At 44.8% G+C, this 142,251-nt stretch overlaps 3 protein-coding genes and 2 non-coding genes across 14 annotated transcripts; all 5 read left to right on the forward strand.

Moving 5' to 3' along the window:
• The first annotated feature begins 27,590 nt into the window (after positions 1 to 27,590).
• Positions 27,591 to 50,569, forward strand: CPA2 (carboxypeptidase A2). The gene is made up of 11 exons (XM_024249849.2): positions 27,591 to 27,965; positions 29,992 to 30,073; positions 30,732 to 30,866; positions 31,754 to 31,849; positions 34,141 to 34,242; positions 36,243 to 36,341; positions 37,724 to 37,834; positions 38,922 to 39,012; positions 40,563 to 40,762; positions 43,188 to 43,272; positions 50,331 to 50,569. The coding sequence occupies exons 1-11, from the start codon at positions 27,895 to 27,897 to the stop codon at positions 50,516 to 50,518; spliced, it is 1,260 nt and encodes a 419-aa protein (XP_024105617.2). The 5' UTR covers positions 27,591 to 27,894; the 3' UTR covers positions 50,519 to 50,569.
• A 3,309-nt stretch (positions 50,570 to 53,878) lies between these two features.
• CPA4 (carboxypeptidase A4) lies at positions 53,879 to 91,262 on the forward strand. Its single transcript, XM_024250340.3, has 11 exons — positions 53,879 to 54,043; positions 59,552 to 59,633; positions 60,076 to 60,210; positions 61,630 to 61,728; positions 71,388 to 71,489; positions 72,725 to 72,829; positions 73,825 to 73,935; positions 75,340 to 75,430; positions 77,844 to 78,043; positions 79,097 to 79,181; positions 89,574 to 91,262. The coding sequence occupies exons 1-11, from the start codon at positions 53,976 to 53,978 to the stop codon at positions 89,759 to 89,761; spliced, it is 1,266 nt and encodes a 421-aa protein (XP_024106108.1). The 5' UTR covers positions 53,879 to 53,975; the 3' UTR covers positions 89,762 to 91,262.
• LOC112134521 (small nucleolar RNA U13) lies at positions 86,376 to 86,479 on the forward strand. The gene has a single exon (XR_002915936.1). It is a non-coding gene; the product is annotated as a small nucleolar RNA U13 (small nucleolar RNA).
• Positions 91,263 to 112,983: 21,721 nt separating the features above from the next.
• On the forward strand, positions 112,984 to 113,087 carry LOC112134519 (small nucleolar RNA U13). The gene has a single exon (XR_002915934.1). It is a non-coding gene; the product is annotated as a small nucleolar RNA U13 (small nucleolar RNA).
• Positions 113,088 to 113,386: 299 nt separating this feature from the next.
• Positions 113,387 to 137,312, forward strand: CPA5 (carboxypeptidase A5). 10 transcript variants are annotated; one of them, XM_054560636.1, is made up of 13 exons: positions 113,396 to 113,769; positions 114,403 to 114,460; positions 114,974 to 115,168; positions 116,333 to 116,414; positions 118,594 to 118,728; positions 128,160 to 128,258; positions 129,715 to 129,816; positions 131,010 to 131,111; positions 131,456 to 131,566; positions 131,991 to 132,081; positions 135,955 to 136,154; positions 136,489 to 136,573; positions 136,992 to 137,307. In XM_054560636.1, the coding sequence occupies exons 3-13, from the start codon at positions 115,053 to 115,055 to the stop codon at positions 137,177 to 137,179; spliced, it is 1,311 nt and encodes a 436-aa protein (XP_054416611.1). In that variant the 5' UTR covers positions 113,396 to 113,769; positions 114,403 to 114,460; positions 114,974 to 115,052; the 3' UTR covers positions 137,180 to 137,307. The 10 variants fall into 10 exon arrangements, 9 of the variants coding, with proteins under 9 accessions (XP_054416615.1, XP_054416614.1, XP_054416617.1 ...); XM_054560640.1 differs by lacking the exon at positions 114,403 to 114,460 and having other exon boundaries at positions 113,387 to 113,769; positions 114,981 to 115,168; XM_054560639.1 differs by lacking the exon at positions 114,403 to 114,460 and having other exon boundaries at positions 113,389 to 114,363; positions 114,981 to 115,168.
• The last annotated feature ends 4,939 nt before the right edge of the window (positions 137,313 to 142,251 follow it).

Below are 142,251 nucleotides of genomic sequence, written 5' to 3' on the forward strand. Positions count from 1 at the left end.
TTATTTCCAGACCATTTTTGTACATAAATACATGCAGTAATCTGAATTTAAGCTTTCCAAATCTTATAACCAGATTCAGATAAATATTTTGAGATACAATTTATCCTCATCCAAATGCTCGCTATGTGCTATTTAAAACGTATAAGCTGAATACATTGCAAAAACTAATATCCTTCACTATCTGAATTCACTTCTCAAACTTTATCTCTTGGTGTCTCAATTTAGAAATAGATTTGAGATCCAAGGATAACTGGATAAATATTTTTTCTTCTACAAAAGTTAAACTGTAACATACACTATTCAACAGCTTGCCTTTTTTTCCTTACAAATATATTTTATACATCATTCAATGTTGGTTCATAAAGATCTATCTCAGCTGGGCATGGTGGTTGATGCCTGTAATTCCAGCACTTTTTTGGGAGGCCAAGGCAGGAGGATTGGTTGAGTCCAGGAGTTTGAGACTAGCCTGGGTAACATGGCAATACCCCATCTCTACAAAAAATACAAAAATTAGCTGGGTGTGATGATGCACACCTGTAGTCCCAGGTATTTGGGAGGCTGAGGCAGGAGGATCACTTGAGCCCAGGAGTTGGAGGCTGCAGTGAGTTATGATCAACATCACTGCATTCCAGCCCGGATAACAGAGTGAAGCCCTGTCTCTAAAAACAAATAAAAGTAAAAAAGATGTATCACATTTCTTTTTAATGGCTGCATAGTACCATTGTACAGCTATAACATGATTTAACTGGTTTCTTATCGATGAGAATTTATTGGTATCCTAAGTATATGTATTGATGTGGAAAGATGTCCAAATATTTTTAAGTTAAAAAATAAATTGGACCGTATGTATAGTCTATTTTAAAAGGATAAGCTGGTTAATATATACACAGAAAAAAAATTCTGGTGAAATATACTTCTATCTGCTATCTATCTATTTATTTATTTATTTAGAGATGAAGTCTCACTCTGTTGCCCAGGCTGGAGTGCAGTGGCACGATCTGGGCTCACTGCAACCTCCACCTCCTGTGTTCAAGGAATTCTGTCTCAGTCTCTTGAGTAGCTGGGACTACAGGCACACGCCACCATGCCAGGCTAATTTTTGTATTTTTAGTAGAGACAGGGTTTCACCGTATTGGTTAGGCTGGTCTCGAACTCCTGACCTCAGGTGATCCACTCACCTAGGCCTCCCAAAGTGCTGGGATTACAGGTGTGAGCCACCGTGCCCAGCCCCAACTGCTAACTATCATCAGAGGTACAGATTGAGACAGGAGAGGTGGACAATAATTATTTTTTGGGGGGTTATAAGTTTCAGTGATGTTTGAATGGTTTTACTATGAAAATATTATTTTAGAAGCAGAAAAAAATAAAAGCACACAAAGGTATTGTCAAGGAGCAATATTTCACCAAATAGAGTTTTAAAAATCTGATCGGCTTTTATTAGTGATTTATGAATTGGGCAGCATCTCATCTATGAAACAGAAAGGTGTTTTGGTGAGCCAAGCAGAGAGGGTTGATTATATAGGCAGAAAAAGGCTGAAAAGAGCAAAAACAAGGAGGAAAAAGTGCATTGATCATTTCAAAGTTACTTTCCTTATAGGGTTAAAGCAGAGGGGATTTTCATATCATGCCAACTCAGGCTGACTGGCCCCTTTGGATTAAATGCTGTGAATCTCTTGTTCTTTGGAAAACCAGCTGGTTTCTAAATTTAGTTTGATTATGTGGCACCTAGCATGAGTGACTCCATTGTGGTTTGGTCTGGTCTGTTGGGGCCTAGAACAGGAGCTCAGTCCAAAACAAGGACCTCCCACAAATTTTATTTAACAGCATATACATGAATATTCTTTGTAAGATACTTTGAAATAGTGAAAAATTGAGTGCAATAAATAAGGGATTGGTTAAATACAGTATATTCACATAGTGGAATACAATTGAGCTCTCCCCAAAATACAGTGTAATCCCACACAGAGAAAAATAACCAACATGGTAAAACCCCATCTTTACTAAAAATACAAAAATTAACTGGGCGTGATGGTGGGCACCTGTAATCCCAGCTACTCAGGAGGCTGAGTCAGGAGAATCACTTGAACCAGGGAGGCAGAGGTTGCAGTGAGCTGAGATCGTGCCACTGCCCTCCAGCCTGGCGACAGAACAAGACTCTGTCTCAAAAAAAAAAGAAAAAAAAAAAAGAAAAGTAACCAATAACAACAATATGCCTTTATATAGATCAAACTGTTAATTATCTCTAGGAATATTTTAACTTTCTTAGTAACGTCTATAATATTTTAATTGTTAATATGCTGCATGAATTACTTTTACAGTTGAGATAAGAGGTTATTATTTAATGCTGGCTGAAATGGGGAATTTTATGATTTTTTGTCTAGCTCTTGAGAAGCAACTACCTCACCCTGTTATATCAGGTAAGTCTATTGTTTATTTTTATTTATTTATTTATTTTTTTGAGATGGAGTCTCGCTCCGTAGCCCAGGCTGGAGTGTGGTTGCTTGATCTTGGCTCACTGCAACCTCCGCCTTCTGGGTTCAAGTGATTCTCTTGCCTCAGCCTCCCAAGTAGCTGGGATTACAGGCATGCTCCGCCGCACCCGGCTAATTTTTGTATTTTTAGTAGGGATGGGGTTTCACCATGTTGGCCATGCTGGTCTTGAACTCCTGACCTAAGGTGATCCACTGGCCTCGGCCTCCCAAAGTGCTGGGATTACAGGTGTGAGCCACCGTGCCCCGCCCTATTGTTTACTTTTTATGCATTAGGCTTTCCTATGCATTTCCAGGAACCTATTATGATACAAGTAGACTGTTCAGATATAATTTTTTCCCCTCTAGACCAATGCTATCCAATAGAAATTTATTGCAAGCTACATATGTAACTTTAAATTTTCTAGTAACTACATTTTAAAAAAAGCAGGTGCAATTTATTTTAATACTATATTTTATTAACCCAATATATCCAAAATATTATCATGTGAACACGTAATGGATATAAAAATTACTGATGAGATATTTTACATTCTGATTTCCACACTAAGTCTTTTAAATCTGGTGTGTATTCTACTTACAGCATATTTCAATTTGGGTGCTAAATTTTCAACAGTTAAAATGTTGTCCTACCAAAACAATAAGGTATGTATGTATTTAAAGGAAAAATATTTCACTCTGCTTCAGTTTTTAAATGTAAGTTAAAATTAATTTAAAACGTCATTAGTGTGACCAGTCACATTTGCACATTTCAGGTGCTCCATAGCCACAAGTGGCTGGTGGCTGCAGCATTGGGCAGTGTAGATATAGAACATTCCATTGGACAGCTGTGGTCTAGACATTGAGTTCCAGGCAGATACAATCTGTTACTCATCTTCAGAGCTCTATGACTTAACAATGCCTCTCACACAGTAGGAACTCCATAAATGAAGAACCCATTCATAGATCCCAGACTGAGATCATCATGAGCAGCACACTGATGAAGGGTGAAAAGACACACCTTCACAACATGGCCACGGATGGCCCTGTTTACCTCCTCCTGAGCAGGACAAATAGTTAATATATGTGGAGGGATTTTGGTGTTGCAGACAGCAAATTATTTGTGGAATCTATTTGTTCTTCCCAACTGACTTAATGTAAGAAATAATTTGTATGATGGAATTTTAGACTCAAGATTGTCTTTGGTACAAGGCCGGGAACCCAGTGTACTTTGGGACCAGGGGACTGACACAGTGGTTGTCTGCTGGGGGCAGGAGGGGGCAGCAGAGAGCCACCAGGGTGGTTGGCTCCGGGAAACCCAAAAGATGATGGATGAGTGGGAAAATGGAGTGTTAGGGTGAACCCAAATCACTAACTCATTGATCAAAAGGAAAGCCAGGCTAGAAAGCCAGGCCAGGATGGAATCAACGTATAAGAAAATATGCTGGGAATCCGTGGTTTCCCTTCTCACTTCAGTAGGAGGTTTGACTTTTACTTTCTTTCTACTTAAATTATAAACAAAATGAAGAAAATTGGCCAAGTGTGGTGGCTCATGCCTGTAATCCCAACACTTTGGGAGGCTAAGGCAGAAGAATCATTTGAGGCCAGGAGTTTGAAACCAGCCTGAGCAACATAGTGAGACCCCATCTCTATTCTTTTTAATGATAAAAAAAGAAAATTAAAATTGCTGTTCACCACACAGAATTTTTAGCAATTTGTATAGCCAAATCCCTGAGTTAACTTTTTGGTGTATTTCCTTCCAAAATAATAATCATTTTGAATGCATGTTTTGTTTTATAAGCTCCTTAAAATTTTTTTTGTCTAATTCTGGGTTTCAAGGGGAATGCTTCTAGCTTTTGCCCATTCAGTATATAATGTTGGCTGTAGGTTTATCATAGATGACTCTTATTATTTGAGATATGTGCCTTCAATACCTAGCTTATTGAGAGTTTTTAATATGAAGGGGTGCTGAATTTTATCAAAAGCCTTTTCTGCATCTATTGAGATGACCATATAATTTTTGTCTTTAAGTTCTGTTTATGTAATGAATCACATTTTCTGATTTGCATATGTTAAACTAACCTTGCATCCCAGGGATAAAGCCTGCTTGATCGTAGTGGATAAGCTTTTTGGTGTGTTGCTGGATTTGGTTTGCAAGTATTTTGTTGAGGATTATTGCATTGATGTTCATCTGGCCTGAAGTTTTCTTTTTTGTTGTTTCTCTGCCAAGTTTTGGTTTCAGTATGATGCTGGCCTCATAGAATGAATTAGGGAGGAGTCCCTCCTCCTCAATTTTTTGGAATAATTTCAGTAGGAATGGACCAGCTCTTCTTTGTACATCTGGTAGAATCTGGCTGTGAATCCATCTGGTCCTGGGCTTTTTTTGGTTGGTAGTCTATTTATCACTGATTCAATTTCAGAGCTAGTTATTGGTCTGTTCAGGGATCCAATTTCTTCCTGGTTCAGTCTTGGGAGGGTGTATGTGTCCAGGAATTTATCTATTTCTCCTAGATTTTCTAGTTTGTGTACACAGAGGTGTTCATAATATTCTCTGATTGTTGTTTGTGTTTCTGTAGCATCAGTGGTAATATCCCCTTTGTCTTTTCTAATTTCTTTTATTTGGATCTTTTTTGGTTTTTCAAGTCTCATTATTCTTCAGCTTAGCTTTGATTTTGGTTATTTGTTGTCTTCTGCTAGCTTTGGGGTTGATTTACTCTTGGTTCTCTAGTTCTTTTAGTTGTGATGTTAGGTTGTTAAATTGAGATATTTGTAACTTTTTGATGTGGGCATTTGTGCTATAAATTTTCCTCTTAACATTGCCTTAGCTGTGTCCCAGAAATTCTGGTGTGTTGTATCTTTGGCCTCATTAGTTTCAAAGAACTTCTTGATTTCTGCTTAATTTCATTATTTACCCAAAAGTCATTCAGGAGCAGGTTATTCAATTTCCATGCAATTATATAATTTTAAGCTATTTTCTTAGTCTTGAATTCTATTTTAATTGCACTGTGGTCTGGGAGAGTGGTTGTTATGATTTCAGTTCCTTTGCATTTGCTGAGGAGCATTTTACATCTGATTATGTGATTGAATTTAGAGTATGTGCCATGTGGCGATGAGACGAATGTATATTCTGTTATTTTTGGGGTAGAGAGTTCCATAGATGTCTATCAGATCTATTTGAACCTGTGCTGAGTTTAAGTCCTGAATATCTCTGTTAATTTTTTGCCTGGGTGATCTAATACTGTCAGTGGAGTGTTAAAGTCTCCCGCTATTATTGTGTGGGAGTCTAAGTCTCTTTGAAGGTCTCTAAGAACTTACTTTATGAATCTGGGTGCTCCTATGTTGGGCACATATATATTCAAGAGAGTTAGGTCTTCTTGTTGAATTTAACCCTTTACCAATATGTAATGCCCATCTTTGTCTTTTTGATCTTTGCTGGTTTAAAGTCTGTTTTGTCTGAAGTTAGGATTGCAACCTCTGCTTTTTTCTGTTTTCTGTTTGCTTGGTAGATTTTTCTCTATGACCTCTCTCATCACTCCTATTCAATATAGTATTGGAAGTCCTGGCCAGAGCAATCAGGCAAGAGAAAGAAATAATGGGCATCCACATAGAAAGAGAGGAAGTCAAAATATCCCTGTTTGCAGATGACATGATCCTATATCTAGAAAACCCCATGGCCTCAGCTCAAAAGCTCCTTAAGCTGATAAACAACTTCAGCAAAGTCTCGGGATACAAAATCAATGTATAAAAAAATCAGTAGCATTCCTATACACCAACAACAGTCAAGCTGAGAGCCAATCAGGAATGCAATCCCATTCACAATTGCCACAGAAAGAATAAAATACCTAGAGATACACCTAACCAGGAGGTGAAAGATCTCTACAATGGGAACTACAAAATACAGCTCAAAGAAATCAGAGATGACACAAACAAATGGAAAAACATTCCAAGTTCATGGATAGCAAGAATTAACATTGTTAATATGGCCATACTGCCCAAAGCAATTTATAGATTTAATGCTATTCCTATCAAACTACTGATGACATTCTTCACAGAATTAGCAAAAAACTGTTTTAAAATTCATATTGAACCAAAAAAGAGCCTGAATAGCTAAGGCAACCCTAAGCAAAGAGAACAAAGCTGGAGGCATCATGCTACCTGACTTTATACTGCAGGTCTACAGTAACCAAAACAGCATGGTACTTACAAAGACAGATACATAGACCCATGCAACAGAATAGAGAGCCCAGAAATAAGGCCACACACCTACAGCCATCTAATCTTCGACAAAGCTGACAAAAACAAGCAATGCGGAATGGACTCTCTATTTAATAAATGGTGCTGGGAGAACTGACTAATGATATGCAGAAGATTGAAACTGGACCCTTTCCTTACACCATATACAAAAATCAACTCAAGATGGGTTAAAGACTTAAGTGTAAAATCCAAGACTGTAAGAACTCTGGAAGACAACCTAGTCAATACCATTCTGGATGTTGAAATGGGCAAAGGTTTCGTAATGAAGATGCCAAAAGCAATTGCAACAAAAACAAAAAATGACATTGACTGGAAGCCTTATTGATTAACAAAAAAAAGGAAGAAATTGACAATGGAATCTAATTAAACTAAAGAGCTCCTGCACAGCAAAAGAAACTACCAATAAACAGACAACCTACAGAATAGGAGAAAAATTTTGCAAATTATGCATCTGACAAAGGTCTAATATCCAGCATCTATAAAGAATTTATACAAATTTACAAGAAAAAAAAAACCATTAAAAAGTGCGCAAAGGACATGAACAGACACTTCTCAAAAGAGGACCTACATGTAGGCAACAAGCATATGAAAAAAAGCTCAACATCACTGACCATTAGCGAAATGCAAATCAAAGCTACAATGAGATACCATCTCACACCAGTCAGAATGGCTATTACTAAAAAGTCAAAAAATAACAGATGCTGGCAAAGTTGTGGAGAAAAAGGAACACTTATACATTGTTGAGGGGAGTGTAAATTAGTTCGACCATTGTAGAAAGCAGTGTGGCGATTCTTCAAAGAGCTAAAAACAGAACTGCCATTCAACCCAGCAATCCCATTACTGGGTATATACCCAAAGGAATAGAAATCATTTATAATAAAGACACGCATTTGCATGTTAATTGCAGCACTATTCACAATAGCAAAGACACAAAATCAACCTAAATGCCCATCAATGGCAGACTGGATAAAGAAAATGTGGTGCATATACACCATGGAATACTATGCAGCCAAAAAAAAAGAATGAGATCATGTCCTTTGCAGGAACTTGGATTGAGCTAGAGGCCATAATCCTTAGCAAACTGCTGCAGGAACAGAAAACCAAATACCTCATGTTCTCACTTATATTTAATAAGTGGAAACTAAATGATGAGAACATATGGCACATAGAAGAGAACACTGGGGCCTATCGGAGGTTGGAGGGTGGGAAGAGGGAGAGGATCAGGAAAAATAACTAGTGAGTACTAGGCTTAATATCTTGGTGACAAAATAATCTGTACAACAAACCCCCATGACAGGAGTCTACCTATTTAACAAACCTGCACATCAACCCCTGAACTTAAAAGTTAAAAACAACAACAAAACCCCAAACAATTTAATATTCTGTGAATATCTTTTCACATCTTTGAATTTCTTAGTATCCTTCCTTCCTTCCTCCCTCCCTCCCTCCCTCCCTTCCTTCTTTCCCTTTCCTTTCCTTTCCTTTCCTTTCCTTTCCTTTCCTTTCCTTCCTTTCTTTTTTTTTTTTGAGACAATGTCTCTCTCTGCCACCCAGGCTGGAGTGCAGTGGTATGCCCATGGCTCACTGGAGCCTCGACCTCCTAGACTCAAGGGATCCTCTTACCTCAGCCTCCCAAGTAGCTGGGACCACAGGTGCTTGCCACCACGCCTGGCTAATTTTTGTAATTTTTGTAGAGTAAGGGTCTTGCTATGTTGCCAGGGCTGGTCTCAAGCTCCTGGGCTCACATGACCCTCCTGCCTTGGCCTCCCAAAATGCTGAGATTACAGGTGTGAGCCACCCTGCCTGGCCAGATTTCTTAGCATTCTTATATACCTTTTTTTTTTTTTTTTTTTCCTAAAGAGGTAGGATCTTGTTGCTATGTTGCCCAGGAGGGACTTGAATTCCTGGGCTTAAGGGATGGGACCCTTCCATCTCAGCTTTCCCAGTAGCTGGGACTACAGGAGTGTGTCACCATGCCTGGCTGGCTCTTATATGTATCATTTCTAATGGTAGCCTTATGTCTGGTGTGAATTTGCTCTGCTTGATTTAACCAACTGGCAATTAGAAGACACTAGGATTTTTCTAATTTTTCATCATTTTAAACAGCATAAATCCTAGGTACATCTTTTTGTGTATCCGTGGTGATTTTCCTTAGAATAAATTCCTGAAAGTAGAATAGTAGGCACATATCTGTAAGTTTTTGCCTTGGAATTGCCAAATCCCACTCTTGGAACAGCTGTAACAGTGTACACACTTCCTGTACTGCTCATTTCCTCAAACCTTCACCAACTCTGGGTAGTATTAAAAACAAACAAACAAAAAACAGCCTACCACATTGGCTGGGTATGGTGGCTCACTCCTGTAATCCCAGCACTTTAGGAGGCCAAGGAGGGCAGATCTCTTGAGATCAGGTGTTTGAGACCAGCCTGACCAACACAGTGAAACCCTGTCTCTACTAAAAATGCAAAAATTAGCCAGGTGTGGTGACATGTGCCTGTAATCCCAGCTACTCGGGAGGCCGAGGCAGGAGAATTGCTTGAACCTGGGAGGCAGAGGTGCAGTGAGCTGAAATCGTGCCACTGCACTCCAGCCTCGGTGACAGAGCGAGACTCTGTCTCAAAAGAAACAAACAAACACAAACAAACAAACAAACAAACAAACAGAACCCCCCCCCAAAAACAACCTACCACAGCAAAAAAACAAAGCAAAACAAAAAACAAAAAACCTAACAACTTTACTAACCTGATTGGTGAAAAAAAATGGCATCTTATTTTTTAAAATATCATTTCTGTGATTACTGCAGGTATTGAACTTAAAAAAGAGTTTGGTCATCTCTCTCTCTCTGTCTCTCTCTCTCTCTCTCTCTCTCTCTCTGTGTGTGAGAGAGAGCTGCTTATTTTTGTCATTATTCATTTTTTTTTTAGGGTTGGTCAAATGAAACAAGCAATTTTTAATGAATGAAGTTTTATAGAAATAATTTCAATCCAAAAGAATTATTATTTTTCTTTTTTTATAGGTTATCTATTTATTTTTATACTTTAAGTTCTAGGGTACATGTGCACAATGTGCGGGTTTGTTACATACATATGCATGTGCCATGTTGGTGTGCTGCACCCATTAACTCGTCATTTACATTAGGTATTTCTCCTAATGCTATCCCTCCCCCAGCCCCCCACCCCCTGACAGGCCCCAGTGTGTGATGTTCCCCACCCTGTGTCCAAGTGTTCTCATGGTTCAATTCCCACCTATGAGTGAGAACATGTGGTGTTTGGTTTTCTGTCCTTGTGATAGTTTGCTGTGAATGATGATTTCCAGCTTCATCCATGACCCTGCAAAGGACATGAACTCATCCTTTTTTATGGCTGCATAGTATTCCATGGTGTATATGTGCCACGTTTTCTTTTCTTTTTTTTTTTTTAGACCGAGTTTCGCTCTTGTTGCCTAGGCTGGAGTGCAGTGGCAAGATCTCGACTCACCGCAACCTCTGCCTCCTGGGTTCAAGCGATTCTCCTGCCTCAGCCTTCTTGAGTAGCTGGGGGTTACAGGCATGTGCCACCATACCCGGCTAATTTTGTATTTTTAGTAGAGATGGGGTTTTTCCATGTCGGTCAGGCTGGTCTCGAACTTCTGACCTCAGATTATCTGCCTGATTCAGCCTCCCAAAGTGCTGGGATTACAGGCATGAAACACCATGCCTGGCCTGTGCCACATTTTCTTAATCTAGTTTGTCATTGATGGACATTTGGGTTGGTTCCAAGTCTTTGCTATTGTGAATAGTGCCGCAATAAATATACATGTGCGTGTATCTTTATAGGAGCATGATTTATAATCCTTTGGGTATATACCCATTAATGGGATAGCTGGATCAAATGGTATTTCTAGTTCTAGATCCTTGAGGAATCGCCACACTGTCTTCCACAATGGTTGAACTAATTTACACTCCCACCAACAGTGTAAAAGCATTCCTATTTCTCCACATCCTCTCCAGCCTCTGTTGTTTCTTGACTTTTTAATGATCGCCATTTTAACTGGCATGAGATGGTATCTCATTGTGGTTTTTATTTGCATTTCTCTGACGACCAGTGATGATGAGCATTTTTTCATGTGTCTGTTGGCTGCATAAATGTCTTCTTTTGAGAAATGTCTGTTCATATCCTTTGCCCACTTTTCGATGGGTTGTTTGTTTTTTTCTTCTAAATTTGTTTAAGTTCTTTGTAGATTCTGGATATTAGCCCTTTGTCAGATGGGTAGATTGCAAACATTTTCTCCCATTCTGTAGGTTGCCTATTCACTCTGATGGTAGTTTCTTTTGCTGTGAAGAAGCTCTTTAGTTTAACTAGATCCCATTTGTCTATTTTGGTTTTTGTTGCTATTGCTTTTGGTGTTTTAGTCATGAAGTCCTTGCCCAGGCCAATGTCCTAAATGGTATTGCCTAGGTTTTCTTCTAGGGTTTTTATGGTTTTAGGTCTAACATTTAAGTCTTTAATCCATCTTGAATTAATTTTTGCATAAGGTGTAAAGAAGGGATCCAGTTTCAGCTTTCCACATATGGCTAGCCAGTTTTCCCAGCACCATTTATTAAATAGGGAATCCTTTCCCCATTTCTTGTTTTTGTCAGACTTGTCAAAGATCAGATGGTTGTAGATGTGTGGTGTTATTTCTGAGACCTCTGTTCTGTTCCATTGGTCTATATATCTGTTTCGGTAGCAGTACCATGATGTTTTGGTTACTGTAGCCTTGTAGTAGAGTTTGAAGTCAGGTAGCGTGATGCCTCCAGCTTTGTTCTTTTTGCTTAGGATTGTCTTGGCCATGCGGGCTCTTTTTTGGTTCCATATGAACTTTAAAGTAATTTTTTCCAATTCTGTGAAAAAAGTCATTTGTAACTTGATGGGGATGGCATTGCATCTATAAATTACCTTGGGCAGTATGGCCGTTTTCACGATATTGATTCTTCCTATCCATGAGCATGGAATGTTCTTCCATTAGTTTGTGTCTTCTTTTATTTCGTTGAGCAGTAGTTTGTAGTTCTCCTTGAAGCGGTCTTTAACATCCCTTGTAAGTTGGATTCCTAGGTATTTTATTCTCTTTGTAGTAATTGTGAATGGGAGTTCACTCATGATTTGGCTCTCTGTTTGTCTGTTATTGGTGTCTAGGAATGCTTGTAATTTTTGCACATTGATTTTGTATCCTGAGACTTTGCTGAAGTTGCTTATCAGCTTAAGGAGATTTTGGGATGAGATGATGGGGTTTTCTAGATATACAATCATGTCATCTGCAAACAGGGACAATTTGACTTCCTCTTTTCCTAACTGAATACCCTTTATTTCTTTGTCTTGCCTGATTGCCCTGGCCAGAACTTCCAACACTATGTTGAATAGGAGTGGTGAGAGAGGGCATCCTTGTCTTATGCCAGTTTTCAAAGGGAATGCTTCCAGTTTTTGCCCATTCAGTATGATATTGGCTGTGGGTTTGTCATAAATAGCTCTTATTGTTTTGAGATATGTTCTATCAATACCTAGTTTATTGAGCATTTTTAGCATGAAGGGTGTTGAATTTTGTTGAAGGCCTTTTCTGCCTCTATTGAGATAATCATGTAGTTTTTGTCGCTGGTTCTGTTTATGTCATGGATTACGTTTATTGATTTGCATATGTTGAACCAGCCTTGCATCCCAGGGATGAAGCCGACTTGATCATGGTGGATAAGCTTTTTGATGTGCTGCTGGATTAGGTTTGCCAGTATTTTATTGAGGATTTTCGCATTGATGTTCATCAGGGATGTTGGTCTAAAATTCTCTTTTTTTTGTTGTGTCTCTGCCAGGCTTTGGTATCAGGATGATGCTGGCCTTATAAAATGAGTTAGGGAGGATTCCCTCTTTTTCTACGGATTGGAATAGTTTCAGAAAGAACGGTACCAGCTCCTCTTGTACTTCTGGTAGAATTCGGCTGTGAATCTTTCTGGTCCTGGACTTTTTTTGGTTGGTAGGCTATTGATTATTGCCTCAATTTCAGAGCCTGTTATTGGTCTATTCAGAGATTCAATTTCATCCTGGTTTAGTCTTGGGAGGGTGTATGTGTCCAGGAATTTATCCATTTCTTCTAGATTTTCTAGTTTATTTGCGTAGAGGTCTTCATAGTATTCTCTGATGGTAGTTTGTATTTCTGTGGGATTGGTGGTATCCCCTTTATCATTTTTTATTGTGTCTATTTGATTCTTTTCTTTTCTTCTTTATTAGTCTGTCTAGGGGTCTATCAATTTTGTTGATATTTTCAAAAAACCAGCTCCTGGATTCATTGATTTTTTGAAGGTTTTTTGTGTCTCTATTGCCTTCCGTTCCACTCTGATCTTAGTTATTTCATGCCTTCTGCTAGCTTTTGAATTTGTTTGCTCTAGCTTCTCTAGTTCTTTTAATTGTAGTGTTAGGGTGTTAATTTTAGATCTTTCCTGCTTTCTCTTGTGGGAATTTAGTGCTATAAATTTCCCTCTACAAACTGCTTTAAATGTGTCCCAGAGATTCTGGTATGTTGTGTCTTTGTTGTCATTGGTTTCAAAGAATATCTTTATTTCTGTCTTCATTTTTTTATTTACTCAGTAGTCATTCAGGAGCAGGTTGTTCAGTTTCCATGTAGTTGTGCAGTTTTGAATGAGTTTCTTAATCCTGAGTTCTAATTTGCTTGCACTGTGGTCTGAGAGACAATTTGTTGTGATTTCTGTTCTTTTACATTTGCTGAAGAGTGCTTTACTCCCAATTACGTGGTGAATTTTGGAATAAGTGAGATGTGGTGCTGAGAAGAATGTATATTCTGTTGATTTGGGGTGGAGAGTTCTGTAGGTGTCTGTTAGGTCCACCTGGTGCAGAGCTGAGTTCAAGTCCTGTATATCCTCGTTAACCTTCTGTCTCATTGATCTGTCTAATATTGACAGTGGGGTGTTAAAGTCTCCCATTACTATTGTGTGGGAGTCTAAGTCTCTTTGTAGATCTCTAAGGACTTGCTTTATGAATCTGGGTGCTCCTGTATTAGGTGCATATATATTTAGGATAGTTAGCTCTTCTTGTTGAATTGATTTCTTTGCCATTATGTAATGGCCTTCTTTGTGTCTTTTGATCTTTGTTGATTTAAAGTCTGTTTTATCAGAGACTAGGTTTGCAACTCCTGCTTTTTTTGCTTTCCATTTGCTTGGTAGATCTTCCTTCATCCCTTTATTTTGAGCCTATGTGTGTCTCTGCATGTGAGATGGGTCTCCTGAATATAGCACACTGATGGGTCTTGACTCTTTATCCAATTTGCCAGTCTGTGTCTTTTAATTAGTGCATTTAGCCCATTTACATTTAAGGTTAATATTGCTATGTGTGAATTTGATCCTGTCATTATGATGTTAGCTGTTTATTTTGCCCATTAATTGATGCAGTTTCTTCATAGCATCGATGGTCTTTACAGTTTGGCATGTTTTTGTAGTGGCTGGTACCAGTTGTTCCTTTCCATGTTTAGTCCTTCCTTCAGGAGCTCTTGTAGGCAGGCCTGGTGGTGACAAAATCTCTCAACATTTGCTTGTCTGTAAATGATTTTATTTCTCCTTCACTTATGAAGGTTAGTTTGGCTGGATATGAAATTCTGGGTTGAAAATTCTTTTTTTTAAGAATGTTGAATATTGGCCCCCACTCTCTTCTGGCTTGTAGGGTTTCTGCTGAGAGATCCACTGTTAGTCTGATGGGTTTCCCTTTGTGGGTAACCCGACCTTTCTCTCTGGCTGCCCTTAACTTTTTTTCCTTCATTTCAATCTTGGTGAATCTGATGACTATGTATCTTGGGGTTGCTTTCCTTGAGGAGTATCTTTGTGATGTTCTCTGTATTTCCTGAATTTGAATGTTGGCCTGCCTTGGCTGGGTTGGGGAAGTTCTCCTGGATAATATCCTGAAGAGTGTTTTCCAACTTGGTTCCATTCTCCCCATCACTTTCAGGTACACCAATCAAATGTAGATTTGTTCTTTCCACATAGTCCCATATTTCTTGGAGGCTTTGTTCATTTCTTTTTACTCTTTTTTCTCTAAATGTGTCTTCTCACTTTATTTCATTAATTTGACCTTCAATCACTGATACCCTTTCTTCCACTTGATCGAATTGGCTATTGAAGCTTGTGCATGTGTCACGAAGTTCTCGTGCCATGGTTTTCAGCTCCATCAGATCATTTAAGGTCTTCTTTACACTGTTTATTCAGTTAGCCACTCATCTAACCTTTATTCAAGGTTTTTAGCTTCCTTGCGATGGGTTAGAACATGCTCTTTTAGTTCGGAGAAGTTTGTTATTACCGACCTTCTGAAGCCTATTTCTGTCAACTTGTCAAAATCGTTCTCCGTCCAGCTTTGTTCCATTGCTGGTGAGGAGCTGTGATCCTTTGGAAGAGAAGAGGTGCTCTGGTTTTTAGAATTTTCAGCTTTACTGCTCTGGTTTCTCCCCATCTTTGTGGTTTTATCTACCTTTGGTTGTTTATGTTGGTGACCTACAGATGGGGTTTTGGTGTGGATGTCCTCTTTGATGATGTTGATGCTATTCTTTTCCGTTTGTTAGTTTTCCTTCTAACAGTCAGGTCCCTCAGCTGCAGATCTGTTGGAGTTAGCTGGAGGTCTGCTTCAGACCCTGTTTGCCTGGGTATCACCAGTGGAGGCTGCAGAATTGCAAATATGGCAGAATAGCAAATATTGCTGCCTGATCCTTCCTCTGGAAGCTTTGTCCCAGAGAGGCTCCCGCCTGTATGAGGTGTCTGTCAGCCCCTATTGGGAGGTGTCTCCTAGTTAGGCTACACAGAGGTCAGGGACCCACTTGAGGAGGCAGTCTGACCATTCTCAGAGCTCAAACACCGTGCTGGGAGAACCACTGCTCTCTTCAGAGCTGTCAGACAGGGACTTTTAAGTCTGCAGAAGTTGTCTGCTATCTTTTGTTCAGCTATGCCATGCCCACAGAGATCAAGTCTATAGAGGCAGTAGCCCTTGCTGAGCTGTGTTGGGCTCTGCCTAGTTCCAGCTTCCTGGCTGCTTTGTTTACCTACTCAAGCCTCAGCAGTGGTGGACGCCCCTCCCCCAGCCTGGCTGCAGCCTTGTAGGTCGATCTCAGACTTCTGCGCTAGCAGTGAGCAAGGCTCCATGGGCACAGGACCCACTGAGCCAGGCACGGGAGAGAATCTCCTTGTCTGCCAGTTGCTAAGACCATGGGGAAAGCACAGCATTTGGGCAGAAGTGTCCTGTTTTTCCAGGTACAGTGTGTCACGGCTTCCCTTGGCTAGGAAAGGGAAATCCCCCGATCCCTTGCACTTCCCGAGTGAGGCAATGCCCCGCCCTGCTTTGGCTTGCCCTCCGTGGGCCGCACCCACTGTCCAACCAGTCCAATGAGATGAACCAGATACCGCAGTTGGAAATGCAGAAATCACCCATCTTCTGTGTTGATCACGGTGGGAGCTGCAGACCAGAGCTGTTCCTGTTCGGCCATCTTGGAACAGAGACTGATTATTTATTTTTTACAAGATATTTCTTATAGAGTTTTGTAGGTGGTTTCTACATAGTAAGGATATTAACCCTTTATTATACATGCTGTAAATATTTCCCCTTGTACATTATTTGCCTTTTCATTGTTTTTGGTATGTGGTTTTTCAGAAAGTTTTATAAAATAAACTTTCTATTTTGAAATAATCTTTGGAATAATTTTAGATTTTCAGAAAAGTTGCCAACATAATACAGAGAGTTCCTGTATACCTTCACCCAGCTACCAGTAATTTTTTTTTTTCCCAGCCACTAGATCACCAAGGATCCCCTAATGTTAACATCTTACATGGCCATGGTACATTTGTCAAAACAAAAAAAATCCCATAAGGTTTTAAATATTCATGGTTCCAGAGAATCGAGCCTTGTTCATGGTTCCAGAGAATCAAGAAACTGATACAACCTTCATCTTCCTGGGATGAAAAATTTTGTTTAAAATTTGGTTGATTAAACTTTGATCTTGGCTCACTGCATCTCTGCCTCCTAGGTTCATCCTACTTCCACCAACCATGAGTTTATGTATTTCCCTGTGAGAGTACCAAAGTCTATTTAATTCATAATCTTTTGAAACATATCATTAATAGTTTATTAATAGTGCTGTAGAACTCATTTTACTACAAGTAGCTTTTCTCCTCCAGTGCCAATCACTTCGGGAGCCACAGGTTATGGTGCAGACATGGCCAAGTCCAACAACCATACCACACACAACCAGTCCTGAAAATGGCACAGAAATGGTATCAGGAAACCCTCATCACAAACATATGCATCTTTTAAGGGGGTGGACCCCATGTTCCTGAGGAACATGTGCTTTTCCAAGAAGCACAAGAAGGTCCTAAAGAAGATGTGTGTGCCAAGGCTATCAAGGCCCTTGTAAAGCCCAAGGAGGTTAAGCCTAAGATCCCAAAGGGCATCAGCTGCGAGCTCAATCGACTTGCCTACATTACCCACCCCAAGTGATAGATGCAGGAGGCAGGTAAGGAGGTCCCTAGAGAACCTCTGACCCACCCCACAAATGTTTACATCAGATGCTTTTGTGCAGATGAGGGAACCTGCCCAGGGTCTTGTCTGTGTATGCCTGCAATGGACTGGGGACCCACCTGTGCACTGGGAGAATGGGGTAGAGCCATGGGAATTTTGAGCCTTGTGCAGCGGGGAGGAACCTGGCCTCTTCAGCTCATGTGGTGGCATGGAATCAATTTGTGACGTGGGGGCCTGTTAGCAGGACCCCTCTTGCTTTGCTGAAAGTTTTTTTTTCTTTTAGCTCAATACATTCCACTTTACTCACCATTCAATGTGCCTGCATGCCTAATCTTTCCCAGTCTTGTGACAAGAACCTGGTTTTAGCTGAACTAAGGAGCAAAAATTCTGCAAAATTTTGGCACCTGAACAGCGACTTGAGGAAGGGTAAGATGTGAACCAAAAAATCTTTTTCCCTTTTGCTTCTAAGCCTTTTTGTCCTCAGACTTCTTCTGAGGGTAGAGGCAACTGTGCACCACCTGACCCCAGTGGCTGCAGGCTCGTGCAGGATGGATGGGCGAATAGCAGCTCCCTGCTCCCTTCCTGGCTGCGGCTGGGGCTCCCAAGGGTGCTGCATGGCAGGCTGGCCAGCCTTCCCTGCTATGCATCCATGGAGTCTTCCTCTTCCGTGGCCAAGGGGTCCAGCTCCATCAGACAGCAATTAAGTTTCTCTCCCTGTTGCAGGAATCTATTTGCATAAGAATAAAATGTTCCTCCCAAGGCATCTTTTTCTTTTCTCCACCCTGTCAGCAGTTAACACAGCCCTGCATTTAAGCTTTTTGTTTTGTTTTGTTTTGTTTTCTTTTTCTCCAGCAGGTCAGGAGTTAACTTTTAAGTGAGGCTTTTTTATTCTTTTTAGAGGACATTTTACTAGGCCAGGACCCCAACTAACACAGCTAATATTCTCTGTAAAGTTTTAATTATGAAAAAGGATTTGTGAGGTTTGTCTTAAGCTGTAGCCAATCTGGTGTGCTTTGCATATCCTTCTGTATGGTCACTAGCAAACTTTGCTGCAGGTCTCCATCTTGTTTTACATCCTTGGAAGTGTGACCTGTAACCACAAGGCAATGCTTTATTTTAGCATCTGCCATTTTACAATGACAGCCTAGGTTCAGTCCTGGCTTAGGGAATGAGTTCTTTCTGGTTTGACATCTGCATTACTTTTTTGCCGTTTGTTGATTCTCTTCCCCTCCATGAACGCCTTGGATTTTCCTTTCTCTGAGCTTTTAATAAAGTTTGAAAGCCAGAAATATTGGCTGCTTGGCATGGCTAAAGTTGGATAACAATGGATTTAAAAGGACTTTCTTAAAGAATGCTCATCTTAATTAAAAGTGGATATCCAAGTTATGAGTATGTTTAAAATGCCTTTATGTTTTTCTCTTCTTTTTTTTTTTTTAGATGGAGTTTCACTCTTGTTGCCCAGGCTGGAGTGCAATGGCGTGATCTCAGCTCACCACAACCTCCACCTCCTGGGTTCAAGCGATTTTCCTGCCTCAGCCTCCTGAGTAGCTGGGATTACAGGTATGTGCCACCACACCCAGCTAATTTTGTATTTTTAATAGAGATGAGGTTTCTCCATGTTGGTCAGGCTGGTCTCAAACTCCTGACCTCAGGTGATCCACCCTCCTTGGCCTCCCAAAGTGCTGGGATTACAGGTGTGAACCACCATGCCCAGCTGTGTTTTTCTCTACTTGAATCTTGTTTTGCTGGAAAAGGGTTTTTTCTTATTAACTGAAATATTTTTCTCCATTTGCCTTGCCACTCTTAATGCATGCATGAGAGGGGAGAGGCTTCTGTTTTCCTTATGGATCCCCAGGAATTAAAGGTGGATGGATCCCTTTCAAAATCTGTTTTTGCTTTCCAGCTGTATTTGTTTATTAGGCCCTAAAAATGGCATATTTTCCTAGCCTTGTTCTTAAAGGGCTCCACCCAGAGGCCAATAATCCATTTAGGAGATTGGCAAATGAAAAATCTTATGGCTACTGGATTTTCTTTTACCTCTCTGTTTAGTAATACAGGTATTGTGTATGTGATGTCTACAAAAAGAACTCTAATTTATTGACTTAAAGAAGGATAAAGACTTGGATCAAATAGTTTTTAAAGGGAAGATAAAAGCTGTAGTACCTTTTAGTTTATGTGACTTTAATCTTTGATAAATAAAAACAGCCTTAAAGATTATTGGTAAAATGCAGATGTTGTCAAAATGTAAATTTTTGCCTGGGGTTATAGGATTGTTTTGAATTAGGTAAGATAAAGCTAAAAGTTTAAACAAGTTATGGAAGATTTCTAAAAAATTAATCTTGCAAAATGAATTCTGTGTGTGAACATTGACTACATTCAAAAGGGTTATAAAAGGTTTTTGATTTTTTAAAAATTTTTGAGTCACCATTTTGGCAAAATAAATAACTTATGGTAATCTGGAATTCTGTTTTATAACATCAAGTGTTTTAAACCTCTAACATATTTAACAGGCTTCCCAAAATCAAACTTCAGTTTCAAAATTGTCTTTCCTGATACCTAGCTTTTGGATGCTACAGAGGGCCCCTGGAGCATTCAGAAGAGAGGTAAACAGGATTAGTTGACATGTTTAGGTACATGGGATTCCCAAATTGATGTTTAATCTTCTTCAAGTTATATTTTAGGACATAATATTAATACATGTTCCAAAATTATATGGGATTTTAAAAATTCGAATGTCTGAGTATATGCTATCAATCACAATTAAGGTTGTTATGTATTGTAAATCACGGGGATAACCAAATTTCTTTGTCATTCATCTTTCTGACTGTAACTACCCTGGACATTTTGTTATTCACAGACGATTTTGTCTTGTTTTGATCCTCTTCAAAAGATGATTATAATCAGCTATAGAATTTTGACAGGTGCTGTCAAATGGAGGTTTCTGATAACTTTGGAGATTATGACATTGAAATAAAGGAAAAACATACAGGACTCATGAAGAGCTGAAATGTTCACGAATATCAAGCAAAAAAAGAATTAACCAAATTGACTAAACTAATAGAGAATTAAAAGAATCTTTTTGACTTTTGCTTGGAAAATTGCTGATCCGTGTTTTCTCAGAGTCAAGGAAACTTATTTTGAGCTGCTTATGGCCTTTAATAATTGAGTAAGCTATCCTCCTGTGAACAAAATTTGGAGCATGTTTGTCTCCCTTTCTCTGCCTGGCTTCTCTGGAGTTTGGTTTTGTTTTTTTCTTTTGGAGATGGAGTTTTGCTGTTGTTGCCCAGGCTGGAGTGCAATGGCATGATCTTGGCTCACTGCAACCTCCACCTCCTGGGTTCAAGCGATTCTCTTGACTCAGCCTCCCAAGTAGCTGGGATTACAGGCACCTGCCACCATGCCCAGCTAATTTTTGTATTTTTAGTAGAGATGGGATTTCACCATGTTGGCTAGGCTGGTCTCGAACTCCTGACCTTAGGTGATTCACCCACCTTGGCCTCCCAAAATGCTGGGATTACAGGCGTGAGCCACTGTGCCAGGCCTAGGATTTGGAAACTAGTTGTGAGTATTTTTAACTTATGGCAATATAGTTGTTTGCCTCAGTGCAAAAGGAATCCATTTTCTTTTGCAACAGGATGTGATTGGAGAAACTGGTTGTTTTACCAAAGCTTTGATTGGATGAGTATGCTTCCCTTTAAGGAGTCACGCTCAACTTGCAGAGCTGATAAAAGCCTCTTGGGAAAACTGGCCTCATACCTTGTCTACACATTCCCTGTACAGGGTTCCTAACCTGTGGTGAGTAAAGAATGTCACATTCCAACAGGCCCAGGAACCACATGTTCTTGGGACCTCAAGAAGGGAGGAGTTTGCCCAACTCACAGGTATTTGAAGGTACAAACCCATGGCTGGGCTCAGCTTTAGAAAGTCCTTTCTGAGATTCCTTGTGGAACAGAATTCCATCAAAGCCAGTCTAAAAGGGTTATACAAAAATAATTATTCTTGCTGCATTTTATGCAAATAATCAGGCCAAGTATCAGACTAAAGTCTATTTTGCAAACAACTCAGTCCTATCTTGATATGTTTTTAACAAAATGAGGACTGAAGAGAGAGAAATTATGTTTTAAAATTTATCATATATTTGTCATTAAATTCTAGACTCATTAGTTGTTTTTAAATTCTTGCCTACATTTTATACTAACCTTGCTTTTTCTTGTGAACTAACCAGCAATCCCTGGCTGCAGCTCAGAAAGAACAAAAGGGATGGATGATGTAAAAATCTGGATCAATACTCTAGTTCTGAGCAATTATCCTGTGAATCCTGCCAGGTGATGGGAATAAATAGAATGCCCATCAACCGGAGGTTTCCTTTTTGGGAAAGTAAGACCAAGGGAGTTAACTAAAGCCAAGCCCCACATACCTAAATCTCAGCAAGCGTAACTATAGCCACCAATTATCTGGGCATGTCACAGGACATCCTTTTCTCTCCCTTGTTCGAGGAGGGCTTGATTCCATAGTTTCACCTTAGCATTCAACTTATGATAAGGAATCCATACAACACTGCCTCCCCCTTCCAGAGACACATTTTTGTCCCAAACTCAACTCCAAGCTTTGGATTGAAGCCCTAGGAAATAAAACCAGGTCTGAGGGATCCAGAGGCAGATGATAATGGAAGTTAAAAGGCACAGCAGAGTGTGACTGATTCCTGCTGATGAAGCCAAGCTTCCTGTTTCATGGATAAAGGTTATGTTAGTATCCATGGCATAAATGAGGTCTAGAAAACTTGAAGGCTACTGACAGCAGATGAGATAGGGCATATGTTGGTAAAAGCGGATATTCCCACCCCCTAGGCCCCCCTGTTAACATGGGTGAAAGCCACTTTGATACCCATGGGTGGCACCCTGTCACAGTTGCCAGGAGGAACACCTCACTTTCTCTCCCTCATGTACCCTGGATATTTTCTAGGAAGAGAAGGGAACCTGGGATGCCTCACTCCCCTCTTTCTAGATGAGTAGCCATTCATCTTCAGTCTGTACCCCTTTCAAATGCATCCTGAACCCCTGGGGCTCCTTTGAAAAAAAAAGAAAGCCTTCTTTTTTCCTTTTTCCTCCTCTGTGCTCTCTTCACTGATAGGTAATCGTGTCTCTGTACTACAATATACTCTCCTTGGATACATCTTCCAAACTGGAAAAAGTTATTTTCCAAACCTTCAACTCATTGGCTTAGGATTGGGCTTGGGGGAAGAGAACCCAGAAGCCTGACATGCTGGCAAAAGGGTAAAAGCTTTTTATTATCAGTCTGGCTTTTGGCCTGCCTCTCCTTGTGCAAACTGGTAAAAGGCCTTGTGGTTTTTGCACTGTTCTTACCCTCCTTTATTTCATTTTGATACATGTTTTCTAATAACCCAGGTTGTCTCTTCTCACCTTCAGGCCCTCAAGCTCCAAAGGATCATGCAACTTGGGACTTGGACGATGGCCCCTTTTCCTGGGGACTCTTAGATAGGCCTCTGAGGGAGAGCTGACTGCCGTTTTCCCAAAACAGTGCCCCCTGTCAGCATGAAGCAGTTAAGATTGGTCTTCATCCTTACCCTCATCTTTTTTTGTTTGTTTGTTTTGTTTCGTTTTGTTTTTTTGAGATGGAGTCTCGCTCTGCCGCCCAGGCTGGAATGCAGTGGTATGATCTTGGCTCACTGCAAGCTCCGCTTCCCGGGTACACGCCATTCTCTTGCCTCAGGCTCCCAAGTAGCTGGGACTACAGGCACCCACCACCACGCAGGGCTAATTTTTTGTATTTTTAGTAGAGACGGGGTTTCACTGTGTTAGCCAAGATGGTCTTGATCTCCTGACCTCGTGATCCACCCGCCTTGGCCTCTCAAAGTGCTGGGATTACAGGCGTGAGCCACCGCACCTGGCCCCTTATCCTTATCTTTATCCTTATTCTAAAGGCAGATAGATGGACTTCTTTAGAGGGGGAAATAATAGATGCAGGAGGCAGATATGGGGAGGGGTCCCTGGAGAATCTCCGACCTGCCCTACAAGTGTTTACATCAGATGCTTTTGTGCAGATGAGGGAACCTGCCCAGGGTCTTGTCTGCACCTGCCCGCAACAGACTGGGGACCTGCCTGTGCACTGGGAAGATGGGGTGGTGCCATGGGAAGTTCACACCTTGTGTGGGGGGAAGAACCTGGCCTCTTCAGCTCCTGTGTGGTGGCCTGAAATCAATCTGTGAGGTGGGGGCCTGTTAGCAGGATCCCCTCTCACTTTGCTGAGAGTTTTTTTCTTTTATGCCTAGTAAACTCCACTCTACTCACCCTTCAATGTGTCTGTGTGCCTAATCTTTCCTGGTTGTGTGACAAGAAGCCAGTTTTAGCTGAACTGAGGAGCAAAAATTCTGCAACACAAGCTTGGGAATTGTGCTTGTGCCTGCATTGCCAAGGGTCTCAGACTCTGCCAGCCAAAGGGCAAAGCCAAGTATCGAAGCAAGGCTCAGGCTGCAGCTCCAGCTTCAGTTCCAGCTTAGGCTCCAAAAGGTGCCCAGGCTCTCACAAAGGCTCCAGAGTAGAGACCTCTGTCTGCCAATGTGAGAACAGAAGGACTAGTGTGACCCCTGGGCTGCCATCTGCATGGGGCTGATGTCCTCCAGTGCTATTTGTACAAATAAACCCAAGGCAGGGGGACAAAAAGCACTACAAATAACCATGTTTCTATAGGCAAAGGCATTCAGAGTTTTGAGTTTGAAGTGCTTTAGAGTCTGGTAACTCTACTGAAGGCTTCAATCTGTGGTTCTTTCTCCTATGGCCCCATATAGTGGCCTACTCACCCTACCGTTAGGCTATCTCACCTTCTGGGGTTAAACAGCGAGAAAGTTGAAGTGTGCCTAACATCATCTTCATAGAGAGTAATATGCTATTAAGGCACTTTTCTAAAGAGAGCTATCATCTTTCTCTTTCTGAATTACAGCTTCCTGGGGGATAGGATGATGAAGAAGCATTTGGTCTAAAATGGTCTTTTCCTAGAGCCGAGTAGAATTACCTTGGTTAATTGGATGAAGCAGTGAACCAGGGTCTGAGGCTGGAGCTCCTGGTGCCTGCTCTAGCCCAGATCAGCCCTGGGGCTTTGTGTAAGTCGCTTCCCCTCTGGGGGCCTCATTTCCTCCTCTGCAAAGCAAGGAGGCTGCAATGATCTCTTTCCAGCTGGAGATTTTCTTAGTGATTCTCAAAAACAGATTTTACTGGGGATGATAGATCTGTGATATGTGATATTGATTGTGGTGATGATTTCATCATGTATGTATACCTATGTCAAAACATATCAAATTGCATGTCTTAAATATATGTAGTTTATAGACTGAGTTTCTTAAGAGAATGATAAAAATTTAGAAATAAATATATGCAGTTTATTATATGTCATGTATACCTCAATATGACTGTTTAAAAACATAGATTTCACCCTGCTTGTATAGTGGTGAGGAGGTAGAAATGATGATGCCCTATTCTGATATGTATCAGTTTATATTGTCAGAAACAGAAAACAGAGCTTTCTTAAGTTTTTCCTACAACCTCCTTCGAAGGCTTGTGCTTTCTCCTTCTCTAACTTCCTCTATTTATTTTATAAAATTACAATTTTCACCTTTCAAAAGACAAAATTACATCAAATTCAGTTTAAAGATCTCAATTGGCTTTATTTGAGATTCTAGAATAGGGTAACACTTCATCCCATAAAACACAGTGAGTGTTCTCATGAGCTAAGCAGAAGGGCTTGGCCTTACAGACAAAGACGGGCTGGATAACGCAGAAGCAAAAAATAAAGACTGTTGGTCTTTCCAAAGCTACTTTTCTTTTAAGGTGGGGACAGTGAGACACCACAATAGAAAAATAACTGGTTGGTTAACATCAGGTGACTTCAGGCCACATTTTTTGTGTAAGGACTAAAGCAAAGGAACTTCATTATCATGCCCATTGAAGATTTAAACTGGCCTGTTTGGGAAATTGCCTGTTATCTCTTTCTCCTGATTTCTCAGGTCAGTTAACAACCTATCTTGGGTCCTTAGCATGGGTGGCTCTGCTTTGATTTTTAGTCTGGTCTGCTGGGGTCTGGTATGGAAGCTTAGTCCAAAACAATGGCCTTCTATAATTTTTATTTGACACACCCATCCAGGGAATGTTTATTTTTCTCACTCAGGCATCATCTTTGAGTCCTTTGGACTCAGGAGTGAGGTGGGGGCAAGGCATCTTTTGGACCCCCATTGTAGCTCTAAGCTCAACACCCCCTCCATTGTTCTTCCCAGCAAGGAAAGAGAGCTATCATGTTCCTAGCACTGAGAGTGGATTCAATCATTGAGTAGCACTTCCCAGCAGAAATTCCTTTTTGAAAGCTTAACAGTAGGGGAGATAATCAAAACAAATTCTTACTGTGGAACTTCACACAGTGTCACAATGGATGGGGAGATGTTGTGGGGGCAGCCGTGGAGGTGGCTACCTGTCCCTCCTTTAACACGGGCTGGAACTTCCTTTCCCCACCTTCTCCTTCTATATCCAGTCATGCACCAATTACTCACCACAGGCTCGTGTTTCTTCCACTGAAATCTCTCTTCAAGCCCATCTCAGACATTTCCTCTGCCATCCACAAGTCCAGATGTATCATCCTAAATCTGGGTTTCCCCAAGAGGCTCATATTTGGCTCCCTGCTTAGAGGATCTCTGCCAGGCACCATCCTGCAAGGTTCACCATTTTCAGCATTGCCCTCATCAGTTACCTGCTTAGAAACCTTCCAAGTCTCTCCATTTCATCTGGTGTGAACTCCTCTGTTTGGATTGTGAGATCCTTTGCCCTCTAGCCCACCTTCTGGTATTTTACCTTCCCCACCACTCCCAGGGTCAAGTCTCTGCTCTGCTGGGCTAAGTTTCCTCCTTAACCCAGCTGTGTATCATGTGCTCTCCCCTGGTTCCCTGTCTAGCTTATATTTTCTTACCACCAGAAATCCAGGCTCTTTTCACATTTGCCTTGGCACAAAGGCTCAGCTCAAACTCCATTTTTTTTTTTTTTTTGAGACGGAGTCTCACTCTGTTGCCCAGGCTGGAGCACAGTGGTGTGATCTGGGCTCACTGCAAGCTCTGCCTCCCAGGTTCACACCATTCTCCTGCCTCAGCCTCCTGAGTAGCTGGTACTACAGGCTTCCGCCACCACACCCGGCTAATTTTTTGTATTTTTAGTAGAGACGGGGTTTCACCATGTTAGCCAGGATGGTCTTGATCTCCTGACCTCGTGATCCACCTGCCTTGGCCTCCCGAAGTGCTGGGATTACAGGCGTGAGCCACTGCACCCAGCCTGAAACTTGATTTTTTCCAGGAAGCTTTTATTGATTCTCCAAGTAAATACTTCCAATTTATTGAACTACTGTTTATTTGATAGGTGCTGGAGACATGAGGATGAATTATGGCCTCTGCCTTTTGGTTTCTGTCTTCTCTCTGACTCCTAAGAGAATGAAAAACCAAGTTAATCCATTCATTCTTAAAATCAGAAACACTGTGTATATACCTTTCCCCTTAAAGCAGATATTTGAGAATGTGAACCCAGAGATTTAAAGTGTGTGCTGATAAATTTGACATACAAAGGACAGACGAAAATTTCCCTGCTGCTTGTTGTGGTTGAGGCTTTCTAGGCTTAATATAATGTGTATGAACAACTAAAATTAAATAAACTATGGTTTCTAAAATTAAGCAGTTATATTTTCTTCTTAAGCAATGTAGAACAAAGTCAGATTAATGTAGATCTATGTTTATGAACAAGAGAAGATCACCTTTGTTTAAAGAACAGTATACGCGATATCGTCTAATCTTTGTTTAAGAAAAAAACTTGAAAGCAGAGAAAGAAATTTGGAAAGATATATGCCAATGGTTTTCTTTGGATGGAAGAATTATTGATGATTAAAGAAAACACTTTCTTTTAATTCATACTTTTTATAAAAAGCAACTTCATTGTTGCTTGTTATAGGAAATGTCATCAGAAAGACATTTTCATTTTGGGAAAAAGCACAGAAAGAGGGATATCAATTTGGTGTAAATGCAAATGGATCACTTTCGAGACAGTGCAAAATTGAATATTAAAAGGCCTTCTGTTTTGTTTTAATATAGAGTGAGGTTTGGAATGGGTCACATCTACAGGGACACTCAGTAGATGTGGACTGAGTGATTGCAGTGTTTCAAGGTAAACATTATAAAAATAAACAAATGAGCAAACTAATGGAATGTGATAGACAGGATGCCTGAGTAATTACTATAAATGCTCTGGCCTTTTTTTTTTTTTTTTTTTTTTTTGTCAGAGATCCAGAAAAGACTTTAACCTCTAGGTCTATTAATCTGGCTTCTATCACAGGGTAGCTAGTGGCATTTTATGTTCTCAATCATAACTATATTGCCCTTGGTATGCTCTAGCAATTTTGTTCTCTTTCCATCAAAGTTTGTTATCTTATCCTGGGAATGGAACATGTACAGATTGGTGATATCACACAGGTGGATGTCTACAACCTTGAGAATTTCACATGCAGGTGGGAATTTTCCCATGTGGGAATTCACATGAGTTCTCAGAGGGCCAGCAGTTCACCCTCAGCTGCCATCCCTATAAATAAAGTTCGGGAAGGACTCTGAATTCTGGACTCCAGGAAAACCCATGGCCATGAGGTTGGTCCTGTTTTTTGGTGCCCTTTTTGGGCATATCTACTGTCTAGAAACATTTGTGGGGTAAGTTATGCTTTCTGGTGCTTCTTTGAATTTTACTTACCTGATTGATGGAGGCTTTGATTGTTACAGAGTAAATGGGTGTAAGTGTTCAGTGTTTTCAGAAAAGTTCTCTTAGATTTGGGGATAAGTCAATAGTGGGAAAAATAGGAGTGGATGATCATAAAGGGGGTGAATGACATTTAAAGGAAAAGACAAAAGTGAAAACTGAACACACATAACCCTATTTCTCTCTGTCCTCACTCATTTTTCCCTCCAGTGATCAGACTGTAGGGATGATAGACATCAGGGAAAATACAGCTGTGTGGCCATTTGTTTCAGGCAACTCAGCGGGTGTCAACGCTACTCTCCCACCTCCTCCTGCTCTTCTGGGCTTTACCATCCACATTAGCCCTTGTGCCCTAACCCCCGATCTTTAGATTCAGCATCTAGGTGGTGGAACCTCATGAAATAGAAAGGCCAGGGCTATAGATTTCAGCTCAACTCCTCTTCTCCTGGCTTTGGAGGACTCATCTTTGCTCCAAAGTACTTTGCTTCATGATTCTATGAAGGGTTTTAGGCAGCATTTTTTGAAGAGTGGTCCAGGGAACTAAGAAAGCAGTCAAATAAATTTGGTCCCAAAAAGCCACTGGTCAAATAAATGTGGGAATCAGAGGATTAAACAAACTATAGGATTTCTAGGAGCCTTGGCTAAATCAATGTGCATTATAAATCTATAAGAGGGGATCTAGGTTGCATCATAAACTACCCACTGCTCCCAGCTTGCCCTTTCTTTCCTTCTCTTTCTCTTTCTCTCTTTCCTTCTTTCTTTCTCTTTCTTTCTCCTTCCTTCCTTCCTTCCTTCCTTCCTTCTTTCTTTCTTTTTCTTTCTTTCTTTCTTTCTTTCTTTCTTTCTTTCTTTCTTTCTTTCTTTCTTTCTTTCTTTCTTTCTTTCTTTTTCTTTCTTTCACTGAGTAACTCAAAGAACTACTATTCTTTAGAACACACACCAGGAAATATGACCCTATTGTATTACTTTTCTCAGTGCCTTCCCATTTTAAAGGAGGACTCCTGGGAGTCCATGCATTAACCAAAAATAGAGACTTACATGGAAGAATTTTCAGACCATTTGTGGCAGGTGAGCCTCGAACAGCTCACATTCCATCACTTCTGTATTCCACTGGAGTTCGTAGGAAATTGCATGGGGCTTGGTTTCAGAAGACCCATATTCTGGTCCCTGTACATGGCTCATTGTATTGATTCCTTCCCCACTGCACAAACAGTTGGGGCAGTGACTTAGAAAGTCTGCCTACTTGGAGAAAGGCTAGAAGGGGAAGCTCTGTCACCAAGGGAACTCTTCCTAAAGAGATGTGCTTGATTGTTTTGAGATTTCTCTTTCCTGTTCATCCTTTATTCCCTATTAAGGGTGTGTGTGTGTGTGTGTGTGTGTGTGGGTGTTTGTAAAGAAAGGCACGGCACATAATTTGTTAGGGTCCCAACTATCTCTGGCCACGCCCCATGTTTGGGCCACATGAATGGGGTCTGGGGATAAAACCTTGATACATTTTCAGTTGACAAAAACAAAGAACAAACAAAACCCCCAAAACCATTAAAAACAAAATCTTAGGTCTACCCACATATGAATTGTTTCCTCTTACAAGCACCAAATTATTCCACTTTTTAAAAACTTACTTCTGAACAACAGGAACAGGCAAGTATTAAAAGCTATAACACTTCATGAGCAGCAGGTGTTATTTGACTTATTAGCTAAGGGAAAGGTAACTTTAATGGCAGGCTTCCTGCTAGGAGCAGGTACACCTATTCATTATTATTTAGGTAACATTTCCTGGGAGGAAATAACACCATTCTATCACCTTCTCATTCTGGCGATGTGGGTTTAGTATACTATTTATTAGTTTCTGGATTGTCACAGAGATTATTGACTGTTGCGTTAGTCTGTTATACACAGAGACTAACAGGTGCAGAAAGCAACAGGAAACAGTATCCAGGTTTTGCTTTTAAGGTCATATTTGTGGTTAATTTTCTTTAGAGACCAAGTTCTTGAGATTGTACCAAGCAATGAGGAACAAATTAAAAATCTGCTACAATTGGAGGCTCAAGAACATCTCCAGGTATTTGATCTAGTGGGAGTTGCTGTTCCCAGAATGAATACAGTTAAACATGATTGAGATCTATTTTCGACTGTATTCTGACTCCCATGACATAGCGTGAAATGCTAACTTATGCAGCTGGGTTTCTGAAAACCTGGGCTCTAGTCCCAACTACAGGACATTGGGCAAGTCACCTACCTTCCCTGCATCTCATTTTCTCACTCAGAGTAATGGCGATAAATATGCTGTTCTTCTATCTCTCAGGTTTATTGTAAGAACGAAAAGAGATATCAAATGTGAAAGTTACTTTCAAAAATTAAACACCTTTAGTGCATATTTCCCTTATAAAATAATTTATAGCATTTATATCCCATTATTAAATGAATTGGATAGCTAGAATCCCAGCTTTAAAAAACTGCCATCATTTTAATAATCTTTTCCTTCTGCCAGTTTTAATATCTAGCCATAGGAGCAGGGGAAACAATATAATGGATTTGCTGACACGTGGATATTTAAAAGCCCTTGTTGCAATATCATAGTGATTCCACAATGATTCCAAAACTTGTGGGCTCAAGATAAAATGGATGCAAATTGATTTCTAGAAATCTGTCAGTGCTGAACTGTCCATTCCCCAGAACAGCCCATTCATTTCCTTGGCTTGGACTTCTAACCCTTTCAGCTTGATTTTTGGAAATCACCCACCACCCCAGGTGAGACAGCCCACGTCCGAGTTCCCTTCGTCAACGTCCAGGCAGTCAAAGCGTTCTTGGAGTCCCAGGGAATTGCCTATTCCATCATGATTGAAGACGTGCAGGTAATTATGCCATGGACTCACCTGCCTGCAGCTTGCTGGGCCACATGAACATCAGTTCAGTTCCATCTTCTTTTATGCTTGAGTACTCTCCGCAGGGAAGGGACCTGTGGGTGCCACTAGGACCTTCCGGCAGTCTGGGCTCCCCTTGCAAGGTGGGTAGGAGGGCACTGTCTCTCTCTCTTTTCATTTGGCACATGCAGAATATGGTAACAAAGAATTTAAGGGAAAGGGCAAAAGACAGGCTACAGCATGAAATATAAAGTACAAACCAAAGGGTGTTAGGCAGAAGAAGGAGGAGAAGGAGTCTCACTCTGTTGCCCATGCTGGAGTGCAGTGGCACGATCTCGGCTCACTGCAACCTCTGTCTCCCAGGCTCAAGCGATTCTCCAGCCTCAGCCTCTCCAGTACTGGGACTACAGGCATGCACCATCACGCCCAGCTAATTTTTGTATTTTTAGTAGAGGCGGGGTTTCACCAAGTTGCCCAGGCTGATCTCAAACTCCTGGCCTCAAGTGATCTGCCCGCCTCGGCCTCCCAAAGTGCTGAGATTACAGGCATGAGCCACCGAGTCTGGCCTGATTTAGTTTTTGTTTAGAGGTTAACTCTTAACTCAGGCCCTGAGCTCCCAGAAAGGTAGGATGAGCCATAAGACTGTGCCTGCAAACCTACCCTGGCACACCTGCAGCATCTGGCTGGTAGGAAATCCCATGAATGCTCCATCCCCTTTCACAGTGGGGCCAGAATAAGGGAAAGTCATGACCTCAAAGCCTACAGGACAAGAAGAGGAAAGCTTGGTACTGGGGACCCGAGTGTTACCCTTTCCTTCACAATTACAGACTGAAATGCATTGCTATAAACCAATCATAGATAGAATTGTTTTATCTTAGGTCCTGTTGGACAAAGAGAATGAAGAAATGCTTTTTAATAGGAGAAGAGAACGGAGTGGTAACTTCAATTTTGGGGCCTACCATGCCCTGGAAGAGGTAGGTGTTTCAAAATGAACATCACAGAGACAAGCCATTCTCTCCTCTAAGGACAAAGCTCATACTTCCACGTGGTGATTTAATGGCCTAGAAATTATTCTATTATTTTCTAACTTCTCCAAGTTTCCTTAGGATTTCACAGCCAGTACCAGTGTCACTGGCTTCACACCTACTCCTGCTTCATGTAGGACCTGAAGTCCACTTGCCCATCTCAACAGCCACCCACTGTGGAGTGTCTAAAGGGTACCCACAAGCAGCCCCCTCAGGCTGGGGCTCTTGCCCTAAGCCGCCTTGCTGACTTCTGACCTGTACTGCCCACAAAGCCAGGGAAGCCATCATGGCTGCCACTAACGATGCAATCGGGGCACAGAGCCAGGTGAGAGGTGTGCTTCTGGGCTGCCACTGATGATGGAATCAGGGACCACCTTGACGCCTCTGACTTCCATGCAAGTGTTACTGGTGGAGGGTGTCCAGGTTCTTGGCATCTTGAACAAATAATTGGACAAAACGCACAAACAAAACAAGGAAGGAATGAAGCAACAAAAGCATATATTTATTGAAAACAAAAGTACACTCCACAGGTTGGGAGCAGCCTGAGCATAGGGGCCCGAGAGCCCATTACAGAATTTTCTGGGATTTAAATACCCTTTAGAGGTTTCCCATTGGTTACTTGGTGTACACCCTATGTAAATGAAGTAGTAGCCTGCGATCAGTCTGATTGGTTGCAGAAAATGGCCAGTCAGAGGCTGAAGTGAAGTTACAAAGTTATACTCCTATGCAAATGAAGACTTGGCTTGCAACCAATCTGATTGATTGCGGGAAGGTACCAATCAGAGGTACTTTCAATTTTCCATCTGCCATGCCAAAAAGCAGGGATTGGTGCAAAGGGAGTAGCCCCTGGTCCTTTTGTTACCTGGGCATGAAAAGTTGGGGTTTTCTTTTTGATTTAGTTCTAGGGAGTCAGCCTGAATTGGCCTTAGGTTCCCTGCCTCCAGACCCTATTCTTCTGCCTCACAGGGATGTGCTCTTTAAGACCTCATGGCAGCAAAGCCTCATGAAGTCTCTGCTGTCTTTCCTGGGCTTTGTTGTTTCTGTGGAGACTATCCCTTTCCTGCATCTGCTACTCCATGCTGCTGTGGGGATCCTGGGCAGTACTGCATTTACTTCTGTGGCACAGAGCTCTTCTCCAGGCCCACGGGAATCTATCTGCACTGACTTAAGAGTCGAGGGATGGAAAGAGGCCGGAGAGGATGGTGGTTGTAGGGCTAAGGGGTGGCATGGGGAGTAGGAAAGAGCCAGAGAAGAGGTATCTGGTAGGCACCAAGTCTCCAAGTTGGCAGTTTTTAAGTGCAAAAAGCTTTAAACATTTTTTTCTCCTAATTTATTTGATAGGAAAACCTGATTTGACCTAAACTCATTTGGGAGCAAAATCTGACCTGAACTGCCTCACTGCTCATTTGTTTCACTGCCAGAAATAATATTAATGTGCTTGAATACGGAGCAATGTCCCGTGTGTAATACATAATATATACTTCCTATTACCTTTCTAAAATTCTCCCCTGAAACAAACATCTTGTTTGAAATATATATGGCCTCAAGGGTTTCAGATAGGGGACTGTGGACCAGCACAGAGAATAAGAAAGAAAAGGAAGTGAAGCAAACAAGACGCCCTCCCTCTCTCCCAGACAAACTGATGTCTGTCTCCTACAGAGTGCAAATACTGGCAACAGCTGGAGGGACTGACTTCCTCCCGCTAGCTCTCCAAACGCGCCCGGACACGTCTCAATCCCAGCAATGGACACAGCTTGGGCTCTCCAGATGCACAAAATTTCAATCGCCTTGAAAATAGGAGCTGGAGTAGCCGGTGGCCTTAGTGCGTCTGCAGCAGAAACCCCATTGTCCCTGGGCCTGATTTAGCCGGGAGACATTTTGTAGCGATCGCCTCTACATACATTTTGGGGTTGAGGGGGCACTACCGTTTGTGTTCCTCTGCTAGCAAGGGCGAGAAACCCCACCTCAGGGCTGGGGTCGCCAAAAGCCACAATTACCTCAGGCAAGTGTGCCATTTTGCTTTACACAAAACTGCAAAGAGCCGGTTGGGCTGCAGCCCCTGCAGACGCCGATGGACTCAGCAGCACTCAGCTGGATCCAAACCTTCCGACCCTACAGCTCGGGCCGCGCTGCCCCCTCCGCTGTGTCCCAAGGGAACGGGGAAAATCACCAGGGGATCAGATCTCATGCAACAGACGGTTCACTCGCAAATGTCTATTTATTCACTTGAAACATTTCAGATTTCCCAAGAAATGGATAACCTCGTGGCTGAGCACCCTGGTCTAGTGAGCAAAGTGAATATTGGCTCTTCTTTTGAGAATCGGCCTATGAACGTGCTCAAGGTACACGGTGCAGGGACGGTTCTTCCTCTCGATGTTTCTAGAATCTCCCTCCTCCCAGGCTAGCCGGCAGTCCCAGCTTGTGCTACAGAGCGGCTCCTTTTTATTACTTTTTTTCTTTTCCTCCTAACCGGTCCTTGCTGGTTTTGAGTATCCACTCCCCCACTCCCGCCCCCTTCTTTTTCTTTCTCTCTGTTCTGAGCAAGCTGACGCGGGTCTGCAGGAGTGAATTAATGCTCGCGTCCTGAGCGATGAGCTCCCGGGGAACCCGGGCAAATGCGCCAATAGGAGCCGAGGAAGGGGGAGGTGCGGGCCGGGGGAGGTTGGGGGCTGGGGGCTGTAATTCATCAAGCTGGGAGTTCTCTGCCTCCCCTCCCCTTCTCTTTTTTTCTTTCCTCTTTAAATACACACACACACACACACACACACACACACACACACACACACGCGCGCGGGCGCGCGCACACACACACACACACGGACACCAGTTAAAAAAGAAAAAGCACTAATTGCCTAAGCTGCATTTTTTTCTTTTTCTTTTTTCTTTTTTGTTTTTTAAAGAAGAGTTCTGGTCGTATGCAGAAGAATGATGGAAAACTAAACCCTAAACCGCAAAGACAAATGCCCTGAACGAAGATCTTTTGAAAAAGGATATAGATGAAAAAAGGTTAGGGTTTTACGCCGTCTCGTAACCTCTGACAGTCTTTGTGCACATAATTTCAAGCTTTGCACTTTGTCCTCAAAAACAGTGAAAATTATTTCCCCAGATTTCCTAGAAAGAGTTAGTTAAGAGAAAAAAAAAATCAAAAAGAGGTAATGTCACAACTCCTCGCTAAATTTGGAAACGTTATGGCTGGGAACCAACTGACTAACTGGGACAGATGGATTTCTCCAGAGCGTTTTTCCCAAAGCAGGCCTGAGAGGAGTGATTTGCCTACTTTATACCACTAGGATACATTTGCTAATGTTTTCCTCCCTTCTTTCTCTTTATTTCCTCTACCCGCACCCCCTCTCCCCGCGCCGAGTTGGATCAGAAAACCCCAGATTCTCTTCCACCTTGGGCTTCCTGGCCTTCCCTTTTCCGGGGTGGTTGGGCGGTGGAGGATGTTGTGTTTTTCAAAGTTCCCTGCTTTTTACATTTGAGCTCTTTAGAGGAAAAGGCACAAAGCACTTTTAACTAAAACTCGTAGAACCCACGAACTGTAATTTTTAGCAAGGATTTGCATTTCTCATTTACCTTATCTGCTGTGTTTGGAATGGTGCACAGAGATAGAAGTTGATGGTGCAAAAATAATCTTTTCCTCTCCATTTACTGATCCAATTGGCAAAGCCACTGTTTCAAATAAAACTAAGTCACTTAGATCATAAAATTTAAACTCTGGAAAGTACCTCCAGAGGTTTGCTATCCTGTCTTTATGAAGGTCTCAAAAGGTTATCACAAGCATTTTTATAACAAAACACCATTATTGCATACATTTGGAAAATAGAGAAAAGAAAAAAGAAAAACAATCCTCATAATTCTAATTCCACAACTATGGGATAATAGCTATTAACAATCTGTTGTATATTTTTCTACTTTTTTCTCTCTTTTCTTTTTCCTTTTGTCTCTTCCTCCTTCTCCTTTTCCTTTTTTCTCATATGTATGTGTGTGTATTAATGAACTAGTTTCTTTAAAAATAAAAATGAAATCCTGTAATCCATTTTTTCCAATTTTCAGCATATGAAGATATTTTCATGTCATCATCTACAACGATTTTTTACAAACATTGGAGGAGAATTGTCTATGCCCCTCAGTCTGTATTTACACTTGCATTCGAAAAAGGGGACAAAAGAAAATTCTCCTTAAATGCGAGTTAGTCGACAGCATCCCTGTCTGTATTTCCTTCTCTGTCAATCACATCAAGAACAGAGAGAGGGACAGAGAAGGATGGTCTAGGGTAGAAAGGAGGCAACCAGGTGCCATGGCGGTGGAGCCGTTCACATTGCCACACTTGCTTTTGCAGTTCAGCACCGGAGGAGACAAGCCAGCTATCTGGCTGGATGCTGGGATCCATGCTCGAGAGTGGGTTACACAAGCTACGGCACTTTGGACAGCAAATAAGGTCATTTTGCCTAACATTCCTTGCTTATTTTGCCTTTCTGGGGTCAGGCCCACCAAAATCCATGATGGTCCCAGTGGTCCTGATGGCTGGCACTCTCAGCCAAAACCCTTCTTTTGTCACACGGGCTGGCAGTCAACCCATCCAGACTTTTTTGATATTGCCCCATCCAGCACCCCAGGCTCCTCCCCTTGGGCAGGCCACTGTGCACTGTGTTAAAAGACACCACGATGTGATGATTGCTGTTGAGTGAGAGATAGGGAAAAAAAAAAGACTCAGTAAGCTAAAGAGATTGAACGGGTGGCCAGGGAGGACCCTTGGGAGCCAGATTTCAGCATAAGAACCAACTAGAGAAAAATCACTTTGCTGCCTGGAACCCTGAGGGCTGAGGTGTGATATGCTAGAAATTTATAAAATCATGAAAGGGGGTCACCTGGAAAATACAAACAGGTGCAAGAAGAGTTAACCCACAGATCCAAAGTGGAGTTGGCTAAGGGTGTTTGGGTTGTTCTGAAAATTTCCCAAATTTGATTTTGAAGGTAGGGTGTAGTAAGATCTCTCTTCCACAAGTTTGTTGGCATTAGAGTCAGGACATGGGGCTGGGTATGACCTAGTCTGGTATTTCTTAAGTAATTCAAAAATGACATGCTATAAATCAGAATGTTAATTCACGAGCAGAGGAAATCAATCCACATCAGATCATTCAAGCATGTGCAACCACGTGCATACCGACTGATACATTTTTCCCTTCAATTAAAATGCGGTTACCTTTAGGGTATTATGAAATGGATATTTAACAGTTGAATAATAATGCCTTAGGATGGCTGAGCACAGGAAATGAATAAATTTTAATCCAGCAGAAACTTCAACTCAACTGCAGTTAATGGCAAGTAAAAATGTAATTCCCCAAATGGAATTTAACTGGTTCTCTGTGTCTTTAGCAATGTCTCTGCATATTTAAGTAATCTGATGTTGGTTGTGAGTTCTTTTGGAAAGTTATCTCATGTAGGGATTAAGGAATACCAAACAAAATTTCTTTGGTGCATAGGTCCACATAAGTCACATATATCACTGCTCACTATTGCAAAATGTCTCACTGGGATGAATAGGAAGAATGTTACTGCTTTTGAAAGAGAGTAGATACATGATATCTGATTTTTACTCAATAGAAGTAAATTATTCTGATTAGAAATAAAAGTACAGACGCTAGCATATTCAACACATTAACATTGCAGGAGACTGGACTGCTGGATGCCTAGAAGACTTTCCTTGATCAATAGTGATCCCTGGTTCACATCTGGAAAAAACACATTACCTTACTATTCTGTCCTGTGTTCCCGACAGAAGCGGTGTGTGAGGTTGACATGTATCTTGTCTTTGCTCAGATTGCTTCTGATTATGGAAAGGACCCATCCATCACTTCCATTCTGGACACCCTGGATATCTTCCTCCTGCCAGTCACAAACCCTGATGGATACGTGTTCTCTCAAACCAAAGTAAGCCTGGATTTTGTTCCCTTCTTCAACAAGGACCTAAGGAGATGTGTAGGAACTTCAAAAGCAAAATAAAAGTACTCATTCTTTTCTTGATTTACTCTAAATGGAATGTCTAATTTCTCAGTAGTCACCCGGAAATGAGGGATAGAGAAGTGGTTATAATCACTTCTTATTCCAACACATGATGTCTTTACATGTTGCCTCAGCCAGAGCCCATTTCAGCTGTTAGGCTGGGCTATTAGAGCTCAGTGTTCACCGTGAGTCATCTAGGAGATTTGTTCCAATTATCTCGCATTTTTTTGTGGTAAGATTGATAGAAAAGAGGAGGCGGATGTTACCTGCTGACAATTAGATTGCAGTAGGATTTAGGTGGGCAGTACAGTGCATCTAGCATTTTACTTACAATCTGTGGGCGAAACCCTCCGTAATATCACTAAAAAGAGTTACGTAGTTTTTTTTTTCCCTTAAAATCTCATTACAATACACTATTGTAGCAACCGTGACCCCACATATATTCAAAATGAATGACAGCTTCAAGTTTATTTTTAGAGAGAGCTAACTACGGTAGCATTTTCAAAGACATTTTCAAAGAAACTGATACTAATACTAGTACTCATCCCATGAGATACCATATGAATCAAGGGTTCCATTGTCAAGACCAGGAAACACCGCCCACCATATCCGTTTCTTAGAGGTTTATAAAAAACAAGGCATTAACAATCCTTAGGAGTTCTGAAGTAAGTTTACCAAGTTAGCTCCATATTTTCCCCAAATAGTCTCATTGCAGAACCCTCTCTTCTGCTTTTGGTTCTTGCTGTTGGCCTTGGACAGAACTAGGGTTCCATGGCACGTGTTTGGCAGGCGTTCATTTGAGGAGATGGGGGCGTATTCATGTCTCACTTTGGTGAGATGGCAGAGAAACTCCTAGCAGAACCCCTATGAGGACTGTCCAACACCTCCCCAAGCCAAGGGACAGAAGTGTCCCAGAGAACTGGGGAAATTGACAGAATTCTAAAGGAACCTTCTGATCAGGCTGAATGACCCTCTTTCTTTTTTTTCCATGCGCTTTTTGGGTGGGATCTGAAAGAATCGTATGTGGCGGAAGACCCGGTCCAAGGTATCTGGAAGCCTCTGTGTTGGTGTGGATCCTAACCGGAACTGGGATGCAGGTTTTGGAGGTGAGCACAGGGACTTGCCCCCAGGGATGGTCAGCCCGTGGTCTGGCCCACAAGCTGGTTCAAATGGCCCTGCAGTGCATCAGCTGGCTAAGCCCATCCAGGATTTAAGCCATTTAAAAACCTCTTTGAAAAACACTTAACTAAATTCCCTTCACAGGAGCACAGTGCTGTCACAGAGCTCTGAGCAGCATTTAATATATTTTGTCTCACATCTTGGTTTTCCCACAAGCTGTCGCCCGGTTAGCCTTCTGTGCAGCGGGAGCAAGACTTTGCGCAGTAGCGGGAGGACTCGGGAAGCCCTGAGCCAGCCACTAGAGGGAGATAGGATCTATTCCAAGGAGAAGCATTACATCATCTATGGATGCTTCGAGAAAGAAAACCAAAAAGAAGTACATACACACAGGATGGAGAAACTGACTTTCAAAACAGATTCAAATATAAAATGTGAGCTTGCTGCCCTGGCTTTGTGACAGCTCTTATGTTTTGGAGTTCCGTGTCAGGCTAGTTAGGGGGCTCCTTTATGCCCTCAGCCACTGGTGAAAACCCCTTATGTTTCAGTAACCATAGAATTAAATTTTTTCCCCCTCACTAGGCTATGATAAGATTGAGGTCAGGAGCTGTGTCTTTTTCACTGTAGTATTCCTAACACCTAGCACAGTGTCTGCAACGCAGAAGGCAATCACTATGTATTTGTAAGACAAACTAATTAATTAGAGTTATGGAACTAAGACAGGACATACTAGAGAACTGCTACAGGATATGGATGAGTGGCAACTTCATTCATTGCTTTTACAATTCTTCTTCTTTTTTTTTGGAGTGTAGGGGAAAAATAATTAAAGCACAATACTGAGCAATGGCCCACAGTTCAATGTCAATCCCCGCAATATTATTTTCATTAAATAATTTTAAAATAAGGTGACATTTTGTCTGTATCACATGGGGAGCCTAGGGAATCCTAACCCCTACTCATCCCCTGGAAGTTTCTCTAGCAGTGAGAGCCCTGGCCAGGCCTACAATGGACCCATTTCAGTGGTCTTGAGCCACTCTAGTTGCTGAGAAAATCAAGGCCAAAGGTGGCCTTGTTGTCAAATGTAGTCATGACTTCCTCACTGCAGAAAGGGTGTCAGAGGTTCCTTGCATTTGTGGCTTTGTGCCTTGGAATTACAGATGCATAGAATCTTCTACTCTTGGACTCTAAGAATTGGATGAGATCCCAGAAAATGAACTTGCTAAACTCCCACCCAATGCAGGAATTCCATCCATAATATTAAATCTAGCTTTTCTTCCAATAACTCCTACAGAGAGGAGATGATCTAATTAGATGGCTCTTTATACTGTATAGAGGAACCATATTTTTTGAAGAAGAGATGTGTCCAGAATCACTTCAGTTAGGCTTTCTGACTATAACCTTTGGAAGAGACTTGATCTAACACAATGACAATCTTGCCCCGACTTCCAGAGGAGAAAATTAGTGATGCATGGTGACCTCCTCCCTACAGTGTCTTCTTAGAGCTCACTGTCCTCACTGGGCTACTTCTGCATCTCCCCAGGACCTGGAGCCAGCAGCAACCCTTGCTCTGATTCATACCACGGACCCAGTGCCAACTCTGAAGTTGAAGTGAAATCCATAGTGGACTTCATCAAGAGTCATGGAAAAGTCAAGGCCTTCATTACCCTCCACAGCTATTCCCAGCTGCTGATGTTCCCCTATGGGTACAAATGTACCAAGTTAGATGACTTTGATGAGCTGGTGAGTTTCTGAAACTTAATTTCAGCCCAGCAACAAACATCCATTGTGTGGTCAAGCAAGTTTCAGGCATAAAGTCATGCCCTAAGGTGGAGGTGTACCATTACAGCAATGAATGAAACATAAGTTCAACCACCGAGAAGATTATGATGCAGCCAAAGGTTTGAAAGACTGGTTTTGAACTTTCCTAAATTAAGTTTCTTTGGGAAATAGAATTCATGAAGTTATTGTTACCTTAATCTAGATGAGCAGGAGCCTGGTTTGAGCATAAATTCCCAGAACATGCTTTTCTATTGCATATGGGGGAAAAAACCCTTGGGTTTGGATATGAGGCTCTTGGATTGGTAGTCAAATACTCTAAGCTGAGCAATTCTGCTTCTCAGCAACTTGTCTTATACTTTTCTGGGGCCTTTGGCTCTATGATCTACCATGACGATGCACTGGTGTATGATGTTGGGGGGTAAAACACTCACTTCCCTAACTTGATACCTTCTGTCACCCTTCCTGTTTCAGGAATAAGCCAACTGGCCCCAGCCTTAGATCAGATGGTGACATCTCAGGAGGCTGTTCACAGTTGAGCAAGAGCTATCCCCAGCTAAAAAGAATGTGCAAATATTTCCAATTTGGCTTTTAGGCTTGGTTTGTGAAACCCATATGTTAGAAATAAGCCCAGAGTTGGGACCTTTTTGTCAATTTACCTTCAAGTAGATTATTGTCAGCAGTCCCATGCAGAAATAGACTAGATTATTCCAATTCAAGTGTGCCTTTCATCTCATCAGTTAGATTTGAGCGCTGTGAGGTTTTGATGGTGAGTATTACCATTCAAGGTCATATCAGGGAAAAAGAATGTTCTAAAATGTTCTTTTTTTAGACCTAGATGACCTTAAATTATCTAAACCTGGTGCTCAAACCTCTAGCAGACAGTCAATCTAGGCTATGATTAGATGGCTTCCTGCCTTCAGGGGAGGTTGTTAGTGTTCTTCTTTATAGAGAGTGAAATCTCTGTATGGTTTTCACGTATCAGCCCTGGTTTATCATCTGGTTCTACTGAGCAAGTTTATTTCCCTTTGAGAAGTGAATCCACTAATTACTTGAAGATCACCAGCCTGCTTCTCCTAGCTCTTACTCCTTCTAAATAACCTCAGTTCCTTCAAGCGTTCATATCATGGGCTCAAGTTCCCTTACTATTCTGGTTGCTGTTTTCTGAATATGCTTCTTCAAGGGTAGTGTCTTAATCTGTTTGCATTGCTGTAAAGAAATACCTAAGACTGGGTAATTTATTAAGGAAAAAGTTTTATTTGGATTATGATTCTGCTGGCTGGAAGATTGGGCATCTGGTGAGAGCTTCAGGCTGCTTCCCACTCATGGAAGGCAAATGGGAGCTGGCGTGTGCAGAGATCACACGGTGAGAGAGGAAGCAAGGGAGAGAGTCGGGAGGTGCCGGACTCTTTTTAACAACCAGCTTTCGAGGGAACTAATAGAGCAAGTACTCACTCCTAACTGTGAGGACTGCACAAAGCCATTCATGAGGGATCTATTCCCATGATCCAGACACCTCCCATTAGGCCTCACCGCCATTCTTGGGGATCAGATTTCAACATGAGGCTTGAGGGGAATACACATCCAAACTATAGCAGGTAGCTCCCAGAAGTGAATGTGAAATGTGTGTTGTGGGTTACCCAGCACAGAGCAGGGTGTGACCATAACTACCCTCAGCAAGACCGTGCACTTCTGCAAATTCAGTTGAGGATCACATTAGTTTTTTGGCAGTAGCCCTGTGATGTTGACTCATGTTGGGCTCATTGACAAGAGTAACCCCCAGGCTCTCCAAGGATTCTACCAAGCCAGGTTTCCCCCATCTGGTAATTGTACAGTTGTTTTCCTGGACCCAAGTTCAAGACCTTACATTTATCCCTGACAAGGACAGTAAAGCCTCAATCAGTCAAAATTGGAACCCTCAAATAATGGAAAATATTTTTCTGAGCTCTACTTCTTGGAAAAAGAGACAGCCATAGGGAAATAAGCCAATGTAGGGATCCAGTAAAAGAAAAGTCAACTTCCCACATATGTCCTGGGGTCAGTCCACATTCTCTTTAGACCCCTTAAATCTACCCTATTTCTAGCCACACCCCTGAACAAGGAGAACTGGTGGCAAAATAATGAATCCTTGAGTGTTGGAAACACCAGGATGATCAAATAGACAATGAGGACCTTCATGTTGTATTTTCAAAGCCAATAGAAGTGAACTTACTTCTATTGGAGAAGTAAGCTTACTTCACAGTGAAAATGGTTCAAATAAAAAGGGTATTGTGCCTTCACCTCAATTAACTAGACAGTCTAGTTAGAGCATTCTGTGTTGCTGTTGGGCAACTGATCTCCCAAGAGACAAGTGTTATCTGTCTGCCTTTCTTTCGTTCTCTTACTCTAGAGTGAAGTGGCCCAAAAGGCTGCCCAATCTCTGAGAAGCCTGCATGGCACCAAGTATAAAGTGGGACCAATCTGCTCTGTCATCTGTAAGTATCCAATGTGCTGGAAGTTTTTACAAATGACCCACTAAGATGGCAGGCACAGTGTGAGTTTGAGCCAAAACTTTTAAATGCCTTTATTGAAAGGGATAGGTCTTCATGCATGGAACCCAACCTTCCCCAATTTCCCTCAGTGAATCTAGTCTCCTCCATGAGATACTTACTGTGTGATGGCCGGAACAAAGAACTCCCTAAGTATATGTTTTGTGCCCTCTCCTGTGCTTGTTCAGATCCTTACAGCTCACTCTCATTCTGTAGAATTTGTTTATCTAAAAATAAGCCTTTATCAAGACTTGGCTCTTTTTTTTTTTTTTTCTTTTTTTTTTTTGAGATGGAGTCTCACACTGTTGCCCAGGCTGGAATGCAGTGGCTTGATCTCAGCTCACTGCAACCTCCACCTTCTGGGTTCAAGCACTTCTCCTGTCTCAGCCTCCCAAGTAGCTGGGACTACAGGTGCGTGCCACCATGCCCAGCTAATTTTTGTATTTTTAATAGAGACGGAGTTTCACTACATTGGTCAGGCTGGTCTCGAACTTCTGACCTCAGGTGATCTGCCCACCTCAGCCTCCCAAAGTGCTGGGATTACAGGCATGAGCCACTGTGCCTGGCCTAAGACCTGGCTCTTTTATTACCTTCCCTTTCCAGGCTAAGAGGGGCTCATGCCCTGAGAATTCCATGGACTGCGGGGGCAGAATAGGTGTGACTCTTGAAGAGGACCCAGGTGGTTCCGTGGATAGACTCTGTTGCAGCCATGTGTTGATGCAGAGTATGTGGAGATGGAGGAGGAGAAGTCAGGAATAGCGGCAGTGTGAGGAATAAGTCTGGGGAGTCTGCCATCAGACTTTCTAGGCCCTCCTCTTCCCCATTTGATTGAGATAAAAACAAGAAACTACTACAGTGCTTTGGGAAATCCCAGTGCACCCTTGTGCAGGTTCTGAATCCTTCAAAGGCACGGTCCTTTCCTTATGGACAAAGCTGGAAACTCAGGACCACACAGTTCCATGCCCAGGAGTTCCCCAGTGCTTCCATGCCCAAGGATCCTTTGGAAACCAATGCCTTTAATAGGCACCCATTCTGTTTTTCTTTTTTTTTTTTTTTGGAGATGGAGTTTTGCTCTGTCACCCAGGTTGGAGTGCAGTAACACCATCTCGGCTCACTGCAGTCTCCAACTCCCAGGTTCAAGGGATTCTTGTGCCTCAGCCTCTGGAGTAGCTGGGATTACAGGCGCCCGCCACCACACCCAGCTTATTTATTTGTTTGTTTATTTATTTATTTATTTATTTGTATTTTTTAGTAGAGAGAGGGTTTCACCAAATTGGCCAGGCTGGTCTCGAACTCCTGACCTAAAGTGATCTGTCCGCTTCTGTCTCCTAAAGTGCCGGGATTACAGACGTGAGCCACCATGCCTGGCCACCCATTCTAACAGACTTTTAAATTAAGCATCTATTATATGTTAAGCATTATGCCAAGCACTGGAGACATAATGTGCCCACACAGAACTCTTTAATAGAAGAGATGAACAGGAAGGCAAATGAACTTTTGTATGATGTGTGCAATAGTAGGCTATACATGGTACAGAAGTATTAGAAAGTCGGGGGATTTGATGGAAGTGGAGTCAGGAAAAACTTCATGTAAGAAGAGGGTAGGGTTGTAAAGACTGGTTGCCAGGTAGCTAGAGAAGGAGAAAAAGGATGGGGCATTCTCACAGCCAACAGCATATGCAAAGGCATAGAAGTATAAAATTGCATGATGGGTTCTGGGAGCTACAAGTAGGTTGAGATCGCTGAAATGAAAGAGGGAGAAAAGGGAGTTGGGGAAGTTCAGGGTTTTGTGTGCCATGGTAAGGAGTTTAGGTTTAACCCAGAGGATTCTAAAAGCCTTTGGGGGGTTTTCAGCAGGACGGTGAGGGAATTGAGGCATTGTATTTAGCTAAAACATAGCAGCAGTGTGGATGGAGTGATGAGGGACTGCAGTAGAGACATCCCATAGGAAGAGGAGGAGGAGTTCAGGTGAGAGACAATGGCCCAAACTACAGCAGGGCCAGTGACGATGGAAGGGATTTAGGAGGTAAAGCCAAGAAGCTTTGTCATTTATTGGATGGGGAGAGGTCCTCACTGAAAGTCATTGAGTGGTGCCACTCACTGAGGGAGAAGTCCAGGAAGGTGAAAGAGGGGTGAGGTTGCAAAGATAATGAATTCAGCTGTGGACATATTGAGGCGGAGCTCCTTGTAGGGTATTCAAATGGAGATGGTCTGTAGGTTTTGGACTACATGCCCTGGGATTCTGTGGAGAGAGAGATTTGGGAAGAGTTGGCATAGAGTGGGTGGTTGGACCAGTAGAGCAGGGGGAACATTTGGAGTGAGAGAAACCCTGGACAAAGCAGGGAGCAAGGTGTTAGGCAGCAGAAGGGGTTAGCAGCATGGGCTAGGCAGAAAGGCAGAGAACCCTGGATGTCAGAAACCAGGGGAGAAGTAATTATTAAAAAGGAGGCAGGCCGGGCGCGGTGGCTCACACCTGTAATCCCAGCACTTTGGGAGGCCGAGGTGGGCGGATCACGAGGTCAGGAGATCGAGACCATCCTGGCTAACACAGTGAAACCCCATCTCTACTAAAAGTACAAAAAATTAGCCGGGCGAGGTGGCGGGCGCCTGTAGTCCCAGCTACAGGCTGAGGCAGGAGAATGGCGTGAACCCCGGGGGGCGGAGCCTGTAGTGAGCCGAGATCGTGCCACTGCACTCCAGCCTGGGTGACAGCGAGACTCTGTCTCAAAAAAAAAAAAAAAAAAGAAATAAAAAAATGAAAAGGAGGCAGCGGTCAACAATGGTGAAGGCCATGAAAAGTCAACTAAGATAAGGACAGGACATTTTCCATTGAATTTTCATCTCTAGCTTATTGGTGACCTTAACCCAGAGCAGTTTCAGAAGCGTGGATAAGGGAAGGAGAGCAGAATGGAAGCCTTTTTTCTTTTTGAGATAAGAGATATATTTATGGACTGTGGGAAAGAACAAATAAAGAGGGAGAGGTGGAACATACAGGAGAGAGAAGAAATGACCAGTGCAGTGAGGTTCCAGAGCTGGGGACAGGAGGACAAGCAGAGGTGGGCAGAAGTTGTGGCTCAGGATGGAATGAGAGGAGCATGTCTTTGGACGTGTTGTGGGCATGGATATAGCCACAGCCATAGGAGGGGTGATGGCGGGAATCACGGGAATGCACCCGTGCTAGTCCTGATTTTCTTTTTTTGAGATAGAGTCTCGCTCTGTCACCCAGGCTGGAGTGCAGGGGCGCAATCTTGACTCACTGCCACCTCCGCCTCCTGGCTGCAAGAGATTCTCCTGCCTCAGATTCCCAAGTAGCTGAGATTACAGGTGTGTGCCACCACGCCAGGCTAATTTTTGTGTTTTTAGTGTAGATGGGGTTTTGCCACGTTGGCCAGGCTGGTGTTGAACTCCTGGCCTCAAGCGATCCACCCACCTCGGCCTCCCAAAGTGCTGGGATTACTGGTATGTTCAGCTTTTTAAAATTAACATCATTTCCTGTAAAGTTTTATGAATTTACATTCTAGTTTTTTGTTATTCCATGATGTTGCTATATCCCAGTTATTGAGTCTTTGGATTGTTTCATCTTTATGCTAAACAGTGCTACTATAAACATGTTTCTACCAACTCCTTTTTCTCTTAGATGATCTTTTTGGAATATATTCCTGAGGCAAGATTGTCAAGTTAAACAGAATGAACAGCTTTGGCGCTCATGTTGCTTTTTTTTTTTTTTTTTTTTGAGATGGAGTCTTGCTCTGTCGCCCCGAGTTGGAGTGCAGTGGCGTGATCTTGGCTCACTGCAACCTCCGCCTCCTGGGTTCAAGCAATTCTCCTGCCTCAGCCTCCCGAGTAGCTGGGATTACATGGCATGTGCCACCAAGCCTGGCTAATTTTTGTATTTTTAGTAGAGGCAGGGTTTCACCATGTTGGTCAGGCTGGTCTCAAACTCCTGACCTCGTGATCTGCCCTCCTCGGCCTCCCAAAGTGCTGGGATTACAGGCATGAGGCACCACACCCGGCCTCTTGTTACATATTTTTTAGGCGGTTCTCTGGGAAGACTGATCAGCTCACAGTTGCTGAGACTTTTTAACCATGTTCCACATGGGATTGTCCTCACATTCATCAGGGATACCCCCAGGGAGAAGGGCCTTCTGAGTGGTAGCAGTGGGGACAGAGGATGGACCTAGCTTGAGACATGATGGCAGCTTAATACTGAGGAATGAGTGCCTTTGCTTGGCAGCCTTTGAGTGGAGGCTGGAGTTCAGAGTGTCAGCCGAATAGCATTGTGTATCCCCGAGACCCCTACATAGGTCTCAGCCATTTTATTACAAGGAATCTAGCTTTTCATCCACCTTATCTGGAGGTATTTACTAGTAAGATAGACCTTGGAAAGCTGAGGTTTAGTATGTTTTCTTTGGTGAGGTCACAGAAATGGAAGAGATTTCCAATAAGCAGATATTGGACAGGTGTAGGATTTGCTGTATGATCTTTTGGAGCCCGACTGTGAATGGCCCACCAAGTTCTAGCCGCATCATTGTCCACAGCTGACTCTTATCCTGGCCTCATTCCAGCTTGGACAAGCTCTACCTCTAAGGACTAGTTTTAACTCGGCACTTTTTGCTTCCTGCCCCAGGTCAGTATGCAGCTCTGGGCAGAACACCTGCCTCACTCCACCCAAGAGATGGCTGTATAGTTGTAGTGGGTGAGACATTTCCTGGGCAGCTTCCCGTCTGGAAAGGGCTTTGAGGAGCTGTGCTACAGTAGGTGTTTGGTTCAGAAGTTGTTCTTTTAAAAAAAAAATTTTTTTTTTTGAAACAGAGTCTTGCTCTGTCACCAGGCTGGAGTGCAATGGGGCGATCTTGGCTCACTGCAACCTCCACCTCCCGAGTTCCAGCAGTTCTCCTGCCTCAGCCCCCTGAGTAGCTGGGATTACAGGTGCATGCCACCATGCCCGGCTAATTTTTGTATTTTTAGTAGAGATGGGGTTTCACCATGTTGGCCGGGCTGGTCTTGAACTCCTCACCTCAGGTGATTCACCCGCCTTGGCCTCCCTAAGTGCTGGGATTACAGGAATGAGCCACCACACCTGGCCCAAAAGTTGTTCTTTGAATTCTTTCTCAGAGAGGCATGGGGGGCAAACAAACAAACAAACAAACAAACCCACAGAGCTTGGCTACAGAGGCCTGGGTTTGAATTATAGCACTGTCACTTTGGAACCAAGTAGCCATGGTCCAGTCACTTATTCTACGTTGGTTTCTTATATCTGTGAAATAGGTTGTTGAGAGGCTCAAAAGATATTATGTGGAATACAAGTGTTCCCTAATTCTAAAGCACTATATAAACGTTGATTGTTAGTTTTCTGGTGAATGCTCTGCCACAGATAACTCCGGTCCTTAACATGGCCTAACTTTTTTGATGGGGTCCTGGTCATTTATTGACAATGATAGTTACAAACATAACTGACATTTATTGAATGCTTATTCTACATACATTGTCCTAGCTCCTTCACTTAATATCCCTGTTTTTATTTTATTATTTTATTTATTTTTTAGAGACTCTGCTGCCCAGGCTGGAGTACAGTGACAGGATCATGGCTCACTGTTAGCCTGGACCTCCTGTGCTCCAGCAGCCCTCCGGCCTCAGCCTCCTGAGTAGCTGGGACCACAGGCGTGTGCCACCACACCTAGTTCATTTTTTAAAAAAATTTTTTTGTAGACACAGGGTCTCGCTATGTTGCCCAGGCTGGTCTCAAACTCCTGGGTTCAAGTGATCCTCCTGCCTTGGTCCCGAAAGTGTTGGCAGAGAGCCGCGACGCCTTGCCACTTAATCTCTTAGTCTCAGTTTTCTCATCTGTAAAATGGGAATAAGGCTAGTACCTACCTAGAAATTCACGAACCAGTTTAACATAGTGCCTAGCACATTGACACAGCCAGTAGTGTCATTGCAACCATTATGCCATTTAATTCTCACTCCCTGTGAAACAAGTAGTATATCATCCCTATGTGACAGGTGAAGCGTCTGGAAATAAATGACTTGCTTTAGGTCACCCAGATAATGATTTATAGGGTTGGGATTCTATCTGAGGCCAGTATTCTGTCTACAGTTGACCTCTTAGTGTGATTGGCTGTGTCATGTAGCCACACCAAAACGTATGAGTTGGTAATTTTGGTCCAGGGAAGATTCAGTTCAAATCAGCAACCATTTAGTATTTATTATTTACCAGGCATTAATTTCCAAGCTGCTCTGCTGGGTGAAGGCAAAGACAAAAATCATGGGAGTTGACAATATTAATTCACAATATTAACCTCTAGCCCTACTGTTTTCTGGTACAACCTCCCTGGTCTTTCCAGCCCCATTCTTAGGGACTAGGTGGCTTCCGCCATCTGTACCTCAGCCAAGTCCTCCTGTGACCTCTAACTGCCCTTCCTGGGAGGGGCCACAGGGCCGGTCCATTGCTCGGCTTTTCTGAGTCATGACTGACTTGTAAGTTAATGCCATCTTCCTTCATCATCTGTCACATCAGCGGCCACACAGATCTCAGGTGCACATTACTGTGTTGGCTGAACCCACCACACAGAGGTGCTGGACATGCAATTTGATAGCAGAGCAGAGAGTGCTCCACCCTTAATGCTCAAGTCCCCTGAGGGTAGGGACCGAATCTCTTGCTGCATTTGTAATCCCTCCACTCCCACTGGAGAAAACCATGTCTGTACCTTCTAAAGAAGGAAATGGTGTGGCCTACCTAAGGTGGAGAAGAGGCCACTTAGGATGGCGTGGGCTCCTAAGAGCACCGAAGGAAGGCTCAGTTCAGTGTCCGCTGAATAACACCTTTTGCTTTTCAAATTATTGTGTTTTTTCATAAATGTGACCCTCTACTAAACTCTCCCTCCTCTTACAGTTCACACCTAGGGGCCTGGCTTACCTATGATAATAGAATTTAATATAGAGGTTCCATTGCGTGAAGGCTAGTGGTAGTCGTGTAACCAAACTTTATTCTCATTTGCCCTTCAGACCAAGCCAGTGGAGGAAGCATTGACTGGTCCTATGATTATGGCATCAAGTACTCATTTGCCTTTGAACTGAGAGACACGGGGCGCTACGGCTTCCTCTTGCCAGCCCATCAGATCCTGCCCACAGCCAAGGAGACCTGGCTTGGCTTGAAGGCAATCATGGAGCATGTGCGAGACCACCCCTATTAGGGCCCTGGGGAAGAAACAAGAGCCATTAAAATCTCTTTGGTTTGAAGCAAAGTTGGGTTGTGTTGTTTATTTTTCTAAGCCTGATCTGGCAGCACCGTTTCTCCAGTTTCTGCTGCCCTCAGACACAGCCAAGTCGTGGCATTGTACCCCTTCATCTTTTAAAAAATCCATCCTGAGGCCAGGCATGGTGGCTCACACCTGAAATCCCAGCACTTTGGGAGGCTGAGGTGGGACGACTGCTTGAGCCCAGGAGTTTGAGATCAGCCTGGGCAACATGGGGAGACCCCATCTCTAAAAAGAATAATATTTAAAAAAAAATCCATCCGGAGAAGAGTGCTCCCAACATCATTTGACAGTTTTTGTTTTTGTTTTCCTTTTGAGACAGAGTCTCACTCTGTCACCCAGGCTGGAGTGCAACGGCGCAATGTCGGCTCACTGCAACTTCTGCCTCCCAGGTTCAAGCAATTCTCCTGCCTCAGCCTCTCAAGTAGCTGGGATTACAGGCGCCTGCCATCACGCCTGGCTAATTTTTGTAGTTTTAGTAGAGACAGGGTTTCACCATTTTGGCCAGGCTGGTCTTGAATTCCTGACCTGAAGTGATCCGCTCGCCTCGGCCTCCCAAAGTGCTGGGATTACAGGCGTGAGCCACCGTGCCTGGCCCCATTTGACAGTTTTTTATTGTGTTAAATTATACACAAAACTTATAATTTTGACCATTTTTAAGTGTACAATTCATTGGCATTAAGTACATTCACAACGTTATGCCCCCATCACCATCATCCATCTCCAGAACTTTCATATCATCCCAAACTGAACTCTTCCCCATTAAACCGTAACTCCTCATTCCTCTTGCCCTTCAACCCCTGACAACTACTAGCTACTTTCTGTCTCTATGAATTAGCCTATTCTAGGTACTTCATATAAGTGGAATTAAACAGTATTTGCCCTTTTGTGGCTGGCATTTTTTTTTTTTTTTTTTACTTAGCATAATGTTTTCAAGGTTCATCCATGGTATAGCATGTGTCAGCCCCTTCATCTTAAGAGTGTAGCATTTTAGGGCTAGCAATGGACTTTCAAGTTCATGTATTCAACAAATACTCATGAAGCAACTGCACTGTGCCAGGCCTCGTGCCAGGTGCTATACCTGATTCCATTGTTGCCTTCGGTTTTTCCTTTCCTGGTGTGCTGCTTTATGAAGACTGGTGGGGCAGGGCATGGTGACTCAGGCCCGTGATCCCAGCACTTTGGGAGGCTGAGGTGAGAGGATCAGGAGTTTGAGATCAGCCTGAGCAACACAGTGAGACCCCATCTGTACAAAAACAAAACAAAACAAAACAAAACACCTGTCATGGTGGCAAACATCTTTAGTCTCAGCTACTTGGGAGGCTAAGTTGGGAGGATCACTTGAGCTCAAGAGTTTGAGACTTCAGTGAGCTATGATCACACCACTGTACTCCAGCCTGGTCGACAGAGTGAGACCCTGTCTCAAAAAAACAAACACACAAACGGTGGGGACCCAAGCCAACGACATTCCTTTTTCCTGGTTGCCCTATCAAGCCTCGGTCTCAGGTTGCACACAGTTTCTCTTTAGATATTGACTCCCATTAGGGATTTAGGTTTTCTTCATGTGGATGATTTTCCCTGGGAGAAAAAGGTAGGAACTAAATTTCGGCTTGCCTAGAATTCTGGGTCCTTGATTCTCCCACTTCACATCTCTTACAGATTTGGGTCTCAGTTGTTCTTGTTGCTAACTTCAAAGCTGACATCGATCTCAGTGACACTGAGCCCACGCTTTGTGGTGGACAGGGTGGGTGTAGGAATTCACTTTAAGTGTTGAGAGGACAAAAGGACCCTGAGGGAGCAAGAGGAGATGATGGCCCCTAGCTCCACAGCTCCTAACAAAGGCTCTCTCTGGGACCACACTTGAGATTCTGCACCCTCTTTTTGACTAGGCTGGTTCTTGAGCCCTGGCTAAGCCAGCGTGAGCAAAGATCCTGCGAAGTCATCCCTCCCACCTTGATATCTGATCAAGTTCCTCATCCCCACCTTTGATGTATAAGTCCTTGGCCTGCCTTTAGCAAGAATCGCCCTACCTTGATGTCTTCTCTTAGTAATCCCACTGTTTTCTTTGTCGTATTCAGTGTTAATCCTCTCTGTTTTCTTTGCCGTATTCAGTGTTAAGCACAATAAGTCTTTCCTATTGAAATAGCCATGGTCCTAATCATAATAATCTTGAATTAGGTCTTACATTTTAACACATCAGGATAGTTTTTCTTTAACTCTCTCAACTATGACCCTTGGTTGTGTCCACTCCCTTTGTGTGGGTGTGGAAAGCATGTAGACTGTAGGGAGGGTGGGATGGGAAAGGCTGTGGGAAGTGGGGCTCCCAGGACAGACTCAAAGGTCCCAGAGCCCCTGAAGACGTTATGGAGATCATGAGTGTCTTCCATTTATTCAGCTGTGACTTGGCAGAAAGGACACCAGACCCACAGTCTAGGAAGTATAAGAAAATCTTATTATTTACTTATTTATTTATTTGAGATGGAGTCTCACTCTGCTGCCCAGGCTGGAGTGCAGTGGTGTGATCTCGGCTCACTGCAAGCTCTGCCTCCCAGGTTCATGCCATTCTCCTGAGTAGCTGGGACTACAGGCATCCGCCACCACACCTGGCTAATTTTTTTGTATTTTTAGTAGAGACGGGGTTTCACTGTGTTAGCCAGGATGGTCTCGATCTCCTGACCTTGTGATCCGCCCACCTCGGCCTGCCAAAGTGCTAGGATTACAGGCATGAGCCACCGCGCCCGGCCGAAAATCTTATTATTGATAAAACCATTAAGCCTTCCCTATAGTTCAGACCCCAAGGAACACTGATAATTTATTCAGACTAAAACATCCTTTCTATATCATTTGCTTGATACATTTCTATTTGCTTAGTGGAGTCAGAAGAATTAGGATTCAGATACATAAAAGAGGCCACAAACCTCTTTCCTCATCCTGACCTGCCCCGGTGAAATTCTCTGGCAGGGCTTGTCAAGCATGTAGTCTTGGAGCCAGCTCAGTCTTGCTTTGATAGTCTTAACTTTTTTATTATTATTCTAGAGGTAATTCTATGCCAGGTTTATAATCTGACCTCTCCTATCAGGATAAATTCCATCCAACACTGTGGAACTTTCTTATTCACTGTAAAAACACTATTTAAATGCCAAGTGATGAGCAATATGGTACCCTTGGCACAGACTTTTTCAGCTCCTGGAGCAAGTTCCTGACCTTGTAAATCGAGAGGCTCAACCTTTATCACTTGAAAGGAATGGGAGAGGCATTGGTAGGGCCTGCCTGTCACAGTCAGAGTTGCAAGGGTGCTTGGGAATCACATTAGCATTTTTGAGGACTTGAGTCACTCTCAGACTCTTTATAAATACAGCTTGACTCAGCCACCGTATGACTGACTCCCCGGGACATGAGGTGGATACTGTTCATTGGGGCCCTTATTGGGTCCAGCATCTGTGGTCGAGAAAAATTTTTTGGGTAAGTTCCTTTTGGACTTCTTATTATTTGGTTATTTCAGAAATATGGGAGCCAAATGGAACTGAAAATGAATGGCTGATAATAGCTCACATGGAGGAAGGAGACCTGGGCTCTTGTTCCAGCTTTGCCCGTGTGTCATCCTGGACAAGTCCACTCCCTTCTCTGAGATCCGATTTCATCTGTGAAATCAGGACTAGATGACCATTGCAGTCTCTCCCCAGCTCCCTCATCTCCTGCCAGTTCTTTTTCTGCCTAGTTCTTATTTATAAGGTCCGTTCCAGGCATCTACTTTCTTACTCCTATGTTATTAATTACTAAGAGTTACTGGTTACTAAGAGCTATGTTATTAATTACTAAGAGTTACTGGTTACCAGAAATGGTTTGTTTCCAATTTCCGCCATGGGTAAAGGGAAACCCTGGGTCTCAAGCTTGTTGGTTTCACTTCTTTGTTAATGGCGAAGGCTTTGCAGAACTGGTGCCTTCTCTTGATCTGCAGTTCAATGCTCTACCCCTGAGCTATACCCTCTTCTGAGCTGGTGCTTTGTTATTGGCTTCTGGGACGTGGAGATTTCACAGGTCTTGCCTAGACACAGCTATGAAAATGACATGCAGAGACACATGCCTGCACACTGTGTGCGTGTCTGCGTGTGTGTGCGTGTGTGTGCGCACACACACACGTGCTCAACACACTCCAAGCAGAATGCTTTGAGGTTTGCAGGGGAGAGGACATTCGGGTGGTAGGAGAGATAAAAGGGATACCATGTTGCCCTGTTAGAACGCTGAATTGTAATAACTCATTACTGCATAATACTTTACCATTTGCAAAGAGCTTTCATGTACATTATCTTTTTGATCACGCAACAACTTTGCCAGGCAGGGGTGTTATTTTCTTCCATTTAAACATGAAAAAAATCAGCCTTAGAAATGTTAAGGAACACGCTCAAGGCCACTTAGCTGGGAAGCAGGGGAGCTGGAACTCTGAACATAAAACTCGTACCCTTTTGCTATAACACAAGTTCATCTCCAAATAAAATCCTGTATCTCTTGGATCTATCTCTTAGTTTACTTTCTATTTTACTATCTGGCTAATGAGACTTTGGGGTTGTTTTTCGAGGTAATTACTTATATGAGAGTGACTAAGTTTTATGATGATGACTTCTGTTCACACCTGTGTCTCTATTGCTCAGTGGCTCAGAGGGGTTAGGCATAGCAGGTGGCCAGGGAAGACTTTCCCACAGGCGGCTCAGCAGTAGGTGTGTAGTGACTAGACTTGCTGCCATGTGGGCTGACGCATGGAACTGTCAGGCTCCCACTGCAGCTATTCATGTGGCTGAAAAATCTCTATTTTGCAAGATACAGACCTCTCTTGCAATGCGGTGGGCACCTGGGCTGCGACAGCTGGGCCAGGCCCTAGAATGCTCTCTGCAGGAATTTTGTACAGAAAAAGCTGTGTGCTTGAGCTGACTGCAGATGGTTTTAACTGATAGTGTCATTCTCATCCCCAAATCCATTCTCACGCCATAGTAGGAAACCTAGCAAAGGTAGTGGAATTCTTCCTGGGCTCTGTAGAGGTGTCCCAGACACCCAGCTTTTAGAGCAAGGGGAACATTTAAAGCAAGGGGAAGCTGGCCTCTGAGCGTTCAAGTGCTTGGGAAGCCAGGCTCTGGATTGGCTGCTGAAGATGAGGATGATGGTTTCTCCCCACCACCCACCACCCATTCCCCTCCCTTCCGTCGGCCTCGCCTATCTCCCCAGTCTCTCTTGCTCTACTGGAGCCTTCTGCCCTGGTCTTCAGAGATCTTCAGGATGGGACAATGGCCAGGATGCCTAGAGGCACCAGGCAGGCAGAGAACAGGAACCAGTTGCAGAGCTGGTTATAGCATCAACAGTAGCTGGCAGGCATCTAAGAGTTCTATGAAACCATCCTTAATATTCTTTGTGGTGGCTGCTAAGCCTGGCTAGGGAGGCAGAAGAGAAAGGCACAAAGGATGGGCCACTTGGCTGCCAGCATGGTGAAAGGGGAGGGACAGATGCCCATCACCAAAGTGGGTATTGATTGTCCAAAGCACAGACACCTGTGAGGGTAAGGGAGTGGGAGTGCCAGCCATTGCAATGGCAGCAGCTGGACGCCCTGGCTATTGGAGAGGATCAAGTTAAGAGGAGCTGTGAGAACACCTGTGTGGAGCAGGAGGGGCAGACATGGCCACCTGTAAATCTCAACACGTCCCCCTCCCAGGCTAATTTCCACCTTCAGAAAGAGCTCAAGGTCTTTGAGTGAATTTCTAGATAGTGGAGATAGGATGTGCTCCACCATCTTGAGTCTCATGAACTGACGAGGGCATTTTCCAAATACAGACAAGGACAGCGAGGGCAAGAAAAAGGCTGCCCTTCGCATGGCACCCCGCCAACGTCCTCCCTGCTTTCGGGTGTTGCTGTGCTTCTGTTCATAAGGATAATGCTACCACTGGGTACAGTGGCTCACGCCTGCAATCCCAGCACTTTGAGAGGCCGAGGCAGGTGGCTTACCTGAGGTCGGGAGTTCGAGACCAGCCTGACCAACATGGAGAAACCCTGCCTCTACTAAAAATACAAAATTAGCTGGGCATGGAGGTGCATGCCTGTAATCCCAGCTACTTGGGAGGCTGAGGCAGGAGAATCACTTGAACGCGGGAGGCGGAGATTGCAGTGAGCTGAGATCGTGCTATTGCACTCCAGCCTGGGCAACAAGAGCAAAAACTCCGTCTGAAAAAAAAAAAAAAATAAAATAAAAGGATAACGCTACCCACTACCAAAACCGCCAATGTTCAGCACTATCTGAAGACTGTTAGGACTTTGCTTCCTCTGGTCAGGAAAAGCTTCATGGGTGATGTGAGTTGGTCCTAAAGATTAGATGGGACTAGATGGGCCTGACAGATGAGAAAAAGGATGGATTGCAGGCAGTGGGAACAGCGTGTACAAAAGCGTACAAAAGCATACAAAAGCACACAGTGAGTTTGGGCTGGGTCCGAGGTAGGGTAGAAGGGAGAGGTGAAGAAGAGACAGATGGAATGGGCTTCACTCTGCACCCTCTCTTCTGCCCTGCCGCTTTGCATGCTACAGATATTTCATTGACCTCTGTAGCTTGGCTGATTAGAGCAGGATGAAATGGGTTTGCGGATTTAATCATCCTCAGGGTCAGTCAGAGACACGGTGTCCCATTTTCCTGGGACTGTACCCAGGAATGTGCACAAGTTCTGTTGTGAAGTCATCACTTTGGAAAAACTAAAACGCATGTGTTGGGTGAATGCGTAACATGATTTTCATACTCAAAGAGCTTCTTATTCTTATGTCCTCCTTTTTTTCTCTTCCTGTCCCTTCTTCCTCCTTTTCCTCTTTGTGATTGCTGTAGCCAGTGCTGTATTTTACACCTGCTTAATTGTGCTAATAAATATGTCACCACACAAGATCTTTCTAGAAGCTCCCCCCCGCTTTTTTTTTGGGACAGGGTCTTGTTCTGTTAACCAGACTGGAGTGCGGTGATGCAATCATAGCTCACTGCAGCTTTTGAACTCCTGGGCTCAAGCAATCCTCCTGCCTCAGCCTCCCAAGTATAGAATCCCCATTTTAAAGATACCCCCTTTATGGAGTGTTGGAGGTAGGTTATGATAGAGCATGAGTTCAGCGGACGGGCCCTTGTCCCCGTCCAGGAGTAAAGATTTCCTTTCTGTTTGTTAAATTTATTTATTTTTAATTTTAATTTTTTGAGATGGGGGTCTTGCTCTATTGCCCAGGCTAGAGTGCACAGGTGTGATCATAGCTCACTGCAGCCTTGAACTCCTGGGCTCCAGTGATCCTCCTGCCTCAGCCTCCTGAGTAGCTGGCCTACGCCAGCTAATTGTTTTTCATTTTTTTGTAGAGGCAAAGTCTCACTATTTTGTCCAGGATGATCTTGACCTCCTGGCCTCAAGCAATCCTCTCACCTTGGTTTCCTGAAGCACTGGGATCACAAGTGTGAACCACGGTGCCTGGCTCCATTCTGTCTTACATCGGTCCCTTTTTTTCAATGGTGCTTGCCGAGGTCAGGGAAAGATCAGGTTTGATGCCTCATCTTCCCAGGGCGGTAGGTCCAACTCTTGGCAAGCCTGTTGGGTTCAGACTGAGACCTGCCCACCCAGTGGTATCTCTTCAGGGCCCTCAGCAGTGCCCACAGGGTGCAGTTACCCACTCACCTCCAGGACCCTTTGGGGACCAGGTGGGTTGGGAGAAAGGGAACCTTCAGCACTGTGATCTCCTCCAGACCAGCCACCTGCAGCAGAAGCAGCTCTGCAGTGGACCTTGACTCCTTAAGGCTGGCCTAGACCCACTGGAGAGCCCCTAGCACCTTCCAGAACCCAGCAAAACCCTGAAGGGCCATCTGGATGAAACCGGTTTTCTGATGAGGAGCTGCCCCATGAGGCTGCACGCTCAGCTCCCTGTGACAGCCATTCACTCTCAACAGGTCCTTGAGCTCACAGCGGCTCTCTTTGCATTCACTTGTGTCAAAGAGATGACGCAGTGACAGCATCGAGTGCGGATTCTTTGGAGCCGTCACTTAGCAACAGCCTAATGGCTCCCATCTCCCCCAGCCAGCTGAGAGCATAAAGGCAGCATTTCAGGCCCCGCTTTCTCCCACCCACACACAGGACTTCGGGGGCCACTACCCCTGCCGCCGCTGCAGAATCTAAATCACGTATATGAAGCAAGCTCAGGACAAACGACAAAGGGGACTGAGACTGGCCGGCCCCATCTGTGTCCTTTAAGGGTTCCCTCTCACCCCGTGGGGAGGAGTGGATCCCACATCCAGCCTCAGCACCATGGGCCATAGTCAGTTTCCACCCAAATGAGCCTTTGTGTGGGGTTCTGGAGGTGGAAGGGACTGAGCGAGCACCCAGCCTCGCCTGTGTTGTAAGAGGGCGAGGCTGGGTGCTCACCCTCCCAGCATGGATATGCTGTTTTCTTTCCAGCACAGAGGTTCCGTCAGGGTTTCAGTCCTCAGCCCTGACAGTGAAGAAGTGCTTCTTTATGTCTTGAGTTAGCTTTGCGTGTAACTCAGGCACATTCCTTCCTGTAAAATATATGTGTTTTTCATTATAAAGTAATATGACCACATTACAGAAAACAGATACAAGGCGGAAAAAGTAAGTCATCCATAATCCCACGACCCGAACATAAGGGCTGTCAGCATTTGGTATATTTCCGCTGTCTGTTTTTCTTCCAATGCATCTGCTTTTTCCATACTTATAATCATGGCACACATACAATTTTGTGTCCTGCTCTTTCACTTAATATTTCCCTTAAAGTTATGCCATAAGCACTTTTTCATAGTTGCCATGTAGCCTCATTTTTAATGGCCATACATTAAAACCAAAGACTAGACCATTTCCTTTCTTTTGGCCTGGTTACGTCTGGGATAGGAGGCTTGGGGTTTCTTTGCCAGCTGAAAGCTCATCATTATCTTTTGCTCTTTTTTTCTTTTTGCTTCTTCCCCAGGGACCAAGTTTTTAGGATTAATGTCAGAAATGGAGACGAGATCAGCAAATTGAGTCAACTAGTGAATTCAAACAACTTGAAGGTACCTGGTTCTTTTTAGCTCTCCTGAGTGTTTTCTAACTTTGGCGGGAGAAGACTCTTGCTCTACTGGTATTATTATTTTTATTTCCGAAGAGTCTCTGAATATAATCCCTTGGGAGTCCACTTGCCATTTACACAATTGAGGGGGCCGATGGGAGAGAGGGAGCACATCACAGCCGTGGTGTCCTGGGAGAGGGGATGCGTGAACAGTATAGGCTCCATCCTTCTAGCTGCCATCCGCTTATGACTCTTGGTCTCTGCCAGATACTGCTTGTTGGGCATGTCCAACCAGACACAATTGTGAAATGGGCAAACTTTGCCCTTGGGCAGAGCCCAGACTCTCAGGGATCACCCTGGCTTTTGGCAGTGCTCTAGAAGAATAACCTCATTGTACATTTTACCTGAACTGTCCTTTAACCTGGTTTCATTTCTGTTCCCTTCAGGTCAATTTCTGGAAATCTCCCTCCACCTTCAATCGGCCTGTGGATGTCCTGGTCCCATCTGTCAGTCTGCAGGCAGTTAAATCCTTCCTGAGATCCCAGGGCTTAGAGTATGCAGTGACAATCGAGGACCTGCAGGTAGGTAGACCATGCCCCCTGCCTTCTGGTCTCACATAGGACCAGGCAGCCAGTCCAGAGTAGACCGGAGCGATTTGCAAGTTCTGGTTTTATCCTTTTCTATTTTATAGACGAGGAAATGGAGGGAAATGGAAGTAAAGTGCAGTGACTTGTTAGAGGAACTATATTCTATAGTAGAAAGGGCATAAATAGGCCAGGGAACCACACAGATTTGGATCCAAATCCTGATTTTGCTAACTACTAGTGCTGTGTGCTGTGTCTTTGGACAAGTTATTAAAAGGACCTGCTGAGCCTCCATTTCTTCATCAGTAAAATGGTGATAGTGAGACCTTCGTCATGTGATTTGTTGAGAAGATTCAGGATTAAATGTATGTAAAATGTCTAACTGTGCCTGGCATATCCTACATCTGCCATTAAGTCATAAGTCCCTCTTTCTTTCCTTCTTTGAAGTCCTTCCAGGTGGCAAGAGCAGAGCAGGGGGAGGGTGTTGGGGACCAGCCACTGAGGCACCCTTTGAGACAGGGGGAATGTCATGGATAGCCCCAGCAGAGGGAATGCCATCCTCTGGCCTCACGACCCGTATCTGAACATCAGGACAGGGTCTGGCTCATGCTCTCTCCTTCACCGAGGTGGGTTATGGACTAATTGGTGATCTGGCCTGGGAGTTTCCTGATGGTGTTAGCAGCTATGAGCTTATTAATCATCCTCACATGTCACAGACATCTGCCAGGAACCTTCAAAGTACGAGTGGTTATAAGAATTTCTTTGTTTCTGAATGGTTTCCCAAGCTGTGTATTTCAGAGGCACTGGATACCAGATGCGGGCTGATGTCTAGAGAGTTCATATTATAGGATAGCCAAAGAGCGCATATGTTGCTTCCAGGGAGTAAGTGGGTTTTGAATGAGGCCATGTAAATTGGGCCCCAAGAAGTAATTTTTTTTTTTTTTTTTTTTTTTTTGGGACAGAGTCTCTCTCTTTTGCCAGGCTAGAGTACAGTGGTGCAATCTCGGCTCACTGCAACCTCTGACTCCCTGGTTCAAGCGATTCTCCTGCCTCAGCCTCCCAAGTGGCTGGGACTACAGGCACGCACCATCACGCCCAGCGAATTTTTGTATTTTTATTAGAGACAGGGTCTCACCATGTTGGCCAGGATGGTCTCGATCTCCTGACCTCGTGATCCGCCAGCCTCAGCCTCCCAAAGTGCTCGGATTACAGGCATGAGCCACTGTGCCCAGCCAAGAAATAAAATTTTATAAAGATATGAAAGAAATCTAATCCCCTTTTAAACCTTGACATTTGTGCTGCTTGATATGCTGAAAGGGCCGCCGTCTTGGCTGACCCATATGCCAAGACATGGCAGAAAAAACACAAACCTGCATCTGCAATGGATCACTTCACAACATTGCTGTGTGTTTTCAGGCCCTTTTAGACAATGAAGATGATGAAATGCAACAGAATGAAGGGCAAGAACGGAGCAGTAATAACTTCAACTACGGGGCTTACCATTCCCTGGAAGCTGTAAGTGTTTCAGAGTGGGTTAAGATCAAGGTTCTCTGCCTTCTGAATTTTGTAACCTCTCTCCTTACTTCCAGGAGACATTAGTCTTCAGCACAATATCCTCTCACTGAGGGGCTAAAATGTGTACACTTCAATTCCTTTCTAATTCTTGGATTGCTTAACTCCTACCAGCACCTCAGAGTATCATGAAATACAGCCTGGCTATTTCCTCCCTCAACCATCCTTCTCTCCTTAAGCAACTCCTTCAGAATACCATGAAAATAATTGCAATCATTTCTAGTCCTTGTAATTCAACCTTCTTCTACCCTACCATAATCCCTCTATTTTACTCACTTATTCTGGGAGAATAAAATGTTACTTATTCCAGGCAAGTAGACAAATGGTGATTTTGAAGGTTAACCAAATATTTCCACTAATTTATCACAACTACTTATAATGTATATATTTGTTCCATCAAGCATTTTGGTGCTGTGTTTAGCTAGAAACCATTTGATATAGATGGCTGACTTTCAAGGTAAGCCAAACCTTCAAATGAAAAACTTGAAGCAGAATAGTTTCCTAGGATACTGGAACTTAAGAAATCAAGAGAGGCTGTAGAATGCGGTACAGTTCTCTTACACCCCTCAGTGTCTCCTTCATTCATCTGCACACAACTAGCTCAGGAACACTCCCCCACATCTAAATTAGTATTCCCCCTGGTGTACCTTAATACATGTTGTTCTTGATATACAGACATGGTGTTGCTGGCACGCATTTCACAAGGAGTATACTTTGAGTCGTTTCTCTTCTTGAGGGAGGATTTCAAAGGTTGACTACTTCCACTTCTTTCCCATGCTTGTCGGTAGCTTTGTTTATTGTATACACTTCCAATGGCACTGCCCCTTGATCCCTCTTGTGACCAGTGACATACATCTGCAAAACAGCTGGATAAAGTTAGGAGTTCAGTTTTGGGCCATGGACGAAAGCAGAGCTCAGAGCCCACACAGGGATCAAGCCCATGAAATCAGCCTCATGAACATGGGGCCCTCGCCAGCTGAGCTAACCAGTTGCAAATGTCACCCAAGACCCTGGAGGGGCCATCCCCTCACCTGCCGACTGCTGGAGCCTCACTGTCTCACTGGCTCACCACTGGTTTCTCTGGTTTGAGGTGCCCTTTGCAGCCTGGCTTACAGCAATCTTGTCCTCACTGTGACACCCTCCGCTGTGGGTTGGTGTGCCAGCACCCTCCTAGCTCAGTCATATGCAGTTCTTTTTAAAAACAGCTAAAGAACTCGTATTCTAGGCTGGGCTTGGTGGCTCACACCTGTAATCCCAGCACTTTGGGAGGCCGAGGTGGGCAGATCACTTGAGGTCAGTAGTTCAGGACCAGCCTGGCTAACATGGTGAAACCCCGTTTCAACTAAAAAAATACAAAAATTAGCTGGGTGTGGTGGCAGGCACCTGTAGTCCCAGCTACTTGGGAAGCTGAGGCAGGAGAATCACTTGAAACCAAGAGGTGGAGGTTGCAGTGAGCCAAGATCGTGCCACTGCACTCCAGCCTGGGCAACTAAGTGAGACTCCGTCTCGAAAAAAAAAAAAAAAAAGAGCGCTCATATTGGCTCACATAACCACTTAGGCTTTCTTAGGTCTCTAGTGGGAATTTCGTGTTTGTCTCTGCCAGAGTTTCTGGTTCCAAAGCCATTGTCTGTGTTGTGCTAGTGGTGGGCAGTGTGAATTTGCACCCCACACCTGGACACAGCTTGGTGCTGTTTTTTTTTTTTTTGATTTTAAAAATAATTTTATTGATTCTTTTTTTTGTTTGTTTTGTTTTTATTTATTTATTTTTTATTTATCATTATTATACTTTAGGTTTTAGGGTACATGTGCACAATGTGCAGGTTAGTTACATATGTATACATGTGCCATGCTGGTGCACTGCACCCACTAACTTGTCATCTAGCATTAGGTGTATCTCCCAGTGCTATCCCTCCCCCCTCCCCCCACCCCACAACAGTCCCCAGAGTGTGATGTTCCCCTTCCTGTGTCCATGTGTTCTCATTGTTCAATTCCCACCTATGAGCGAGAATATGCGGTGTTTGGTTTTTTGTTCTTGCGATAGTTTACTGAGAATGATGATTTCCAATTTCATCCATGTCCCTACAAAGGACATGAACTCATCATTTTTTATGGCTGCATAGTATTCCATGGTGTAGATGTGCCACATTTTCTTAATCCAGTCTATCATTGCTGGACATTTGGGTTGGTTCCAAGTCTTTGCTATTGTGAATAGTGCCGCAATAAACATACGCGTGCATCTGTCTTTATAGCAGCATGATTTATAGTCCTTTGGGTATATACCCAGTAATGGGATGGCTGGGTCAAATGGAATTTCTAGTTCTAGATCCCTGAGGAATCGCCACACTGACTTCCACAAGGGTTGAACTAGTTTACAGTCCCACCAACAGTGTAAAAGTGTTCCTATTTCTCCACATCCTCTCCAGCACCTGTTGTTTCCTGACTTTTTAATGATTGCCATTCTAACTGGTGTGAGATGGTATCTCATTGTGGTTTTGATTTGCATTTCTCTGATGGCCAGTGATGGTGAGCATTTTTTCATGTGTTTTTTGGCTGCATAAATGTCTTCTTTTGAGAAGTGTCTGTTCATGTCCTTCGCCCACTTTTTGATGGGGTTGTTTGTTTTTTTCTTGTAAATTTGTTTGAGTTCATTGTAGATTCTGGATATTAGCCCTTTGTCAGATGAGTAGGTTGCGAAAATTTTCTCCCATTTTGTAGGTTGCCTGTTCACTCTGATGGTAGTTTCTTTTGTGTGCAGAAGCTCTTTAGTTTAATTAGATCCCATTTGTCAATTTTGGCTTTTGTTGACATTGCTTTTGGTGTTTTAGACATGAAGTCCTTGCCCATGCCTATGTCCTGAATGGTAATGCCTAGGTTTTCTTCCAGGGTTTTTATGGTTTTAGGTCTAACGTTTAAGTCTTTAATCCATCTTGAATTGATTTTTGTATAAGGTGTAAAGAAGGGATCCAGTTTCAGCTTTCTACATATGGCTAGCCAGTATTCCCAGCACCATTTATTAAATAGGGAATCCTTTCCCCATTGCTTGTTTTTCTCAGGTTTGTCAAAGATCAGATAGTTGTAGATATGCGGCGTTATTTCTGAGGTCTCTGTTCTGTTCCATTGATCTATATCTCTGTTTTGGTACCAGTACCATGCTGTTTTGGTTACTGTAGCCTTGTAGTATAGTTTGAAGTCAGGTAGCGTGATGCCTCCAGCTTTGTTCTTTTGGCTTAGGATTGACTTGGCGATGCGGGCTCTTTTTTGGTTCCATATGAACTTTAAAGTAGTTTTTTCCAATTCTGTGAAGAAAGTCATTGGTAGCTTGATGGGGATGGCATTGAATCTGTAAATTACCTTGGGCAGTATGGCCATTTTCATGATATTGATTCTTCCTATCCATGAGCATGGAATGTTCTTCCATTTGTTTGTATCCTCTTTTATTTCCTTGAGCAGTGGTTTGTAGTTCTCCTTGAAGAGGTCCTTCACATCCCTTGTAAGTTGGATTCCTAGGTATTTTATTCTCTTTGAAGCAATTGTGAATGGGAGTTCACTCATGATTTGGCTCTCTGTTTGTCTGTTGTTGGTGTATAAGAATGCTTGTGATTTTTGTACATTGATTTTTGTATCCTGAGACTTTGCTGAAGTTGCTTATTAGCTTAAGGAGATTTTGGGCTGAGACGATGGGGTTTTCTAGATATACAATCATGTCATCTGCAAACAGGGACAATCTGACTTCCTCTTTTCCTAATTGAATACCCTTTATTTCCTTCTCCTGCCTAATTGCCCTGGCCAGAACTTCCAACACTATGTTGAATAGGAGTGGTGAGAGAGGGCATCCTTGTCTTGTGCCAGTTTTCAAAGGGAATGCTTCCAGTTTTTGCCCATTCAGTATGATATTGGCTGTGGGTTTGTCATAGATAGCTCTTATTATTTTGAGATACGTCCCATCAATACCTAATTTATTGAGAGTTTTTAGCATGAAGGGTTGTTGAATTTTGTCAAAGGCCTTTTCTGCATCTATTGAGATAATCATGTGGTTTTTGTCTTTGGTTCTGTTTATATGCTGGATTACATTTATTGATTTGCATATATTGAACCAGCCTTGCATCCCTGGGATGAAGCCCACTTGATCATGGTGGATAAGCTTTTTGATGTGCTGCTGGATTCGGTTTGCCAGTATTTTATTGAGGATTTTTGCATCAATGTTCATCAAGGATATTGGTCTAAAATTCTCTTTTTTGGTTGTGTCTCTGCCCGGCTTTGGTATCAGGATGATGCTGGCCTCATAAAATGAGTTAAGGAGGATTCCCTCTTTTTCTATTTATTGGAATAGTTTCAGAAGGAATGGTACCAGTTCCTCCTCGTACCTCTGGTAGAATTCGGCTGTGAATCCATCTGGTCCTGGATTTTTTTTGGTTGGTAAGCTATTGATTATTGCCACAATTTCAGCTCCTGTTATTGGTCTATTCAGAGATTCAACTTCTTCCTGGTTTAGTCTTGGCAGAGTGTATGTGTCGAGGAATTTATCCATTTCTTCTAGATTTTCTAGTTTATTTGCGTAGAGGTGTTTGTAGTATTCTCTGATGGTAGTTTGTATTTCTGTGGGATCGGTGGTGATATCCCCTTTATCATTTTTTATTGCATCTATTTGATTCTTCTCTCTTTTTTTCTTTATTAATCTTGCTAGCGGTCTATCAATTTTGTTGATCCTTTCAAAAAACCAGCTCCTGGATTCATTAATTTTTTGAAGGGTTTTTTGTGTCTCTATTTCCTTCAGTTCTGCTCTGATTTTAGTTATTTCTTGCCTTCTGCTAGCTTTTGAATGTGTTTGCTCTTGCTTTTCTAGTTCTTTTAATTGTGATGTTAGGGTGTCAATTTTGGATCTTTCCTGCTTTCTCTTGTGGGCATTTAGTGCTATAAATTTCCCTCTACACACTGCTTTGAATGTATCACAGAGATTCTGGTACATTGTGTCTTTGTTCTCGTTGGTTTCAAAGAACATCTTTATTTCTGCCTTCATTTCGTTATGTACCCAGTAGTCATTCAGGAGCAGGTTGTTCAGTTTCCATGTAGTTGAGCGGTTTTGAGTGAGATTCTTAATCCTGAGTTCTAGCTTGATTGCACTGTGATCTGAGAGATAGTTTGTTATAATTTCTGTTGTTTTACATTTACTGAGGAGAGCTTTACTTCCAAGTATGTGGTCAATTTTGGAATAGGTGTGGTGTGGTGCTGAAAAGAATGTATATTCTGTTGATTTGAGGTGGAGAGTTCTGTAGATGTCTATTAGGTCCGCTTGGTGCAGAGCTGAGTTCAATTCCTGGGTATCCTTGTTGACTTTCTGTCTCGTTGATCTATCTAATGTTGACAGTGGGGTGTTAAAGTCTCCCATTATTAATGTGTGGGAGTCTAAGTCTCTTTGTAGGTCACTCAGGACTTGCTTTATGAATCTGGGTGCTCCTGTATTGGGTGCATATATATTTAGGATAGTTAGCTCTTCTTGTTGAATTGATCCCTTTACCATTATGTAATGGCCTTCTTTGTCTCTTTTGATCTTTGTTGGTTTAAAGTCTGTTTTATCAGAGACTAGGATTGCAACCCCTGCCTTTTTTTGTTTTCCATTTGCTTGGTAGATCTTCCTCCAGCCTTTTATTTTGAGACTATGTGTGTCTCTGCACGTAAGATGGGTTTCTTGAATACAGCACACTGATGGGTCTTGACTCTTTATCCAATTTGCCAGTCTGTGTCTTTTAATTGGAGCATTTAGTCCATTTACATTTAAAGTTAATATTGTTATGTGTGAATTTGATCCTGTCATTGTGATGTTAGCTGGTTATTTTGCTCGTTAGCTGATGCAGTCTCTTCCTAGTCTTGATGGTCTTTACATTTTGGCATGATTTTGCAGCGGCTGGTACCGGTTGTGCCTTTCCATGTTTAGCGCTTCCTTCAGGAGCTCTTTTAGGGCAGGCCTGGTGGTGACAAAAATCTCTCAGCATTTGCTTGTCTGTAAAGTATTTTATTTCTCCTTCACTTATGAAGCTTAGTTTGGCTGAATATGAAATTCTGGGTTGAAAATTCTTTTCTTTAAGAATGTTGAATATTGGCCCCCACTCTCTTCTGGCTTGTAGAGTTTCTGCTGAGAGATCCGCTGTTAGTCTGATGGGCTTCCCTTTGAGGGTAACCCAACCTTTCTCTCTGGCTGCCCTTAACATTTTTTCCTTCATTTCAACTTTGTTGAATCTGACAATTATGTGTCTTGGAGTTGCTCTTCTCGAGGAGTATCTTTGTGGCGTTCTCTGTATTTCCTGAATCTGAATGTTGGCCTGCCTTGCTAGATTGGGGAAGTTCTCCTGGATAATATCCTGCAGAGTGTTTTCCAACTTGGTTCCATTCTCCCCGTCCTTTCAGGTACACCAATCAGACGTAGATTTGGTCTTTTCACATAGTCCCATATTTCTTGGAGGCTTTGCTCGTTTCTTGTTATTCTTTTTTCTCTAAACTTCCCTTCTCGCTTCATTTCATTCATTTCATCTTCCAGGGCTGATACCCTTTCTTCCATTTGATCGCATCGGCTCCTGAGGCTTCTGCATTCTTCACGTAGTTCTCGAGCCTTGGTTTTCAGCTCCATCAGCTCCTTTAAGCACTTCTCTGTATTGGTTATTCTAGTTATACATTCTTCTACATTTTTTTCAAAGTTTTCAACTTCTTTGCCTTTGGTTTGAGTATCCTCCCATAGCTCAGAGTAATTTGATCGTCTGAAGCCTTCTTCTCTCAGCTCATCAAAGTCATTCTCCATCCAGCTTTGATCCATTGCTGGTGAGGAACTGCATTCCTTTGGAGGAGGAGAGGTGCTCTGCTTTTTAGAGTTTCCAGTTTTTCTGCTCTGTTTTTTCCCCATCTTTGTGGTTTTATCTACTTTTGGTCTTTGATGATGGTGATGTACAGATGGGTTTTTGGTGTGGATGTCCTTTCTGTTTAGTTTTCCTTCTAACAGACAGGACCCTCAGCTGCAGGTCTGTTGGAGTACCCGGCCAGCCGTGTGAGGTGTCAGTCTGCCCCTGCTGGGGGGTGCCTCCCAGTTAGGCTGCTCGGGGGTCAGGGGTCAGGGACCCACTTGAGGAGGCAGTCTGCCCCTTCTCAGATCTCCAGCTGCGTGCTGGGAGAACCACTGCTCTCTTCAAAGCTTTGAAGACAGGGACTTTTAAGTCTGCAGAGGTTACTGCTGTCTTTTTGTTTGTCTGTGCCCTGCCCCCAGAGGTGGAGCCTACAGAGGCAGGGAGGCCTCCTTGAGCTGTGGTGGGCTCCACCCAGTTCGAGCTTCCCAGCTGCTTTGTTCACCTAAGCAATGGCGGGCGCCCCTCCCCCAGCCTTGCTGCCGCCTTGCAGTTTGATCTCAGACTGCTGTGCTAGCAATCAGCGAGACTTCGTGGGCATGGGACCCTCTGAGCCAGGTGCGGGATACAATCTCCTGGTGCGCCGTTTTTTAAGCCCGTCGGAAAAGCGCAGTATTCGGGTGGGAGTGACCCGATTTTCCAGGTGCCGTCTGTCACCCCTTTCTTTGACTAGGAAAGGGAACTACCTGACCCCTTGCACTTCCCGAGTGAGGCAATGCCTCGCCCTTCTTCGGCTCGTGCACGGTGCGTGCACCCACTGACCTGCGCCCAATGTCTGGCACTCCCTAGTGAGATGAACCCGGTACCTCAGATGGAAATGCAGAAATCACCGGTCTTCTGCGTGGCTCACGCTGGGAGCTGTAGACCGGAGCTGTTCCTATTCAGCCATCTTGGCTCCTCGCCCCAGCTTGGTGTTTTAACTTTTCCTGGATGAGTCTCTTTTCTCTCGAAGCTCAAGGCAGCTATCCTGCGTTTCCTCCACTTTCTAGGGTGAGTGGGTAGAGTGGGTAGAATTTCCAGGCCCTTTTTGTGGCCCAAGTTGCCCATTCCTAGCTCTCAAGTTCCACCTCCTTGTGCCATGCTGGGTCCTATGGCTCCCCTCCTAGTCCAGGTTTGCCTAAGCCTGTAGCATCCAAGGCAGAGATGGTGCTCTGTGGCATCATCTCCCACCCTCCACCCTCCTAGTTAGTTCCTTCTTTGTTTCTGGCACCTACAATTTCCTCTTGTTTAGCTTTTAAACTTGGCTGTGAATCATTTTCCTTGTATTTTACCTGGTTTGCGTATGTATTTGGAGGTGGTTTCTTGCTTCTGCTCAGTCTACCATATTGACGGCAAATCTGATAAACCTTCAAGCTTGACTTTGTTCTATATTAATTACACATTTTCCTCCTCTGTATAGTTCCTTCTTTCAGTCTTAAGGTCGAAACAAATACATTTGTTTATTTTCGTTTGGCCCTCAAGTGGTTTGAAAACTAAGATGGATAAATTCTATTTAAATCGAACTTTTTTCCTGAAAGCAAATAAGGGTATTCTTAGCCGTTTATTTACCTTTTTTCACTTGCACTCACAAAGCCTTTAGAGAAATTATCTCCAAAGTGGGGCACATGTATCTACAGGATGTAAGCAAGATAGTCCACTGGGATGAAGGAAGAAACAATGACAACTTCTATTTATATTTCTACATATATTTCTGTTTATTATTAACACAAACATTTCAATTGTTTAATAATGTACACAATATATGTGTATCATTGTGTGTGTGTCTGTGTGTGTGTGTACATATATATGGTGCATGCTAATTTTTTATTATTTTTGAGTAGAGAAAGTGATCACAGAATTTTGGAGAGTACTGTTTTAAGAGCCTTGGAGCTCTTTCTTTTTATTTTTTATTTTTCAGACAGGGTCTCACTTGTTGCCCAGACTGGAGTGCAGTGGTGCATTCGCGGCTCACTGTAGCCTAAACCTCCCAGGCTTGAACAATTCTCCCACCTGAGCTTCCTGAGTAGCTGGGACCACAGATACATGCCACCGCAGCTGGCTATTTTTTTTTGTTTCATTATTTGTAGAGCTGGGGGGGTCTCCTTACGTTGCCCAGGCTGGTCTCGAACTCCTGGGCTCAAGTGATTCTCCCACCTTGGCCTCCCAAAGTGTTGGGATTACAGGCATGAGCCACTGCACTTGGCTTGTTTTTATTTTATTATTATTATTCTTAAATTTTAAAATTTCTTTTTTTTCTTCCCTCTTCCGTATTTTTTATGAACTATTTTTATTTTTAAATGTTTCTTGTAGAGATGAGGTCTCACTATGTTGCCCAGGCTGTCTCAAACTCCTGGCCTCAAGCAATCCTCTCACCTCAGTCTCCCAAATTGCTGGGATCACAGGCATGAGTCACTGTGCCTGGCCCCTTGTCTTTGACTGTCCAGTCTAGTACAGTGACAAAGGACACAGTGTTAGAGCAACATTGCAAAAGCCTCTCTACTCTAGTTTAGTGGACTACAATTTTGTGAACAAACAAGTGTGCTACTCTCTAGAAAACTGTAGAAAAGGACTATTCAGGCAGGTCTCATAATCAGCGTTTCCATGCCGATAATATGGTCAATTCCAAGATTAGGGTCCCGGAAGAGATAGTTAAGATCAACAAAGTAAATCACAGATATCCAGCCAGAGCTGAGCAGATTTTTAAAGTGTCCCTGGATTTACTCTTTCATGCTTCAGATTTACCACGAGATGGACAACATTGCCGCAGACTTTCCCGACCTGGCGAGGAGGGTGAAGATTGGACGTTCGTTTGAAAACCGGCCGATGTATGTACTGAAGGTGAGGCCGCATGCACTTGGAAGGGTCTCCTGGGTCCTCATGCCCAGGACTCAGCCTCAGACCTCTGAAAAGGGCAGCTTTTTGAACTCCTTGACTTCAGGGAGGAAAGCGAGGTCAGGACACATTGTACCTGGGCTGGAACTTGGTCTGACAGAGTCCCTTCCTTTTGTCTAATGTAGGGGGAGTTAGAAGGAGCACATCCCATTCCAAGTTTTGGCTGAAAGACAGGATCAAAGGGAGGCGGTTAGTATTTCAGAAAGCTCTCAGATGGGACAGTCTTTTACTTTCATTCTCACCTCTGTAAATAGCAGGACAAGTTGGGGTGGGCCTGACTTCTATTCTGCTTTCAGCGGGTACTTATTGGAAAATCAACCTAGGAAGTGAATTTGAGGGTTGGTGTAATTTTAAGCCCAGCCTCTGATCTTTGGCTGCACAAAGCCTAATTTCCAAATATTTCTAATAGATTCCAGACTGTATTGGCAAAGGAGGTAGAAGCTATGATAATGACATAAATTACATAAAAATCCAGTTGAATGAATAAGAAGGAATTTGGGCATATAACCCGTGGAACACTGATGGTGCTAAGAATTTGCCAAACCCTCAGCTTCGTATAAGTCCCAAAGAACTCAGGCTTATAGCACTAAGCAAATTACCAGTGGGAGAGGAGACCTGCCACGGAGCTGGATAATTACATTTAAATATTTTGCCAATCTGCTGGAGACGCTGGCTTCATTAGGACCAAGCTCTGACCCAAGGGGGCCCAACACTATGGCAAAGGCGGGAGCCAGGATTCATGGCTGCCATTTACAAAGAGCTGTAGCGAGCCCCCCTTCTTCTTAGTTTAAAACCAAATTCATTTATCATGTCGACGGAAACAGCCTGGTTTGTGTACCCTTATGTCTCTCGCTGTTGGGATACCATTTGAGGTCTTTCAAGAGACATAACATTATCTCTAATGGCACCGGCATCATAAAACACAGTAACGATTGTTTCCCCTCCCATTTGCTCCTAATGCTGGAGAGGTTCAGGCTGCCTGGAGCTGCAGCTTGGCCCCGCAGCCAACCAATTAAGCTTCCAGGTCACGGATAAGCTCGATAAATAGATGGTGCCCTTAGGAACATTTGGTCTCTGAATTATCTTAAATGAATTAAATGAATGGGAGAGAGCTGGAGAGAGGAGAAGTGAGCAGAGATGCGGACAGGCGGTCATTTTCGAGCCTTTTCTCCCTTCTGCAGTTCAGCACTGGGAAAGGCGCGCGGCGGCCGGCCGTTTGGCTGAATGCAGGCATCCATTCCCGAGAGTGGATCTCCCAGGCCACTGCAATCTGGACGGCAAGGAAGGTCATGTCGCGTGATATTAGCCAGGAATGCTGATGGTGCCGGGGTGCCCCTGAAGCATGCCATGTGGCTCGGCCTGGGGCACGAGGTGGGAGGGTTCTCTGCTAAGACCCAGTCGGCTGGGGGCCTTTTCAGATTGGAGAAGCAAATGGTCAAAACCCCTTGGTCAGCTCACTGCGGTCAAATGATTGCGTTCCTGGTGGTGCGCAAGCTGATATATAGCAGAGGTGGGCCTGAGCCTCGGAGTGCAGTCCACTCCGCAGAAAGGGAGCAGAGCAACACCCAGACGAGGCCCCATAGGCCCTCGGGGACCTCACGCCATCTCCATCTCCTAGAAAGGCTGCTGGGAGGGCAGCTACTCAGGAGGCTGAGGCAGGAGAATCCCTTGAACCCAGGAGGCGGAGGTTGCGGTGAGCCGAGATCACGCCACAGCACTCCAGCCTGGACAACAGAGCAAGACTCTGTCAGAGAGAGAGAGAGAGAGAGAGAGAGAAAGAAAGAAAGAAGGAAAGAAGGAAAGAAAGAGAGAGAGAGAAAGAAAGAAAGAGAAAGAAAGAAAGAAAGAAAAAGAAAGAAAGAAAGAAAGAAAGAAAGAAAGAGAGAAAGAAAGAAAGACTGCTGGGAGGGGAGGAGGGGTGCATGTGGAGGACACATCTTCCCTCCTTCTTCATTGGAGGTTCAAATTCCTAAAAACTATTACTATCTGTGGCTCCCTCCTCCTGGAAGGAAGGAATAAAGCACGTACCCCAGGACTCACTGCAGTTGATGCCATTAGCAGCCATGTGCCCAAGCAGCCGTGTCTCTCCAGGCTTTGAAGGGCTCAGACGGCTTTGCAGAGAGCAGAGCCTCTGAGGGTGGCAGGGAGGCTGTTGAGGGTGGATGCTGCTCTAGGAGCATTCATTCTAGCTGGTTGCCGGGCATCTTGAGAAGATACATGGTTCAGCCCTAATGGCCCATCCTGCGATGGGATAGCTGACAAGCATATTGTCTCTGCTTAGATTGCATCTGATTACCAGAGGGATCCAGCTATCACCTCCATCTTGGAGAAAATGGATATTTTCTTGTTGCCTGTGGCCAATCCTGATGGATATGTGTATACTCAAACTCAAGTGAGTATTCCCAAATGGGCTGGGCTTGCAGACTGTTGAATTCCTTGCTTTGCCACTAATTGTCTGACCTTGGAGAGAATTTCCACAAATGTGCACCTTATGAGCTTCCTTGGGATTTCATCTTCTAGTCATCCTCAGAGCTGAGAATCACCAGGGGATATTTTTTCTTAGAGAAAATAGTCTAATGAACTCCCTATCATGGTCTTAACAATGACCAACATTTTACCAATCTTCTTTTCATCTCTTGCCCTCCCACACATTTTTTTTTCCTGACGTGTTTAAAACATATTCAACACATTATGTTATTTCACCCTAAACTACTTTAGTATGCATCTCTAACTGACGATAGAAAAAAAAAATTAAAAAACCTTATGGCACTACTATCACTTTTAAAGGAATAATGGAAGTTCTTTAATATCATCTAACACCCCCAATTATCTTAAAAATAGAGGCCAAGTCCAGGCGCGGTGGCTCACGCCTGTAATCCCAGCACTTCGGGAGGCCGAGGTGGGCAGATCATGAGGTCAGGAGATCGAGACCATCCTGGCTAACATGGTGAAACCATATCTCTATTAAAAATACAAACAAATTAGCTGGGTGTGGTGATGGGTGCCTGTAGTCCCAGCTACTAGGGAAGCTAAGCCAGGAGAATGGCGTGAACCTGGGAGGCGGAGCTTGCAGTGAGCCAAGATGGCGCCACTGCACTCCAGCCTGGGCGACAGAGCAAGACTCCGTCTAAAAAAAAAAAGTGTTTTTAAGAGTCAATTTGTTCAAGTGAGGACCCAACAAGGTCTGCGCATGCACCTGGTGCTGTGTCTCTGCAGTCTCTTTATTCTACAACAGCACCCACACACACCTTTTAAAAGTCTCACTCATTTAGGGGAGAAGCCAAGTAATTTGTCTTGTACAGTGTCTTACATTCTGAATTTGGCTGATGGCTTCTTTGTTATGCCATTTAGTTTGTTCCCTTATCCCCTGTATTTCCTGTTTATAGACGGCCAGGTCTAGAGCTTGATTGGATTCAGGGGAATTTTTTAGGCAAGCAAGAAACAGGGGCTGTGTGCTTCCAGCTACATCTATTATCATCGAGGCATATAGTGTCCATTTGCCCACTTCTGCCAAAGCCAAAAATTATTCAGTGGATTCAGGCGGTATCTGACTGGTTCTAGCATATAAAGGTCTCATCAGTACATTTGGAAGAAGTCCTTCTCTCAGAGCCAGAAGGGGAAATACTCCTCTGTCTGCGGGAGGAGAGACGACTGCTCAATGAGGACTAGGATCCCCAGGGCCCTCCTGGCAAAACTGCAAGCAGCCTGCCCTGCCGGCATGTCATCTTCACCCTAGCCCTCTTCGGTGATCTGATCTGCCTCTGGTTGTTTGTCCGCTCCTTGGTGGCTTTTTCAGAACCGATTATGGAGGAAGACGCGGTCCCGAAATCCTGGAAGCTCCTGCATTGGTGCTGACCCAAATAGAAACTGGAACGCTAGTTTTGCAGGTAGGTGGGGGGGACACAGTTCTCAAATCCTGCTGTCCCTGGGCTCGCCTGGTCTACCAGTGCTCTGAGCTGGCCAGGATGGAGCCCGTTTCCACTTTGGTTCCGTTGCAGTGTCACTGAGAGACTGAGGAGCACTCCTTAGGCTCTGACTTAGTGTTTTGTTTGTTGTTGCTGTTTTGAGATGGAATCTCACTCTGTCACCCAGGCTGGAGTGCAGTGGCGCGATCTTGGCTCACTGCGACCTCTGCCTCCTGGGTTCAAGTGATTCTCCTGCCTTAGCCTCCTGAGTAGCTGGGACTGCAGGTGCACGCCACCAGGCCCGGCTATTTTTTGTATTTTTTTTTTTTAGTAGAGATGGGGTTTCACCATGTTGGCCAGGATGGTTTTGATCTCCTGACCTCATGATCCACCTGCCTCAGCCTTCCAAAGTGCTGGGAGTATAGCCATGGCCACCTAGCCCAGCATTTTTTTTTTTTTTTTTTTTTTTTTTTTGAGACAGAGTCTTGCTCCATCGCCCAGGCTGGAGTGCAGTGGCAGGATCTTGGCTCACTCTCACTGCAACCTCCGCCTCCCGGGTTCAAGTGATTCTCCTGCTTCAGCCTCCTGGGATGACAGGTGTGTGCCACCATGCCCAGCTAATTTTTGTATTTTTAGTAGAGACAGGGTTTTGCCATGTTGGCCAGGCTGGTCTTGAACTCCTGAACTCAGGTCATCTGCCCGCCTCAGCCTCCCAAAGTGCTGGGATTACAGGCATGAGCCATCGCATCCGGCCTGTTTGTTGTTTTTTAAAATATATTTTTGTGATTTTGAAAGGGAATGATAGTAATGTCTGTCTTCCTGAGAGAATGGTGGGACAGAGCATCTTACATTGAGATTGCCATCTACGCTAATATTTTAAAAACACTCTCTTCTAAGACATACAAAACGGGGAACCTTCCTTATCCCTGACCCTACCAGCCCTGCCTGGGCAAGTTGTGAGCAGGCGGAAGGACTCCTGGCAGCAACTCAGAAGAGAGGAATTAGCACTGTCACCCCAATGGGCAAGACCGTGCTGTGAAAATTCCACTCCAGTACCCTTAGATGTGTAGATATGAACCTTAGCAGCTGGCTGTCATGAAAAGGGAAAGAGAATTAGGAGACCTGGGCTCTGAGTGCCAGCGATTTAGAAACCACCCTCCACAAAAGTGCTGACTGTGTACTAAGTACCTTCCAGTATTTATCATATTTATTCTTCTCACCTAGCGAATGAATTTTATGATCTGAAATGAGACGGTGGAAGCTCAGAGACAATCTCAAGATGACGTGGGTGAACAGAGTTCTGATCTAAACTCACCTTCCAATTCCAAATCCAGACAGTTCTCTTTCACTGTCCCATGGCTGTACTGATGGGTTGTTTGTTTGTTTGGTTTTGTTGAGACACGGTCGTGCTCTGTCATCCAGGCTGGAGTGCAGTGGCATGATCACGGCTCACTGCAGCCTCAACATCCTGGGTTTAAGTGATCCTCCCACCCCAGCCTCCCGAGTAGCTGGGACTATAGGCACATGCCACAATGCCGAACTAATTTTTGTATTTTTTTGTGAAGATAGGGTTTTGCCATGTTGCCCAGACTGGTCTTGAACTTCTGGGATTAAGTGATCCTTCCACCTCAGCCTCTCAAAGTACTGGGATTATAGGCATGAGGCACTGTGCCTGGCCCTGATGGTTTGTTTTTAATGTACTTCTTTTACTTGTATAGAAATGCCACACAAACCAGTGGGGGAAAATAATGACTGTGGGAAAGGAACTGATACAAATGTGGGAACTCAGAGCTTCAAAGTTAAGTCAGATATTCCCACCACTGGGGTGGTTTCAGTCACACTCATACACACACACACACACACACACATATGCACGTGTGCACACACACACCCTAGAAACCCGAGGGAACTATATTATGAAGTAATACAGATGGCAGTGTTTCTAAATACCTGTCAAATAATCAAGATATTTTAGCCACAACAATTGATTATTTCTGGCACACTTGGCCTTTAAGATCTGAACCAGAGAATAAGTTGACACCAGAATAAATGGAGTCATTTTCATTATTTATTGGTATTCATATTAATTATCTAGTCTACTTATTAATTACAACTCATTCTCAAGGGTGATATTAATTATTTATGACAACTGCTGTTGGTACAAGGCAAGGTCAACTCCAACAATATTTCTCCTCAGCTGTAGCAGACCCAACATCCAACCCTCCCTTTCCATGCCTTCTCTGCAGTCCACACCCACCGTGGACTAGGTGCTCTGGGCCATCTCGCCGTGGCCTGCCCATTCCCAATACCTTCGGCCCTTCTCTAGGTGGAGCGTCTTGCATTTCTGTGTTCTTGGACTATGAGTTAATGTTTCTTCTTGGGCTATCCCCAACAGGAAAGGGAGCCAGCGACAACCCTTGCTCCGAAGTGTACCATGGACCCCACGCCAATTCAGAAGTGGAGGTGAAATCAGTGGTAGATTTCATCCAAAAACATGGGAATTTCAAGTGCTTCATCGACCTGCACAGCTACTCGCAGCTGCTGATGTATCCATATGGGTACTCAGTCAAAAAGGCCCCAGATGCCGAGGAACTGGTGAGTCACAGCTGCCTCCCACCCAGCCTGGGGCCTGCCTGACCCTCCTGGCGCTGCTAAGATGGTAGCTCTGCAGCTTTGTAGGGAGGGTCCAGGAGCCTAGGCATGTTTCATTGAAGGTGCAGTCTTCTCTCCCTGCCCTTTGGGATATGCTGTCATCTGCTGGGGACAGGAAAACAGTGCCCTTTATTTCTGTGTCTGCTATGAGTTCCCAGAACCATGCTTGCCCCGCCTTTCCTTCTCCCTTGTTTTTCTGACTGCCATGTATGGTGGACCCACTGCTTGCCAAGGACTGTGGGTGGCACCTGGGTGGGCAAGGGGGAGAGATCCTCACTCTAGTGAAGGAAGAGTTTAAGGAGGGCGAAGGCCACGGCCTGGGGTGCTCTGTGTCTCATCCAGAACGTGGGCCATCAGGAGCAGGCCTGGCATCTGGAGGGTGACTGCAGGTGGCTGCCCAGGCTCACAGCCAGCCCTTAAACCTCGGGCAGATGTAGCCCCTCCCAGGCTCATGGCAAAGTGCGGGCTTGATTCTGCTCCCCTAACCCCACCCAGCCTCTCAGGCAGGCACTCTACACAGGGATCATCCACCTATGGTGGTCCTTCTCCTCCTCCACTCTGCAACACCCAACTCTTTGAGAGCTTTCTCTTGAGCATACTTGGCCCTCCCTCATGTGTGCATGATGTCTCCCTTCTCAGGATAGGTGAAGAAGGCGGTGCTTTTACTAGATTCCTAGTGGGTCAGTGAGCAGCCCCAGAACCCCCATCTCTTTCAATCTGAGTACATAATGCACAGGCTTCCACTTCCCTCCTCATCTCCTCCCCCAAACTGGGAGTCAAGAACTGGGGGTGTGGTGGGAGAAGGAGTTGAAGGAACCATGCCACCTCCCTCAGTTTACAGTTGGGCCTTGGCACTGGGTGAAGGGGAAACAAGGGAGCAGAAAGGAAATCAGGGGAGGGGCCAAGAATCTTCCAAACCATCCCAGAGCAGAACAGCTGAGGGAGGTCAAGCTTCAGGATCCATTTTTTCTCACTCCACGGATTCTCCCTTCCCAGGACAAGGTGGCGAGGCGTGCAGCCAAAGCTCTGGCTTCTGTGTCGGGCACTGAGTACCAAGTGGGTCCCACCTGCACCACTGTCTGTAAGTACTCGCTTATTTATGAGTTATTTAGAAAGCACTTTGAGAGGAAACTTGAAATGGAATGGGAGGAGAGCTGTAAGTTAGACTTACTTGTCATCTGATTGTTTTTGTTGTTGGTAATAGAGTGAACTACATCACGCCTGTGTCGTGACAGCTGTTGCATGCAGTCCCCTTCATCAACATCATATCAAAAATTCCTCATGCCTATCCCTCCATTTTCAAGGGAAACCCACCTTTCAATTGGTAAACTGATGGTGGTAGTGGAGTTGGGGGAGACTCCCTCATCTTCCTAAAGGAGATGGACAAACATTGAGCCTGGACAACATAGCAAGACCCCATCTGATATGGTTTGGCTGTGTCCCCACCCAGATCTCATCTTGAATTCCCACATGATGTGGGAGGGACCTGGTGGGAGGTAATTGAATCATGGGGGCAGGTCTTTCTCGTGCTGTTCTCATGATAGTGAGTAAATCTCATGAGATCTGATGGTTATTATAAGGAGGAGTTTTCCAGCACAAGCCCTCTTCTTGTAAGAGTTAAAGAAGGAGGAAAGAAACACAAAAAGCAGCTTAGCAGTCAAAGACAGGTTTATTCTGGGAATAAACCTGAGAGGGGCTTCTGGCTGATTTCAGTCAGGAGTGTTCTCTCTTACAGACTAACGGTATTTAAGGGTTTAGGGAGGGAGAGCTTATTGCAGGCTCGGAATGTTTCTGTGTGAAGGAGAGTTTTATTTCCTGGGTTGGAATATCTCTGGTCAGAGGGGAGATTATCTTGGGGTTGGCATGTTTTTGGTCAGAGGGGAGGTTTATCTTAGAGTTGGAATGTTTCTGGTCATGCTGACATTACCCATTAGGCTGATGTTTGGGGCTAGTTTTTAATCAAGGGGAACTTAAAATGGCAGTGTTTGCCCAAGATGGTGATGCTCCTGCTCTGTCAATCCAGACCTTATAGTTATAAAAGGATTAAGGGCAGCATGTTCTTTTTGGCTACTTCCTGCTGAGGGGGGCACAGAGAGTTTTTTGGTCTCGGATTGACTGTAGGAGTAACACTCTCTGTAGATGTTTTTGGGTAGTAGTCTGTGAGATGGGCAGGGTTCTGTCAGTTAAATATCTTTGAAAAAGGTTGATTAGGCAGGGTAAGAACATTAGTCCTAGGCATATTATTAGGAGAGAGCCCAGGAATGGGATGACCTGTGTTACGATTTTGTTTCCAAATCATAACAAGAATTTATTTGGTTGTTTTGCTATTCCTTTAGCTTTTTAGCCCCTTTTAAAAGTTTTTCAGCAGTGTTTCTTACTAGGCCTGATTCTTACCCAATGAGAGGCAGAGGCCCCCTTTTTCAGGTGTTATAAGATTTAATCCCCATTTATTTTGAAGGACCACAGCTGAGGAGTCTAGTTGGTCTTGGGCTTTTATAAGGCTTCGGGCTATATTTTTTAAAGAACCCTGTAGTTCTGTTGAAAGAGTTTTTTAAAGTATGTTAAAGACGTGGCCAATCTGCCTGCTCCCAATCCAAGTATAGAGGTTACACCTAAGGCCTCCATCAAAGGAATGACGTGGATGGCCCTCTTTTTTAAAACCTATTGGACAGATGGAATGGGTAAAGGTTGATTAGGAGGAACTAGTTTAATGGAGGGAGAAAGATAAACTAGGGCACAGGTTCCAGTTTAGTTGGTCGGGAGACAAAGATATGTGTTGGTGCCACACCAAAAGAACAAGCCTTCGTTGTAAATACAGGTGGAGATATGGAAAGAAAACAAGTGAATTAAAGATGGGGTGTTTTTTCTTTCCTGTGGTTCATTACTCCGAGTGGACAAGGAGGAAGCCAGGGAGACACCCCCTATGGTAGAGATACAGAAAGAGTTATTTTTTACACAATAATGCAGTCGGATGTTGCACTATTGATATCCAACCATGGAAAAAGGTGGGCACCAGGGACAACACAAGTTGGGCTGGAGGCATTGGTTGAGGGAGAGGCTGTGAAAAGAGCCAGTTGCAAAAATGCTCTGTTTGCTTCTGGTGATCCTTGGTAGTCAACTTCGTTAGTTTGGCGGTCAGAGGGGTGTTTAATAATAATAAGTGCAGTTGTGTTGGTTAGGTGTTAAGGACCCTACAGGGAAATTTTCCTTAGAGGCTGAAAAGCAAAGTGAGGCTTGTTGTAAAATGGGGGTGTGTTTAGTTATGGGCCCTTTAATGGGAGGGCCTTGGGGCTTGAGATGTTGTAGGGAGTTGTAATAGGTTTGAAATAATTTGTTGGCCTGATTGGCCCTGGAAGCAGGATCATCGCTGACCAGGGTGTCAACTTTTCTGAAAAAGGAAGCTCCTTTTTGGAATTTATAAATTAGGGTTATGTTTCCTGGTAAAAGGTCATGAAGGGTTGTAGGAAGAGCTGTGTAAGCTGAGGAAGACAGCGATAAGCATATTCAGCATTCCGGAGCAAGGAACAGTTAGCTTGCAGCAAGAGGGATCATGTAAGGTTTATAGAGAGTTCTAGTTTGAGAGCAGTTAGGAGTGGTTGTATAGGTGAGGTTGATGTGATTAGGGAATTTATATTGAAAGAAACAAGAAAAAGAGAAAAAAGTTATTTGGGTAGGAGTAAAGTCCTGGAAAATTCCTTGAAGCCATAGGTCCCATAGCACAGTAAGGAGCTGTTCAGGATGTATAATGGGAATTCTGTAGGGGTACCACTGAAGGGCTGTAATGAGGTTGGTTAGGAAGCGATGAAAGTTTGGGAGAGAAAGATGTAAGCGGCTTATATGGATTTCTCTTCCTTTTTCTTCAGGATTCGGGTGAGGTAAAGGGAAGTGGGTCCTATGGAGACATAAGAGAAGGCTGAAGGGATTTTAGACTTGGTTGTTTGGGTATGTGGTAAAGGGAAGTCTGTTTTCTTGAGAGAAGCATAATGAAACCAGCTGGGGAGTCCTTGGAGTTTTGCTGCCGTGGGTATTGGAAGGATGATCTGGTAAGGTCCCTTCCATTTAGGTGTGAGGGGGGGAATTGGGGGTAGGACTGGGATCTTTTACCAGAACCCAGTCTCCTGGCTGTAGGAAGGGATTAGAGGAGTCAGTTACGGGTTGCGGCAGGCATTTGTTAGCATATTCCCAAATAAAATGGCGGATGGTATGTAGAAGAGGGGAAACGAGAGGGGTTGGTAGAGGCAGGGCTTGACTCTGAGGTGGAACGAAAGGTGTGAGTGGTCTTTCGGACGTGAGTTTAAAGGGGCTGAGCATTGGAGGTTTAGGTGGGAGTGCCTTAATTTTTAGAAGGGCCAAAGGTAAAAATGTAACCCAGTTTGTATGTGTTTGGAGTGAGTACTTGGTGAGGGTGTTTTTTAGAATGTTATTCATTTTTTTACCCTTTCCTTAAGATTGAGGGTGATAGGGGATGTGTGGCTTCCAGGTGATTAGTAGGGCCTGTGCAAGTGTTTGAGTAATTTGATAAATGAACTCAGGGCCATTATCAGATTGAAAAGAAAGAGGCACCCTGAACCTGGGGATGATTTGTGTTATTAATTTGGAGGCGACAATAGAAATTCGATTGTTGAATGGAAAAAGCCTCCACCCATCCCGAAAAGGTATTAGCTAGAACTAAAAGAAATTGAACCTTGTTTTCTGGGGCATATGGGTAAAATTAATTTGCCAGTCTTGTCCTGAAAGGTGTCCCCTGGCTCGAAAGGTTGGGAAAGAAGGGGGTTTAGTGTTGGAATAGGGTGACGATTTGTGGCAAATAGAGCATTGATGGGAAATGGCTTTTAACTGTTCCTTTATATCTGGGGTTATGTGTATATGAGAACTTATGAAATGTTGTAGAGGTAAGTGGCTACTGTGGAAGAGATTGTGAATATCTCATAAAAGAGTTGTTTTTTCAGGGTTAGGTGGGACTAATTTGTTTTGTGTGAACCAGTATGGGGGTTTGAATTGTGCCTCCGCCATAACTAGTTGCTATATTTGGTGTTTAGGATAAAAGGAGGGGATATGTTGTATGAGGGGAAGTAGGTATTGGGGAATTGGATGATTGGTTGAGACGTGTTTTGCTCAATAGTCAGCCTCACGGTTCCCTAAAGAAATGTGATTGATGTCCTTTGCAATGAATAACTGCAACCTTTTCTGGAAGTAAAGCTGCCTTCAGATGATGGATTAGTTTTCCATTAATGATAGGAGTTCCCTCAGCCGTGAGATAGCCCTGCTCGCTCCAAATTTGGGCATTGGAATGGATGATGTTATAAGCATGTTTAGAATCAGTGTATAAATTAACTTGTGTGTTTTTTGCTAGGGTTAGTGCTCTTAGGGCAACTAATTCTGTTTGTTGGGAGGATGTGCGCAATGGCAAGGGGGTAGCCTCTACAACTCTTTTAGGTGGGAGAGAGTGGGTATCATTATGATATCCCTTAATGATGGCATATCCTGCTTGGAGGGAGGGTTTTTTGATGCGCTGCCATTTATAAACTAATCTGGGGCTCCCTTTATGGGAGTGGAAGTAAGGTGGTGAAACATGGTGAGAGAACTTTTAATTAGATCAGAGCATGAGCGTTGGTTGGGGTTTAAAGTTGGTGTTGAGGCTGGGCGCGGTGGCTCACGCCTGTAATCCTCCCACTTTGGGAGGCCGAGGCGGGTGGATCACCTGAGGTCAGGAGTTTGAGACCAGCCTCGCCAACATGGTGAAACCCCGTCTCTACTAAAGTACTTTAGCTGGGCATTGTGGTGTGCGCCTGTAATCCCAGCTACTTGGAAGGCTGAGTCAGGAGAATCGCTTGAACCTGGGAGGCAGAGGTTGCACTCCAGCCTGGGCTACAAGAGCAAAACTCTGTCTCAAAAAAAAAAAAAAAAAAAAATTGAAGGTAAAAGAGTGGTGGGATTTGGGGGGTAGCATCTATGAAGAGAGATAGAAGGTTGAAAGAGTATTGAATATAGGGCTTGCATGCGAGAGGATGGAAAGGATGAGATGGAGGTGAGCGCCTCATGGCTGAACATATCTTGTAGACTGTGAGAAGAAAATACCTGAAGGGATCTTTATCTGGGCTCGAGCAATCCTCTCTTGTCAGCTTCCCAAAGTGTTGAGATGACAGGCACGAGCCAGTGCACCTGGCCTATTGTACCTTTCGTATGTTTAGATTTGTTTAGACAGACAAATACTCACCATTGTGTTACAACTGTCAACAGTGTTCAGTACAGTAACATGCTGTGCAGGCTTGTAGCCTAGGAGCAATAGGCTACGCCATATAGTCTAGGTGTGTAGTAGGCTATACCATCTAGGTTTGTGTAAGTACATTGCATGGTGATGAAAACATACCTCCATTGTGAAATGATGCATGGCTGTATAAACATGGAAGGCGCAACTCTGATCCCCCTTAAGGTGCTGCCCTCCTTTCATTTCTCTAAATTTTATGAGACAGGGTCTCACTCTCTGGTCCAGTCTGGAGTGCACTGGTGCAATCTCGGCTCACTGCAGCCTCAACTTCCCCAGACTCAGGTGATCCTCCCACTTCAGCCTCCTGAGTAGCTGGTAGTACAGGCATACACCAACATGCCCAGCTAATTTTTTTTTTTTTTGTAGAGAAAGGGGTCTCACTCCATTGCTCAGGCTGTTCTCAAACTCCTGGGCTCAAGCAATCTGCCTGTCTCAGCCTCCCAAAGTGCTGGGGTTACAGGCGTGAGCCACCTCACCCTTCTTTCCCCTCTATTAGCTTTTCTATAATAGTGTCTCAATAGTTGATCCACCCTCAGAACCCCTGCAAACTCGCTGCCATTTCTTTCCTCTTCAATTCTCCGCCGACTCTCCCCTCCAACTTGACTCACTCTCAACTGGCTTCGCTTCAAACCCCCTCTTTTAGGAAGATTCTCCATCCACCCCCCCCGGGCCGTCCTCTGGACTCCATCTCAACAGTCTTGTCTCTGTTTCAGATGCCATCAGATGATATTGGTGTTTGTGTTGCTAATTGCAGCAACAATCCATTAATAATTCATGGTTTCTCAATATTAGTGTTGCTAAGTGGGAACTCTTCAGACGACACACCTGGAGAGTTTCTGCATCCTCTGCTTAATTAGAACGGAGTGAGGAGCCAAAGACAGTTAAAAGAGACTTGGTAGGTGCCCTCTGAGGACGTCCTCTCCAAAGATCTTTGGGGGTCACCAGGGTCCCGGCCTTTGGGTCAAACACCAGCTTAAATAATGGCCTTGTCCTCCTGCATCAGACACATTCTTCTCTCTCCTCCACAGTATAAACTGCCAAAACCGGGAGATACTTATCAGATTGCTCCAACAGAAGAGGAGGAAGGCTCTCCTGAGGGCTGTCCAGGAGACATAAAATTTCTACCTTTTCTTTTCTTTTTTTTTTTTTTGGAAATGCAGTTTCATTTCGCTCTTGTTGCCCAGGCTGGAGTGCAATGGCATAATCTCCACTCATCACAACCTCTGCCTCCCGGGTTCAAGCGATTCTCCTGCCTCAGCCTCCCGAGTCACTGGGATTATAGGCATGTGCCCCACGCCCAGCTAATTTTTGTATTTTTAGTAGAGACGGGGTTTCTCCATGTTGGTCAGTCTGGTCTTGAACTCCCGACCTCAGGTGATCCGCCCGCCTCAGCCTCTCAAAGTGCTGGGATTACAGGCGTGAGCCACAGCGCCCGGTCAAAATGTCCACCTTTTCTAAGAGCCCATCTTCCATATTCTTTATAGGCCTTGTCTGTCCTTGTTTTTCAAAAAAAGCAATCAATTTTTGTGTAATAGCACTCTATCCAACACCATAGGTTATGGTGTGTGCTACATACACAGTCAACGTTTGTCCTTTCAAGTGCTGGACCTTTTCCTAGATTGCCATTTTAGAGGAAAATAATTCTAAAATGGATTTACACTCTTCTGCCTTCTAAAACAGCATGGAAAAGTGATTTAAGCCCCTTTCTTCATGGTTAAGTGGACTTCTCAACCCCAGTTCGTATATGCTAAAGGCCTACTCTGCCATCTTGGACTGTTTGGACCTTCTGCTAAATGGTCCTGGCCTGTTTTGCTTCTTTAATTCTTGTGCTTGCTTTGTAGAGTTTTGTGTCTCCTTTCTCCTGCCAGACTGTCGCAGTAGCTTGTATTGCTTCAGGCCAACAGCCTCTAGCAACCCTTTCCCCTCCTCTTCACTGCTTCTGCTCCAGGAAGGGCTTGGAAACAAGTTCTTTGGGTTCATCTGACTCGTGGATAAAGCAGTTTCACGTACTTTTTGTAGTTCATAAGCGTGGTGATTGGGTTTTCACGCTCATGTGTGACATATGCCTTCCTCCAATTTTGTTACAATGTTGGTGCGTTACCCATCAGACATGGGGGAAGAAAGGGTGTTCATGACAGCATTATCTATAGTCACAAAAGACGTGTATAGGGGCCAAGGGAAAACTTCCCCTTTGCCTTCTGAAGGTTCACTGAAAAATCAACTGACCAAAGGCAGATCGATAGGAGAAAAGGCATACAAAATTTTATTTTAGTGTGCATGGCACAGGGGAATCACAAGAGAATGATTTCCCAATAACCCAATGGGCACAGAAGCTTGTATACCCTTTTTCATACAGGAGGGAGGAGATGTATGGACTGGGGAGGTGGGAGGCAGACATTACAGGAAGGTGAGGGGAGGAGCTGCACAGGAACAAAGGTTGTTTTATTAAGCAGATAAAGTCCTCCAGGCAATCTCTCCAGAGCTGCCCTCAGAAGAATAGATGAAGTCTGTCTGGGTGTGGTGATGATTCCCAGTCTCATCTCTTCTGGTGGTTTATCTTTCTTGGTTATTTGATGAGACCTCTAGGGAGGGTGTTTAAGACAATTGCATTTCTTTTGGAAAGATGCTTTCTCGGTCGGATGAGGAAATTCCAAAGACAGACAGTCCCTCCCTGTGCTTGGTGGTGGGGCAGGTATGGGGAACAAGCAGTTAGAGGGACCTTGATTTGGGGGCGGCTTCTGAGGGCCCCCAGCATGTCAAAACATCAGTCTTTGGGGTATCACTTTCTGAGCCCCAACCTTTGTAAGTGTCTAAAATGTCCACCTAGAGAATGCAGGATAAATACACATTTGGTGCGTTCACCACTGTGAGCACCAAAATGCAGCACTACATAGCCCTTAAGTGAATGAGGTAGATCTATGTGCGCTAAAAGGGAATACTCACCAATTGTGAATTGAAAAATACATGTGCAGAACAGTATTAATAGTGTGTTCCCATTTTGTTGTTGTTGTTGTTGTTTTTAGAGTAGGTAGACTTTCAGCAGGGACCCAAATAAAGTGAAGTTTACAAACTTCATCATTTTGACTGCTCAGCAGAAGCCTTTTTGCCTCCTTCCTGAATCTCAAGTGTGTTCTGAAATACTTGCACTTGCCATATAAGTAACTTCTAGAAACTTCTGGTACCATTGCTTTTCATTCAGCATTTTCCTGACGTAAAGAAAGGCCATGGGAACCACACAGGGAGGGAGCACGGAGTCTCACTGGAAGCATCTCTAGAAAAATCACAAATGCTATTCAGGAATCACACAGCTCTCAGGAACCATGGAAAAGCCAAAGGACCCATATTTCCATGTAACAGGCTTGTTAATATACTCACTAGGTCTGAGGTTGGTTGAGGAGAGCCTGGGCTTTATTATCAGATGGACCTGGGTTTAGATTGCAGCTCCGCCATTTTCTATCTGTATTTCCTTAGGTGAATTATCTATTCTGAGCTTGGATTTCCTCATCTGTAAAACAAGGACAATAAAACCTACTTCACTGAGTTTTTAAAGATTAGGAGATCATAAGTGTGAAGGGTCTGTTATAATGCCTGGATCATGGTAGATGCTCAACAAATGGTAGCTGCTACTGACATCGTTTTATTATTTCATGTCATCCAGGCCAGGCGTGGGATTCACACCTTTAATCCCAGCACCTTGGGAGGCTGAGGTGGGATGATCACTTGAGTCCAGGAGTTTGACACCAGCTGGGCAACATAGTAAGACCCCATCTCTGCAAATAAATAAATTAGCCAGGTATAGTGCTATGTGCCTGTAGTCCCAGCTACTTGGGAGAATGAGGTGGGAGGATCACTTGAGCCTAGGAGGTCAAGGCTGCAGTAAGCTGTGATTATGCCACTGCACTCCAGCCTGGGTGACAGAGTGAGACCTTGTCTCAAAAAGAAAAAAGAAAAAATTATCTATGCTTTGTACTCTTAGGCAATTTCTGAGCTAGTAGAGTTTGACTGGTAAGAAGCAGAAAAATGGACCTCTTGCCCTTCATAAGCCTTTTGGCAAAGGTAAGTCCGAAGGGCTGTGCTCCCTTCCCTGTATCCATTATCTCTTGCCATGTTAAAAAAAAATCCTAAAACTTAGCAGCTTAAAACAGTCAACGTACATTTTCTTACAGTTTCTGTAGAGCAGGAATTCAATGGTTTAGCTAGATGGCTCTGGCTCAGGATCCTTCATGAGGCTGCAGTCAAGATGTCTTCCAGGGCCACAGTCAACCTAAGGCTTGTGTATTAGTCCATTTTCACACTGCTGATAAAGACATACCTAGGACTGGGTAATTTATAAAGAAAAAGAGATTTAATGGACTCGCAGTTCCACGTGGCTGGTGAGGCCTCACAATCATGGCAGAAGGCAAAAGGCATGTCTTACATGGTAGCAGGGCAAAGAGCAAATGAGAACTAAGCAAAAGGGGTTTCCCCTTATGAAACCATCAGATCTCATGAGACTTATTCACTACCACGAGAACAGTATGGGGGAAACCACTCCCATGAGTCAATTATCTCCCACTGGGTCCCTCCCATAACACATGAGAATTATGGGAGCTACAATTCAAGATGAGATTTGGGTGGGGACACAGCCAAACCATATCAGCTTGCATTTTTCATTCACTACCTCAGTTCCTCACTATCATGAGTCTCTGTAGAGGCCTGCTTGAATGTCCTTACCTCATGACAGCTGGCTTATCCAGAGTGAGTAATCCAAGAGACAGCAAGGCAGAAGCCACAGTGTCTTTTATGACCTGGCCTTGGAAGTCAGACGGCTTCATTTCTGCAGCATCCTGTCAGTTACACTAGTGAGGTCAGCCCTAATTAATGTAGGAGCGAGCTGCACAAAGACCTGACTTCTGGGATCCAAGTATCATTGGGGCTATCTTGGAGAGATTGGTTTTGAGGGACTTACAGGACGGACACAGTGTTAGTAATAAGGTGGGAGTAGGGGTTTCAGATCTCTTGGTTTGAGACCAGTGTGCACCTCAGGCCAATGCAGGATGGCCTGAGACATAGGGATCAGGCTGATGATTTTGTCATAGGACTGATGACTTGAGGAGCAAACTCTGGATTCCTAAAGGAACACCAGGCAGGCAGAGCTCTTAGCCCCTTCCCATTTAACCCAGGAGGGAACTGGGCTTCAAGAGTGTTTTGTCCTCCGACTTACAGATCCAGCTAGTGGGAGCAGCATCGACTGGGCGTATGACAACGGCATCAAATTTGCATTCACATTTGAGTTGAGAGATGCCGGGACCTATGGCTTCCTCCTGCCAGCTAACCAGATCATCCCCACTGCAGAGGAGACCTGGATGGGGCTGAAGACCATCATGGAGCATGTGCGGGACAACCTCTACTAGGGGATGGCCCCCCTCTGTCTACATTTATTTGTACCCACACGTGCACACACTGAGGCCATTGTTAAAGGAGCTCATTCCTTCCTGTGTGAGTCAGAGCCCTCTGGGTTTGTAGAGCACACAGATCTGCCCCTCTCCAGCCAGCTCCCTGGAGTCATGTGTCCTGGCGGTGTCCCTGCAAGAAGTGGTTCTGCCAGCCTGCTCAATTTTGGTCCCACTGTTTCTGATGAGCCTTTTGTCTGTTTCTGCTTCCACCCTGCTGGCTGGGCAGCTGCACTCAGCATCACCCCTTCCTGGGTGGCATGTCTTTCTCTACCTCATTTTTAGAACCAAAGAACATCTGAGATGATTCTCTACCCTCATCCACATCTAGCCAAGCCAGTGACCTTGCTCTGGCGGCACTGTGGGAGACACCGCTTGTCTTCAGGTGGGTCTCAAAGATGATGTAGAATTTCCTTTAATTTCTCGCAGTCTTGCTGGAAAATATTTTCCTTTGAGCAGCAAATCTTGTAGGGATATCAGTGAAGGTCTCTCCCTCCCTCCTCTCCTGTTTTTTGTTTTGTTTTGTTTTGTTTTTTTTGAGACAGAGTTTCGCTCTTGTTGCCCAGGCTGGAGTATGATGGCTCGATGTTGGCTCACCACAACCTCTGCCTCCTGGATTCAAGCAATTCTCCTGCCTCAGCCTCCCAAGTAGCTGGGATTACAGGCGCATGCCACCATGCCCAGCTAATTTTGTATTTTTAGTAGAGACAGGGTTTCTCCATGTTGGTCAGGCCGGTCTCAAACTCCCAATCTCAGGTGATCTGCCCGCCTTGGCCTCCCAAAGTGCCAGGATTACAGGTGTGAGCCACCGTGCCGGGCCCCTCCCCTCCTTTTTTAGGCCTGAATACAAAGTAGAAGATCACTTTCCTTCACTGTGCTGAGAATTTCTGGATACTACAGTTCTTACTCCTCTCCTCCCTTTGTTATTCAGTGTGACCAGGATGGCAGGAGGGGATCTGTGTCACTGTAGGTACTGTGCCCAGGAAGGCTGGGTGAAGTGACCATGTAAATTGCAGGGTGGTGAAATTATCCCCATCTGTCCTAATGGGCTCACATCCTCTTTGCCTTTTGAACTCACTTCAAAGATCTAGGCCTCATCTTACAGGTCCTAAATCACTCCTCTGGCCTGGATAATCTCACCGCCCTGGCACATTCCCGTTTGTGCTGTTGGTGTATCCTGTGTTTCCTTGTCCTGGTTTGTGTGTGTGTGTGTGTTTGTGTGTGTGTGTCTGTCTATTTTGTATCCTGGACCACGAGTTCCTAAGCAGAGCAAGAATTCATCAACCAGCTGCCTCTTGTTGCATTTCACCTCAGCACGTACCATCTGTCCTTTTGTTGTTGTTGTTTTGTTTTTGTGTTTTTGCTTTTTCCAAACGTGTCTGTAAATCTTAACCTCCTGCCTAGGATTTGTACAGCATCTGGTGTGTGCTTATAAGCCAATAAATATTCAATGTGAGTTTCATGATCATCTCCTATTCTTTGCCTTCACCTGAATGGAACCAAGCTATGGTTTTGAATATGCAACTCTTTATAATGTCAGAAGTCGACTTTAATCCCTGTCTGTATCGCATGACATGTAAGAAGTCCTCCTTCATCAGGCAAAGGGGCCTCCAGGGCAATGTTACCTTGGTGATTTCACTCTGGTCCTGGGTCTAATTCTTAGCTTTTCAGCTCAAAAGCTTGATAGTCTCAGTGTTCATGTTGATTAAACTAGGGGATGCTGACTCACGCCTACAGACCTCAGATGAGGCAGATGATAAAATCAGAATGCGAATTTATTAATTTACATCGTGGCATGTAACCGGTGAGTGGATTGGATCCTCACGTCAGCCTGAGCAGTACATTCTCTCCCTGTAGGCAAGATACATGGGAAGCCAAATTATAATCAGAAGGTTGCTTAGTGAGCAGGCGTCAGAGCAAGGAAAGTTAATTAAAGTCTATGATTAGAATTTTTAATAGCACCCAGCTCTAATAGCATGATATATCCAGTTCTATAGCCAGAGCACACCTGCCAGTCAGCCAGCTGGCCACTTGTGCTGGCTGGTCAGGACTGCCTCAGATAGGGCTGTGCCTCGGTAAGCATAACCAAGCTTGCCTCTGTGACTGGCCTCTAACCTGGGCCTAATTGTGATCACTCCCCTCAGATTGAGATTATCCTTCAGATTCCTTAAGGGAAAGATTTATTTTAAAATTTTATTATTATTTCTTTCTATAGAAAGATGGGGCCTTGCTATGTTGCTCAGGCTGGTCTTGAACTCCTGGCCTCAAGCAATCCTCCAACCTTGGTCTCCCACAGTGCTGGGATTACAGGTGTGAGCCACCACACCTGGCCAAGGGAAAGATTGCTTAAACGAGACATAAATGCCAGATACTATAATGAAATTAAGAGCTTTTGTTCATCAAAAGATACTATAGAAATGGAGAAAACAAGTTAAAGGCCAGGAGAGGATGTTCACCATATTTCTAACACAAACAACAGACAAAGAACGTATGAAGAACTTCAACAAATCAATAAAGAAAGCACAGATAACCCAATAGAAAAATGCACCAAAGGTATAACCAAGCATTTCACATAAGAGGAAGCACAGGCCATGCACGGTGGCGCATGCCTGTAATCCCAACACTCTGGGAGGCCGAGGTGGGAAGATTGCCTGAGCCCAGGAGTTAGAGACCAACCTGGGCAACAAAGTGAGATCATTGTTTCAACAAAAATAAAAACAAAATAAAAATAAAAAATTAGCTGGGCGTGGTGGCAAGCGCCTATAGTTTTAGCTACTCAGGAAGCTGAGGTGGAAGGATCACTTGAGCCCAGGAGTTTGAGACCAGCTTCAGCAACATAGTAAGACCCCGCCCCCAATGTCTCTATAAGAAAAGGAAAAAGATTATCTGGGTGTGGTGGTGTGCACCTGTAGTCCCAGCTACTTGGGAGGCTGAGGTGGGAGGATTGCTTGAGCCCAGGAGTTTGAGGCTGCAGTGAGTTATGATCAAACCACTGCACTTCAGCCTTCGTGACAGAGTAAGACTCTGTCTCCAAAAAAAAAAAAAAAAAAAAAAAAAAAAGAAGCAGATATATCTGATCAACATATGAAAGGATGATTAGTGATTAGTGATTGAGGACACACAAATCAAGACTGCAATGAGATGCCATTTTATACTCATTCAATTTACAAAAATCAAAAAGTTGGAGAGGATGTGAATGGCAGAGTCTCATACCTTATTGGTGGGCAGCTGAATTAGTAAAACTACTTTACAAAACAGTTTGACATCTTCTCAAGTTTACACCTTATGATCCAGCTATTCCATGCTAGGCATGGCCTCAAGAAATTCTTGCACTCGTACAACAGGAGACATAGGCAAAAATGTTCATAGCAACATTGTTCACAATAGTAAAAACCTAAAAATAACTCAGAAGACCATCAGTGGGAGAATGGGTGAAAAAGGTGTGGTACATTCACATAGTGAGATATTATACAACAGTCAAAACAAAATTTAGTATGATTTCCTTTCTAGAAAGATCCAAACACCTGAAAAAAAATTTATGCATACTTTTATAGAAGATATACAAATTTTGATGAAACTATATAAAGAGAGAAGCAAGCCATAGTGGACATGTCCAGACCCTGCTTCCTGGCTGAGTGCACAGATCCCAGTGGCTATTAAGTATTGGCTGCCAATGTTCAGGGCCACATCCCTCTCTAAAGAATTGCTCTTGGCCAAATGGGGGTTGCCTCACCCAGGAGGCTGTGCACCTGTCTTTTCTTTTACCATCATCCCAAATGTCCACCCATGACAGACTGGCTCAGGCGTACACACAGCTAGCTCTTTGCTTCAAGGTGGGATCAACACTTTGGCGCAACAAATGTTCCAGAGCTCCTATGGTGTTGGGCTAGAGCTCCAGATGATTTCAGGCAAGTCATCCTTACTTAGCTTTTTTTCCTGCCCCGCCTGTTTTCCTCACTCTCATCCTGAGACCACTCCCCTTCATATCACTTGCATAAGAATCTCCATCTTGCGTTCTGCTTCTAGGGAGACTAAGACAATGGGAAATGGAGAACCTGGGATTCCTGAATGATGTTTCCTTCAAATGGGGAGAGGTAGAGGATGAGAGAGGGACAGGGCCCTATGGTTAGAGGACGAACCTTAGCTTTTGTCTTAGATTCTGTTTTTTCAGGTGTTTATTACGTGATTTTTTTTTTTAAAGTAGAGATGAGGGTCTCCCTGTGTAGCTTAGGTCAGTCTTGAACTCTTGGCCTCAAGTAATTCTCCTGCCTTGGCCTCCCAAAGTGCTGGGAGTACAGGTGTGAGCCACTGCACTCAGCCTATTAGATGATTTTTTTAAAAACCTAATTAAGTAGCTAAATAAATAATTAAAAGAGGACCATGCGGCTGGACATGGTGGCTCACGCCTGTAATCCCAGCACTTTGGGAGGCCAAGGCAGGCAGATCACAAGGTCAGGAAATCAAGACCATCCTGGTTAACACGGTGAAACCCTGTCTCTACTAAAAAAAATACAAAAGAAAATTAGCCGGGTGTGGTGGCGGGCACCTGTAGTCCCAGCTACTCGGGAGGCTGAGGCAGGAGAATGGCGTGAACCCAGGAGGTGGAGCTTGCAGTGAGTGGAGATCACACCACTGCACTCCAGACTGGGTGACTGGGCGAGACTCTGTCTCAAAAAAAAAAAAAAAAAAAAAAAAAAAGAGGACCATGCATAGATCAATGATGAGTGTGCTACTAACCATGGATTGTAATTAATCTATTTCTATGGACTTGAAAACCAATTATAAAAATGTTTACAAAGATACTAATTTTAAACAAAAATTGTACTATTCAACATGCATTTATTGAGTACCTACTATGTGCCAGAGACAGTTTTTTGTTTTTTTTTTTCTTCTTTTAGAGGCAGGGTCTGGCTCTGTCACCAAGGCTGGAGTTCAGTGGGGCAGTCATAGCTCACTGCAGCCTCAAACTCCTGGGCTCAAGCGATCCTCCCACCTCAGCCTCCCAAAATGCTGGGATTACAGGCACGAGCCGACACACCTGGCTCTTGAGACAGTTTTGTTATTTTATTATTGCAAAGAAGAAGACAAAATCTTTTATTGCATGAAATTTCATTGTAGTTGGAAAGACCGGAAGTACTCAAGTAAACAACTAAATAAAGAAGTTAATTTGGGTGAGGAGAGCTGCGATAAATAAAAGAAAACAGACTGCTGTCAGGAGAGTGATGGGTGGTAGGGGAGCCTATCTAGATTGGGAAAGCTAGGGAAGATAGTATTATAAACTATTCTTAACTTTATTCTTTGTGTTCTTTGTTTACTTCCTCAAAACATGTAAAAAAGGTGGGCTAGATTTTTTATTTTGAGACAGGATCTCCCCTCTGTCACTCAGACTGGAGTGCAGTGGCACAACCACAGCTCACTGCAGCCTTGACCTCCTAGGCTCAAGCAATTCTCCTACCTCAGCTTCTGGAGTAGCTAGGCTAATTTAAAAAAAAAAATCTTTTGTAGAGATGGGGTCTTTCCATGTTGCCCAGACTGGCCTCAAACTCCTGGGCTCAAGTGATCCTCCTGCCTTGGCCTCCCAAAGTGCTGGGATTACAGGCATGAGCCACCGTGCCTGGCAGCAACTTAAATTTCTGAAGCACATTTAAGTTTGAAAGGCTTTCATACCTCATCAAATCAGTCTGTAGGGAATTTTCCACCAGTAAGACATCAAGGAGGATGGAAAAAGTATAATCTATCAATAATGGGGAAAAATATCTTGAGTTCTCTTTTTTGCAGTAATGGGGAGGATGGGTTTCTCCGAGCCCCCTCCAGGTGTTGTACCCAATTCTCTTGGGTCCCAAAAGAAGATCTTTGTGAAGTAGCTGACAGAATGAGGGATATATTTGGGATTAGCTGTTGTGCAGTTGACACCAGAGCCCTTCATTGGACTGTAACCCCCTGGAGGCAGGGAGCAGACCATAGCCACTTCTGTATTCTGGGTCACAGGTGGTGGAAAGCCATGCAATGGACCAACTTTTTCACCGACACATATGACTTTGGCCCATGAGATAACCTCTGGGCTCCTCAGTTTCTTACCTTTAAAAGAATAATGATAGTATCTGCAATGACTTATCAAGAGAATTAACTAAGAGACTATTAAAGCATTCAGTTATTTACCTGGCTGTAGAAGCTCTTGGTATGTGTTAGAATTATTCTCAGCTGGCACATGTTTACCTATGCAACAAACCTGAACGTTCTGCACATGTATCCTGAAGCTTAAAGTGAAATAAAAAAAAATAGTAAACAAATAAAAGAATTATTCTCAGCTGGGCCTGGTGGTTCACACACCTGTAAGCCCAGCATTTGGGGAGGCCAAGGTGGGCAGTCTGCTTGAGCCCAGGAGTTTGAGACCAGCCTGAGCAAAAGGGCAAGACCCCGTTTCTACAAAAAAATACAAACATTAGCCAGGTGTGGTGGCACGTGCCTATAGTCCTAGCTACTTAAGAGGCTGAGATGGGAAGACAGCTTGAGCCCAGGAGGTTGAGGCTGCAGTGAGCCACGATCACACCACTGCATTCCAGCCTGGGTGACAGAGTGAGACTCTGTCTCAAAAACAAACAAGCAAGCAAACAAAAAAGAATTATTCTCACAGAGTGGTGGAAATTCATTTATAAATCAGGTCTTCAGCATTTTCCCTAAAGTGATAGACTTATTTGCTTCAGATTGTTCATGAAATGTAATAACAAAGATCTCAACAGATCACAGAAAAACACTAGCTGGATGTTTAGTAATTTTTATTATTATTTGGGTTTGGAAATATTGGGGTTTTTTCTCTGGGAGCTTTCCCAGGTTCTATAGATATCGAGTTTCCTTTATGAAATTAAGACAAAGGATCACTGCCTGAAACCTTCATAGGTCCAGCTTCCAAACACAACCACATCAAACATAGAAGGTCACTGGGTTTTACAGGTCTTGGGAAGGCCCTGTTGTAAATCAATGTTGGGTAATGTTGACGGCCTGTTCCAACTCTGGAATGTCCTATGTAGATTGCACTTCTTTTATGTTACTATAGAAAGACTATGCAGAATCATTTTTATCATTATCATCATCATCCTTATCTTTCTGTTTGATGAATTCTGGAATTTTGCCAACCCAGGCAGCTTGTGAAATAAATTCTCACTGCTATTTGTACTGAGCCTTAAATCACGAACACCAGCTGTTTCTTGTATTTGAAGTAAAGCTTCAGGTATATTGGGGGCATCTAGAGAGCACAGGCGGTTTTTCCTCCTCTAGAATACACAGGTTCTGTGGTTCAGCTGGGCAATTTGCTCCTGTAGTGTAGAAAGTGAATCTCATGCTTTTTTGTATCTCCTACAAGGCTTAGCTCAGCAGCTAGTAAATATTTGTCGATATGATTTGCTGCAGGGCAGCCGGGTAACAATTGCAGAAGCCATACTCTCAACAAGTCAGGGCAACAGGAAAAAAGTACTTTTTCCAACCAACATTATCAGTGGAAGTTTGGAAAATATATTGGAATGTACGTCCCTAAGTTCTAAGAGAGACAGAGCATAAATTAAATATTCAGAGATAAGAAAGGCTTGATATTGGTTAAATTGCTTACAGCTTTGTAGTGATTTATAGTTTTAAAGTGCTTTATAGCTATTGGATAATTAAATTATCCCAATCACCCGGTGATAGATGCAGGCTGGGTATTATAATCCTTATTTAACTGTTGAGGCAGTTGAAGTGCTGAAGAGGCAAAGGAATATGCCCAGACTTAAGGCGATGGAAATGGCGAAGCAGATTGTCAAGAGCGGCTCTACAGATTGTTGCTAAGGTAGCAAGAGGGCAGGAGATGCTTTGCTGACTTTGGTTTTGAATTTGAATGTCTTTAAAATACACATAGCTCTTGCAGTCCTTCTGGTCTCATACTTTTGTATTTTGTGCCTGGCTCCTGAAACCTTTTAATTTTCAATTGTGCACTCATGAGAGGGAATTTAGGGAGCAAAAGCCAGCTCTCCCTTGCCGGTTGAGGGGTATCCTGCTGTTCCTATAGGCTCTCCCACTATGGGTCTGGGCTCAGGATTGCCATTGGGAGAGTTATGGCTAATATTTTAATGCAAAACATCTGGAATGGGCTGAAGACTCTATTTCCAACCTTTAGGGAATTTATGTCTTTTTTTTTTTTTTTTTTTTTTTTGAGATGGAGTCTCACTCTGTTGCCAGGGTGGAGTGCAATGCCGTGATTTCGGTTCACTGCAAACTCTGCCTCCTGGATTCAAGTGATTCTCCTGCCTCAGCCTCCTGAGCAGCTGGGACTACAGGTGCTCACCACCATGCCTGGCTAATTTTTGCATTTTTAGTAGAGATGGGATTTCACCATATTAGCCAGGATGGTCTCGATCTCTTGACCTCGTGATCCGCCCGCTTTGGCCTCCCAAAGTGTTGGGATTACAGGCGTGAACCACTGCGTCTGGCCAAGGGACTTTATGTCTTTTTATAGGGATTCACAGCCCATAGAACCACCTATCCCATCTTTATTTAGCCTCTCACATCCTTGGATGACAAAATGTCCACTTCCCTCAACAAGCAAATAGATGTATTCTGTTTGAGTATTGAAGCAATTCGGCCTAGCTTTATCATTAACCTCGGCTTTGGGCTTATAAGCCCTTCATGGGCAGAGCCAAGGTTTTATTCATTTAGAATCCTCAGCACCTAAGCATACAATGGTGCATCATAAAGAAGTATTGAATGACTATCTGCAGCGGGACCAAGTCCACATAGGATCCCAAGGAAGCCCGGGATATTCTTTCCGCTTAGCTCACTGGCTGCAGCAATCTTCCTCCCTCAGCTCTGAGTACCTCGCCGTGGCATTGTTCTTTCTGATGGATGTGAGAAGCACAGAGGTCAGGAAAAGCAAAGAACTTCTGTTCCCATTTCAGCAAATCTGTATTAGAAAACTCAGAGACACCAGGCCCAGTGGGAAAGGATAACCTGTTTCCTCACTGTGAAGTGGTATTTCTAAAATGCTTCCAGAGGCAGCTGGCAGGTGGACAGGTATTAACTTGGTTAAAGAGACATTAAAGAAGAAGGCACTAGATCTTCCTCCCTCCCTCCTGCGCCAGGGCCACCAATACAATCAGTATTTAACAGGCATGTCTCTGTATGTCCTTATGGGCTCTCTGGAACCTGACTCCTATCTAGGAGTCTTCTGTTTACTTTGGAAAACAAATGAAGGACACATATAGCCAGAAAGAGACTCATTCAAGCTGGAAAGTGGACATTTTGCTGGGCCACGGAAGGCCTGTTCATGAGCAGTGCTGGCCCTTGAAGAGGCCTTCCCTCTTGCTGCCAGTACTGCAGAGATGGGAAAGCCCAGACGCCAGCTCTGCGGTAGTGGAGGCCAACTGTATCATAACCTTTGGAAATTAAATCAGGAGATCAGGTGGAGGATGGCCAGAGATGTTTCCCTTACTCCTAATGCAAGAAATAGGAACAACATTGATCAATGCTCTTCTGGGCCGCTCATACTGGAAACGGCTTTTACTCCAGCAATACTAAGATTTTACTTTTTATTTCTCTGATACTTGGATCCAAATACTCTTCCCCAACAGCTACCATCGATATTTGAGCAATGTAAAACTCAGAGGGAAGTTGTTGCTTAGGACTTGACGGCCCTGTGTTCTAAATCTTTGTTTTCAACATCCTGAAGCATCTCTCAACTTTCTCATGATCTCATTGCCCAGGGTATTTCTGTGGTCCCGGGAAAGGATAGGCCTTACTCTTTATTTATTTATTTATTTATTTATTTGTTTGTTTATTATACTTTAAGTTCTAGGGTACATGTGCACAACATGCAGGTTTGTTACATATGTGTACATGTGGGCCTTACTCTTATTGCAAGAATCATCTTCCAGAGTCAGGCTACCTTCTCCTTCCCTATATGATACATTCCTGAACATATCTATACCTCTATCTATCTATCTGTATGTATGTGTATACATCTATATAAAGCCTTAAGTATGCAAGTCTAGCAGTAGACACAGATTATAATGAGAAGTCTGTTTCCAGTGAGCCAAAACCCTGCTGCTCAAATAGAATGACAATATCAGGCAAAACCAGGGAGCTTGTCAGAAACGGAATCTCTGGCCCTCCTCCAGACCTTATTGCATCAGAATCTGCATTGAACATAATTCCAGGTAATTCACATGCACAGCAAAGCTTGGGAAGCACTGAGCTAAAAAATATGTTATTAATTATATCTCACCTCATCAACTTTTAGACAGGTGGTCTCCACCTTGGCTATACATTAAAATCACACAGGGGTTTTAAAAACTACTGACGCTTGGAGCTTTACCCCAGACCAATGGAAACTGTATCTCTGGGCATTGGTTTTATAAAAATCCGTCCAGGTGGTGCTAACGGACTGCCAAGGTTGAGGGCTACAGTTTTAAACTTTATTTCCGGCACCATTTTCCCAATGTTTTATACATCCATTGGGAGACAGTTCTCCTTGGGCCTTTTATATTTCTGCATGTCTAGATTATTCCAGATGATCTTTTCAAGGATGTTAGAATAACAAACAACCTTGGAAGATAGACAATATCTCCCTGTGGAGTGAAGGGCAGATTTCTTTACTGTCCCTTATAATAAAAGTAATGTTCCTTCTAGAGCAAAGGGCAGTTAGGCTCACTGCCTATTATAAAAGGTTTGGGGACTTCTGGCTTTAGTGCTGACATGTAAAGAGCTTGGAAACTCTTGGAAACTCTTTCAACAAGAAATAAGCTGAATACGCTGAAAGTTAATGACTTTTCTTGGACCAATCAGAGAACTGAACTCCCAAGGTACCTGCCACCCCCAAATCTGGAGAGACAGGCCAACCTTCTGAGAGCCGAAGCTGTTAAAGCCATAAGCTGGTAAAAACACTTACATGGTAATTTTGATGTAGTTGGAGGCTGAGTGTGAACCTGCTTGAGAGTGAGAAACTCCTGGGGGCCTGTAGCCTTAGGGGCTCGTCCAATATGTTTGTGGATCTTACCTCTAGGAACTCCACCAGGTTCTCATAATGAAGAACCAAGAAAAATTCTCTGGTGTTTCTGGCAGGGTGGAGGATAGGTAACCATTTTGAAATGCCCAGAGTGTTCTTCATAACAAAGACCTACTCTGCTAGGAGAAGACTTTACCAGAGCCTTATCTACTTGGCGGAAGGGAAATTATCCAAATCCAGTCCCCTCTAATATTCCTATCTCACCCTAGAGAGAGAGGAAAAAGCTAAGAAACACTTGTGAAAGTCACAGCCCAGAGACCTACTCATCTCATAATCATAAGATGATAGAACACTTTTCTCCTCCCACATCTTACCACCACACCAAGAGGTATAATGAAACTGGATTAAAGCTGAAAGAACTGGAAGATGCTGACTTTCTCAGAGGAGGAGTACTTAGGGAAGCCAAAAGACAACTGGGGAGACAAAACCAAAGACACCTGAGGAATTGGAAGCCTCTGGCACCAATAACTACAGAAAACATTAAGCATGGCCCAACTCCTAGCCAGACTAATATAAAGTCCCACACTGAAAGCCTATTTACCTCAGTTTCTATTAGTCAATATATCATGTCCAGCTTTCAAAAAAAAATTACAAGGTATGTTAAAAGGCAAAACAAAACAAAACAAAACCCAAAACCAAAATCAAAAACATTGTCTGTAGCTGGGTGTGGTGGCACATGCCTATAGTCCCAGCTACTCAGCCGGCTGCTGGGGAGGATCGCTTGAGCCCAAGAGTTCGAGGCTGCAGTGAGCTATGATAGTGCCATTGCGCTTCAGCCTGGGCAACAGAACAAGACTTTGTCTCTGGAGAAACAAAACAAAACAAAGCAAAAGCTGTCTGAAGAGGAAAAGAAACCAAACTTGAACATGATATAGATTCTGGAATTATCACACAGGGAATTAAAAATAACAATGATTAGAGCTGAGTGTGGTAGTTCATGCCTAAGTTCCAGCTACTTGGGAGGCTGAGGCAGGAAGATTGCTTGAGCCCAGGAGTTTGAGTCCAGTCTGGGCAACATAGTGAGACCCTGTCTCTAGAAAAAAAGTAAAATAAATAAAAAGAAAATAACAATGATTAGTGTGTTAACTGTTCTAAGGGAAAAGACAGATGAGTAATGTAAGCAGCAGAAAGATGGAAACTCTAAGAAAGAATCAAAGGAAAATGTTATAAATCAGAAACACTATAACAGAAACAAAGAATGCCTTTGATGGGCTCATTATTGGTGAACTGGACACAGCCAAGGAAAGAATCAGTGAAATTGAAGGGGGAAAACAAACACTTCTCATATTGAAATGCAAAAGAGAAAAGATGAAAAAACCCAGAAGAGAACACTCAAGAACTGTAGGACAGTTTCAAAAGGTGTAATGTACAAGTAATTGGAATGCCAGAAGGAGAAGAGAGAACAGAGCCAAATAAATATTTGAAGTAATATGCTTACGGATTTTCCAAAATTAATAGATACCAAACATATATCTAGGAAGTTCAGAGAAAACCAAAAAAGATAAATATCAAGAAACTATACCTAGGCACAACATAATCAAACTGAAAAAATAAAATCGAAGTCTTGAAAGAGCCGGAGGGAACACTTTACCTATAGAGAACAAGAATAAAAACCGCAGCAGACTTCTTGTCAGAAACTATGCAAGCAAGTAGAAAGTGAGGTGAAATATTTAAAGTGGTGAAAGAAAAAAACTCTTCAACCTAGAATTGTATACCCAGTGACATTATCCTTCAAGAGTGAAGGCTCGGCTGGGTGCAGTGGCTCGCGCCTGTAATCCCAGCACTTTGGGAAGCCGAGGCAGGAGGATCACCTGAGGTCAGGAGTTTGAGATCAGCCTGGCCAATATGCTGAAACCCCATCTCTACCAAAAATACAAAAATTAGCTGGGCGGGGTGGTACACGCCTGTAATCCCAGCTACTCAGGAGGCTGAGGCAGGAGAATCGCTTGAACCCAGAAGGTGGAGGTTGCAGTGAGCCGAGATCGTGCCACTGCACCGCTGCACCCCAGCCTGGATGACAGAGCGAGACTCTGCTTCAAAAACAAAACAAAACAAAAGAGTGAAGGATAAATATTTTCTCAGACAGACAAATACTGAGGGAATTCATCACCAGCAAATACTGAGGGAATTCATCACCAGCATATCTGCTCTACAAGAAATGTTAAAAGAAGCATTTCAGTGAGTAGGAAAATAGTAAATCAGTAATTCACATCTACATAAAGAAAGGGAAGAAGGAATAAATGAAAGTAAAATAAAATATCTTATTTTTCTTATTCTTAATTTATCTAAAAGATAATTATTTGTTAAAAGCAATAATAGTAGCAATGTATTGTGTGATTATAACATATGAATAAGTGAAATAAATTTCAGCAATGTCATAAGGGGCGGGAGAAAAAAATTGGGAATACTTTGTTATAAGGTACCTGCACTACATGTGAAATAGTCTAGTGTTATTTCAAAGTGAACTTTGGGCCAGGCGTGGTGGCTCATGCCTGTAATCCCAACACTGGGAGGCCGAGGCGGGCGGGATCACCTAAGGTCTGGAGTTCGTAGACCAGCCTGACCAACATGGAGAAACTCCGTCTCTACTAAAAAATACAAAATTAGCCAGGCGTGGTGTGCATGCCTGTAATCCCAGCTACTCTGGACTCTGAGGCAGGAGAATCGCTTGAACCCGGGAGGCGGAGATTGCGGTGAGCTGGGATGCGGCCATTGCACTCCAGCCTGGGCAACAAGAGCGAAACCCTATCTCAAAAAAAAAAAAAGTGAACTTTGATCAAAAAGTGATAAAACTTTTGCCCACTTTTTCCCAACCAGACATGAGGTTACAGAGGCAGAATCTTGCTCATAGTGGTGCTTAGCAAATAGCCTTTCACTCTATAATACATAGCTTTCAAGGACAGTGAAATTCTGCAACATCTATCAACATGAATTTAAATAAATTTTAATTTTAAAAATCAGATTTTGCCATCCAGCACTATGTGAGAGAAGAGGTATTTATAGAAACAAAGGCACGGTAGTGTGCAAGTTTACAAAATAAATTGATGTAAGAACTCTAGGCAGAATTCTTCAGATTTTTTTATCCCGCACTCCTATAATTTTTTAAAAATCTGGCTTGTCACACCCAACATATGTAATTATATATTTATAAATTCTGTACAAATGCCACTGTACTCATATATTTTATAAAACATAAAAATTAAAATTGAAAGGATGGAATAAAAGTATAGCTTATAAGTCTTAATAGTTTCTTCTTTTACCCCCTGGTAGGAATGAATGTCTCACTTTGGAAATCACTGGATTTGATTGAAAATGCTTCTAATTCTCGACTCTGACTTACCTTGAGCTCTCTAATAGATCTGAATAATCTCATAAATGAATGCCTGCCTCTTCAAGTAGACCGGATAGACAAACTATGGCCCACAGATCAAATCTAGACTCCATAGCCTTCAAGCTAAGAATGGTTTTTACATTTTTAAATGTAAAAAGACTCTTTAGGCTGGGTACAGTGGCTCGTGCCTGTAACCCCAGCACTTTGGGAGGCTGAGGTGGGAGATCGCTTGAGCCCAGGAGTTCAAGACCAGCCTGGGCAACGTAGCAAGACCCTGTCTCTATGAATTTTTTTTTTTTAATTAAAGAAAAAAACAGATTCTTCAGTGAGAACAGTTGCTCTATCTTACCTTCTGGACCCCAAAGCCTAAAATATTTATTTTTTGGCCCTTTCCAGAAAAAATTTGTTGGTCCCTGGACAGGGAAAGCGTGTGGGTCACCTTTACATTTCCTCTACATGGTGAGGCCTTTGGAAGCTCTGCACAGGGCTGTAAAGGTGGCTCTCCGGGCCCAAGGGGCTGGCCTTGGCTGCAGCTGCATCCCTTCCTTGGCCTGTAGGCTACCAACCTACTGTCTCACTGGGAGCAGGCCCTCAGCCTGTGCTCTTGGGCACCTCATGGTGGTCATTAGCTAGGTCCCAGATGACCAGGCATTAGACACCCACCCAGGGAGCCCCCAGCCCCAGCCCACTTCCTCCCAGTATCTCTGAGGCTTGGCAAGTGACATGTCCTGGCCTGCCATTCCATAGCTCTTGCTGCCCTGTGGCTGGTCGGGGGGTGTCTGGCCTCCATCCAGACACCCAGCTAGCGGGGAAGGGGTGGGTGTAGTACACTTGAGAGGAGGCCAACTGGGTGCCCGGATGGAGGCAGCCAAGTGGTGGAGGGTTGCCCAAGAGTCTATCTTCAACTGCTGGGCCTACATCTGGGCAGGGATGTACGTCCTGGGGGAGGGGGAGGCAAGACCTTGGTGTTAGAGGCCTGCATTTGAGGATGACGCCAGGGGAGGTAGGTCCCTGGTTGTGGGGCATGAGAGTGAGGTCCAGTAACAAAACATGGGGAGCAGCTCAGAGCAAAGGTTTAGGAGCTCTGGGCTGACAGAGGCACAGCTGAGCGGAGCAGGCAAGGGTGAAGGTCCTGGATGTGAAGGTTTGTTCCCCTAAGATTTGGGAAGTCATTGGAATGAGTGAATCAACAAATCAGTCAACAAATAGATCCTGGGCAGTGGCCTGGCTACACAAAGGGTTCCTGGGATGGCGCAAATGAATATGACACAGCCCCAGCCCACGAAGACTTTGTTTTGTGTTTGCAGATGCCTGTAAAGAATTAGAATCTATGGTGTGTGATGGAGGCACAAGGCATGATTAGCTAAACTGGGGAGATGTGGTCAGTAGGCTTGGGTTCCCTGCGGTGGGTGGCCCCAGACTGGGATTTTGCATGAGAAAGTAAATTTCAAACCTCTAATCCAGAGCGGCATTAACCTACCTTTTAGGCCTTTCATTGTTTTCTTGGATTTTTAATATTCCATTTCCCGAAAGCACCTGCTTGGCATATTTCTGAAAGGTGGGATAAGCCTGTTTTTTTTGTTAATTAAATCACATTTTGAGTGCACTAGGGGAGCTTTCATTTTAAGAAACAGTGGCAAATCCTCTCAATAATCAAAGAATCCTTTTAGAAAGGGAACGATGATGCTCCTGTTGTTCTTTTTTAAAAGATTACACTCGATGTATTTATTTTCCTAAAACACTCAAAGGGGGCTTTTGGAGACTAAAACATAATTTAGTTTGGAAGTTTTGTTTGCGGATGTTGGAGCACCTCATTCGATCTCTGGAGACCCCCAGGGTGGTCCCCAGCCAGATATGGGAATTAATATCTTTAACGAGGAAGGGATTCAGGGCTAGAATCAGATTTCCTGCAATCTCCCCATCACGCTTTGTCGAGTTAACTCCTTCACATCTTACCTTACCGAACTCAGCTCAAATGTTACTGTTTGGCTGGGTTTTTTTAGTCTTAATTTTGTGTATGTGATAAAATATACATAACATAAAATGTACCATTTTGTTTTTAAGTGTGGAGTTCAGTGGCATTAAGTATATCTACACTGCTATGCAACCATTACCACCATCCATCTCCAGGACTTTTTCCTCTTCCTAAACTGAAACTATATCCTCATTAAATAACTTCCCGTTTGCCCATCGGCAACCACCATTCTGCTTGGTATCTCTATAAGCTGGACTACTCTAGGTATTAAATGCCACTTTTACAACTTCTCTTTAATTTAAAGGGTTACACAGCACATCATATGAAGAGTCAGAGTTCTACAAGACTTGTTATAAAAAGCAACAGAGTCCTGCTCTTTGCTTTCTTGCCAGGTCTTGCTCTCTGGCAATAACCACATTGAGTTCTTCTAGCCTTGATGCTCAACATTCATAAGACTAGGTAAAGTGCTTACATTGCTACTTCTTGATTTTTCAGTTTTGGGCATTTTCGATTGATTCTCACTATAAAAATAAATTAACTTCCCCATATTTCCTTTAAAATATGTTTTATTGTGAAGTATATCATACGTACAAGATCCTGTATAAAACTTCAGTGGCTGTTAAAAATAAAATTAACAGCCGGGGGCGGTGGATCACGCCTGTAATCCTAGCACTTTGGAAGGCCGAGGCAGGCAGATCACTTGAGGTCAAGAGTTCAAGACCAGCCTAGCCAACATGGTGAAACCCCATCTCTACTAAAAATACAAAATTAGCCGGGTGTGGTGGTGGGTGCCTGTAATCCCAGCTACTGGGAGGCTGAGGCAGGAGAATCGCTTGAACTTGGGAGGCAGAGGTTGCAGTGAGCCAAGATCACACCACTGCACTCCAGCCTGAGTGATGGAGTGAGATTCTGTATTAAAAAAAAAAAAAAAAAAAAAAAAAAAAAAAAAAAAAAATTAAATTAAATTAACACCCTTACCCTATCATTCAGCTTAAGAACAAGAATGTAACATTATTCGAGTAGCCTGCACATGCCTCTCAAATGTACTCCCTTTCCTTTCCTTTTCTAGACAAAACCAGTAATCATGCTAATAATTTTCTTTCTTTTCCTTATAATTACCGCATATGGACATATTCCTAAACAATATACTGTTTTGTGGATGTATATAAATGGAAACACAGTGCGTTCTGACTTGGCTTCTTTTGCTCAACATTACATTTTTTGAGGTTCAACCATGTGGATGCATGGTGCTGTAGCTGACTCCTTTTCTCTGCTCTTTGTATTCCATTGATTCAGCCAATCTTGTACATATGTTCTGGTGGCATGTGCAAGAGTTCCTCTCTCTCTCTCTTTTTTTTTTTTGACAGGGTCTCACTCTGTCATCCAGGCTGGAGTACGGTGGTGCGATGACAGCTCACTGCAGCCTCTACCTCCCAGGTGCAGGCCATCCTCCCACCTCAGTCTCCCAAGTAGCCGGGACCATAGGTGCACACCATCACACCCGGCTAATTTTAACTTTTTGTAGAGATGGGGTCTCACTCTGTCACCCAGGTTGGAGCACAGTGGCGTGATGACATTGAGTTTTCTTATTTGAGAATACAGTATACTGTTAGATTCGTTTGGAATGTTAGCATTTTCCAATAGTTTTATAGTTGTCTCCAGGAAGTATGGAGGCCAAAGCAACTCCATCTTGGATGCTAATCTGCCATGTTGACTTCTGGTTGCCCCCCGATCGGGGAAGGCCTCGGGATTTCCAGTTTGTCTGTTGTTCCTTGAGTGGAGTATGTGCTTGCCGTGAATCCTGCCCTGGGGTTGGTACAGCCTTGATGCTATCACCCTTCAACGGTCCTACACATTCCTTCGGAGTTATCCTGTCCCTGTGGTATATGGGCCATGGGTCTCGGCAGTAGTGGTGCAGGAATCCACCAGCTTGTCTCACCAACACCTGAGACACAGACATGGCTTCTGCTTGTAAGTCCCTATTAAATGTTTCTTTCTAAAAAACAGATGTGCCGGCCTCTTTCTTGGACCTCTCAGCTTCCTAAGACTTTGGCGGCAGGTTTGCCTATATCTGCTTACTTCAGAACAGGGAGGATTGCACATTGCTTGTTAGAATTATTCCTGATTTTTTTTTTTAAGAAGGGGTGTCCCAAGTAGCTGAGACCACAGGTGCATGCCACCATGCCTGGCTAACTTATTTCTATTTTTTTATAGGGACAGGGTCTCCCTATGTTGCCTGGGCTGGTCTTGAACTGCTGTCCTCAAGTGATCGTCCCTCTTTGGCCTCCCAAAGTGTTGGGATTACAGGCATGAGACACTGCACCTGGCTATAAGCTTTCTTTTATTAGTATTTACTTGGAATATCTTTTTTCCATCCTTGACTTTGAGTCTTTCTTTGTTCTTATGTTTTAAGAGTGCCTCTTGTGAAACCATATAGCTAGTATTTTTTTCTTTTTTTTTGAGACAGTCTTGCTCTGTCACCCAGGTTGGAGTGCCACGGCATGATCTTGGCTCACTGCAACCTCCGCCTCCTGGGTTCAAGCAATTCTCCCACCTCAGCCTCCCGAGTAGCTGGGATGATTCCCACCACCATGATCAGCTAATTTTTGTATTTTTAGTAGAGACGGGGTTTCGCCATGTTGGCCAGGCTGGTCTTGAACTTCTGACCTCAGGTGATCCACCCACCTCAGCTTCCCAAAGTGCTGGGATTATAGGCCTGAGCCACCACGCCTGGCCATATAGCTAGTATTCTAAATAAATCATATTGATCATTTTTGTCCTTTATTGAAGCGTTAAATCCATTTACATTTAGTATTATTGGAACGATATTTAGGCAACTTTCTTCTTTTTATGCCCTTTCAAATTGTTCTACTTTTTTTTTCCTAGGCTCTGGAGTATTTTTATGTTCTACTTTTTAAAATTCCTTTTTGTAAACCTTTTTTCCTCATCTTTTTCTGGTTTATGTTTCCTCCTTCATCTCTTTTCATCTTTACCCTTTCTACCTGTTTGAAAGTTATGTGCACTGGGCCTATTCTTCTAGTTGTTGCTCTAGCTATTTGAACACGCATATTTACCAAAATCTAAAAAATTATCAATATCTCTCCTTTCTCCCAACAATTCCAGGACCTTAAAGACACTTTAACTCTGACGACCCACTTGCAGATAACATGCTATTCTTGTCCAGGACTTAAAACTTTGGTGTTAGATGATGCTGGGGAAAATATTTCCTGAGATTTCATAACCACAAGTAAGCCCCCGACATGAGTTTGTGGTTTAAGGTTATGCTAACTATGCAGTCCAAAAAAAAAAAAAAATCTTAAACTATTTAATTTAGAGTGGTCTCAGGTTGGTAGTGTCCCCAGCAACTTACAGAAGTAAATGCAAATCTTCTCTGGAAGAAACCACCTTCAACCCAGGCCTCAAGGGATTCTCACAGACAAATATTCAAGGAAAATGATTGGTTCACAGATACGTGGCATGAGAGAAAATGCACCATGAGTGAGAACCAGCGGAAAGAATACGCAGCAGAAATAGACTTAAAACATCTAGGAATTGTAATTATCTAACACAGAATATAAAATATCTGTCTTATACGTTTAAAGAAATAATCAAGAAATTCTAAAATAGATAAGTGTAGGGAGACCCCCTGAAACTATTGCTATGGAATAAAAGATGAAACGCTCCTGATTATTGTAAATACAAAATTGCATGCAGGATTGTGTAAAGACAATGTCAGGCTGGACTGCCAGAACGAGCCAACAGCGTGTGATGTGCTTCCCCCTGCAGGGAGCCTATGAATGGACGTGCAGTCAGGGAGGTTTCACATCACCAAGATTCCTATCCCAGAAAAGCTGATGTTCATAGCTCTGGGAATGGAATGCGACCCTTGTGGAAAGCCTATAAACGGATGCATGGGGGGCACCTGTCCATATGGATAAGATAGGGCTATAAACGCCCTCATCTGGCCGTGGCTCTTCTAGGCTTCTTTAGGGTTAAGGGCATACTCCCTTCTGAGAATTTCTGGTCTAACTGGTTGTCTAGCTTCACGTCCTGTTTCCATGGATTGTTTGTAACCAGCTTTTGTTGCAAGTGTTACTGCTGATTAATATCTTGCTAATCATAGGTTATGGAAAGACTGTGTTTCTGTCCTAAGGCTCTGTTAGAAATTACTGATGCACACACTATGTTGTAAATTCTTATCTCTGTATACTGTACTTCTACATACAAATGTACTGTACTTCTACATACAACTGTTATGTTAAAGAATTACTTCATCCCCATGTGACTATCTCACCTCATAATCAAATGACCCTAAATCCCTCACTAACCTACCCCCGCCCTCACTAAACTTAATAATAAATGCTGGTATATCCAGTGCATTGTTGGCACCGTGGGACCAGAAGGCGGTGACCCCCCTGGACCCAGCTTTCACTATCTTGTGTGTGTCTATTATTTCTCAACCTGCCGATCTGCCTAGGAGCAAAGAGAGAGCCCCGTTGCATTGCAGGCTGCTGGCCAGATCCCGCAATAGATAAGAAATTCAAGTCATTTGGGCTTGAATCAGAAAAAAAGAATCAAATAGAACTTCCAAAAATGAAAAATGAATATCATATTGCATTGACTATAAAACAGGATTGATTTTATAAGATGCACCATAATTTTATGTGCCACCTTAGCATTGCAAGATGCCACCAACTGTAAGATGTATCCTGATTTTAGCAGTGTTAAAAATGAAAAAAAAGGTTGCAGAATCAGTGAATCGTAGCAATTGAAATGTAAAACTTCACAGATCAATTAAATTGCAGATTAAACTCAGCCAATGAAAGAATCAGGTAACTGGAATAAAGACACAAATATTTTTTACAAATAAATTATCCAGAATGTAGCCCAGAGAGACCACACAATGGAAATATAACAGAATGCTTATGAGTCTTGGGGGCTAGAATGAGGAGGTCTAACCAGTCAAAAGTTCCAGATGAAGGTAATAGAGAGGAAAAGGGGCAATGTTTAAAAATATAATGGCTGAGAAATTTGGAAAATAATGGAAAGCGAGTGACACTCAGATACAGGAATTCAAATGATTCTCAAGCAAGACAAAACAAAAAAAATCCATACCTGGACTTATGATGATAAAACTGTGGAACATCAAAAGCAAAGAGAAGCTCTTCAAAGAAACCAGGAACAAAGAGAGGTCACCTTCTGAAGAACAGTAAGTCAACAAACTGATTACCTTTTAGCAGCAAAAATGGAAGCCAGAAGACTGTGGGATAATATTTTCAATGTGTTGAGAGGAAAACAGTAATCAACTTAGAATTTCTATCCCAAAAAACCCTTTCAAGAATGAGAGCAAAATAATTCTTTCTTTCTTTTCTTTCTTTCTTTCTTTCTCTTTCTTTCTTTCTTTCCTTTCTTTCTCTTTCTTTCCTCTTTCTCTCTTTCTTCTTTCCTTCGTTCTTTCTTCTTTCTCTTTCTTTCTTTCTTCTTTCTTTTTCTTTCCTTCTTTCTTCTTTCTTTCTTCCTTCCTTCGTTCTTTCTTCTTTCTCTTTCTTTCTTCTTTCTTTTTCTTTCCTTCTTTCTTCTTTCTTTCTTCCTTTCTTTCTCTCTTTCTTTCTCTTTCTTCTTTCTTTTCTTTTTTTCCTTTCTTTCTCTTTCCCTCTCTTTCTTTCTCCTTTCTTTTTTATTTTTTTCTTTCTCTCCTTCCTTCCTTCCTTCCCTCCCTCCTTCCTTGTTCCCTCCCTCCCTCCCTCTCTCCCTCTCTCCCTCCCTTCCTTCCTTATTTCTTTTCTTTTTCTTTTTTCTTTTTTCTTTTTTTTTTTTTTTGAGATAGATTTTTGTTCTGTCACTCAGGCTGGAGTATGGTTCTCTGCAGCCTCAAAGTCCTGGACTCAATCGATCTGCTTGCTTGCTTTCTTCCCGAGTAGCTAGGACTACAGATGCATGCCTTACCATGCCCAGCTAATTTTATTTTATTTTCGCAGAGATAGGGTCTCCCTGACTTGCCCAGGCTGGTCTCGGACTCCTGGGCTCAAGCGAACTCCTGGGCTCCTCCTGCCTTGGCCTCCCATAGCACTGGGATTACAGATGTGAGTGGCCATACCTGGCCCAAAATTTTCAAATAAGTAAAAACGAAACCTTCACTAAAGGAAGGTTTGAAAAGATGGATTTGAAGCAGGGGGAAGATGATTCTAGATACACGGTACATGCATCCAGTAGGAAAATCAAGAACACCAGCATTCTGAGAAGTTCTCTGAGGCAAAACTTGCTTACCTCTTGGGTGTCTGTCTGGCTTTTCCTTCTTTTTGGGATCTGTAGATTCTTATTTTTGTGCCAACCCAGCGATGGCTTTAAAAAGTTGTTACTAAAAATATTTTATCCTGCATTTGAGTTCTTTCATTTGGGCAGGATTGCTTAGGTGTCTAACTCACCCATCTGCAGGAAATAAAAGTTCTCCAGTAAAATTTCTGATTTAGGGAAACTCTCCTTCAGTCTTTATGGAGCCCACGTTCACCTTCCTCATGGTACAATGTGCCTTTCCCTTAGAGCACAAACACCAGCTATAGTTTTACACTTATCTGGAGTGAGATGGGCTACCATTATGTCTTGGGGTCACCAATTATCTGCATGCTATTTAAATTGTCTACTTACCCCTTTAGAAATGTAAGGGCCAGATATGTGTTGCTTTCTATTTTGCTTCCAGACTTTAGCAAGTGCCTGGAACATAGTAGGTATTCAGAGGACATTTACTGAGTAAATGATTAGGTGAGTAATTAATTATAAGTGAAAAGCCAAAATGAGGTATTAGGTCAAGCATAGCTACATGTCTCCGCTTCAAATCCAGCCATAAGCTGATAATTGCCGTTCATAAGTGTGATAACTGGGTGCTCACACATGCGTGTGTGAGATGTGTCACCCTCAAACCTTGTTATGACATCAGCACATTACCCGTCTAACATGAACTTAGAGGAAGCAAAACCAAAAACAAATCCAGCCATTGGAGATGGTGCTTTCAGGATTGGTGAATTCCCTGAGAACTCTGCTGTCCAATATGGTAGTCATTAGCCACATGCGGCTATTTAAATTTTATTTAAATTAATTAAAGTTAAATACAACTCCAAAATCAATATTCAATCACACTAGCCACATTTCAAGAGGTTAGTCGCTATCCTATTGGGGGGTGTGGACATAGAATATTTCCATTATCACAGAAAGTTCTATTGGAAGCTGTGTCATAGAATTCTCAAAAATTCCTAACTGCTTCTCTCTCTCTCTTTTGCTCTTATTCTTTCTCTCTCACTCTCTCTCTTTTCCCACCCTTAAGCCAAGTACAGGGATAGTTGTCTCATTATTGGTGGCTTAAAATGATGTTTTTGAACAAGAAGACGCTGGGTACTTTTGGTGACTAGCACTATCTCTGTTTTTTTCCTTTTAAATTCCTGAGCTATTGTTTAGCAGTACACCCTTTTATCTCCATTGCTACTGAAGTTGAATGTTACTTGGGTGGAAAGCATACTGCTTTCTTTTCTATGTCCTTAAACCCTTTGATAATGTTACTGTTTGAGAGTCCCTGAAAACAGGGTTCTAGGAGAGTCTGGCTTGTCTCAACAGCTGAACTACAAAATAATGGAGTAGGGCAGGTGGGTGGGGGAGCAGGGCGTTCTGTCGATAAAAGAGCTCCCTTCTTTGCACACATAGCCAGTTAATCGGCCATTCTGAGATAGTTTGGATGGGGAGGGGGGGCTTCTGAGAATCGCCAGTGACAGTTAAGTGGCCTATTGTTGACGTCCTCTGCTGAACGACTTGGTTGGATTCAGCTTCTGCCTTACCCACACCCGCTGTGGATTTTCTGTTAGATTCATCATTTGCCATTCAGGCATCATCTTTCACTTTCTCCTTCCAACATGACTGCTTTGTGTGCTGGCCCCTGCTTTACTCCTGCTATTCCCAAACTATAAAAGGAACTGTGTGGGGCTTCAGCAGGACTGAGAAACTGACTCTGCTGTCTGTTGAGAACTCTAATAATGACTGCGGTGACCTTCATGTCTAGCAGAAAGCCCACTATCTGTGCTAGCACAGTGATGACCACCTGAAGACAGAGAAAAGGGAATCTTGATTGAATTCCTTCTCATACACTATATAGTTATTTCCTTTGTTATCCTCTCCATTCTCTTCTCTTCCCCTTCTCCCCATCTCCACTGGAGGACTGATCTCAAATGCAGCTGTGACTAAAAGTTAATGCCTTTGAAATAATAATACATTGCATTTTGCAGGCTTTACCAAGCCAATTCACTCAAGTTGTCTCATCTATACCCCTTCAAACCCTGTGAGGTAGGGAGGGGAGGTATGATTAACCCCATTTGATGGATAAGTAAACTGAGATTTAGAGATTAGGGCAGCTGCCCCAGATATTTTAGACAGGAAGTGAGCATCCAGTCTCTGTCTCTAAGCCCAGTGGTGTTTCAATGGCATCCACACCTTATGTGTAAGGAGGATATGGCCCAGGGAAAGCATGAGTGGGCTAGGGGGAGAAGAAGAGCAAAAGAGAAGATGCTGTAGAGGAGGGAGGAAAGGAGGGGTATCCCAGGGCTGCTGGCTACTCTGGTCTTTCTCCAGAGATGGAAGCTTTGATGCTCACAAGGGGCTGCCCTGGCAAACCTCCTGAGAGAAAAGAAAAGCTAAGGGCCTGTCTTCCTCCTTCTCTGTTTCCTCTCCCCTTCCCTGGAGAGGATGTGCTGGGTTGGGGAGAGGCAGCTGTAGCTCTCCCAAGGCCTGATATGTGGGAGCCACATGCTGGGTGCCCCAGATATAGCCTAATGCTCATTCTCAGGTGGGGCCTTCCAGCCTCTAGGTGCTGTGCTGTCCTGAGGCCTGGGCCATGGTGCCCAAGGAAAGCCCCTGAAGCTCACCAGGAGGAAGAAGCATGCAGGGCACCCCTGGAGGAGGGACGCGCCCTGGGCCATCCCCCATGGACAGGCGGACACTCCTGGTCTTCAGCTTTATCCTGGCAGCAGCTTTGGGCCAAATGAATTTCACAGGGTGAGTGGCTGCTCCACAGTGGGAGGGAGGACTGGCTGGGAGGAGGGGACTGGATGTCCCAGCAGGAGGTGGCTGCCCCGCTGGTGCCTGATCAAGGCGGAGAGTCAGGATGTGGGTTCCTGTCCTGAACCCACTTCCAGCTCCGCAGCCTCCCACTCTCATGCTCCAGGGCTGGCTCGTTGGTGGTCCTCCCCAAATCCAGAGTTCTTAATCCAGAGTCCAGGAGGAAGCCCCCGGGGCTCCAAGAATCCCCTGAAACCACATGCAACAGTTTTCCTATACAACAGCGGCTTCTTCAGGGAGGAAGCATTCATAGCTTTCCTCTGATTCTCAGAGAAGTTGTAGCCCCCACAAGACTACATACCCCTACCAAAAATGGATGTGGGTGTCGTCCTCCTTCAAATGACATGAAGTTCTAGTATTACATGCCAGGACCTCTGTGGATGTACTTTGAGCCTCTCCAAGGTCCACAGGTGGATGCCCCACAGTGCTCCACAGTAGAGAAGAGGAGACACAGCGAGCGTAGAGATGGGGTTCCTCACCCACGGTCTCAGAGCCAGCCTGTGAGGGCACCAACCCCATCCCAGGTGTCGCACCCCAGAGCCTACACCACAGGCCTCTTGGATACGCAACCTCCATCCACCTCCATTGGGAAGGAAGGAGCTCAGCTTCCTCCATGTCAGGTGGGGTGAGGTTGTCTGATCTCACCTTCCGGGCGTTGAGACAGACCATGGCCTTGGGGCCCCCTCACGAAGAGCCCTTGGGGCCACACTGGTACCCCCAGCCCCTGTGTCTATTCCTTTCTCCCCTTCATTCCTTTCATTTGACACACCACCCCCCTCCCCATTCCTTTCCCTTCCTTCTTCCCCTGGCCTGGCCTTCAGTCCAGCAGTAGCACTGACAGGCTTTATTTAGCCCCTGGGGTGGTCTGTCCTTGGGGCTGGAGAGCCCACTGGCTCTAGACTGAAGGACCATGTGCTTCTCAGAGCTGCCTGCGAGTCCTGCCTGCTCAGGGCTCCTTCAGCCTCCACTCATGCGGTGCCTCCCGGCCTTCCTGCCTGGCCCTCAGCTGGGCCTCTGCTCCACTCTGCCCCTTCCAAGTGACACAAGCCTTCCAGGGATCCTTCTCCGCAGCTTCCTCTGCCCCTCCATGTGTTTTTCTAGGGACCAGGTTCTTCGAGTCCTGGCCAAAGATGAGAAGCAGCTTTCACTTCTCAGGGATCTGGAGGGCCTGAAGCCCCAGAAGGTGAGGACTCCTCAGGCTTGAGGACACCCCCCCCCTCAGTGGCTCACACCTTTAGCTCCTTGTCCTGTCCCCCTTTACCCCAAACCTGCCCTCCTGAGGTCCCTGCAAAGAGCACAGACCTGTGGGAAATCACATGTGGCTCCTCTTCGGGAAAAATCAGGGACACCTGCCCAGAAATTTGGGCTGCATTTTTAGGCTGTGTCTCCTCTAGCCTCTCACTCTCTCCTGGATAGGGAGCTGCTACATGACCCATCAGGGCACCGATCTCCAAACAGCAGGAATTTCCTAAAGCCACGCGGGTGGGAGGGCACGATGTCTCTGGGTGGGATGCCACGTAGCATGGAGATTGGATACATTGGCCTCCCAAGTGAAATGGCTTAGCTTGGCAAACCTGTATGTTATCTGGGTTCGTCCCTGTCAGCCTGAGCATCTTTCCTGAGAACACTTGTCCTCTGCAGGTTTTCACAATGGAAAACATTTTCTTTGACTTTGACTATTACATAGAAGGGTTTTGTTAGGGGGCCATTGGAACTACCAGATATTCCTGGATGTGGTCAAAGCCCTTGCTCCTACTTGTCTGAGTGTCCCGTCGACTGGGACTCATGCTGCTTTATGATCATTCTCTCCATTTTACTAATTGAAAAATAGGCATCGCAAAAGGCTGACCTAGGGACCCAGATTCGGGCTCTCCTACTTCTGTGGGGATGGCAACAATGATGCCTCCCTTTCCTGACCAGGGTTCTTGTCCGTGTTCATGTCCCAGATGATGAGCGGCCTCACCTTGAGGACTCTTTAGGGCTCTCTGGATCCAGACGAAGTTGCAATGAGTATGAGTGAGGTGTGGAGGCAACAGGACTTGGAATTAGGGAAAGAACCTCAGTGCCTTGGGGATTTTGTTTGTCCCAGTCTTTCTGCTCAGCCTTAGGGTTTCATAACAGAACTGGGGCCCGTTTAGGTGTACAGTAGTCCCTCCTGATTGGCAGTCAACCAAAAACGTTAAATGGAAAGTTCCAGAAAGAAACAACTCATAAGTTTTAAATTGCAAGCTGTTCTGAGTAGTGTGATGAAGTCTCGCACCTGCACACTGTCCACACTCCCTTCCGCAAGTCACTTAGCGGCCATCTCGGTCATCAGACTGATTGTCGCGGTGTTGCAGTGCTTCTGTTCGTCTAACCCTTATTCGACTTAATAATGGCCCCAAAGCGCAAGAGTAGTGATGCTGGCATTTGTTATAATTGCTCTATTTTATTATTAAGCTATTGGTTTTAATCTTTAACTGTGCCTAATTTATAAGTTAGGGCCAGGTGTGGTGGCTCATGCCTGCAATCCCAGCACTTTGGGAGACCAAGGTGGGCGGATCATCTGAGGCAGGGAGTTCGAGACCAGCCTGGCCAACATGGTGAAACCCCTGTCTCTACTAAAAATACAAAAATTAGCTGGGCTTGGTGGCGCGCACCTGTAGTTCCAGCTACTCAGGAGGCTGAGGTAGGAGAATGGCGTGAACCCGGGAGGCAAAGGTTGCGGTGAGCCGAGACCATGCCATTGCACCCCAGCCTGGGCGAAACTCCATCTCAAAAAAAGAAAAATTTGTAAGTTAAACTTTATTATAGGTCTGTCAAAAACATAGAAAGAGTGAATAAAATCTAGTATTTAACAGCACAACAGGGAGACTATAGTCAATAATAATTTAATTGTATATTTTAAAATAACTACAAGAGTGTACTTGGAGTACTTGGATTGTCTGTAACACAAAGAATATGTGCTTGAGTGATAGATACCTCATTTGCCCTGATGTGATCATTACATATTGTATACCTGTATCAAAATATCCCATATACCCCAGAAATATATACACCTACTATGTATCCACAAAAATTAAAAATTACAAAAAAATTTAAAAAAATTAAAAAATTAAAAAATTTAAAAAATTTAAAAAATTACAAAAAAATTAAAAATTACAAAAAAATTACAAAAAAAGAGCATAGTCTAGGGTTCAGTACTATCTGCTGTTTCAGGCATCCGCTGGGGCACCTTGGGACATCACACCCCCGTCTCCATCTCCTGCCTAGAAAGAGGGTCTCTATTGGCTGAGAGATTCTCTGGCTCTCTGTGGTCACCTACAGGATTGTGTGGAAGGACATGGAGTAATGCAGCTCTCTCTCTTTCCTTGGTGAACAAGGTGGACTTCTGGCGTGGCCCAGCCAGGCCCAGCCTCCCTGTGGATATGAGAGTTCCTTTCTCTGAACTGAAAGACATCAAAGCTTATCTGGAGTCCCATGGCCTTGCTTACAGCATCATGATAAAGGACATCCAGGTGAGGCCCTGCCCCAGCTGGGACCCTGCCTTCCGCCTTCCTTTCTGGTTGGGGCCCAACATGGAGAAGATGTTCTCGGGGCTAAAAGTGGACATGGGGTTTCTGGGTCTCCATCGGCGTGTTTGCGAACATGCTGTGGAAGGAAGTGAGCCGCACGCTTCTCAGAATCTGAAGCTAGGACAGAGTTCATGGGGGAAGCACTCACAGTGTGGGAGTGGAGAGGATGCCTGTGATGAGTCCTCCTGGGGAGGGATTTGCAGCTAATAAACAGCAAAGGCGCGGGGAGAAGGGAGACAGGAGGATGTAGCTGGGGCCTTCCGCAGGCACTGTGGGAAGGTGCCTCTGGATAGCTTCTTCCTTTGCTTATCTGACCACTCCCTCCTGTTCCCGCTGTGTCTCAGCCATCCAATGCCTGGGGGAACGGCTTTACTTCAGAGGATTGGGAAATGGTGAAAGAAGCAGAGCACTGGTGTGGTTGACTTCCCCCAACCTCCACCGCATGGCTCTCTGCACGGGGCATCTCTCCCAGGCAGGATTCTCCCAGAGGAACCACTTTGAGAGAAGCAGCTACAGACCTGCTCTTGAGTAGGACAAAGGTAGCCTTCATCCTGGACACCCCAGTCTCCCTGCTGCTTTCCCTGCGTCTTTTCTGAACATCATGAAATTCTGTTTCAATTGTTCTATTTTCCAGTATATCCTAAAGAGCCCCTGAAAGGTGCTGGTAGCACAGCCTCCTTCCTAGAGATCTTTGTGGGTACCACTCATTGGTTAAGCCTCCCTGGCTGCATCTTTCTGCAGCTGCTGCTGCTGGCCGTGTACCTGTGGAACTGTATCCATAAAGATTCATTCCCAACTTTGTTGTATGGCGCTAATCTCCCCTAAGGGCTCCGACTGTGGGAACACAGAGCCTCCCGGAGTGCACACACTTGACACCGTATGTCAGGGGATCAACGCATCAGGCAGCATTCCGTTCCCATGCGAGCGCAGGGCTGGGGCACTTTGGTCCTTTCAAAGACCTTTATCCCTCATCAGGCACATCTGTTTCCCGCTCAACGTGTGGGGGTGGGATACTTCTCTAATGAAATCCCCCACAAACAAAAATGGGGAAACTCCCGCAGACAAAAGAGGCAACCACATCAAAAGAAATAGAACTGAATTCTCATTTTTAGCCCAGGCCTCTATTTTGAAGTTTCCATTTCCCTGGTTCAGCCCCACCCTGGGAACTCCGCAGCATTTGGCAAACAGACACACAGAGGTCTCTAAAAACTTTCTGTTGATTTCTGCACATCAGGGACGGCCCCAGAGTCCCCTCTGAGCCTCCCCCACTGGCTTTAGCCTGTCCTCTCCCCACATCCGCAGCCCCGAGTCCCTCTAGGGCTTTGCCCTCCCTCTCAGGAAAATGCTCTGACCTCTTAGCCTTGATCCAGCCAGGCAGGATTTTCACCAACTCGCTCTTCCTGCAGGGATCAAGCACTCACTGCCATACTTGAGATCATATTTTGGCTTAGAGGGAGCTGGGGGTGGGGGTGGCTGATGTGTTGATGTGTTGAGGGGTTGATGATGGGAAGGGGTCCAGGAGGAGGGAAGCTGAGATTTGCTAACAGGACCGCAAGGGCTTTGCACCCCTTGGGTGTTGGTGTCCAGTCTTGTATTTCAGATACAGACTCGCAGCCCGATTGTCTCCCTGTCCTCTGGATCCCCTCAGCCAAGTACTTGGCAATGTCCCCTGCAGGATGGGCCCTCGGTGGTTGTCTGCTGAATGACTTGCTCGGTTGGGGAGTTCAGGACAGGCAGGACCTTATTCACATGTGGGTCTTTTGTTCCTCTGGCCCCCTCCCCTCAGCCAAGTTGAGCTCCATGCTCCGTATCCATCTTCCTACCCCAGCACCTACCATAGGACCTGCTGCTGCGTTGGGCTTGATAAATGCCAGTGGAACTAACGGACATTCATTAGGAGGAGGAAAGGAAAGAGGAGTGGTCGTGTTTGGTGGCTAGGACCGGGCTGGAAAACCTCGATGCTGGTTTTCACTTTGGCCAGAGGCAGGGGAGATTTTGGAATCTCTCCCTCCCTCTGCCCTGTGATCAGAGGGATGCTTGAGAAACATGAGGCAGGGCCATTCTTTCCACTTCCAGACACAGAGAGCCCTACTGTGTGCTGTGCATCGGGCAACGGACTGGAAACACAGATAAAAAACCTGGCCCTGTATCCAGGACAGCTGGAGGGTCGCGGGGGCCCGGAATGGAGGGGAGTAAATCGGTGGTTACAATGGAGTGGATGAGCGGCTGATGGAGTGAGGGCGGTTGCTATGGGAGCGCATACAAGAGGCACTGCACGCCGTGCTTCTGAGAAGGCAGTAATTACGGTGCGCTGAAGAGCAGGTGAGGGGGGGCTGGCCAGAGGAAGGGGGGCCCCCACCCCGACTGGCGATGAAGCCAGACCCCATCACAAAGAGTGCCCTCCACCATGTGATGAGGTCAGGATTTTATCCTGACAACTAGTGGGGAGTCATGGGAGGTGCTTTGACATGATCAGATTTGCATTTCAGAAAAACCACCCTGACAGTGACAGTGTTGAGTTGGGGACAGGGCCAGGGAGAGACTGACAGGCAGGAGGGTGGTGAGGAAATTGCAGTGGGCCAGGCAAGAAAGTATCTGATTCCGAGCGAGCTCTATTTGCATTTAATTTTTCTTCACCTCCTCGTTCTTTTCAGCCCTTTGGTTTTTTTTTTCCCCCTAGGATGAGTCACCATGGAAAAACTTCACTTGAGCAATCAGCTCTGTGGCTTTTAATGGCTTTTTTTCTGATTACAAAATTAATAAATATTCATGTTAGATAATTTGGAAAATAGTGGAAAGCACAGGGAGAAAACAAAAATCACCGATACTCTGACCATGTAGAGCAGAATACAATTGAGTGTAAATACTGCTTTGCCAATTTCCCTCGCCCTAGTGGATCACTCTCATCACCATGCAAATACAGTTATTTCTCCCATTTTAAAAAACCCTCTCTTGATCCTTTCCCTCTTCCCTCCAGCCATCACCCCATTTTTATGCTTCCCCATAGACTGAAACTCCTGAAAATACTGACTCTCCCTGTCATCTCCATCCCTTTCTGCCGGCAGGCTGCCCACCCCCTCACTTCACCAAAGCTTCCCTCGACAATGTCACACGCAACTTCCAGATCCAACCTGTTGGCCGACTCTCAATGTTCCTCTTCCAACAGCACAACTGGTCACTCTCCCCTTCCTGGAGTCTGTCTCTTCTCCTGGCATCCAGGACTTCTGTGTTCTGTCTCCAGCCAGCACCTCCTCTCCTGGATCCAACCGCCTACTCAGTGTTTCCACCTGGGGGTCCAATGGGCATCTCCAACTTTCCAGGTCCAGACCAAGCTCCCCTGGCCCTTCATCAGTGCCTCCACAGCCCTCTCTATCTCAGGAAATGGCAACACCATCCTTCCAGTCGCTCAGACCAGAAGCTGGGAGCCATTCTTGACCCCTTCCTCAAACCCCTCATCAACAACAGATATACTGCTGCCTTCAGAATGAATCTTAGCACATCCCACACCACCCCCGAGGGCCCATGCGCCATCTCGTCCCTCACCTGGGTTCTTCCAGTTGCTTTCTAACTGCTCTTCCCGATTCCCCACCTTGATTCCTTATTACCTAGTCTCAAAACAGCAGCCAGAACGGTCCTTTAAAACTATTGCAAATTCAAACATGTTGTTCATCTGCTTAAAACCCAACTAATTTGGAGTAAAAGCCAAAGCCCTTGCAATGGTCATAAGGCTTTTCATTTTATTGTATTTATTTATTTTGAGACAAGATCTCACTCTGTTGTCTAGGCTGAAGTGCAGTGGCACGATCATGGCTCACTGCAGCCTCGAACTCCCAGGCTCACTCCATCCTCTGACCTCAGCCTTCTAAGTAGCTGGGACTACAGGCCCATGTCACCATACCCAGCTAATTTTTGTATTTTTTGTAGAGATAGGGTCTGATTATGTTGCCCAGGCTGGTCTTGAACTCCTGGGCTCAGGCAACCCGCCAACCTCGACCTCCCAAAGTGCTGAAATTACAGATGTGAGCCACCACACCAGACTGCTCATCTTATTTTAAATTGTACCCTTCTTCTTCCCCGCTTCCCCAACTTCCTCTTTCCTTCCCATTTCACTCTTGTTGACATTTACCATTTTCTCATTGCCTATATAATTTAATTCTTTACTTCTTTAAATTATTATCTTGCTAGCCGAAGAGTACAGTTTTTATTTGTTTATTTGTTTTCTTTTTGAGACAGGGTCTCACTCCCTCACCCAGGTTGTAGTACAGTGGCATGATCTCGGCTCACTGCAGCCTCCACCTCCCAGGCTCAAGCAATTCTCATGCCTTAGCCTACTGAGTAGCTTGGATTACAGGCACACACCACCATCCCTGGCTAATTTTTGTATTATTATTATTATTATTATTTTAAGTAGAGACAGGGTTTCACCATGTTGGCCAGGCTGGTCCCAAACTCCTGGCCTCAAGTGATCCACCTGCCTCAGCCTCCCAAAGTGCTGGGATTATAGGCGTGAACCACCAGAGTTTTTTTTTTGTTTTTTTGTTTTTTTTAAGATGGGGTCTTGCTATATTGCCCAGGGTGGAGTGCAGTGGCTATTCACAGGCACAGTCATAGTGCACTGCAGCCGTGAACGCCTGGGCTCAAGAGATCCTCCTGCCTCAGCCTCCTGAATGGCTGGGACTGCAGGCGTACACCACCATGCCTGGCTTGAATAGCAGAGTTTTAAAGGTAGAAATGCTGTTGGCTGGTCTGAGGGTGAGTGGCAGCTCCAGAGAGGAGAAGAAGACAGCAGGAAAGATTGCAGGAGAAGCCAGGGAAGACAGGAGCAGTGATGGGCAAGACCCTAAGAGAGGTGGAGCCTGCCTGCATCATGGGGCAGGGACAGAAGAGGACCCAGGCCCCTCTGTTGGGCCACATGAAAGTCAGGTGCTGACTGACTCCCCCAGATGACCATTAATGGGGGCTTTCTGCCCTCCAAGTCCTACAGAAGCTATCCTACCTCTGGAGGAACCCAGACTTCCTGGTCATGCCTTGTAATGCTCCATCACAGAGCCCTGGAGTCACCCCAAAGTTATTATCACCCTCCTTATCATTGTCACCCTCCTCCTCATCATCATAGCTAACATTCACTAGCATTTACTACATGCCTGGCAAAAGTCTAAGCATTTAGCATGTATTAACCCTTCTAATCCTCATGAGAACCTTGGGGTGTGTGTTTGTGTGTGTGTGAGACGGAGTCTTGCTCTGTCGCCCAGGCTGGAGTGCAGTGGCACAATCGCGGCTAACTGCAACCTCCGCCTCCTGGGTTCAAGCAATTCTCCTGCCTCAGTTTCCCAAGTAGCTGGGATTACAGGCGCGCGCCACCACGCCCGGATAATTTTTGTATTTTTAGTAGAGACAGGGTTTTGCAATGTTGGTCAGGCCAGTCTCGAACTCCGGAGGCCTCAAGTGATCCACCTGCCTTGGCATCCCAAAGTGCTGGGATTACAGGTGTCAGCCACTGCGCCTGGCTCTCATGAGAACATTTTAAAGTATGTGATAACATGACCTCCATTTTACAAAGGGGAAACTGAGGCACAGAGAAGTTAGTAATTTGATGGAGTTGGTGGCAGGATCAGGGTTTAACCTGAGCTCCCGCAGCCTCAGACTCCACTCTCAAGCCATCTGTCCCCTCAGTGGTCATCACTGTTGTCTGTGTGGCATTTTAACTTTGCCTTTTAGACAGGGAAGCCTTATGGTTTGGCCTTGACCTCTAGGGGGTCCATTCTGAAAACTTCAGATCGGCAGCCACCTCTCACATCCAGTGACACAGGACTGGAGTTGCTACTGGCCACATAGCTGCTACTGCAGATGTTAGACCTGGAAGAGAAGGCCAAGAACCTGGGAGGAGAGGCAGCGGCTGCTTTCCCAGAGCCCCCAACCCACTCTGTTTCCACGAGCTGCGTCCATTTTGCATGTGTGGCTGGAGTTCGGCTGTGAGAGATTCTGCTCTCCTCCACCTCAGCTTCAGCACTGGGGCCCCGCTGCCTCCTCCCCTGCCCAACCCAGGAGGACTGTTCTTCCCTTAGGGCCCCCATCCTTCCTGACTCATCGTAAATTAATTCACACCAAGGTATTACTTTCCCTGTCAGGTTATGGCTTCCAGGGAGGCAGATGGCTTACTTCTGAGTTGGTTGGTTTCTTTGTTTTGTTATTTTTTCCTGAGAAGCCTGACAGGGCTGTCATTAGGCATTCCTCCGCCTGTGGCCAGACCGCATTCTTCGGTCACCCATCCCCTTCCCCCAGCCCCAGGAATGGAGCAAACGCTGGTGCATTTTCCAGGCCAAGGCAGATTCCTGTTCCTGGAAGTGGGGCCAGCTGTGAGGGCTGAGAATTCCCAGTTTGAAAGAGGGTGTCACCTCCATTCACAAGGCTGTGAGGGTGTCTGGAAAATTATTTGCAGTTTGGTGCTGACTTCCCATTTGCCTCCAAGCTCTTGTGTGGAACAAAGGACAGCCTCCTGGGTCCTGTCTTCCTGTGGATGTCCCAGGCTGTGTGGGGAAAATTGAGTCTTCTAGTCCTTTTTTTTTTCCGATTTCTCCTCCCTGTCCTCCACTTTCACCCCAACTTCAGGCTTCTACCAGATCCTTGGAGACCCTCTGCCTTGTCCTCACGGCTGGCAGGCTGCTGTCTTCCTTGCAGCTGCTCGTCACAGCTGATGGCACCAGGCACACAGTGGCTGGCACATATTGGTCACGGTAGGCTGTTGAGATTTGGGTCGGCTTCCTGGGAAGAAGACAAATTCCTTTTGTTAGAGCTTCCCAGAAGTGTTTGCGAAGGGCCAGAGAGGACCGGGGCTCCTCTGGCCATATCTAACTTACCCAGCAATCCCGGCTTTGCCCCTGGCCAGCCATTGCAGCTGGAAAACATCACAACTGTAATTGCCTCGCATGGAGTTGGTGCTCAAAAATAAAGTGAGCCCCAAACATCGATTTCCAGTCCCATTTTTAAATCTATGAACCTGAGCGTTGTGAGCGAGCTGACTAGGCCTCAGGGATGAGTGAGTCATTAGGCATTGCCTCATCTGTGGCAGGTGGGGCGGGGAGGGACACCGCTCTTCCTGACGGGGGTGGAAGACTCCACAGCAATTAGGGCTTTTGGTTTTGCTATTATTTATTCATTTAAAAGTTCTGGGCTGAGGTGGGTGCATCACCTGAGGTTGGGAGCTCGAGACCAGCCTGACCAACATGGAGAAACCCTGTTTCTACTAAAAATACAAAAAATTAGCCAGGCGTGGTGGTGCATACTTGTAATCCCAGCTACTCGGGAGGCAGAGGCAGAAGAATTGCTTGAACCCGGGAGGCGGAGGTTGCGGTGAGACGAGATCATGCCACTGTACTGCAGCCTGGCCAAGAAGAGAGAAATTCCATCTCCAAAAAAAAAAAAAAAAAGTTCTTATTGAAGTAGTATAAGCACATTTCCAAAATGTAAAAATAGAGGATAGAAAAAATTTACTCCAAATCTGCCTTCTTCTATCTTAGCAGGCATTGTGAACATTTTGGTTTATATTTTTGGTATTTTAGTGTCTTGCGTTCTTATGCTCAGGGGTCCTTGATTTTTCATCATTGTAAAAAACTTTCAAATTGAAAGAATAGTACAATGGAGTCTTTAGCTGTTGTTAACATTTGCATGCTCTTTCTGTCCACACACATATGCATACACACAGACATAAACATATCTGTGTAAACATATCTGTGTTTTTGTGCCTCTGTGTGTGTGTGTGTGTGTGTGTGTGTGTGTGTGTTTAGAAATAGGGTGTTGCTCTGTTGCCCAGGCTGGAGTACAGTGGTATGATCATAACTCACTCTCAATCATAGCTCACTCTAGCCTCCAACTCCCAGGCTCAAGCAGTCCTCCTGCCTCAGCTTAAGTAGCTGGGACTACAGGCATGCGTCACCAAGCCTGGCTAATTTTTTAATTTTAATTTTTTGTGGAGATGGGGCCTTGCTTTGTTGCCCAGGCTGGTCTCAAACTCCTGGGCTCCAGTGACCCTCCTGCCTTGGACTCCCAAAGTGTTGCGTTTACAGGTGTGAGCCACCATGCTCAACCTGCATATGTGTTATTACTGTTGGCCTTTAGTTTTGATAGTTGGCCTTAAGGAACCCAAGGGTACAGACTAGAATGCCTGGTTCTTATCTCACCTCCACCACTTGTTAGCTTTGCCATTAAGTCCCTTTACCACTGCAATCTGCTTTAGCTCTAAAACACAAATAGCTCATTTCTGTCCTGTTATCAGGTCATCTGACCAGATCAAGTGAGATCATGAAGATGAAGAAGCTTGGTCAACTAAGGCTCTAGCCCCAAATAAGTTATTGGCAAGACTTAGTTGTGGCCCAGTGCTGCAAACAAAGGGCAACTTGGGTTAATGAGGATGCTTTCTCAGCATCCTCTGTGGCAGAAGACCTGAGTACTTCCCACACTGGACAGTCTGTGCTGAATCCTGGGGTGCCTTGGCTCCTGGATGCCATTATAAGGGCATGAGCTTGGTGAAGGATGCTAGCTCATCTCATTGTGACCCAAGCAGAGAAAAATGTCCCAAGATTATGTAGGTGGTCTGAGCAGTGAGTGAGTGGTTAACCCAACCAGGCATTATACTGCCCTTTGTATGGGCAGCGGGAAGTACCATGTAAGGCTTGAATGCTTGACTCCACGTTGATACCCAAGGACATTGCTTTTGGCTCCTCCAGACTTGTGTTTAGGAGATAAGTGAAAGACCATTGGCATATTAATAATATTGATTTGGACTGACTTTGGCCATGCCTGGCTTTCTGAATGGCTTGCATACCAGTTGTCTAGGCTGTTTCCTGGAAGTGGAGTTAATGTTGGGGTCAGAGGAACCCTCTGCTTCCCCCAGGGGGGTCAGTGCACATGGTTCAGCTTGGGTCCTGACTCAACAGAGTGTTTATTAAGTGCAAAAGCAATGTTGGCAGTAGACTGTGAGCACATTTTTCTCCCCCCAAAACATCTTCAAATCCATTATTACATTTTATCCTATGAGGTGGCAAGGCAGATATTGCTTTCCCAATTTTCAAGCTGAGGAAACTAAGGCCACAGTAAGTTCCACAGCCAGTTAGTGGCAGAGGCAGATCTAGAACCCAGCTCTCTGGACTCCTTACCCTGTGCTCATTTGGGAAATGGCAGCATTACTGCCAGCTTGCCAGGCAGAAGAATCATCCAGCAACCTGGACCTTCCTTCTTTTGTGCAGTTCACACTCATGGTGGCTTATTCTCCTGTGTTGCTACTGTCTTTATGCACAGCTAGTGGAGGCAGGGCTCAGAAGAGGCATAGCCAGGCCAGCTCTCCCCTTCCTTTCCAATATGTGTTCCCCATCACCCAGGTGCTGCTGGATGAGGAAAGAGAGGCCATGGCGAAATCCCGCCGGCTGGAGCGCAGCACCAGCAGCTTCAGTTACTCCTCATACCACACCCTGGAGGAGGTAGGTCTGGCTGGTCAAGCTCTGGGCTCTCTTGTGTCTTTGGGCCCCTTAGGGTCTCCTGACTCAGTCAGAAACTAGTGAAGGACTCCAGGGTTTATGGGAAACTGTGACTGACACTTAGGGACTGTACAGCAGACATTAGGTGAAGGTCTTTTAGGCAGAGAGTCATATTCCAAGAGATCTGGAAGCCAGAATTCAGATAGAGGTGACAGTAGTTCAACTGTACAGCCCTAGGCAGGTACAGAGCAGAGTAATGGATCTACTAGGCAGAACACTAAGGCAGGGATCCATTATGGGCCAGAATAGAGCAGGTAGAAGCTACCTTCATCCTGACAGAGCAGGAGCGTCACCATCTTGAACAAACACCACCATTCTAAGTTCCCCTTGATTAAAAAACTGCCTAAATCCAGTCCCTATAGTTATAAAAATGACAAAAAAATCAGCCAGAAGCCCCTCCCGGGTTTATTTCTCTAAAATAAACCTGTCCTTGACTGTGAAGCCACATTTTGTGTTTCTTTCCTCTTTCTTTAACTCTTACACATATCCAATCCAGCTAGGGACCTAGGGCTCTCAGCCTCTCCGTGACCAGTTCTGGTGTTCAGTGGCCCCAGCCGTGGGTGCTGGGGTATATAATACGAGGGGCAGGAAGCCAGGCACATTGGACAGCCATGTTTGTAGAATAAAAGGGAGGTGACTTCACTTGGAGAAAGTTCATGATCACAGTTACAGCCAGCCAGGGCAAGTGACTTGTTTATAAAGGAGAATGTACACGGAGGGTGCAGCGATGCCCACTCTAGAAAGGAACTCAAGGCACACGTCTCATTTTGCATGTCAAAGGACATGACATTCTTGATATCATCCATCTACTATCATCATCGCTTTTCCCACTTCAGAAGTCATGCAATAGAGCATCCATTTTCTTTCATATATTTGTTAATTCAATTACATGTATTGAAAGAACAAGAGAATGAAATAATACAGTCTGTCACTATTTATTGATGCCAAAGATAAAACAAGGACCCTGCCTTCAAGGGGCTTACAGTCTAAAAGAAGCGAGAAGATAAAAACAACACTACAAGTTCTGTCAGATCTGTCAAATGGATTGAATGGGCCAAAGAATGGAGGCAAGAGAGAATTTCCAACCAGAGAGAGCCATGTGGGTCAAGCCTGGGGATTTGAGCAGGCTCAGCACACACTGTTCTCCCAGGCAAAGGCATAGCTCTGCACAGAACAAGGAGCCTGGGAACCCAGCAAGATCACAACTCACTTCCTTTAGCTTTGAGGGAATGCTTTATTTTTGCAGTTCTTTATCTGGGTTCTTTTAGACCCTCTGAGGGTCTAAAATACCCAAAGCATTGAAGAGAGTGGGAAGGGGCACAGAGAACATTCAGAGAGGCCCTGGTGTTCATCCCTCTTCCTGCTCAACTGCCAATCTTACACACTTCTTTCCTTTCAGATATATAGCTGGATTGACAACTTTGTAATGGAGCATTCCGATATTGTCTCAAAAATTCAGATTGGCAACAGCTTTGAAAACCGATCCATTCTTGTCCTGAAGGTAAAAGCCAACAGCGTCAACCTGTAGACTCTACATTGAGGGCCTCTGGCATAAGATTGAGCTCATATGGGGTAGTGGCTGGGCAGGAATTTTGGGGAGAAGGACAATGTGTCTACTCCCGTCCCCAGGTGACCCATAAACCTTGGGGTTGTGGCATTCAGAGACCCACTCTTGTAGTATGAAGAGGTGACAGTGTGGTGACCTAGCCTGTCCTTCGTCAGAAGTAGGTGGGAGGATGGCTAAGGAGTTGGGGCTGCAGATTGGCAGTTGTCACCCTGGACTTGGGGTGTGAGTGTGGGTGAGCTGGCGTTCTATTATCTCAGTTGCTTCATCTGTTCAATGGGAAGAGAGGTACACAGAGGGCCCATTTGCTAGTGAGGTCATCTGGCTCAGACAGCCCTGCAGACATGCCTGAGTCTATACTGAAGCCTCCCAGCCCTTCCCAGGAGCCACTGGAACAGAATTCAAGCAAACTCAGGACCCTGCAGTTCCCTGGGACATGAAGGAAGCAGGAAATGTGAATGCAGAGCCCATCAGAAAGCAATTCTTAGTTTGCGCCCAAAAGGGCACCCGGGAGTGTGGACCCTGCGGGGCATTTAGCATCAGCTGTCAGGAAGGACAGGTGCCTGCTGCCGCTCTCAACGATTCTCTGGTGGGCTCCTCCGAACAGCCAAGTGGACCCACCTAACTTTGGTTTTGACTTAACCTGTCCCTGCTTCCATTTCTCCAGGGGCCGTGGTCTTCTCTCTCTAATGTTGTCTGAAGCCTTGCTACTCAAAGCACGGCCCCTGCATGACAGCATCAACATCACCTGGGAGCTTATTAGAAATGCCAAACCTCAGACCCCTCCCCAGACCTACTAAGTCAGAATCTGCACTGGAATAAGATCCCCAGGAGACTCATGTGCCCATTAGAGTTTGAGAAACCCTGGTCTTAAGATACTTTCAATCCTAGGAAATTCTGTGCTTCTGCATGGATCACTTTGCTCCCCAATGGCACCACCATATTTTCAAAGGCCCTCACACGTGTGCACTTTTGGGCACACGGACAGGTACCTGCACACACACCCTCTTACCCAGTGCTTAAAGCTGCCCCAGGCACTGAGGATGCCTCGGGGGCCTCCTTCCAGGTAGCCCAGAGACAGTAGCTGTCTGAGTTCAAACCTCGGTTTGGGGCCCGATTCTTTTTCTCAGTTCAGCACTGGAGGTTCTCGGCACCCAGCCATCTGGATTGACACTGGAATTCACTCCCGGGAGTGGATCACCCATGCCACCGGCATCTGGACTGCCAATAAGGTCAGCATGGACCTGTAGCCAAGGTGCACCCATGATGGGAGCTGCAACTGGGGGCAGGGACTTACTAGTTAAGGGCACCTTCAGTTGAACAATTACACTCAGGGTGCTGTCTCCAACCTGCCCTTTGGAGCAGCCACCGTGCACTCTTACCTTTTGCAGCATGGAGCCCACATTGATCCCCTGCCTTCTAGTTGTTTAAAATCCAAGCCTTTGGTTCTGCATAAAAGATATACCTCAGGGGTTTCATGCCACCCCTTCCTGCAGCCACTGGCTGTGAAAATGTCCTGTGCCACCTCCAAGGAGACCCAGTAGGGCCTCCCATCCCTCCTCACTCTTTCTTGCAGATTGTCAGTGATTATGGCAAAGACCGTGTCCTGACGGACATACTGAATGCCATGGACATCTTCATAGAGCTCGTCACAAACCCTGATGGGTTTGCTTTTACCCACAGCATGGTGAGGGCACCTGGGAAGGATGGAAGGAGGGGGTCAGCTCTAGGGGGATGGAGAAAAGGTCACTGTGCTTTGGGAACCAGCCCCTTCAGAGCCTCTTTGCAGAAGCCCTCACTAAGGGCAGGAGGGCTGCTCAGGTACTGCACCTGCAGCCTCTTGCCCTCTGACCTCTTTCTTGCTGCCCAGAGAAGGCCACTATTGGCAGCCTGTGCCCAGGCCTCTCCCCAGACCCTGACTTCAACTGCACAGTATCTGAGCTGCATCCTTGGCCCAGCCCCATGCCAGCCCCATCCTGTCCTGGCAATTCCTTCCCTTTGCTCCTCCCTGCCCCACCAGGGTCCCCTACCCCCATAGGCCAGGATATCAGAGGCTCCCATCCCTGGGAATGAGCCCAGCGAATGAGGTCACCTGACCTGGGCTTTCCCAGAACCGCTTATGGAGGAAGAACAAGTCCATCAGACCTGGAATCTTCTGCATTGGCGTGGATCTCAATAGGAATTGGAAGTCAGGCTTTGGAGGTATGGCAACCTGCTGTCCTGGGGCAGGGTTGGAGAAGAGGTGTTGGCCCATGGCAGGTTCTCCCACTCAGTCAGATTACGTTGACTCAACTTGGGAGGCACAGGACAATGTAGTCAGCTAATATGCATGAGTCACGGCCAGGGACAGGCAAGCACATACCTCAGACTGGCTGTGGGTATGGGAGAGGTTGTGTGTGTGTGTGTTGAATGTACACATGTGTCAAACCTTCATGGGAAACATTTAGGGGAGCCCCCAGCTCCTGAAATGAGGACTAACTGCATGAGTCAAATCCTAAATATAACAGAGAAAGGCTTAAAGGAGGTACAAAGTAGCCTTGCTTGTTGTTCAAAATCCAGAGTTTATGGTGCTCCTAAAATATCCCTAGCCCTGCCCTGAAGGGAGCACAACACGAAGAAATGCCTCTGAACTCTTTCCCCGAGAGCTAGGACCTGAAATCTGCCCTTTGGGGAGGCCAGGGCAATAGTTTCAAGTGTCCAATAGAATGAACCACTTTTTTTTCTTGTTTTCTTTTTTTTGAGACAAGGTCTCATTCTGTCACCCAGGCTGGAGTGCAGTGGTGTGATCATGGCTCACTGCAGCTTTGACCTCCTGGGCTCAGGTGATCCTCCCACCTCAGCCTCCCAAGTAGCCGGGACCACAGTTGCACACCACCACACCCAGCTAATTTTTGTTTTTGTTTTGAGACTGAGTCTTGCTCCGTTGCCCAGGCTGGAGTGCAGTGGCGTGATCTCGGCTCACTGCAATGTCTGCCTCCTGGGTTCAAATGATTCTCCTATCTCAGCCTCCTGAGTAGCTGGGATTGCAGGCGTCCACCACCACGCTGGGCTAATTTTTGTATATTTAGTAGAGATGGAATTTCCCCATATTGGTCAGGCTGGTCTCAAACTCCTGACTTCAGGTGATCCACTCACCTCGGCCTCCCAAAGTGCTGGAATTACAGGCATGAGCCACGGCACCCAGCCGATTTTTGTATTTTTAAAAAATTTTGTAGAGACGTTCTTTCACCATGTTCCCTCAGCTGATCTTGAACTCTTGGGCTCAAGTCAATCAGCCGCCTCGGCCACCCAAAGTGCTGAGATTACAGGCATAAACCACCACACCTGGCCTCGAGCCAATTCTTTATCATCAAGGCTGGCTTGAGCCTGATTTTTATTTTTGACCCATTACTTTATGAACCTGGTGCATACCTGCAGAGCTGTCTGATTCCAGTGAGGGGGAGGGGGCAGCTTTCTCCCGAGTTCCTTGGTGTTCTTCCCTAATTATCTCCCTTACCATGCGAGGGGCACAGAGATTGGGAAATTGAGGCATCCAGAAAGCTCAGAGACAGTTCCATGGACCCTGGAAATACAGCAATTTGATGGGCAGGACAATTAGATGGGTCCAGTCATGACAGAGATTCCAGAACAGACACAGCCCTCGGCCCCCAGACATGGCATCTGCACTTCACCGGGGGCTCAGGGTTTGGCTCCACAGGGGACGGTGTCATTGCTGTTGATAATCAGACCTATAGGCTGGTGTTTCAACCAAGGAGATAGAACATTTTAGATCTGGATGCCCATTGCTTTTAAAATCTGGCTTCTTGGGGTCTGTTCTCACTGAAAAATAAGGATGGCCCCAAAGCACTGAGAGTGAGGTCCCTGGCCCTAGCGTGGGGGTTGTAACTGCTTGTGTAAGGGAACAAGACCATGCAAAATTAGGCATTTCCACCTCCAAATGAACAGACGCTTGCCTCAGGGGGGGCATCCACGTGGCCCCTCAGCACTGACTGGAGTGAGTACCCATGGATCCCAAGATAGGCTGGCTAGTAGAAAGATAAATTATCTCTTAAAGAAAATAACTTCTGTGGGTCTCACCACAGGAAAAAAATATCCGTATACACACAATGTACAAAACAATTATGGAAAAAAGCCCAGAGGGGGCAAAAAGCTCCCATAATCCCACCACTCAAAGATCACTGCTTTTAATAATTTACCATGTCCTTCCAGAGATTTCTCCTTGCTACAAATTACATTTTTAGAGAAGGAAAAATAAATAGCTAATGAATCCATTAGCAGGTACTTGTGAAACAGGCGGACTCAGAGGACCTTGACTGTGAACGTCAGAGATGCAGGCAGCCAATTCCCATTTGGCCAGGGGAAGATTAGTTTATTCTGCTTAGCTCAAACCAGAACTAATGGCCTAAAGTGTTTCTCCATATTTGGGCAAAGCCACCTGGTCGTTGGCAAGGGAACCGCTTTCTGTGCGTGGGCCGCAAAGGCAGACAAAGCCTTCAACCTCCCCCGCTCTGCGCATCTGTTGCTGTTTGTCATTCATCAAGTGGAGCAGGTGCAGGAGCTCCCGGCAGACATAACAAACAAGGCCACTGTTAGATGGGCTGATTCCAGCCTGGGGGCTGCCTTTCACCCCCTAGCTCTGCCGGCACATCCCCTTCTAACCAGCGTCCCCATCCCAGGTGAGGACCACCAAACTGAGAGGGGGCTCGCTCCCTGGGCCTCCCTGGGGCCAGCAAGAGTGTGTGTCTGGGTTGGTGACTCAGGCTGGATGATTTTGTTTATGGTTTTGTTATTGCCTTAATTGAATGGCTGTGTAATGAGTAACCTGTAGACCATCCTTCCCACCCGTGCCTGGCCTCCTGTGCATTCTTGGGGAGGACCTGTGTGCTACATTCCTAGAGCATCATCTGAAGTGGTCCATGGGCCAGCCCCCAGCCCCAGGAGTCAAGAGGAATGCTGTGGCCTCCTCAGGAGACTTCAGAAGTTGAGGCGATCCCTGATCTCTGGATGGTGCCAACATTCCAGGGAAGAGGAGAGAGAGGAGAAACTGGGATGACTCCTTCTAAGTGTGTCCTTAGCCTACAAAGTCTTGACCAGCTCAGCACAGCCCAACCCTCTCCTCAGGAATAAGAGAAAAACAGAGGAGGAGTGGAAGAGGAAGACAGAGATGGGGCGAAGGCAAAGAGTCCAGGCGGAAATGGAAACAAATGAAACTTGGGAAAAGAATAAAAGCCCTGCTCCTCTTTGTTCTCTCCCTCATCTTAAGTCCCCAAGAAGAATTTTCAAAGACTTCTTTGCACCTCTGGCTCCCAGAACAGCCTCAGGCAACTATGGGGAACTATTCTCCCATATTGGTTTCCCATATCCCCAGACCCCAAGTTCATGGTGCACCTGGGGCCATGGCTGTGGCAAAGCTTCAGCTGACACCGAGTCTGAGCCCTCAACTGATGGCACACCCAGGAAGGGTCAGCCTAAAGGCATTTGCTGCTCACTAGGGGAAGCCGGGGTTGAGGCAGAGACTTACAGTTTCCTCTGGATGCAACTTCTGAGCCAGGCCCGCCTTCCTAAAGGGACCACAGGACAAGCCGAGGGGGCTCCCTGCAGGGCTTCAGAACTGAGGGCTCTGAAGATGGTGTGGCTGCAGTCCTCTGCCATATTAGACTAGAGGATGCAGCAGTAACAAATATCCATCCCAATCTCAGTGGTTTAACACAATAAAAGTTTGTTTTTCATGTGCACAAAGTCCAACATGAATAGGTGACTCTCCTTGGCAGCTTTCTTCCGCAGTGAGAGAGGGATTCAGGAGGCTGTTTCTATCTAGAATTTTTTTTGTGTGTGTGTGCTTCCAGCCACACAGATAGAAAAGAGCATGGAGAAGTCACACTTGCTCTTAACAATCTCAACCCAGAAGTGCCATGTCATTTCTGCTCAACTTTCCATGTGTCAAAGTAGTCACATGACCTCAGTCATACTGCAAAGGAGGCTGGGAAATGTAGGGGAACACACAGGTATTTTGTGAGCGCCGTCTGTGTTGCATGTGGGGATTTGACTCTTTGGGTGGCTTTATTTTACTTCCAGGAAATGGTTCTAACAGCAACCCCTGCTCAGAGACTTACCACGGGCCCTCCCCTCAGTCGGAGCCAGAGGTGGCTGCCATAGTGAACTTCATCACAGCCCATGGCAACTTCAAGGCTCTGATCTCCATCCACAGCTACTCTCAGATGCTCATGTACCCTTACGGCCGATCGCTGGAGCCCGTTTCAAATCAGAGGGAGTTGGTGAGACTGGCTGCTTAGGGCTTGGGGAGAAGAGACTGCTTCTCAGGAGAATCCACATCTGTCATACTCCCAGAGGGCTCAGGTTGTTACTCTGAATGCAAGGGTCTGGACTGATAGACCCCATGGTGCGGGGGTGGGGTAGGGAGAGCTTGCTGTTCTCACGTGTGATCAAGTTCAAAGCTGGAGATGCTGTGCTCCCTTCTCACAAGGGCCATCTCCACCTTCAACTTCCAGGACTGCTAAATCTATGCTTCTCACCAGGTGGTGAGGGTGGGGGAGTGTGTGGGAGCCCGGGGGAGCCCCTGCCTTTCACCCCGCCAATGTCATCTCGCAGTATGATCTTGCCAAGGATGCGGTGGAGGCCTTGTATAAGGTCCATGGGATCGAGTACATTTTTGGCAGCATCAGCACCACCCTCTGTGAGTGAGCCTCCCCTGGCCCTGCTTCAGACACCACATCCACCTGGGGTTGGCTGCAGGGCAGTGCCATGGATCTAGCTGGGCTGGCCCAAAGCTGCCTCCCACACTGGATAGAAGGGTGAACAGTGGTACCCAGGCAGGTGTTTCTTGGCAGCTTTTGTGCACAGCTCCCAGTGCCTGGCTTACTGCAAGGTTCCTAAGCCTAGTAGCCTGCAGGAGCTTTCTTTTTGCAGGAGTAGAGAATGGGCTGGGTTCACGGATGTGATCCCGTTTGAGGCCTGGGCAGGAAGCCTGCTGTGGCCTGGGGTGGGTGGGGGTTTGGCTCCCAGGGCTCACTTTCCGCCCAGGATGCCTCTGTACCTTGCAGCCACATCCCCTTCTTCCTTTTGGGGGCACATTTTGGACCTTTTGTTTCTAGATGTGGCCAGTGGGATCACCGTCGACTGGGCCTACGACAGTGGCATCAAGTACGCCTTCAGCTTTGAGCTCCGGGACACTGGGCACTATGGCTTCCTGCTGCCGGCCACACAGATCATCCCCACGGCCCAGGAGACATGGATGGCGCTTCGGACCATCATGGAGCACACCCTGAATCACCCTTACTAGCAGCACGACTGAGGGCAGGAGGCTCCATCCTTCTCCCCAAGGTCTGCGGCTCCTCCCGAAATCCAAGTTATGCATCCCCGTCCCCATGCCCTCATCCCGACCTCTTAGAAAATAAATACAAGTTTGAACAGGCTTCGCTGCCTCTCATGTTGGCTACCACCCCTATGGGCTCAGCACTGACAAGGGGACGAGAGGCTGCTTCTCATTCCGCAGGGGAGCCTGAAATGTGGGGGAAGCCTCTTCACTCTCTAGGCTACCTTCAGGAAAATAAGGGGGTAGAGGCTGTAGCTTTTCTCCTCTTGCAGTATTTTCAGGGCCCGGAACAAAGAAGGCACACATCGTCCCAGCATATTTACATTTTAAGATGCTCCTGGAGGGGACAGTGTTTGCTCTAAAAGAGCATTTCTGATGGGGGCATTTCTGCCACCTTGAGGGAAAGGTTGGCCCATACAGGCCACCTCTGCCTCGGTTGGCTTCACTTCCCATGCAGGGAGGGAGCAGAAGCACGTTTTGGAGGTTACCACTCACCCCACAACCCAACACGAATGAGTCATTGGCTTGTGACCTGCTCCCCCTGAGGTGTCCTCAAAGGCTCCCTTGGTCTTGGGAACACAGGGTCAGAGCTAGTCAGAGCCAGCACATCAAAGCTCCGCATATCTAGGAAGAAGAGCTTCTCCTCATCCTCATCATCAGCGACACCATCCTGGTTGTCATCCCTGAGCTGTGTTAAGTAGGCACTTCCCCTAACAGAGTTAAAGGGGCACTTGTGAGATACTAATAAGGCTCCTTCCCCCAGTCCCAGGCTTCCTTGTACCTTTTGCCTCTTCATTCTGCCTGCTGCCTTCTGGGAAATGATGGGACTGGCAGGCTGTACTGGGCAGCAGGGATAGCAGGGCTGTTTGCTCTGCCCTCAGGAAGGCAGATAACCCCCAGAAACAGGAAGAGCCAAATGAGGTTGTGTAAGTCTGAGGCAGAAACATTAGTCATGAGAGCAAGACTTGCATTTGCAAGAGCCAGGCTGTGTATGTGTTTGTGTGTGTGCGTGCGTGTGCATATGTGTGCACGTGTGTGTGCATGTGCGTGTGCGTGTCTGTGTGTGTGTGTAAAACTGGATGGCCACGAGCCGACCCCTGGAGGGCATGGAGACAGGGAAGAAAATAGAGTGAAACAAAAATATTTGTGTAGAAGGCATAAACGTTACAATCACAGACTCCGCTGTGTAAAGGCGTAACTTGCTTTATTTATCTCTAGTGTGTATTAACTTAGCCTCCCTTTCCATTCAAACTGTGAAAGGAGATAGTGCTTGGGCCATTTGGTAGAAGAAGGGGATGGGAGATGATCAAAACCCCAAGTAAGGTTCATATCCAATATGGTGTCTAAGCAGCAAATGACTAATGGCTGAAGAAGGAGACTAGACGGATTAGAGGCAGCCATGGGGCTGGTGCAGCTGTGGAGAGCTCTGAGCAAAGAAACAAGGTTGGCAGGTGAGGAGGCCTAGGATAGAGGCCAGAAGGCCAAGCCTGGGGCTGTGCAGCCAGTGGCCATGGTGGCACAGCGGGCACTGGCTGGGCATTGGCTGGGAATGCAGATGCCCAAGGCCAGCTGTGCCACATGGAAGCCCTGGGGAAGTGAGGGTAATTAACCCCTGAACAACCCAGGTCATCTTCAGGGGAACAGCCAGCAGCAGAGGAGGAGAAAATCTTGACTTTGGCTGAAGTTTCCCACAGGAGAATTTTTTTTTTTTTTTTTTTTTTTTTTAAAGCTGGAATTGGTCTGAGTGAGCTAGAATTTCCAACCCAAAGTTTTCTGCTGCTAGTGGAAATTCGAGATCATGGGCTAAGTTAATATAAGCTAGAGGTAAATAAAGCAAGTTATACCTTTGCACAGTGGAGTCTGTGATTATAACTTTTATGCTGTCTATACAAATATTTTTATTTTTATTTCATTCTCTTGGGGAGGGTACTCCTGGTATTAATAAGTTCATTTTTTTAGATAGGAAAGCAAGGTTCGGAGATGTTTTAAAAGCCATACAAGGCCACATGGACAGAAAATCGTTGAGAAAGATTTGAACTTGGGTTTGTCGAACTCCAAAACCACTGTCACCATTTGTCCAAGCGTAGCCAGTGGCCCATCTGCAGCAGAATCCATGGAGACTTGTTTAACAGGAAGGGATTTGGTTCCATCTCCAGACTGAATTAGAATATCTGGGGGTAGACACCCCAAATCTGCATTTTTACCAACTGCCCAAGGAGTTCTGAGGTATCTTCAAATACCCACTGATCCCTGTTCCTCTGCCTCCCAGGAAGAATATATTCCAGTCTTCCGGGGGGAGTTGGGCCTTGGGTCTCCCCGCTCAGCCATTGTCCACTGGGGCTGGAGGTGGCTGCCACAGAGGAAGGCCAGTCATTCTCTAGAGTACTTCCTGGGGGCTGCCTTGGCTCTAGCCTAAAGGAGTGTGGTCTGCAGACCACAGGCATCACATCACCTGGGAGCTTAGTCCCAGCCCTACTAAATCCAAGTCTCTAGGGGGTGGAGCCTAGGAGATTTGAATGCCAAATTGGGGAAGAACTGGCCTAGGGGCAGGAGGCCTTGAGCTCTGATGAGCTTCCCAGTAACAGCCGAAATAAACTCTTTTCTAGCACTTACAATATTCCAGGCACAGTGCCAAGTGCATTAGGGGATTCAGCATGTCGCCTCCTCACAGCTCTCAGAGGCAGGACTATTACTGTCCTTATTTTCAGCCAAGGAAGTGACTCAGGCTCAGACAGGATGGTTGCTGAAAGGCACACAGGTCCTGAGTGGCAGGGTTGGGGCTGACCTGCAGGCTGCTAGCTCATCATCTGCCTTCAGAACCTGAACCCAACTCACGGCCAAGGCTCTGCAGGATCAGGGATGAGGAACTTGTTCTCACAGCCAGCTTGGCCAGATCTCTGTACAGCCATCAAGCTCACAAAAGTTGAGGCTGAAACTGCTGTCCAGATGGAGGTCTTCTTTTTTTTTTTTTTTTTTTTTGGAGACAGAGTTTTGTTCTTGTTGCCCATGGTGTGATCTTGGCTCCTCTGCCTCCCGGGTTCAAGCAATTCTCCTGCCTCAGCCCCCCGAGTAGCTGGGATTACAGGCATGTGCCACCACGCCTGGCTAATTTTGTATTTTTAGTAGAGACAGGGTTTCTCCATGTTGGTCAGGCTGGTCTCGAACTCCCGACCTCAGGTAATCTGCCCTCCTCAGCCTCCCAAAGTGCTGGGATTACAGGCATGAGCCACTGTGCCCAGCCCCAGATGGAGGTCTTCTTAAAAGGCCCAAGGTGCTGCCCGGTGGCCCTGTCTACCTTTCCTGCCTTGTGCCAGTACCTCTTGCCTCCCTGCTCATCAGCTCCAACCTCACTGGCTCCTCTCAGGTCCCTCAACACCAATGTTCCTGCCCAGCAGCTTTGTGTATGCTGCTTTCCTGGAACATTCTTTTTTCCCTGTCTCCCTCTTCAATATCCTTTCCTCACAAGTCCTAGGACCTCCCACTGGAAGTAGATCTTCTCCTATTATTCTCTTTTCCAGGACTTCATTTATTTCCTTCAGAGCAATGCAATGATAATTAATAACTAATTGACTTCTTAGTCTACTGCTGTCTGTTGCCCCCATCATGTGCGAGCTACATGAGGGCAGGGGCCATGTGTGCGTTGCTCACTCTCTCTGCACCTGTCAGCACTGGGCATACAGAAGATTCTCTATATTTGTTAAAGGACTGTTTCTTCTCAGCCTAGTAAAATTAGGACTAGGTTTCACTCTATGTGGCTGAAGTCCACCTTACTGTGGCTTAACCAGATAGGGGTTTTATTTCTGTCATATAACAAGTAGTCATCTGAGGTGGGCAGTCCAGGGCTGGACAGTGACTCCTGGGTATACTGGGGACCCAGACCCTTCTGATCTCTTCTGCTTCACCATTCTGCTCTAGTTTGACCTCTACTTTCAAGATGGCTGCTCTACCTCCCTTGTGACGGAATTCCAGGCAGGAAGAGCAAGGGGCAAAGAAGTGAGCCAGCCAAGGTGGCGGGTCCAGAGACTTCGCCTTACACTATATTTGTTGAAACTGTCATGTGGCCATGCCTAGCTGCAAGGTAGGCTGGGAAATTGCTCTATAGCTGGGCATGTTGCTGCCCCAAAGAAAATTGCAGTTCTGTGGGCAAGGAGGAAAGGAAGAACGGATACTTGGAAGGAGCCAGCAGAGTCTGCAGCAGCTTCTCTGAGGGGCAGGGAGGATCTGAAGGGGCCTCAGAACCCATTTCTTGCTCTAGTTTATCAAGGACTTAATCCTAAAGACATATAATTATCCAGATGTTTTAGCCCAACCCACTCATTTTTGCAGTTATGAAGACAGGGGCCTCTGGATCACAAGATTTGCGCAAGGCCCCATGTGAATTTAACAGCTGGGAGAAGACTAAAGCCAGGGGGGTGCTCTAGTCCCAGCCCCACTGCGGCTTCCTTCTGCCACAGATTGAGGGTCCACCCCTCTGGGTCTCCTCAGCAAGCCCAGAGAGATGATGGCGGGGGTTTAAGTTTATCAAATAAAAGCTCAAGATGTAGACGTGCAAGTTGTAGAGCTGTTACAGAAGAACCTCCTTTTTATAAACCCTGAACGTTTTTTCTCCCATTTTCTGAAGTATATAATGCTAAACAGCAGCTCCGTTTTTCAACATACTGCTTGCTGGTGGTTTTTTTTTTTCTTTTTCCAACAAACTGCTCTTTTTAGGTATGTTTTTTCATCCTTTACACCAGCAAAATTTATGAGCATTTATTTAAAAGAAAAAAAGCATTGGAAAAACTGAAGAGAGAAAGAGCAATTCTACATATGGAAAGCTATAAAGAACCACAGCGAATGTGCTGCGGTTATTGCTTTCTTAAAAAAACAAACCAGGCAGGCAGTTTGGAATGTGAGGGGCCTGTGTGAGGCCAGGCTGTCCGGGAGGCCGCAGGGGCTGGGCCCTGGCAGGGATCCAGGGAGTGCAGTGAGGGGCCCTTCACGTCCCGGTCCTCGTCCATGGCCCCTTTGACCACTCCAGCGAGAAACAGGGCCAGACA

This window comes from Pongo abelii, chromosome 6 (assembly GCF_028885655.2).
Source record: "Pongo abelii isolate AG06213 chromosome 6, NHGRI_mPonAbe1-v2.0_pri, whole genome shotgun sequence".
Lineage (NCBI taxonomy): Eukaryota > Metazoa > Chordata > Mammalia > Primates > Hominidae > Pongo > Pongo abelii.

Bases quoted from the DNA above. Each gene is read 5' to 3' on its own strand.
- CPA2 (XM_024249849.2), top strand. From the start codon at position 27,895: ATGGCCATGAGGTTGGTCCTGTTTTTTGGTGCCCTTTTTGGGCATATC. The intron at 30,867-31,753 runs GTAATTATGCCA...GTTTTATCTTAG, and splicing joins TCATGATTGAAGACGTGCAG to GTCCTGTTGGACAAAGAGAA. The intron at 37,835-38,921 runs GTAAGCCTGGAT...GGGATCTGAAAG, and splicing joins ACGTGTTCTCTCAAACCAAA to AATCGTATGTGGCGGAAGAC.
- CPA4 (XM_024250340.3), top strand. From the start codon at position 53,976: ATGAGGTGGATACTGTTCATTGGGGCCCTTATTGGGTCCAGCATCTGT. The intron at 71,490-72,724 runs GTGAGGCCGCAT...TCCCTTCTGCAG, and splicing joins GGCCGATGTATGTACTGAAG to TTCAGCACTGGGAAAGGCGC. The intron at 75,431-77,843 runs GTAGGTGGGGGG...TATCCCCAACAG, and splicing joins CTGGAACGCTAGTTTTGCAG to GAAAGGGAGCCAGCGACAAC.
- CPA5 (XM_054560640.1), top strand. From the start codon at position 115,053: ATGCAGGGCACCCCTGGAGGAGGGACGCGCCCTGGGCCATCCCCCATG. The intron at 131,112-131,455 runs GTCAGCATGGAC...TCTTTCTTGCAG, and splicing joins GCATCTGGACTGCCAATAAG to ATTGTCAGTGATTATGGCAA. The intron at 136,155-136,488 runs GTGAGACTGGCT...GTCATCTCGCAG, and splicing joins TTTCAAATCAGAGGGAGTTG to TATGATCTTGCCAAGGATGC.